Source organism: Bos taurus, chromosome 18 (assembly GCF_002263795.3).
Source record: "Bos taurus isolate L1 Dominette 01449 registration number 42190680 breed Hereford chromosome 18, ARS-UCD2.0, whole genome shotgun sequence".
Lineage (NCBI taxonomy): Eukaryota > Metazoa > Chordata > Mammalia > Artiodactyla > Bovidae > Bos > Bos taurus.
Window position 1 is genome coordinate 44,200,794 of NC_037345.1, and position 144,179 is coordinate 44,344,972.

Genomic DNA, 144,179 nt, shown 5'->3' on the forward strand with positions numbered 1-144,179 from the left:
AAAATATAGTCTGCAGACAGCAGCAACAAAATACAAAATTACACTGGAAACCACTTTGAAATGTCCAGAGACTGTCTTATCCACAGCACCTAGATGCAGGGCCCGACCTGCATCAGCTTCGTGTGAACTCACGGACAGCAACCTCAAAGCAAGCTTAAGTTTGAACCCACTTTTTAAAATATGTAAACCATAAGGGCTCAAGGGCTAGTCAAATCTACTGATAAAGCAAGTTCCATTCTGATTAGACTCACATCCAATTTCGTCCAATCACTCACATCCAATTTCTTGGACTATAGTAATGAAACGAGATGTATTTCACAAGATGTTTCAGTATGTTTTCAGTTCTAATTATACATCTTCAATTAAAAAAAAACCCTCACCATTACATTATACACCACAGATCATTAAGTGCCTATCACAGCCCATGTCCAAGTCTCTCAATGTAAAAGATGGTTGACATTTAGCCGGGAACTTTTAAAACACTTGAGAATAAATTATGGCCCAAACTTACTCTTCTTAATGACATGTATAAAGTTCAGCTCTTTAATAAAAGGATTCAGGAATATGAAAACAAATTTCCCAGCAATATTAAGGAAATAAAGGTCTTCCAAAATGGTCAGTTCTTATTTCGATTAAATTGTGCATTTTTAATACAGTTGGTATAAAGTGAAACTCTTAAAAAAACATGGAGGAATTTAAAATGAAATGGAACCTCCTCTTTGCAGGGTCACCAGTACCACGGTGAGATCTGTCTCTTTAACAATGACACTTACTATCTCTGTAGTCCCATGAATACTTTTGAAGTGTCATATTAAAACCAATCTCGTGGCCTTGAGGCAAAGAGAAGCAATTAGTCTTGGAGTTGTGAATAAATAAAAATCCATTTATACACCCGTCCTTGACATGTACCTTGCAAATCTTAGAAACTTCATCTAGTGGGAAAAGAAATGTTAAATCATGAATACCAATACTAATCACATCGCCATGTGGCTTCCTAAAACAGTTTGGTTTATACCCATCTTCTAAGTATTAATTTATATGTATATATTCACCCATATTGAACACAAAACAAAGAAGCCCTAGCAGGCACCTGGGGGTGAGGGGAGAGTGGTGAGGGGTGATGGGAGCCACAGGGACAGCCCCATGATAAGCAGGTTTTCAGTGGATCTGTGTTTCTCAATGGGCCTTCCAGGGTGTCTCAGCAGTAAAGAATCCTCCGACAGTGCAGGAGATGCAGGAGGCTGGGGTTCAACCCCTGGGTGGGGAACATCCCTTGGAGGAGGAAATGGCAACTCACTCCAGTATTCTTGCCTGGAAAGTCCCATGGACAGAGGAGCCCAGCGGGCTGCAGTCCACAGGGCTGCAAAGAGTGGAACATGACTGAGCCTGCACCCTGGTGCTCCTGCAAAGGGAGCCTGACTTCCTCATGCCTCCTCCTTCCCCCTAAGCACTCAAAGGCTGAAAAGGTTTGTTTTATCTACACATGACCTTCTCCATTTGTGATCCCAGCCAGCACTGAAGTGAGGACACTGGAGGTCCAAGTATTTGGATACTTGCTTCCCTTCTTATTTGGGTCCATCCCTCAGTGCCGGAAGGGAAGGGTGTAGATGCGGGCTTTGCTGCTCCTTAGCCTTGAGCAGCCCTGGAGAGACTGGGGCAGTCACCAGGGAGCAAAGCAGACCTGCAGGGCCTGGCCCAGCTGTAGAGAGCAAAGAGTGGTACTGTCAGGACCGAGCTGGGAGCCAGAAGTCTGGAGGGCGCCAGGGCGTGGGGAGCAGGGTGGGCAGCCCCTGGGCCGTGCTGCAGCCGCTGTACAGATCCCTGACCTACTTCCACGGCCCCTTTCTGTTCTAGGAGCAGCTAAAAATCCATAAATTAAGGAAATTAACTGATGGGGCCTGCGGCATCTTTGTAAGCTATTTAAATCTATAAATTTACAACATCTTCTGCATATATCAAGTAATTGAACTAACTGCAGGGATGTAACTTTAATGAGAAAATTTCCCCCTTCTCCTGTAGTTCGAGCTCTAAAATAAATAAATAAATAAAACCTTCCCTTGGAGGGAAGTTTCTGCTTATTCCCGCGTGGAGAAGTTAGAGGAGCTCTTTCCACGCGCGAGGTCCCCTGGTCAACGCAGGCAGGGCCCCACCGGGTCCTCCTCTCACCACCTTCCCCCGCCCGGGTTCGGAGCCGCCCCGAGCGCCCCCTGTGAGTGAGGCCGCTAGAGGGCGTCCAGATCCGGCTGGACCTCGGGGTGGGGGCCCCAGCGCCGCTCCGGGCCGGAGCGCACCGGTCCTCCAGCTCGAGCCTGGCTCTGGCCCGGGCGTCCCGGGAGAGCCGGACGGGGGCGCAGTGCAGGCCGGGCGGAGTGCACCGGAGGCTCCGCGCTCCGTTTCCTAGGAGCCGGGAAATGGTCCAGGAGGAGGGGGGTGGGGGCGGGGGGACGGACGGGGCGCAAGGGAAACAGGAGAAAGAGGAAGGGGAGGAGGAGGAGGTAGGAGAGGAGGACGGGGCAGCCGACCCGGGGATCGAGGGGACGCCCGGAGCGCAGGCCTCGGTGCCGCGAGGAGTCTTGGCGGTAGACGTCTCCATCGCGCCGCGCGCGGAAAGGAAATGGCGCGTCTGGCCGCGGGCGGCCGGCCGGGCGCCCCCCGTGCTCCCCTCCCCGGCGGTGGCAGACCGCGCGTCCGCAGACGTCACGCGCGGCGCTGCGCCCCGGTAGAGGGGCAGTCGGGGCAGGGACTCAGGGAGGACGGCCGGGGAGGGGGAGGGGTGGCCCTGGCCCCCAGCTCCTCTCCTGCCCCGGCCGACTCGCAGCCTACTTTCTTCCCAAGTCCCGCCCCTTCCCCCGGGCGCCGCGGCGGCGGCTGCTCTCCTCTTTGTAACCGAGGAGTCAAGAAATGTGAGAAACGTGCCCTGTGTTACTTATTTGGGAGCCGAAAATTTATGCCCAGCTGAAAGCGCCCGGGGAAATATTACATCAGATGAAATGACAATGATTAAAATCAGCTTCTCCCCCGCCCCCTCCCGAGCCCGGAGGAGGCCTGGGCGCCGCGTGGCTGGCCGGCGGGGGGCGGGGGGCTGGGCGGCGGAGGGCGCGGGGGCCTGGGCGCACGGCTCCCGGGAGGGTCCTGGCGGAGGCCCCGGCGGGAAGGCGCGGGCTCCGGGGGAGGCGGGTGTACTCGCCCGGCTAAAGGAAGGGAAACGGCGCATTTTTGTCGCCGAGCGCGGCAGGCGCGGGCGCGCGGAGCTAATTGCGACTCTAATCCTCTGCCCCGCGGCACAGCCGAGCCCCGAGCCAGGAGTCGCCGCGCGCTCCCGCTCGCGCTCGCCGCGCTGGGTTAATTTTGAGCCGGATCGCTGCCCTTTGCGTCCGGGCTCGGCCGAGACGGGGCGCGGGCTACAGGCTAAGGTGGGGGGCTGGTTTTCTCGCCAGCAGTCGGAGAAGGCCGCTGGAGAAGAGAGGAGGGAGGAAAGGAGGTGGGAGCGGCGGGAGGGCAGCCGGAGAGCGGCGCGAAGAGGAGGCGGCGGCGGCGGCCGCGAGGAGGGGAGGAGGCGAGGGGAGGGCGGGGAGGGGAGGCCCCGGCGCGCCGCGCCGCGAGGGGCCGCGCGAAGCGGGGGCCGGGGCGGGAGGGGTGGGTGGGGGGAGGGTTGGGGGCGAGAGAGAAAGTAACTCCAGGACGAGACCGGAGCGACCCGCGCAGCGAGCACAGGCTGCGAGGCTGAGCCCGGCTCCCAAGACCGGCGGCTGCGGGGGGCGGGGGCTGCACCCGAGCCCGATCCGCCGCTCCGGCTCCGAGGTAAGCACCGCGCGGGCGGCCACCACTCAGCGACGCGCACCCCAGTCCCCGAAGTGGCTGCAATACCCGGAAAGTCGCCCGGCCGGGATTCGGACCTGGGCGGGGGCGGCTGCTTTGTCCGGGTGCAGGGCGGCGGGGGCTGACGGCGAGGGGGCACCCAGCACAAAGGCCTGGCGCGGGAGTGGGGGATTGCCCACGTGGGCCGGCCCTCGCCCCGGGTGGACCCTCCCCTCACTGGCGGTCAGCGAGCTTCCTGCCGCGCGGGGTGGGGTGGCGTGGGGTGGGGGTTTCCTCAGGTCCCGGCACTCGGGCCTCGGTGCAGGGCCGAACGCCCTGCAGGGCCAGCGAGTTTCCGAGGTCAAAACCCGGCTCACGCAGCCTGGGCTTCAGGCTGACTGGGCCCGGCTTGGTGTCCAAATCAGAGCGAGGAAAAGTCTCCAACGGGACGGACGTGCGTCCCGTGACGCCCACCCGCGAGTCCGAGACAGAGCGGGAGGGGCTGGCGCGCTGGTGGTCGTTCCAAGCGCTCGGGGTCTGGAGCCCCCAGGCGGGCCGCGCGGAGACGCGATCGCCGCGTCCGGATCCCTGTTGCCCGGCGGTAGCCCCTGACCTGGACGCGGGCACCGCTCACACTCGCAAATGCCTCCCTCCTCCCCCGTAGCTGGAGCGCGTTTCCGTCCTCCCGTTGCCCCCACCCCCGACTGCAAAAAGATAAGCTTCAAGTTTTCACTCCGTGTCTCAAATGTGCATGGAGGAATTTAACTGCACGAGTGAATAACAGCATTAGTTTCAATTAATTTTTTTTTAAACCCTGGCAACAATAAACTTTGAGAACAAAAGCGCTTTTACGTCCTTAATTAGGCGAGCTTCCCATCTGTGGTCTCTAAGTGTCTGCCTCTTGATTTAACTTCGTCTTCCGCCCCGCCCCTGCCGCACACCCTCCCGGTCCTGCCAGGCGGTTTGGGTTCCGCGGCCACCCCAGCCCCGCGGCGCCGCGGGCCTGGGCCCAGCCGGCTCCGGCCGCCCCGAAGTTCACACCGGCCGGCGGGCTACGCGGCAAGGCAGGCGCGCGCCAGGTGGCCCGCCTGCCTCCCTTCTGGCCCACCTCCTGGACAACTCGGCAGGCCCCCGGCTCTCTGGCCCCGGGGCTGGCGCCCTGGGCGCAGAGCTGAAGAGAGTTCTCCAGGCGCCTTCTGTTTACCTTTTATGGTTAAAATAACAGCTTAGCAAAGAAGCGACTTCACGAAGAAGCGATTTAGTGAAATCGTCTCAAGCTGCCGCAGCTCAGCCAGTTTAATCACCCCCAGAGAGCTGAACAACTGCGAGCACAATGGGACACAAAATCATTTTGTGTGTAAATGAGCGTGGCATTCTGCTCGCTTCCCTCTGCTCTGGCGGGCGGGGCTTGGCAGCGGGCGGGCGTGGGACCCGGGGCTCCCGCCTCAGTTCGGAGAAACGGGTCAATACCAGCCAGTTTGGAAACCCGCGGGCCGGGCCGTGGAGCCCGGTACCGCCGAGGCCCCTGCAACAGGCGGTCTTGGCCGACCTCGGGAGGGCCGTGCCGCGCGGGGGATGGGTCGTGGGTTTGATGCGGGTGCTGGCAGAATGAACTTGTGTCTCTTCCTGCACCCACTTTGTGCTTCTGACCTCAGCAGTGGTGTCGGGGAAAGGGTCCTTGTCCAGCACAGATGCGTTTGTCGGAGGGAGCAGTGGAGGTTCGCGTCAAGGCGTACAGCCTGGGGCTTCCAATGGTGAGTGTCTGGTTTGCCGTGAACATCAGGTTGTGCTTGCGATGGAAAAGAGGCTGGGTGAGAACAGGATGGAGCAGCTTTTTGATGGGTACTTGGTGTGAAATGTCACTTCCGAGCAGCGTCCTGGTAGTAGGGCAAAGTCCGCTTTGATAGAATTTCCATTGGAATTCCTTCCAGCAGTTTATCCTCAGTGCGGCTTTCCTTCTGACTCCTCCCCCCAGCAGAGCCTCCCAGGGCAGGAGAACCCATTCCTGAGATGTGTTTTGGTTTCTCAGAACTTGAGATAAGTGACCTGGTTTTCTTTCTTGAAACTTGAGGGAACTCAGGAATGCCAAAAGCAGCCGACCCTGGATGGCTGTAAGTTAAACATCACTGTCTGCTAATGGCAACCCCCACCCCCGTTTCCTGTCAGAGAACTTGCCAGCACACGGAGGGCAGAACAAATCCTAGGAGAATGACCAGACTGAAATTTGCAGGCTTTGATTCTCATTCGACCTTGGTCCATGTATGAAAACTGGATGTTGAATTTCAAGGCACAAAGTCAATCCTTGAGGGAGGGTGGGGTTAAATCTGCAAGAAGTAAGTACAGCTTTAGGTGTGGGGAAGCCAGTGGGGGGAGGGGAGAGGGTGATATTCCCTGTGTCCACCTTCCCCAGCCCCAGGTCAGTGGAAGGGTCTGCTTAAAACTGCTCTTCTCCAACCCTCCTACGTAGGGTCTGCAGAATGTCTTCAGGCAGCTTCTGGAGACTGTGGGACAATTTCAGGTGGCCAGGACACAGAGGAGAGTCGCTGAGTGACCATAGGGAGAAGCAGGAGGGTTCATTAGCTGAGCTGCTGTCTCCTTCTGGCCATCTCTGTAATGCCTTGGGGCTTGATCCTGAGGGGATCTGGAATATATTAGGCACAGACAAGACCTTTCTGGGGGCCTGGGGAGAAGCTGCAGAGGTGCAGGCTGGGCAAACAAAGACAAGTTTTCCTCTCTAAGGAGCCACAGAGGGAGCGGCGGCTTCCTTGGTGACTTTTGCTCTTCCCTGGCTCCTGCTGGAAGAGGCTTCTCTGGGTCCAGCCAGTCTCAGGCTGCATGTTAACACTGCAGAGACCGTATTTAAAGCGGTGGTGGGGCTCTCCAGCCCCTGGAGGGTGGGGGATCCTCTCCGAGCTGTGGTTCCCAGGGTGCTCTCTGAAGCAAGAGGAGACACGCTTGGTAATGTGGCTCGAAACCAAAATACCAAGCAAATCGGATTTGTTCTGAAACATTTTGGGGGCAATAATGGTGAGCATATGTTTCAGTACTGTCATTAGCTGAATTAGCAGACATGGAGCTGCCCTGAGAACACGTGTGTGAGTGAATGTGTGTGCATGCATGTGTGTATAACTAATCTCCGATGGCCCAGAGGCTTGCCTTGGGGTGTGGGGACAGGCTAGTTGCCATCTCTGTGGTAGGGCATGGGGTCTTGGGAAGCATGTTCAGAGAGGACAATTATAAGCGTCTTTGACTGGGAGACACGGCACCCAAGACCATTGAGGAGTAAGTCGTGTTTGGTTTTGTCGGTGCTCCCCACAGATGTTCTGGGCAGCGATGGAAGCCTAGATGCCTCACCGCAAGGAGCGGCCGAGCGGGTCCTCGCTTCACGCCCACGGCAGCACCGGCACGGCGGTGAGAGCTGGCAGGGTGGGCTGGGTCAGGGGCTGGTGGCCCCCTTTATGCCCTCTTCCTGAGCACCTGCTCACTGGCTGTCCTTCCTTGCAGCCATAGCCGTGGTGCTCAAGAGATGGCTGTTGACTGGCTGTACGATTATGTATTTTCTCGAAACAAAAATGCTCTTAATTTGATGTGAAATTTACTACATGTATAAAACTCAACGCCTTAGGTGCTGAGGAAGTCACTAATTTAGAGGTGTCTCGTTACTGAGACAAACTTGCAAAAACCCCTGAATCCCAATTCACAAATTGGTGATTCGTTTGTCAGGGGATATTTCACATCTAACACATAAGCCTGCGACCTTTAATTAGAATTTTGCAGTTTGTTTTATGCCCCTGGAGGCTGACACCTTGAAAAAAATTTTTTTTCTTGATTTCTTATTGCTAATAAGCATCTTTCTTTTTTTTCCCCCTCTGGTACTTTGAAGAAAATGATGCAAATACACTTAATTACAGTGGTGGCCATAATTTGTCAGGCGAATATGTGATCAGGCACAAGCAGAAGTGATCTGATTAGATCTGTGATCACATTGGCAATCAAGGGAGTGCCTAGCTCCGTCGTGGAGAAACCCTTGTTGTGCCCCTTGTTTCCATCTCCAGGAGGGAGGAAGCATGTCTCGGTTGTCTCTCACCCGGTCGCCTGTGTCTCCCCTGGCCGCCCAGGGGATCCCGCTGCCAGCCCAGCTCACGAAGTCCAATGCGCCTGTGCACATCGACGTGGGCGGCCACATGTACACCAGCAGCCTGGCCACGCTCACCAAGTACCCAGACTCCAGGTAAGAGCCAAGCCCCTCAGGGCACCAGGGCGTGTGGTGGCCATAGGAGACATGTGAAGCCTGCTGCCAGCCGACACACGGGGCTCCCCAGGGTCCCCCTGCTCCCAGCCCCGCCTGCCCATGGCTGCCCAGCACAGGGACTTGTGGCCCTGAGCTGGTGGTACTGGTGGAGCTCCTGACCCACTGGCAGAGGCCACTTTTCAGAGCCAGCCCCACCCGAAGCTGGCCAGCAGCTGGCTGGAGAACCTCATGATCCTTCAGGTTCCTCTTGTGTGTGACTCACGCCTGGCCTGTGCAGGAGACTGGTTCTGAGTCATGCGGTGTACTTCTTGGGATCATCTGGGGGAGAAGTAGTTCATCCTATTTCCAAGTCTTAACGACTAGGATAGTGCATAAGTTCAAGGATGGGGGTGGGGGGCAGCTGCGATTTGTCATTTTTGTTTGAGTGGCTACTGCTGGACCCTCAGGGCTAGCAGCAGCCTCCTTTGGAGTTGGGAGGGGGTGGGTGGCAGTGACTGGCTAAGAATTCCAGGTTGTCCGGGGATATCCACAGCTATGGACAAGCATGAGCCACATAGCACCATCAGCAGATGAAGGATCTCTGACCAGGGAGCTTTACCCTCTGCCCGGCTCCCTGGTACCCCTGATTCCTGAGCCTGTGGGGGCTCCAGGCACTGCCCTGCTCTTGCCTGTCGGGCATTTCTCTCCTAGGTTTCTCCGTTGGCATGTAACAGCAGGGCTGACTGGAGGTGGGATGGGTCTCTGAGCAGCTCCGGGAGGTGATGCTGCATGCTGCTGGCTGAGCCCGGGACCGCCTGTTCCGGGTACCGAAAGGTGGCCACCGCCAAGGCCTGGCAGCGGGAGGGCCACGCCTGCGGGCATCACCTCTGTTTTAGACATTTAAAATAAAAAGAGGAGTTAATTAATCCCCCAGATGCCGAGGGATGTCTCTGGGAAGCTTTCTGATCTAGCCGCCTTGTCGCTCGTGTGGTTGCTTATGGAGGAAGGATTTGTAGTGTGTGGAGGTGGCTGCATAGAGAGCGCATTGGAGGCCAAGGGGGTGCCCTGGAGGAGGGACTGCTGGAGGCTGATGCAGCATCTGGTTCAGAATATGGGTGTGGGGTGCAGGTGTGGTTGGAGCTCTCCCCCTCCGCAGACAGAGGCTAGGCCTGGGGCACTTGTGACCTGGGGACCTTGGGGGGCAGCAGCCAGGAGGCCACGTCGGCTATGTTGGCCTGGCGCTAACTTGCCAGAGTCTGACACTAACCGGCAGGGCCCTGTCTAGGATGGGAGATGGATTCTGCTTATTTCATTTCAATTTTGCCTTCTGCGGCATTCACGCGTTGTTTGAGATAGATCATCCCTTAATCAGCTGACATTTGCGAGTGACATTCATAAAACCCTTGCCCACCACCTCTCTGAAAAGTGTTTCTGGAAATCAGACACTTGCCTTTCTGGAGTAATCACAGCCCAGGCCTGGAAGGACCAGCCTCCTCATTCTGCCTCCAGGCTGCTGCCTAGAGCTTGGCAGGCGGGGTGGTCCTCCCCTCCTAGCTGTCCAAACTGGCCCCCCCACCCCCCCCCCCGCCACCCCACATCCTGCTTTGGGGCAGGCCCCCTGGCCAGGCTGCCTCAGTGGTCCCATGACCTGTGGGACCCTCGGGCCACCAGGATGGGCCCAGACTGGGTGGCAGTCTGCATTTTTCCCCAGGGCTGAACCTCAGGATAAATCTGCTGTTCTGCCTGGATGGCTCTGCCTGGCCTGGCCCGCAGGAGAGGTGCTCCTGAGACGGAAGCTCTGGCCTAGAGGTCATGGAGGTGGAATGACTTGTAGGACAGTCAGGACAGTGGGTCAGGCCAGGCCTGACATGTGCATTGGGCAGCTGTGCTGGCTGGAGCCCTTCAGATGTCTCTCTTCCTTCTTTGAGTGAATCTTAAAATTAAAACAAAACAGTTTTTCAGTAATTCTGGAAAAAATGATCAGTGGCTCACCCAGGGTCACTGAGGTATAAGTCACCTGGAAATAGAGGATTGTGTTAAGGTCACCGGGGGAGGGGGCTTGTTCTGGATGTCAAGTCCCACCCTGGGCAATGCTGTGAGATAAGGGGGCTTGTGCCTTCACCCCTTCGGACCCTGTGCCCACAGAGCTAGGCCTGGGCTGTCGTTCTTGGTTGGTCAGGGCGGCTCCATAGCAGGGAGCCCCCATGGGTGCTAGTCAGCCCAGGATGGCCAAAGGTCCTCGCCCGGAACCCGCCCAGCCCAGCTGCCCAGGACTGGGAGTGGACTCCTGTGTCTGCCTCACGCTTGCTGGACATCACTTAGCTCCTGCATCTCAGCCCCTTGCTGGTGTCCATCCTGGCTGTGGGAGGCCACCAAGGTCCAGGAACCTAGGAAGTAAACCTAGGTGTAACCACTGAAACATCCAGGAAATTAGAGCCAAAACTTAAAAAAAAGAAAGAAGAGAAAAGAAGGTGACCCCTATCAGCTGGGGTCAGAACTGGCCAGCTTATTCCTTATACACCGTCTGAAGTCAGTACCCCAAACTTACAGCCTCCCTTGGAGGGTGGCCCGGGGTAGGAACAGGCTCTCTAAGACCTCACAAGGGTCAGTGGGTGCCTTTGAGGTGACTGCCCTAACCTTCCCTCAGGCTGCACACCTCTCTGATAGTTTCAGACCCTGAGGGCACGAGAGGCCTTAGGCTGGGAAGAGACGCTGAACCATGGAAAGACCTAGAACCAGCCAGTCCCAAGATAAGACAGACTGAGAGCCTTCTAGCCTTGGACCCTTAAGACGACCTAGAACCCAGGCAGCCCTGGAATGTGGTGGACCAGGAGTCCCCTAGACCACCAGGATGGTCTGAGGGGTTTGCAACACAAAGGGCCTGGAAATATTGCTTGTTGCACAGAATGCTTGAGCTCAACCAGGAAGTCTGGAGAAAGTTCCGTGGGGAGGCTGACCTGTAGACGTGGCTCTTCCATCTTCCTGCCGGTGCCACATGGGGTCCCTCTGCGGTCTGCTGAAGACTGCCCGTGGTGCCTGACAGCCTCACTCTGTCCCGTCTGTCCAGGCATGCTAGGTGGCCTTCATTCTGACATCTGGATGCCCGTGCTCTGCTGAGGTTAGGTCTGGGGAATTTAACGCCTAGAATAGGCATGGAGCCCGCAGAGCTTGCCAGCAGGGGAGGGTACCCCATTGTCATTGTTACCAGGCCTGGGGAGGTCAAGAGGGCTCCATGGCTTTCGGAACTCTGAGATGAGTTGTATCTGGGTGACCGCAGCCCTGGTTTCACAGACTCAGGCTGCTCCACACCTCTCCATGGGTTCTGACCCGCTCACACTCATCTATGAGGCAGCTTTGACTTATATACAGCCCTACTGGGCCATGTCCCCAGAGTGAAAAGGGGTTAGTCACTCAACCTCCTGGCTGATGAGTGTGCCAGGCCAGCAGAGCAGACACTGTTGGTGGGAGGCCCCTAGAGAGGCTGTGGGTGCTGTGACCCCTCAGCTTCTACCCAGCTCGTTGCCCTGGGTGGCAGGGGTGAGACAGCCTGAGAGTGGTGACTTGGAGCGGAGGGTGGGATGGGCTGCCGAGGGAGACGGGAACTTTCCTGGAGGTCCTTGCCGCTGCAGGTAGAGACTGAGGGGGCTGAGCCTTGAATTGTCCAGACTGAGCTGGGAGGCCTGGGGCCGGGATCCAGCCACCCTTCTCCCAGGCTATGCTGAGTCCATCTGGGGGCGTGTGTGTGGCCTGCCTGCCGAGGTGGTGTCCCTGGGGAAACCCTGCCAACCTCCCTCCTATTCCCGAGTCAAGCTCTTGATGTCCCCCACCCCTCTTCAGGGGATCCTAACCCTCCCCACTGGGGAGGTCTGCAGGGGACGTGAGCCAAACCAGAGCCTGCCGCCCTGGGCAGTGGGGAGGCCTGGTTCCTCCGCCCGGAAGTGGAGGGGGCCAGGCGTAGGGGCTCCCCAAGAGCGTCCTTCAGGTCCTATGCTTCCGTCAGAACCAGCACCCTTCAGAGGATGGGGTGCTGGGAGCTGCCTCCCTCCCAGTCCCCCCCTCACTGGTGTGCACACCCTGTGGCAGGTGTCACATGCTGTAGTAGGTGTGCACACACTGGACTGTGGGTGTCTGTGCCCTGTGACTGCACCCACATGTGCCGTCCCTCTGGTCTGCCCTGAGCCGAAGCTGTGGGTGGATCATTTGTAAGTTTGTTGAGTGCGCATAGCTGTCTCTCTGGTGGGCTCATGTTGTTGGTGTGTCCCTCGCCAGGATGTGTCTGGTTCTGCCTGTGGTCGGTGTGCTCGAGGGCGGAGACCGTGTGACCCTGTGCCTGTTGCTGGGTGTGTTGTGTCCAATGCTTGTTCATGCAGGTTGGGTGAGGTGTGTGACCCAGGAGTGTCTTGGCTGGTTTACACGTCTTCACCAGGTGTGTGGCTGCGGGCTGGGGTATCTGATGGTTGGTGGGGGTTTTCTGGGCGGGTCTGTTGGGCAAGGGTTTGTGCGCATGGGACAAGGCGTCTGTCTCACTGTAGTTTTACAGGCCTGTCACCTGTGTCAGCGGACAGGGGTGTAGAGCTGGGTGTGACTCCCTCTGCCTATGGCTTGTGAGTGTAGATGGGGCGTTTGCCTGTGCTAGTTGCCACGCTGGTGTCCTGGCTGCCACTGGTGTGTGCACACGTCCTTTTCAGGCCTGGGGTAGTCCCAGAATCACTCATGTAATGCCTCTCACCCATCCAGCAGGGTGGGCTCTAAGGAGTGGGGGGCGGGGCAGTAGACCAGCCCTTCCATCCCGCATCCCACCTTCCATCTCTCCCAGAATAAGCCGCCTCTTCAATGGCACCGAGCCCATTGTCCTGGACAGTTTGAAGCAACACTATTTCATCGACCGGGATGGGGAGATTTTCCGCTACGTCTTGAGCTTCCTGCGGACATCCAAACTGCTGCTTCCTGATGACTTCAAGGTAAGTCCGCAGCCTGCGGCTCCCCGGCACAGCCTGTGCGGTGGCATTACACAGGGGACGCTGTGACTTAATAAGCGGACCCATGGTTGTCATGGCAACCATAAAAACTTAAACGATGGAGCCGAGGGCTAAATCAGTTTTTCTAAACTAATTTTGTTTTCTCACATTTTTAGCTTATTTATCAGGGTGTAACAACAATTAAGCAGCGACAGCAAGCGCTTACCCCAGTTGTATGCTGAAGGACCGTCTTGTGCTGGAGTTACAGGAGTTAGAGGTTCCCAAAGCTGGTCCTTGTCGGCACTTGGCAGAGGGAACACCCTGATCCACACCAAAAAGAACTTTAAACAAAAGTTCTCACCCCCCAGTCCTGGGATGAGCCTGTCTGCAGCAGCCAACCTGGTTCTGAGAGTCCTGCCTCCAGGGTTGGACTCCTCTGTGGCTCAGGGATCCCAGAGGCAGGAAATCCAGGCTGGGGCTACCCCAGCTCCAACCAGCAAATGTCCTTCCTTCTGGCACCCAGAGGACCCAACGATGCCAGCAACTGAACTCAGGCTAAAAATGCAGTGGGGAGAGGCAGACATAGGTCCTGTGCTCACAGTGGTTATAGTTTATGGGATGATAGATGTTGAACAGAAAACCACTTAAATTCCACAGGGGCAGAGAAACAGGAAGTACGGTGAGAGGGAACCACAGGGAAGCTGGCCTGGGTGGGTTTGGAGGGAAGGGTGTTTCTCTGGGTGATGATGGAGAAACAGAGGCAGAAGGGTATGAGGGTCTTGGGGGTGAGGAGCAGCGAGGGTAGGGAGCTAGATAGGTGGCAGCCTGGGGCTGTGTGAACTGGGAGGGGAAGAGCAGGAAGAGGCTGCAGACTGTGTCCGGTCCTCGGTCCTTGCACTCTGGGTGTTTTGCCCTGAATGCAGAGGGAGGGTGAGTAGGGGCAGGACCCTCAGATCTGTTGTGTGAAGGATGTGGAGGGAGCAGGAAGGTGGAGGCAGCGAAGGTGGAACAAAGTGGTCGATTAGATTCACATTTGGGAAAAAGATGCAAAAGCCACAGTGTGGATAGCGGGGGTCAGGGGGCTTGGGGATTCCCCTGACCTGAAGCTTGAGCCCTGAGTGGATGTGTGGAGGCCCAGGGTAGAACAGGCTGAAGCATTCCACGCCTATTTGGAAGAACTGGTGGGGCGTCTGGGGGAGGTATTCTGGGCTTTGAGGAAGGATGTGGGGGTTGCTGGTTTGCAGATATCATTTAAAACCTCTAGTGGATGAGAACAGGGGCCCGGCATGAAGCTGTGATGAACTCTTGTGGTTCTTGACAGGATAGGCTCTTGACTGATGGCAGGCCTGGGGTGACTCTGAAGGCTAGGGTCAGTCAGCAGGCAGAGGGACTTAGGGCCAGCGGTGTGGGCCCAGCTTTGGGGATTGGGCTTCCTTGCCTGCCCCCAGGGCTCCTCAGGCTCACCAGTGGGACTTGAGCCAAGTGGTCGGGTCATGGGTCATCAGCTGCTCAGGGCTAGGGTGGGTGTGGGTGGACATGTGTTTGAGGGGGCAGGGGACCAATGTCAGGGCCTTGAGGGGAGGTCAGTGTGAGCCCGCCAGCCCGGGGTTGAGCTGCTGGTGAGAGGTGGGGCCCCACCCCAGACACCTCCTCACACTGCTGGCGAAGGCAGGGAGCAACCTTGCTACCTTTAAGCTTCACCCACTCTTTGAGCTGCGTGATAACATCCATTTTATAGATGAGGAAACTAAGGCTCAGAAAAGGTCTGGTAGATGCTGCTGCTGCTGAAAATCCAACCCAGGCAGGTCCCTTTCTCCTCCCTGTAGGACAGTGAGCATCTCCAGGGAGGGAGGCCGGGGCTGCCTTGTGCCCACCCCAGCCTGTCCTCTCAGGGAAGGCAGCGGGTCCCCAACCATCCACACAGCCTCAGGCTCCTCTAGTCTAGCCTCCAGGTCTTTCTAGAAACTTCTCTCTGCTTCGGGGGAGGGGGATAAAGCTGCTCCCGTGGCTTTGGGGCCCGATGGAAGGGCTTATGGGGTCTGGGACAGGTGCACACCAGCCACTGCCATTGGGCGGAGGCCAGAGATTTTGGGGGGCACACTCACCGGAGCCTCACTCTCCCCATCTGTACAATGGGGACAACCATCCCAGCCCACATTGTGCTGGGGGTGGGGATGGGGGCACAATTCCCCTGGACTTTGAGCGGGAGTGGGGCGCGGAGCTCCGGAGCCCGAAGGGCGGACCCCCACCGCCCCCACCGTATGCACATGCCTGCAGGACTTCAGCCTGCTGTACGAGGAGGCGCGCTATTACCAGCTACAGCCCATGGTGCGCGAGCTGGAGCGCTGGCAGCAGGAGCAGGAGCAGCGGCGCCGCAGCCGGGCCTGCGACTGCCTGGTGGTGCGGGTCACGCCGGACCTGGGCGAGCGGATCGCGCTCAGCGGCGAGAAGGCCCTCATCGAGGAGGTCTTCCCCGAGACCGGGGACGTCATGTGCAACTCGGTCAACGCTGGTTGGAACCAGGACCCCACGCACGTCATCCGCTTCCCGCTCAACGGCTACTGCCGGCTCAACTCGGTGCAGGTGAGGGCCGGACTGCCCCTGCCTCCTCCCCCACTGCCTCCCTGAAGCCCTGGGGCAGCGGCAGAGGGAGATTGGTGTCGGGGGGAGGCCGGGTGCCTGGGATGGCGAGGCCCTCCGTGCCATCTTACAGAAAAGGCAACAATGTGTCGATGCATAATTTATGTCCCGCTCATAATTAAATGATGGCGCCTGGGGGGTGGACTTAAAAAAATTGATCTGTGCTTTTTTTTTTTTTCCAAAAGGATGTTCTATAAAAATGGCCTAGAGTATTTTCAACAAAGTGTGCTTCATTTGACACCCAGAGTCTGACTTTGGCTTCAAATTAAACCCAGGCAGTAGGAGCAGCAGGTCAGAGGCTGAGAGTGGGGGCGGTTTGGAGCCCCCTTCCTCATCATGCTGACCTGGGGCCACCAGCACCCACGGCACAGCTTCCCAGAGCATTTCTAGACTGGTTTTCCCCACATGGGTCTAAGAGTTGGAGAGCCCCAGATGGAGTGGGGGCCTATTTTCCGCAGGCTCTTCCAGACCCAAGAGCAGACTCCTGCTTCAGGCTTGGTTGGGGCAGAGCGCACTTGGTAGGGAAAACTGTAGGCTGTCCTTCAGAACTTGCTAATTAGTTGCAGGACACGGGTGTCAGACACAGTGACTGAGCCTCCCTCTCACAGAGGCACAAACCCACGTGGACATGGAGACCTGCAGAGATGGGAGAGAACTCCTCTCCACCGCGAGCTCCCTTGAGCTGATCAGGCCCCAGGCCTCAAACCATCTGGGATTCCCAGCTCAGGGAAGCAGGTGGCTGCCCCGAGGCCAGGGGCCGGGTCTCTGTTGCTGGGGCCTCAGTGGGGGAGGGGGACCCAGGACCATGTGTCTGGGAGAGAGGGGCCCAGTCAAGGTTGTGGACCCCCGAGGGCAGTGGGATGGCACCCATCCAGGTTTTATCTCTTAAGGGGCCCTGGCCCTTCTGTGGCTGCCCCGCTGGTGTCTGTGCCCAGACCCCTGTCAGGAGAAGGGGTCTGGCAAGTGCCCACCTGCCCACCAGGCCCGGGGGGGCAGATTGTTGCCGCTGGGCTTTGCTGACCCCTGTTTCTTCCCTGGCAGGTCCTGGAGAGGCTCTTCCAGAGGGGTTTCAGCGTGGCTGCATCCTGCGGGGGGGGCGTGGACTCCTCCCAGTTCAGCGAGTATGTGCTTTGCCGGGAGGAGCGGCGACCACAGCCCACCCCCACTGCCGTCCGAATAAAGCAGGAGCCCCTGGACTAGGCCCTGCCTCAGTGTCCACCTGAGGCCCCTTGGCCCTAGGGACACCCCCAGGGACCTGGAAACAGTGCTGGGGAGTTCTGCCTACGCCTGCTTAGCAGTGGGCATGAGACTGAGGGTGGGCCGGAGGGTCCAGAGCCCGCCTGGGGAGCCCCAAGGCCCAGGGCATCATAACAGAATGTGGGATGCTGGAGGCATGCCCACCAGAGGACCATGGATGTGACCCAAAGATGCCGAGGGGGGAACTCCGCCACCAGTCATCTGGGCCCCTGGGCTCCCAGCCTGGTACAGCACCCTGGAGGCTCTGTATGTGCAGAGGCAGGGTCAGCAGAGGCCTCCCCGGTCCACTCCAGAGGAGCTGTCCGTCTTTCTCCATGCGGCAGACTCCAGTGGGTCTCTTGCGTCAGAGATGGCTTATTTTTCTACAGTATTTAAGACGGAAGTAACTGTCAGTGCACAAGTCAGAGAGGCCGACAAGGACCCCTGCTTCTTTATCTGGTGCTCAGCTCAGTGGGACACGGCAGCACGTCTGTGTGGGGGCGGTGGAAGAGCTGCGGGACCCTCTGCCCGGGTTCCTGCAGAACAGGACTTGGAGACTCCTGGTCCCTGCTCTAGGGACAGAGGGCAGGCATGGCAGTGCCATCGGGGCTGAAACACGGCCCCACGGGGTGGGGCTGCTGGGAGGAGGGTGGTATGGGCGTGGGGGAGGGACCACTCTGGGACCATTCGAGACCCTGTCTTTGCTGCCGCTTGGGGCACAGGCCACTCTTGAGCGTCACTTGACCTACTCATGCCCGGGGGCTTTGGTTTCTATCTGTGTGCACCCTCACGGGCTCTGAGAGGAGTCACTCCCCGTCGGGATCAGCACCGGGGCCACGCTGCATCCTTACCTCAGGAATGGGCCCCATGGTGGAGGAGCCCATCTGTCAGCAGCATCCTCTGGCTCCCCAGCTCAGGAAGCCGTCCTCCACTCTGATTTTCCCACACTCACCTGCATACTGAATTTTTAATTAAACTATGGTTACACTAGTCTGCCAGTAAGACCTGGACACAGTCAGACCTTGGGTTCTTGGCCCCAGATTCCAACGAGGACTGCCTGTTGGAGTCCTCGCAGACCTGCTGCCTCCCAGATGACAGGCCCAAAGATGGATACCCCCTGTCTTGTCACACTTCCCCTCCCCAGATGGCTCTTCCCCAGGGGGTGGAGAAACTGCAGAGAACTGCTGGGCGGGTGGGGCGTCCCGGCCGGCCCCACCCCTTGTACGATGCCTGTAGACTTGTATATGATTCCTTTAATATTGTAAAGATGCTGATGTACAATTGTCGTGTGTTTGTGTAAACACATTATGTTCCTAGTTCATGCCATAAATGATGCTATAAAGCGAGAAAGACTGAGGCTCCGTCCTGTGCCGAAGCGGGAAACCAGATTCCAGCATTCCGTGCCCAGCAGGGAGGTTTGAGGATGAGATTCCTTGGGTTCCAGGGAGGAAAAACCAGCGGTGGTAGTTGGGGGAGGGGCAGGGACAAGGGTCCCGAGCTGGCTGTTATTTATTGCTTTGGGGTGTTTCCTCACGGCTGTACCTTGTCCCCTCTGGGCAGCACAGTTTCTGAATTCTGATTCACAGCCCCTAACCAGATACAAGCTGGGGGAAGGCAGACCAAAGGTGTCCGGGGGAGCTTTTGAACCCAGTTTTCAGCGTTTGTGATTTTTCCCTCCGGTTTTTTTGGTTGAGGGTTGACGTCCTCTTTGGAGCACCACAGAGCGGTAGGAGAAGGTGGCAGTCCCTGGCCCAGGTCAGCCTGGGGACATGCAGCCGGCGAAAGCATGGGGAGCTGCAGGTCCCCTAGGTCGGGGGGTTGCAGGGGGAGGAGTTGGAACGTATTCACAAGACGTCCACTTTTAATGAGCCCGTTTGTATTTTCCCTCAAAGTTCTTATGTTCTAACTAAGCAAGGACCTTTTCCCTGCTGCTAGGGGCCACCAACCTCGTACTGCCTGGAGGGCATGCACAGCCACTCCTCCAAGGCCACAAAGCTGTTGCCATCCCACCATAGAGTGAATTTGCTGGACAGATTTGCCAGCCTTCTTTGCTCAGCAACATGCCTACAGTTGGCACATGGGCATTTTGGCTTCTGAGGTTCACATCTGAGAGGAGGAAAAAGTGTTGTGTTTATTAGAAAGGAAGTCTGGTGAAAACAGCTCAGTGGTGCGTGCGTTTATGGATTTTTCTGGCATGATAGCCAGCATAGTTGCCCATTGGTGGAGATCCCCTAACATTTTCAAGCAAACCATCTTTGATTAAACCATTGTGCTAAAAAAATAAATAAAAAGAGTAACTACCTTACTGAATGTTACTCTTAATTATTTCCTTACTAATTAAGTCAAACCAGGAAGTTTGATTTTATATAATCTAGGGAATTTCTAAATTTGTAGAGAAATACTGTGTTCCCAAAGAAATGCTAAAATTCTAAGAAAGTCCCCATAAACAATAAGTAAAAACATTTTTATATTTCCTGGAATGAATACACTAGATTGTAAGTCATCTCTTGATCACAAACCAGCAGTATAAATGTTACTTCTGCTCTTCATAAATTATTCTTGATTATAAGCAACTGGACAGATGACTGTGCCAACACTTCCCTGTTTCCCACCAGACCTCTCTGCCTGTGCAGGAGAGAATTTGTCAAAGCCACAGCAGGAGATGTTGGCCACTGCCTGATCAATGGGGCTCAAAACCAGGTCACAACACTATTATCTTAAAAAAAATTTTTTTTTCCCGAAGCTCCCACTTGACTGTGTTCCATAGAATAAATAAAGGATATTTTATAAATTATACACCTAGCTGTAGCGCTTTGTTTCTGATCCACCGAGGCAGCCACAAAAAGGTACTCTGGTGTGGATTACTCTGGAGCCACTGCCCCCACACTTGTGACTTGGCTTGACCACTGAATAAGGACCTTGAGTAGCCCTAGTCCCACATACTGAGCCTTCTTGGTCTAGGTAAAGAGTTGCTGTGGAGAGTTGGGCCCTTTTACACTGTATTCATTTTGCTCATGAGTATATGTCAACCAGGGGCTTCCCAGGTAGCCAGTGGTAAAGAATCCACAGTTTTGATGGGTTGGGAAGATCCCCTGGGAGGAGGAAATGACAACCCACGCCAGTGTTCTTGCCTGGAAAATCCCATAGACAGAGGAGCTTGGTGGGCAATAGTCCACAGGGTTGCAAAGAGTCAGACAGGAGTGAAGTGACTTAGCAAGCATATGTAAACCAGGGGCTTCCCAGGTGGCTCAGTGGTAAAGAATCCGCTTGCCAATGGACGAGATTCAGATTAGATCACTGGGTTAGGAAGATCCCCTGGAGGAGGAAAGGGCAACCCACTCCAGTATTCCTGCCTGGAAAATCCCACGGACAGAGGAGCCTGGCAGGCTGCAGTTCATGGGGTCGCAAAAAGTCAGACACGACTGAGCAGGCATGCACGCACATATATAAACCAAACCAGCTGACAAACGGGTAGAGAAGCAAGGATGCGAGAAATGGCTCCTGACCAAGGGAAGACCAATTTAGCTGAGCCTAAATTAGAGCACAGGACTGGGGGCTACCCTGCTCCCCATCCAGGAGGCAGTCCTGCGATCTCTGGAGAATGCTGTCTGTTAAGATGGCCCCATCCCACTGGGCCCTTCCTACCCTCCTGACTCCCCAGACACAAGAGGTCAGCTGCAGTGGCCCTGGAGGACACAATAGGACCCATAAGATCGGAGTTTCCCCTAAGGGGATGACAAAGTGGGACATACAAATGCAGGAGCTGCCAGAGAATCTTCAGTTTGAGGCAGAGCACTTGACTCAAGCCACTGGGCAGTTCTAGATCAAGCTGGAGGGCCAGCTGTTGGTCAGAGAGGACAGGTGCTGGCCTTGAGCCTGACATCTGGGTTGACAAGGGATGTTGTAAGAACTGTGATGTCACAGATTGATGGTCATCAGACCGAAGTTTGACTTCGGTTGACTTTAAGGTGGGTGGGCAGATGTTTTCAGCCACAAACTGACAGCCACATAATGCTGGCCTTGTCTCAGATGTGATGAGGATGTGGCTGGCCCCCTTTCTGCTCACCCACTCTCCACCCAAAGTGGGCAACTCCATGTAGAGAGAAGCCTTGCCCCATCTGGAGACAAAGGCTCACGGGTTAGCCTTTTGTGGACCGAGGTAAAGAAAAAGGAATGGATGGCAGCTAGGGGCAGCTTCCTGCCAGGGGTCAGGCTAGCAGTGAAATTCTCTCAGGAGCCACAGATTGACCCAGATGGAACCCAACCCCAGTGAGGTTCGAAGGTCAGAATAGGATCTTATAGCCCCCGCATCTGGCCCTGCCACACATCCTCTGTAAGTCCAGGGGCACTGCCCTGAGAGCTTTTAATGCAAGGAGAGCCCAGCCCCTGGGAAAACTCCCCAAACCTTACCCCCTGCTCCCCGGCTGATCTTGTTTGGGAATGCCAGATGGCAGCTCTCTGCTCCCAAGCCCCAGAATTGGAAAAACAAGGCACCTGAGTGATCCACAGGGAGCTCTTCAAACCTCAGAGGCTCAGGGAGAGTGGGAACCACTTCTGGGATGCGTATCCAGGCACTGCTGCTTGGAAGTAGTTGTTTATTCACAGGGAAGAAGCACTCCAGTTTCCAATCTCTCCCTCCCACCCCCAATGGAAGGTTGTCCTGGGACAGTATTTGTTCTATTTTGGGATCATGTAACTTTGACTTGAACAGTGGCCTAATGTGGCTGCAGTGGCTTTGGACCTCAGTCAGCAAATGGGTCCTCACTGCAAAGATCTTTATCTTCCTGGTCACCCGATGAGTGCCATTGACTGAGGGTCAGCATGTGCCAGTCACTGCAGGTGCTTGGAGAACAAGACAGCCCACAAGGCTAAGAGAAGACATCTATTTATCCACAAGAATTGTTAGAGGCTCTGTAAACTTATCTGGAAGAGAACTTTCCATATGACAGTTTTCAAGTTGGTCACAACATCGAACAACTGTCGAATTACCCCCAAATTCCTTGGTTTGCAAGTAGAGTCAACCACCTCTCCAGCCCCAATGACTGGAGTTCCATAGTGGTACCTCCATAGTGAACGAGGCATCCTTGAAATTCTAATGAGACATCCAGGGACTGAAGCAGGCACACTCCCCAGGAGGAACACAAAGGAGAGGGCCAGAGGTCAGTTGCATTTGGATTTTCGTCTTTGTTTCCATTACACTCAACAGCCAGTCCTGACAGCTATCTCTGGGCCTGACAGCAAGCTGGACAATCATCTCCTTGACCCAGAGTCATGGCTCTAGGATGACAACAGCTGGGTCACCCCGGCCCTGACTCCCAGGACCTCCTCACATAACCATCACAAACCACGACAAATTCTTAGAAGAGCAGGGGCGGAGCCCGGGAAGCGCTAGAACGCCTAAGCCAAGCGCCTGGAAGGATGCCCGCCCAGCCCCCAGGAGAACACGGGTCCCCACATCCCTGGCTGGACGGAGTGGGAGGTGCGCCACCTGCCACGGGCTTGAGCGGCTGGGAGCCAAGCTTGCTGCTCTAAGCCCATGTCTAGAATGTCACCGGAGCTTCCTCCTCTGTGTCCTGGACTCTGGCCAGGGCTCCCTCGGAAGCTGCGGTCTGGGGCGAACAGTCTGCACCAGCAGGGCGGGGCGGCTGCTCCCACTCCGGACGCGGGCCACGCCCCCTTGGACGCGAACACACCCCCATTTCCCGGGGCTCACAGGACACGCCTATCCCTGCAGCCAAACAGCACCAAGCAGATTTGTACGAGTACGCACAAGGTCCTGGAATTCTCGCCCGGTTGCCACACAATATAAGGAGCATAATTGGGGCGGGCAGGGGGTGGAGTTGGCGGCGGCGGAGGTTGTGCAACTGCCCGAGGAGCCGGGGTGCGCTGCCAGGGCTGTCCAAGCTCTCATCGCAGGGATCCAGGGAGCCTGGGACAGAGTCAGACACCAACATTGCCACCTTTGGGTGGCACTGATGGCCTCGCTCTGGCAGAGGAGCAGTGTGGCCCTGGCGAGAGTTGGGGAGCCCAGGTCCCTGCTGGGCCAGTGGGAGTGAAGCTTGGGCAGAGGGGCCGGTGCCTGCAGCCAAAGTAGCAGAAGTTGAAGCAGTGGCGACAGCCGGGCCTGGCAGTGTCCAATGAGCACAGGGCCATCCCCAAAGCCCCTAGGCTGGATGCATACCAGATCCTGAGGGAGGGCAGTAGGGGGAGCGCTGGGGGAGGCCCCACCCAACAAAAGTAGGAGACTGACACCCCCTTTCCCAGCCCGAGGGCAGCTGGGCTGCATTCTCAGGCCCACAGAGCCCCCATGGGTGGATCCCTCCTGGGGGCCCTGTGAGTCACTTCCCCAGGCCCTGGAGGCCTCAGATGAAGGTGCCTCCCTCTGCAGCAAAGCCTCCTTTGTTCTCCTGCTGGCTTCACTTCACAACCCTTTCCTCCCCTCTGGGTTGCAGATGCAGGTTCTGAGGGTTTGGGGGGCACTGACTGTCAGCAGCACAGAGGTGGCAGATGGACAGTGGTCTGGCATTGCAGAAGGCTGGCACCTCCCTTCCTCTGTCCCCTGCTCTCAGATCTCAGGCTCTCTCACCACCCCAGACATCTGGGGAAACCCTCACCTCCTGCCCAGGTAGTGGGTGTGCAGCCTTCAGAGCTCAGTCCTGGACGATTGCCGGGAGGGAGGGTGGTTTGGATGTGCTCATCCTGGCCGGCACCACCTAGAGCTGCTGAACTGGCCCCTGACTCTTCTCTTGCATCACGAAGAGGCTCCCTTGGCTCAGATGACTGCGGCACCATCACTTACTCTCGTGGCTCTCCATTCTCTCAGCCTCCCCTACTTCCCATGCCCCGGTGGAGGAGCCCAGTGGAAGCCCAGCCCAGGAATGGAATTTGTCAAAGTGCCTCAGACACAGCCTCTTGTCTGCCTTCTTTCCCCTCCCCATCTGCCATCTCCAGCTGGGCTGACCACATAGGGGCTCACTGTCCCCAGGGGTGGGAGGGGGGTGGTCACCTGCCCACTCTGCGCTGAAGGCAGAGTAGGTAGCTACCTACCCTCTTGGTGTGATGAGCACCAGCCTTGCAGCCAACTAGAACTCTTGTTTGGAAGAAGTAGAAAGCTAAAATTTCAGGGAAAAAAAAGCTGTGCACAAAGATTCTCAAATTTTATTTACAATAGTAAAAATTAAAATAGGGGTTCAGAGATCAGACAAGACAGGGGACATTCAGGGTAATACAGCCGTAGACGATCTTATTTACAAAGCAGAAATACAGACACAAATATAGAGAACAAATGTATGGATACCAAGGGGGAAAGAGGGGTGGTGGGATGAATTGGGAGATTGGGACTGGCATATATACACTCTTGATACTATGTATAAAATAGATAACTAATAAGAACCTACTGTATAGCACAGAGCACTCTACTCAATGCTCTATGGTCGCCTAGATGGGAAGGAAATCTCCAAAGGAGGGGATATATGTGTACATGTGCTGATTCACTTTGCTGTACAGCAGAAACTAACACAACTTTGTAAAGCAACTACACTCCAATAAAAAAATGTGTTTAAATGTGGGAATGTGTCCTAAAAACAGAGAGAAGATGACATCTATTATGGAACATCATTTGATGAAATGTATTTATCCTTCTATAAATACTTATTGTCTCCAGTCTGCCAGGCCCTTGTAGGGCCTGGGTTCAAGCAGAGGGGCTTCTAAGGAGGTCAGGCTCTGAGCCATGAGTGTTTCACGCATTAACTCACCAAATCCTTCAACCACACCTGGGATGAAGGAGCGATCAAGTCTCATTTACAGAGAAAAGGAAAGGTGTGAGATCCCACAGCTAACGAGGGCCAGAGGGGCAGCCCTGGAGTCCACACTCCTGCCACTGAAAGCAGCAACTATTGTGTTAACTTCATATTGCTGCTGTGACTTATTACCACAAACTTAGTGTCTTAAAACATAAATTTATCATGATGCAGTTCTAGAGATTGGAATTTTGACATGGGTTTGCCAGGCTAAAAGCAAGGTGTCCGTGCAGCTGACTGGTGGCTCTAGGGAAGAATGTGTTTCTTTGACTTTTCCAGTTTCTAGAGGCTGCCCACATTCTTTGTCTCATGGCCCCCTCCATCTTCAAAGCCAGTACTGTAATATCTTTAAATATCTCTGACTCTGACTCTTCTGGACTCATGATTACATTGGGCCCAACCAGATATATGGGCTTCCTTTGTGGCTAAGATGGTAAAGAATCTGCCTGCAATGCAGGTGACCTGGGTTCAATCCCTGGGTTGGAAAGATCCCCTGGAGAAGGGAATGGCTACCTACTCCAGTATTCTGGCCTGGAAGTGCCAGACACACCTGAATGACTTTCACTTTCACCCAGATAATCCAGGATAATCTCACTATTTCAAGATCAACTGATTAACCTGAATTATATTTGCAACCTTACTTGTTCTTTGCCACAACATCTAATACATTCACAGATTCCTAGGTTTAGGATGTGGACATATTTGGGGGTGTTATTCTCTCTGCCAGAGCTAAGTAGCAACCTTAACTAATCAGAAACTTTTTATTGAGCACCAACTATATGCCTATGGTCTTCCTTGGTGGCTCAGATGGTAAAAAAAAATCTGCCTACAATGCAGGAGACCTGGGTTTTATCCCTGGGTCAGGAAGACCCCCTGGAGAAGGGAATGACTACCCACTCCAGTATTCTTGCCTAGAGAATCCCGTGGACAGAGGAGCCTCCAGGCCTTAGTCCATGCGGTCACGAAGAGTCAGACATGACTGAGCGACTAACACTTTCACTTTCTCTCAACTATATGCCTAGCACTAGTGTAGGTGCTGTGCATGTGTGTGCTAAGTCGCTTTAGTCACGTCTGACTCTGCAACCCCATGGACTGTAGCCCGCCAGGCTCCTCTGTCCATGGGATTCTCCAGGCAAGAATACTAGAGTGGGTTGCCATGCCCTCCTCCAGGGGATCTTCCCAACCCAGGGACCAAATCTGCATCTCCCGTGTCTCCTGTATTGCAGGCAGGTTCTCTACCACCAGCACCATCTGGGAAGCCCGGTGCCGGTGCTGCTGACGCACAACAGTGAAAGAGGAAGGCAGATCCCCGACCTTGTGGAGCTTATGCTCCAGTAGAGGGAGATGCGCCATCAAAACAAATGAATAAATAAGCAAAACATTCATAGGTTACTACTACTAAGTCGCTTCAGTCGTGTCCGACTCTGTGCGACCCCATAGACGGCAGCCCACCAGGCTCCCCCGCCCCTGGGACTCTCCAGTCAAGAACGCTGGAGTGGGTTGCCATTTCCTTCTCCAATGCATGAAAGTGAAAAGTGAAAGTGAAGTCGCTCAGTCGTGTCTGACTCTTAGTGACCCCGTGGACTGCAGCCTACCAGGCTCCTCCATCCATGGGATTTTCCAGGCAAGAGTACTGGAGTGGGGTGCCATTGCCTTCTCCGTATCATAGGTTAGATGGTGCTAAGTCAAGGGGAAAATGTGAAGCAGAGAAAGGGATAGGCAGTTATGTGTGTATTGCTATTTCAGCCAACGTACTGGACATCTACCATTTGTCCCTCTATTCCTGCCCTTTTCCTGGTGGGCTAACATCTGTGAACAGCATGGTTCTCTTATCCTCTGCCTTTCTTTTGGTCATGGCTGATGAGAAACACCTTCAGGAGACTGGAGGGCAGAATACAACTGAGGTCAGCATCCCTCATCCAAAGGCCTCACCCCCTATCAGGAGTCTTTTCATGCAGCCCACCCAGCTCCAAGAACATCTTCCTTTTCTTGCCCTTTCAAGCCTAGGGATGGTAACTATGGCTGCCTTTATTAGTCCCAGGGTGACTCATCACCATTTCTGGTTTCCCTAAACCCTGTCCACTTTTTGTAATAGTATTTTATTAAACTCTCTTCAGCTTGTTCTAACTGGAGGGTGCCATCTGTTTTCCCAGGAAGCCTTGCTGAGCTGGTAACATTTAGATAAAACCCCTAAAGAAGGTAAGGTGGGAGACATGCAGATATCTGGTGGAAGAGCACTTTGGGCATGGTGGCTGCGAGTGCAAAGGTCCTGTGGCAGGTAAAATCATGCATGATGTGTTTGAGACACAGCCAGAAGGAAGCTTGTGTGGCTGGAGTAAGTACAGGAGTGATAGGTGAGGTCACAGGGGGACTTGGTGTAGGACAGAAGTCAGACCATGTGGGGCCTTTGAAGAAAGTGCTGCCGGTGCCCCACCTGTGTCCCCTCAGCGCTGCCCACTGATGCGTGCAGACCCTCTGGCTTCCTACTGCCCCTGCAGCTCTCTGTCTGAGGGCCTTTTCTGGCCACAGGAATACAGCAAGGCATGTCAGGGAGTTATTATCCTTGGAAGTAGCTCTCAGACAATGTGGAGTTGGTGAATAAATACCCAAATGCCTTAACGCTTGTGAGGCATGCCCTCGGCAGCCTCCCAGAGGTCCCCAGAAGCATGAAGCCCTGGTGCCCACAGCAATAACTCACTTTTAACACACCTTGTATTGGCAACCTTCCTTTCCCTGTCTTACTTTCCCATTTCTCTCTCTCTCTCTGCTCCTGGGGACCTCCCAAATGAACCTCTTGTACTCAAGCTCTTGTCTCAGCATCAGCCTCTAGAGCATCCTAATCTAAGGTAGCCTGTGGGCCATTACTAGGAGTTGGACTTTTAAGAAACTGAGATGAGCATTCACTGCAGGATGGTCATTAGAGGAATGACATGGACTGAAGTGGGCAAAGGGAGAGGAAGAGAGACCAGTTAGACGCTACAGTAATAGTCTGGAGGAGTGATGAAGGTGGCTTGGAGCAGGGTAGAAGCAGCAGAGGTGGTAAGATTTTGGAATACACTTTGAAAAGAAGAGTCAAGGTCATTTGCTGTCTGTTTGGATATGGCATATAAAAGACCCTAAACTGTCTAGGGTGATTTCAAGTTTTTGCCCTGAGCAAAGCAAGGATGGAGTTGCATTTTACTGAGATGAGGAAGACTACTGGGGGGAGAGTAACCTTCCCAACAGAAGGTTGGGAGCTCAGGTTTGGATATGCTGAGGTGAGATGCCTGTTAGACATATGAGTGGAGATGATGAGCAGGCAGATAGTCAGGTACACAAGTGGGGAACTCGGGAGGAGGACAGGCTACAGACAGAAGTTGGAGGCTCATCGGTTGAGATGTAGTAGATAAAGACTGGATGAGGTCTCCAAGGGAGTGAGGGGAGAAAGAATAGGGAAAAGGCCCCAGGACTGAGCCTTGGCACCCAAGGTCTAAAAGTTAGGAGAGACAAAAAGGGATTAGCAGAGGAGTCTGAGAAGGAGCAGCCAGCAAAGTGGGAGGAAGGCCAGAAGGCTGAATGAGGAAGATGAGATCAACCTGCCAGATGCCACTGATGAGGCAGGCATGAGGCCCAGCCTGGGGCTTACCGCTGGATTCAGGAGCATAGAGCTCATCGATGACTTCAATACTCACCCCATCAAGCGGAATGAGGAGGCAAGAATCTAAATATTCTAGACAGAAGAGGAGAAAATTGGAAACAAGTATGGACAACCTTGAAGGAAAATGTATCAAATATTTTAAATTAATTGTTTTTCATTTTGAAACAATCCCAAATCCACAGAGATGTTGCAATCACCATGTAAAACAAATTTTTTTTTGATGAGCCATTTCATAGTAACTCATTGACATGATTTTCTGTCCATCACCCCCAAATACTGATGTGAGTTTTTCACAAACAAGGACATTCTCTCATATAGCCACCAAACAATCTCAACCATCAGGCAAGTACACTGATACGTTATCAACATCTACTCCTCTGACCCACTGGGTCACCGCCTCTTCTGATAGCTTTCTTAACAGCAAGGTAACCAGTCCAGAATCATGTGTTGCATTTAGCAGCCATGGCCATGTGTTTTTAGTATCTCCATCTGGGAAATTTCCCCTGTCTTTCCCTAACTTTCATATTCTCAACACTTTTGATGATTATAAGTCAGTTATTTTACAGAATGTTCCTCAGTTTTGGCTCACTGATAATTTTCTCATGACAAGAGCAGGGTATATGATCCAGCAATTCTACTCTTAGGTACAGCCTCAAAAGAATTACAAACAGATGGCCAAATAAATACTTGCACAGCACTACTCATAATAGCTGATAAGTAGAAACAACCCAAATGTTCAGCAGTGGTTGAATAGACAAACAAAAGATGGTATATATGTGTGCAGTGCTAAGCGGCTTCAGTCGTGTCTGCCTCTTTACAACCCTATGGACTGTAACCTGCCAGGCTCCTCTGTCCAAGGGATTCTCAGGCAAGAATACTGGAGTGGGTTGCCATGCTCTCCTCCAGGGGATCTTCCTGACCCAGGGGTTGAGCCCACATCTCTTTACATCTTCTTCATTGGCAGGTGGGTTCTTTACCACTAGCACCACCTGAAAAGCCCTGGTATATATACATGGAATCTTAAAAACAAGGTGTGAAACAGAAGGTGAAAGTGAAAGTGATGAAAAATGGTGTAAATGAACCTATTCACAAAACAGAAAAAAACCTCATGCTTACCAAGGGGGAAAAGGGAGAAGGATAAATTGGGAGATAGGGATTGACATATACATACTACTATATATAAAATAGGTAACTAATAAGAATCTACTGTATAGCACTGGAGAAGGAAATGGCAACCCACTCCAGTGTTCTTGCCTGGAGAATCCCAGAGACAGCGGAGCCTGGTGGGCTGCAGTCCATGGGATTGCACAGAGTCGGACACGACTGAAGTGACTTGGCGGCAGCAGCAGTATAGCACAGGGAACTCTACTCAATATTCTGTAGTGATCTATATGTGAAAGGAATTTTTAAAAGAGTGGGTATATAACATATATAATCTGTATGTATAACAGATTTATTTATCTGTAAAGCAGGAACTAACACAACACTGTAAATCAACTATACTCCAATAAAGTGAAGTGAAAGTTGCTCAGTTGTGTCCAACTCTTTGCAATCCCATGGACTATACAGGCCATGGAATTCTCCAGACCAGAATATTAGGGTGGGTAGCCTTTCCCTTCTCCAGGATATCTTCCCAACCCAGGGACTGAACCCAGGTCTCCTGCATTGCAGGTGGACTCTTTACCAGCTGAGCCACAGGGAAGCCCAAGAATACTGGAGTGGGTAGCCTATCCCTTCTCCAGGGGATCTTCCGGACCCAGGAATCAAACCAGGGTCTCCTGCATTGCAGGCAGATTCTTTACCAACTGAGCTATCAGGGAAGCCTGTACTTCAAAAAAAGTTAATTTTATAAAAGGGTGGCATATCTATACAATGGAATACTATTCAGCCATGAAAAGGTGTTGATATATGCTACATGGATGAATTTCAAAAGCATTATCTAAGGTGAAAGAAGGCAGACACAAAAGGTTACATATTATATGAGTCCATTTATATGCAATATCCAGAATAGGTAAATCCATAGAGGCAGAAAGCAGGTTAGTGGTTTCCAGGGACAGGAGGTATGTAGTAATAGGGAGTTACTGCTTAATGAGTAGGGTGCTTTTTTGTTGTTGGGTTTTTTTTTTTTTTGAGTAATGAACATACTTTTGAACTAGATGGAGGTGGCAATTCCATAACATTATGAATGAACTAAATTTCACAGAATCATTTGCTTTAAAATGGTGATGTTTATGTTACTTGAATTTTACCTTAATTAAAAAAAAATAATAAAGATTCAGGTTATGCATTTTTGAAGAGACTATCCCAGACAGGTATTCTTTTTTGCTCATTGCAGTCTACCAAGTTGTATATGATTTCTATTTGTCCCCTTACTGGAGATGATTGCTTTGATCATCAGATTAAGGTGGTGTCTACCAGGTTTCTCCTCCTTAAAGTTACTCCTTTCCTGTTTGTAATGAATAGTACTTTGAAATTATGTAATACTTGGTTCTTTGTGGAATTTTCCATCTATTTGTTTATCTGTTTATGTCAGTGACTTCATAGTCATCCACTTCTATTCTATTCGTTGGGTTATAATCTGTTACCTTACTTACTTTGGTGCTTCAATTACCCCAGATTTGTCCAGTAGGAACTTCTTTATGCTGACTTTCATATTCTTTTGACATGCCCTCATTATTTTTAATACCTCCTTGCTTCCTGGCATAATAAGGTCATCTTGTATTTTTCCTGCTCTGATCCTACAGTGCCCTTCCTGCAAGGACCTCTAGTTCTTTATAATGGAGACTAGTATTTAGAAGCCAAGATATAGGGCTAAGCATACTCTTTGCTACTGGGGTATCATTTCTCCCAGACATTCTCAGTGGACAATGCCAGGGAATATAAGTGTGTGTGTACATCTCATGCTTTTATACGTATTTATATACTTCTATGGGTTTTCCTGGTGGCTCAGACAGTAAAGAATCCACCTGCAATGCAGGAGACATGGGTTTGATCCCTGGGTCAGGAAGATCCACTGGAGAAGGGAATGGCTACCCTCTCCAGTATTCTTGCCTGGAGAATTCCGTGAATAGAGGAGCCTGGCAGGCTACAGGCCATGGGGTTGCAAAGAGTCGGACACTACTGAATGGCTAACACTTTCACTTTCTTTCTTTTTTTTTTTCACTTTCGCTTTCACATACTTCTATATATATAGAAAATTATGAGTTCTTACCAATAATTCCAATCTAGTATTCTCCGTTTTCCAACTATGAGAAACACAGCTCCCAGAGGCTTCAAGTATCCAGTCACTGCCCTCTTCCCAAATCCTCAGATGTCTTCCTCATTCCCCTTCAGCTCTGACATCTGTGCTAGGTCACACCCTTGCACAGATGTTCTCCTCATCCATCATGGGTTCTGACACCCTCATCGTGCACTGAAACACCCTCCTCTGCAGATGTCCTGCTCAACTCTCAGGATGCAAGGGGTGCCTTGGATGACCTCAGCTTCCTCCCTTGTTCAGCCCCACCTAATAAATGTTTTCTTGAATTGTTAAGGAAAGAAAAAGAGATAGAAGAACTCTGATAAAACACCAGGCATAAAAGCAGATGAACAAACACTATGCAGTCTATATTTACAGTTTTAAATTTTGGGTGGAAAAAAAGACTGTAGAAAGTACACTAAAATGAGAATCAGTATGATTGTAGAGGTTTTTCCGTTTTCCATAGTTCCCAAATTATCTCTAATATGGTTATGTTACTTTTCAATTAAAAGCATAACTAAAATAGCACTTTCTTTTTTAAAAAAATATTTATTTACTTATTTATTTGGCTGTGCTGGCACACAGGATTGCTAGCTGTGGCACATGGGATCTTTAGTTGCAGCATGTGGGATCTAGTTCCCTGACCAGGGATTGAACCTGGACCCTCTGCATTGGGAGCACAGAGTCTTGGTCACTGGACCAGAAGGGAAGTTCCAAATAACACTTTCTAAATCATTGCAATCTGTATTCAGTGTGCTCAGGATTCATGCTGATGGCCCAAGAAGATACCCACAATTTTAATAGAAGGTCTGGAGAAAAGCAGGTTTAATATCAAAACAAACCTGGATCAGAATACAACAATTTGATAAAAATTAAATTCTTAGGAATTTTTTAAATAAAACTTGAGTACCAGTTCTGGCAAAAGATGATGCTTTTTTCTGCTTCTGTGTTGTAAGACTCAATACGGTGTGCTGTCTTGACACCTGGGAAAATCAGGAGGCCCTCAAATGGCATAACTGCAGGTTCCCTCCTCACTCTGCTCCCACAGATACGATCCCCTAGCCAAACAACCTCCTTATCAAAGGGACCCAGGTCCCTTTGTATCCTGAGTATTAGCTTTCAGTACTCTATCAGTCCATGGAATTATTCAAACAAGTTAATCACATTCTCCTGTGGGAATCAGGGGGCACCCCATCTTCCTGATACTGTGTGGCCTGCCTCCTACAGCCCCTGTTTGTTCACTCTGTTCCCAAGCGCAATCCCCATGTGACCCTGCATGGCATGTGGTGTCCTGCCTCAGGCTATGACTATATGTGACTATTAAAAACCTGGGAAGCTCATTTGCCCATCTCAGCAGTTGTATATTCAACCATCCCCACAAACCTAGGGCAGGAAGACCTCCTCACCCGTGGAGTAAAGAAAAGGTGTTAAAACACTGCCCTCTAATGATAACTAAGTATCTTGGAAATTATTTAACAGACAACGGTTAAAAGACTCTTAAAGTCAGAAAGCAGAAGGTGGACTAGCTAGGGGCTTCAGGACTTGAGGAACAACAACACAGTGAATTTCCCCAGTTTTCCTTTTTATCTCACATATATCAAGGAGTAGGTGTCAAAGATTCCTACAACTCAGAACCAAAAGGTCTGCTCTTTCTGGACAAAGGACAAAGAAAAGGCCCAAAGAGACTTAGCGGGGAGCCCCAGTGCCCGCTCTGTGATGGAGGCACTGGCAGGTGATCTGGTCCACCTACAACAATTGAACCACCAGAGTAGAGGTTGGTGAACTGGTCAATCTGCAGGGGCAGCAGCAGCTAGCGGCATAGAAAGATCCAGGCCCAGCAGCTTTTGTCCCCCATCCCTAACCCTCTAGCTGAAAAAGATGTTGCAGCAATGCCAGGCAGCCTTAGGAATGGCACTGACAGATGACGTCCACAGAGACTGAGCAGTAGCACCAGCAGCACTAGAAGAACTAAGCTAGAAGCCCAGAGTCACACTGAAAGGATTCCATAAGCAAACCATCACTGTAACTAACACACGTAGGTTCTGGTATACATAAGTCTACATATGATGTATTTCAGTTCAGTTCAGTTCATTCACTCAGTCGTGTCCGACTCTTTGCAACCCCATGAATCGCAGCACGCCAGGCCTCCCTGTCCATCACCAACTCCCGGAGTTCACTCAGACTCACGTCCATCGAGTCAGTGATGCCATCCAGCCATCTCATCCTCTGTCGTCCCCTTCTCCTCCTGCCCTCAATCCCTCCCAGCATCAGAGTCTTTTCTAATGAGTCAACTCTTCGCATGAGGTGGCCAAAGTACTGGAGTTTCAGCTTCAGCATCAGTCCTTCCAAAGAAATCCCAGGGCTGATCTCCTTTAGGATGGACTGGTTGGATCTCCTTGCAGTCCAAGGGACTCTCAAGAGTCTTCTCCAACACCACAGTGCAAAAGCATCAATTCTTCGGCGCTCAGTCTTCTTCACAGTCCAACTCTCACATCCATACATGACCACAGGAAAAACCATAGCCTTGACTAGACGAACCTTTGTTGGCAAAGTAATGTCTCTGCTTTTGAATATGCTATCTAGGTTGGTCATAACTTTCCTTCCAAGGAGTAAGCGTCTTTTAATTTCATGGCTGCAGTCACCATCTGTAGTGATTTTGGAGCCCAGAAAAATAAAGTCTGACACTGTTTCCCCATCTATTTCCCATGAAGTGATGGGACCAGATGCCATGATCTTCGTTTTCTGAATGTTGAGCTTTAAGCCAACTTTTTCACTCTCCCCTTTCACTTTCATCAAGAGGCTTTTTAGTTCCTCTTCACTTTCTGCCATAAGGGTGGTGTCATCTGCATATCTCAGGTTATTGATATTTCTCTCGGCAATCTTGATTCCAGCTTGTGCTTCTTCCAGCCCAGCGTTTCTCATGATGTACTCTGCATATAAGTTAAATAAGCAGGGTGACAATATACAGCCTTGACGTGTTCCTTTTCCTATTTGGAACCAGTCTGTTGTTCCATGTCCAGTTCTAATTGTTGCTTCCTGACCTGCATATAAATTTCTCAAGAGGCAGATCAGGTGGTCTGGTATTCCCATCTCTTTCAGTATGTGTCTGTGTGTGTGTGTGTGTGTGTGTGTGTATATATATATATATAACGTATATACCAGCACCTATATGCTAAAATGGATTAAATAAGTCAAGAGTTCAGTTTAGTTCAGTCACTCAGTTGTGTCTGACTCTTTGAAACTCCATGGACTGCAGTACACCAGGCTTCCCTGTCCATCACCAATTCCCGGAGCTTGCGCAAATTCATGTCCATCGAGTCAGTGATGCCATCCAACCATCTCATCCTCTGTCATCCCCTTCTCCTCCTGCCTTCAATCTTCCCCAGCATCAGAACAATCTTTTCCAGTGAGTTTTCCCATCAGGTGGCCAAAGTATTGGAGCTTCAGCATCAGTCCTTCCAATGAATATTTAGGACTGATTTCCTTTAGGATTGACTGCTTTGATCTCCTTGCAGTCCAAGGGACTCTCAAGAGTCTTCTCCACAGTTCAAAAGCATCAATTCTTCGGCGCTCAGCCTTCTTTATAGTCCAACTCTCATATCCATACATGACTACTGGAAAAACCATAGCCTTGACTAGACAGACCTTTGTCAGCAAAGTAATGTCTCTGCTTTTTAAAAATGCTGTCTAGGTTGGTCACAGCTTTTCTTCCAAGGAGCAAGTGCCCTTTAATTTCATGGCTGCAGTCACCATCTGCAGTGATTTTGGAGTCCAAAAAAATAAAGTCTGTCACTGTTGCCATTGTTTTCCCATCTATTTGCCATGAGGTGATAGGACCGGATGCCATGATCTTAGTTTTTTGAATGTTGAGGTTTTTGTTTTTTTTTTTTTAATTTTTAAACTTTACAAATTGTATTAGTTTTGCCAAATATCAAAATGAATCCGCCACAGGTATACATGTGTTCCCCATTCTGAACCCTTCTCCCTCCTCCCTCCCCATACCATCCCTCTGGGTCATCCCAGTGTACTAGCCCCAAGCATCCAGTATCATGCATCGAACCTGGACTGGCAACTCGTTTCATACATGATATTATACATGTTTCAATGCCATTCTCCCAAATCTTCCCACCCTCTCCCTCTGCAACAGAGTCCATAAGACTCTTCTATACATTAGTGTCTCTTTTGCTATCTCATACACAGGGTTATTGTTAGCATCTTTCTAAATTCCATATATATGCGTTAGTATACTGTATTGGTGTTTTTCTTTCTGGCTTACTTCACTCTGTATAATAGGCTCCAGTTTCATCCACCTCATTAGAACTGATTCAAATGTATTCTTTTTAATGGCTGAGTAATACTCCATTGTGTATATGTACCACTGCTTTCTTATCCATTCATCTGCTGATGGACATCTAGGTTGCTTCCATGTCCTGGCTATTATAAACAGTGCTGCGATGAACATTGGGGTACACGTGTCTCTTTCCCTTCTGGTTTCCTCAGTGTGTATGCCCAGCAGTGGGATTGCTGGATCATAAGGCAGTTCTATTTCCAGTTTTTTAAGGAATCTCCACACTGTTCTCCATAGTGGCTGTACTAGTTTGCATTCCCACCAACAGTGTAAGAGGGTTCCCTTTTCTCCACACCCTCTTCAGCACTTATTGCTTGTAGACTTTCGGATCGCAGCCATTCTGACTGGTGTGAAATGGTACCTCATAGTGGTTTTGATTTGCATTTCTCTGATAATGAGTGATGAATGTTGAGTTTTAACCCAGCTTTTTCACTCTCCCCTTTCACTTTCATCAAGAGGATCTTTAGTTCCTCTTAACTTTCTGCCATAAGGGTGGTGTCATCTGTATATCTGAGGTTATTGATATTTCTCCTGGCACTCTTGATTCCAGTTTGTGCTTCATCCAACCCAGCATTTCGTATGATATACTCTGCATATAGGGCTTCTCTGGTTGGCTCAGATGGTAAAGAATCTGCTTGCAATGCAGGAGACCTGGGTTTGATCCCTGGGTTGGGAAGATCCCCTGGAGGAGGGCATGGCAACCCACTCCAGTATTCTTGCCTGGAGAATCCCCATGGACAGAGGAGCCTGGTGGGTTATAGTCCATGGGGTTGCAAAGAGTCAGACACAACTAAGCAACTAAGCGTGCATGCATGCGTGCGTGCATGCACCCACCCACCCCCCCCCCCCCCCCCCCCCCACACACACACACTCTGCATATAAGTTAAACAAGCAGGGTGACAATATACAGCCTTGATGTACTCCTTTCCCTATTTGGAACCAGTCCGGTGTTCCATGTCCAGTTCTAACTGTTGCTTCTTGACCTGCATACAAAAGTCAAGAGTATCATAACATAAAGACAAAAGTATCTAGGATACAATTGAAAAATCGCTCATCATTCCAAAGAAAAACAGTTTAAATGAGAAAACTGACTCTAATAACTAGATGGATTAGATGTCAGAACCACCTGACAATTTTAAAGCCATGCCATAAAAATTCTTCAACAAACACAAATTCTCAGAGAATAAATTTAAAAATTAAAAATCTTAGCAAAAAATAACTGTAATAAAAGACAACCAAATGGAAATTATAAAACTAAAAAATACAACAACTGGAAAAAAAAAACTTGCTAGATGGATTCAATAGTAAAACGGAGATGACAGAGGATAGAAATGATGAACTTGAAAACAGATCAATAGAATTTACTCAATCTAAATAGAAAGTAGATTAAGAATTTACAGAGCTTCAGAATTCTGTAGACAGTAATAAAAGATGTAACATTAATATGATCCAAGTCCAAGAAGGAGAGGAGAAAAGAATGTGGGACTGAAAAATATGAGAAGAAATTCTAGAAGAAATCTACACCAAGATATAGCTTCATCAAACCTCTGAAAACTAAAAATGATGGGGAAAAAATCATAAAAACAGTCAATGAGTAACAACACATTACCTGTAAAGAAAGATCAATTTAAATAACAATGAATTTCTCATCTGGAACCATGGAGGTCAGAAGGAAGTGGCACAGCATTTTTCAAGTGCTGAAGAACCATTAACTATGAATCTTCTAACCAGTGAAACTATTCTTTCAGGAATAAGAGAAAAGAAAGTCCTTCTCAGATAAAGAAAAATCAAGATAATTTGTTGCTTGCAGATCCATTCTTAAAGGAAGCTCTTCAAACAGAAAGAAAATGATAAAAGTAGAAGACGGAGTCATTCAGAAAAGAAAGAAAAGCAATGGAATGGGTGAAAAATAGAAGTCAGTACAACAGACTATCCTTCACCTCACGAATCTGTTTGATCATATTTTGTGGTTGAAGAAAAGGTTATAACACCAACTGGTATATAGAGAGGAAACAAGTCCATTATGTTTAGAATGTGGAGATGGTAAAAGGATCTAAATGGAAGTATGGCTTCTACCCTTCACTTGACGTGGTCAAACGCTGACACCAGTAGACTGTGATGCTATATGTGTATACGGTAACACCTAGAGCAATACTTAGAAAACCATACAGAGCGATATACTCAAACATACCATAGAGAGTTCAAAACGAAGCTCTAAAAATGCTCAAATAGCCCATGGGAAGGTAAGAAAAAAAGAAACAGAGCAATGAGAATCAGAGACAACAAACAGAAAACAAATAATAAAATGGCAGACTTAAACTCGAACATATCAGTAAGTGCTTTAAAAATGAATGCTCTAAATTCACAAATTAAAAGACAGAGATTGACAGAGCATGTAAAAAAGCACAACCCAAGGATATGCTGCCTACGAAAAACTCACTTCAAACATAACAACAGAGAGAGGTTAAAAATAAAAGGATGGAAAAGACATATCATGCAAACATTAATTTTTTTTAAATTGGCAATGATTTTTTAGATTTGACACCAAAAGCAAAGCCAACAAATGCAAAAATAAACAAGTGGGACTATATCAAACTACAAAGCTTCTGCACAGCAAAAGGAAACATCAACAGAAAGAAAAGGCAGCCTGCAAAATGGGAGAAAATACTTGCAAATCACATATCTGATAAAGGGTTAATATCCAAAATAGATAGCAAACTCAATATATATTTAAAATTTTTAAATGGGCAGAGGATCTAAATAGATGCTTTTCCAAAGAAGACATACAGATGGCCAACAGGTATTTAACATCCCTAATCAGCAGGGAAATGCAAATCAAAACCATAATAAGATATCACCTCATATCTGTTAGAATGACTATTAGCAAAAAGACGAGAGATAATAAATATTGACGAGGATGTGGAGAAAGGGAACCATTGTGTGTGGGTGGTTGGATGTAAAGTGGTACAGCCACTATGGGAAACAGTATGGAGGCTCCTCAAAACATTAAAAATAGAACTACCGTATGAACCAACAATTCTCCCTCTGGATATTCATCTGCATAAAATGAAAGCACTAACTCAAATATGTCCCAAAATGTTCATTGCACCCTTGTTCATATACTAGCCAAGACATGGAAACAATGTAAGTGTTCATTGATGGACAATGGATACAGAATATTTGGTGTATTTATACAATGGGATATTATTCAACCATAAAAAGAATGAAATTTTGCCATGTGGAACAATATGGATGAAACTTGAGGGCACTATGCTAAGTGAGATAAGTCAGAGAAAGAAAAATACTGTTTCACTTATATGTAGAATCGAAAAACAAAACTGATATAAACAAACAAAGGCAAACTAAACTCACAGATACAGAGAACACACGGGTGGTGGCCAGAGGCAGGAGCTGGGGGCGGGGAAAACGGGTGAAGGCCGTCAAAAAGATGTAAAGTTCTAGTGATAAAAAAATAAGTCCTGGGAGAGGTAATACAAAGTATGGTGACCACAGTTAATAATATTGTATTATATATATTTTAAAATTGCCAAGAGAGTAAGATCTTTTTTAAAAAAAATAATTAATCAATTAATTTTGGCTGTGTCAGGTCTTAGTTATGGCCCATGGGAGTTCTGCTGGAGCACATGGGCTCAGCCAACATAGACCATGTCCTGGGTTATAAAACAAATCTTAACAAATTTAAACTGATTGAAATCATACAGAGTGTGTTCTCTGACCATAAAGGACTCAAACTAGAAATCAATAACAGAAAGACAACAAGAAAATCTCTGGATGCTTTGAAACTAAACAACTCACTTTTAAACAGTCCATGGATCAAAGAAGAAGCCTCAAAGAAATTTTAAAAATATATCACTTTGTGAAAATGAAAACAATGAAGACACAACATATCTAAATTTGTGAGATGTAGCTAAAGAAGTGATGAGAAGGAAATTTATACAACTAAATGCTTACATTTGAAAAAAAGGAAAAGTCTCAAATAAATCATCTACACTCCCATCTCAAGAGTCTAGAAAAAGAAATTAAAAGCATACAAAAAAAAAATTAATTAATTAAAAGCCCACCTCTCTCCATGGAATTCTCCAGGCAAGAACACTGGAGTGGGTAGCCATTCCTTTCTCCAGGGGATCTTCCTGACCTAGGTATTGAACCCAGGTCTGCTGCATTGCAAGCAGATTCTTTACTGTCTGAGCCACCAGAGAAGCCCAGAGAAAGAAATTAAAAGCATACAGATGGGATGGAACAAATAAAACATTCTCTTATTTGCATATGACATGCTGTTGATGAGTAAAATCCCAAGAAATTTACAGAAAAACAACAAAAACACCTCCTAGAGCTTATAAATGAGTTCAGTACACTTGCAGGAGACACCATCAACACACACAAAATCAATTGCATTTCTATATACTCACATGAACAAGTTAAAACTAAAATAAAGAATGCAATAGCATTTAAAATTGTACCAAATAAAATTAAATACTTAGGTATAAACCCAACAAAACATGTAAAAGTTCTATTTGATGAAAATTACAAAATGCTGATGAAAGAAATCAAAGACCTAAATACCTGAAGGGAAATACTATGTTCATTAACTGGAAGACACAACACAGTAAAGATGTGAATTCTCCCTAAAATGATCTACAGGTTTAATGCAACTTCTATCAAATTCTCAGCAAGATTTTTTGTAGATGAAATCAAACTTATTCTAAAATTTACAGGGGAAGACATAGACCCTAGCTTGACCAAAACAGTTTGAAAAAAAATACAGCGAGAACCAAAGAAACAAAATAGAATGAAGTGATGAATGCAAATATAGAAGCTTGACATATGAGAGAGGTGACTTTAAAATGAGTGGACAAAGGAATTACTCAATAAGTATTGTTGGGACTACTGACTACACATAGAAAAAAATAAAATCATCTCCCCCTACCATTTCACAGTATATATGAAAATAAAATCCTAAATGTGAAAAGCAAGATGTAAACATTTAAATAACATAGGTAAATTTCTGCATCTGGCCATCATATACCACACAGAATTAGAAAATTGGACAAAATATACAAATCCACCATATTCTTTTTTGTTTTTAAAGCAACATTTTTTTCTATTATTTTCTCATCCAGTTTTATTGAGATATAGTTAATATGCTGCTGCTATTTCGTCGCTAAGCCACGTCTGACTCTTTGTGACCCCATGGACTGAGCTTGCCAGGTTCTTCTGTCCATGGGATTTCCCAGCAAGAAACTAGAGTGGGTTGCCATTTCCTTCTCCAGGGAATCTTCCCGACCCAGGGATCTTCCCAACCCACGTCAACAGGCGGATTCTTTACCACTGAGCAACTTGGGAATCCCCCAAATCACCTATTTTCTAACACCAAACAACAGGCAGTGCAGGACTGTGATGTCTGAGAGAAAGGAAACGGATGAAGTGGGTTCTGATAATCACTTTGGCTTTCTGCTTGGCGGTACCTTTGGACTGTGCCACAGGGGAAGGAATTATTCAAACAGAGCAAGGCACTCCTATTCAAATGAGAATACAGAGACAAGAGTTCAGAGAAGTGAAGGAGACTGGAATTTTCAGGACACAATAGAGAAAAAGGAGTTCTGTACAGTACAATCTCTAGAAATATGTATAGGCATTCCCTTGATTCTTTAGTTGCAGTTAAACTGTATGTATAATGTGAGACTCAAAGAGGTAGGATAAGGAGCAGCTTATCCCGAAAAGAACAGTTATCAAGAAGCAATAAGTGGGAAAATTCCCAGAGCTCACGCAGAGCTGGAAGATGTTAGAATTCTAACAGGCAGGGTGGAGAGAATTCGTTGAACACAGAGGCCATTCAGTAAACACCCTAGAAGGAACACAGTGCAGTATTGGAGCCAAACTAGGCCTAGCAGAAAGACAACTCTAGACCCAACATAACAAACGTTTAAAAAAAGAAATGCTTCAAATGATCCACAGGTAACTTGGTTGGTTGTCAAAATAAAACTTCACTTTCTTGAAAGGAAGACAACAAAATCCAGTGACTAAACAATGTCTGCTGCTGCTAAGTTGCTTCAGTCGTGTCCGACTCTGTGTGACCCCATAGACGGCAGCCCACCAGGCTCCCCCGTCCCTGGGATTCTCCAGGCAAGAACACTGGAGTGGGTTGCCATTTCCTTCTCCAATGCATGAAAGTGAAAAGTGAAAGTGAAGTCACTCAGTCGTGTCCGACTCTTAGCGACCCCATGGACTGCAGCCCACCAGGCTCCTCCATCCATGGGATTTTCCAGGCAAGAGTACTGGAGTGGGGTGCCATTGCCTTCTCTGAAACAATGTCTAGCATCCAATAAAAATTATTAGGTATGTGAAAATGTGACCTATAACCATGAAAAAAATGAGGCAATACAATATACCAGAAATAATAGAGATGATAATATTATCAGGCAAATATTTAATCAGCTATTTTTTAAATTTAAATCCTTAAATTGAAGGATTTAAAGGGAATATAGTAAGACTAATGAAAGGTATAAAGAGAAAAGCCAAATTGAACTTCTAGAGATGAAAAATTTAAATATGAAATGAAAATTTCACTGGATGGGGTTAATATCAGAATAGACACTGAAGAAGATAAAAACCAGAAAACATGAAGACAGAATTTGAAAGCATAGAAATAAATTTAAGCAGAAAGAAAAAACTTTTAAAAATGAACAGTTTCAGGGATCTGTAGAACAATATCAAGCAGTATAGAAAATTGAACATTATCGACCATCTTGACATAACTGACATTTATAGAACACTACTCTTAATAATGGAAGAATACACATTCATTTCAAGTGCACTTTAATCAGTCACCAAAATAGACTATTGGCTGTTATATAACACAAGCCTCCATAAGTCTAAAAGGATTGAAATAATAGGTTTTTCTGACCACACAATGTTAAATTAAAAATCAGTAACACTAAGATACGGAGAAGGCAATGGCACCCCACTCTAGTACTCTTGCCTGGAAAATCCCATGGACGGAGGAGCCTGGTAGGCTGCAGTCCATGGGGTCACTAAGAGTTGGATACGACTGAGTGTCTTCACTTTCACTTTTTACTTTCATGCATTGGAGAAGGAAATGGCAACCCACTCCAGTGTTCTTGCCTGGAGAATCCCAGGGACGGGGGAGCCTGGTGGGCTGCCATCTATGGGGTCACACAGAGTCGGACATGACTGAAGTGACTTAGCAGCAGCAGCAACAATAAGATATCTATTAAATACCTAAATATTTGTAAATTAAATAATACAGTTTTAAATATTCAATGGGTAAAGAAGAAATCACCCTGCTTATTCAACTTATATGTAGAGTACATCATATGAAATGCTAGGCTGGATGAATCCCAAGCTGGAATCAAGATTGCTGGGAGAAATATCAACAACCTCAGATATGCAGATAATACCACTTTAATGGCAGAAAGTGAAGAGGAACTAAAGAGCCTCTTGATGAAGATGAAAGAGAAGAGTGAAAAAGCTGGCTGAAAACTAACATTTAAAAACCGAAGATCATGGCATTGGTCCTATCACTTTATGGCAAATAGACAGGGAAAATGTGGAGACAGTGTCAGATTTCATTTTCTTGGGCTCCAAAATCAACACAGACGGTGATTGCAACCACAAAATTAAAAGACACTTGCTCCTTTTAATAGCTACGACAAACCTAGACAGCGTATTCAAAAGCAGAGATATCACTTTGCCTACAAAGGTCCATAGAGTCAAAGCTATGACTTTTCCAGTAGTCATGTGTGGATGTAGGAGTTGGACCGTAAAGAAAGCTGAGCATCGAAGAACTGACGCTTTCAAATTGTGGTGTTGTAGCCTTGGACAGCAAGGAGATCAAACCAGTCAATCGTAAAGGAAATCAACCCTGAATATTCATTGGAAGGACTGATGCTGAAGCTGAAGCTCCAGTACTTTGGCCACCTGATGGGAAGAGCTGACTCATTTGAAAAGTCCCTGATGCTGGGAAAGATTGAGGGCAGGAGGAGAAGGGGATGACAGAAGATAAGATGGTTGGATGACATCACTGAGTCAATGGACGTGAGTTTGAGCAACCTCAGGGAGACAGTGAAGAACAGGGAAGCCTGGCATGCTGTTCATGGGGTCGCAAAGAGTCACATACAACTTAACTGAACAACAACAGAAGAAGAAATCACAGTTAATTAAATGAAACAAGCTAAATTACTGGTACACAGCTAATGTGGACTTGAGTGTAAATAGTGCTTAGCTGAAAACCGAGGTCTTTCAATGCATATATTTAGAAAATAAAAGTCTAAATTTAATAATCTATGATACCATATTAAGAAACTAGAAAAAGAAAAGAAAATCAAACCCAAGGAAAATAGAATATAGGAAATAATATAAATAAGATAAAACATAAACAAATTGAAGATGAAAAACAATAGAGAAAAAGCAACGACATTAAAATATGATTTTTTAAAAAATCAATAAGATCTAAAAACTTCTGGTTAAATTGATCACAAAAAAGTGAAGATAATTACCAACACCATATGCAAAAGAAAAGTCATACTAAATAATATACAAACATTAAAAGAATAATGAGGTATATTACAAACATCTCTATGTCAATAAAATTTGATGATGCAGAAAACTGGACAAGTTGCTTGAAAGATACAAAGAAACAAAACTGACTCAGTAAGAAACAGAGATTCTAAATAGTCCTCCAAATCTAGACAGCATATTAAAAAGCAGAGATGTCGCTTTGCTGACAAAGGTCCATAGAGTCAAAACTATGGGGGCTTCCCTTGTAGCTCAGCTGGTTAAGAATCTGCCTGTAATGCAGGAGACCTTGGTTCCATTCCTGAGTCAGGAAGATCCCCTGGAGAAGGGATAGGCTACCCACTCCAGTATTCTGGCCTGGAGAATTCCATGGACAGAAGAGCCTGACAGGCTCCAGTCCATAGACTCGAAAAGAGTCAGACATGACTGAGAGACTTGCACTTTCATGGTTTTTCCAATAGTCATGTAGGGATGTGAGAGCCGAACCATAAAGAAGGCTGAGCGCTGAAGGATTGATGCTTGTGAATTGTGGTGCTGGAGAAGACTCTTGAGAGTCCCTTGGACTGCAAGGAAATCAAACCAGTCAATCCTAAAGGAAATCAACTTTGAATATTCACTGCAAGGGCTGATGCTAAAGCTGAAGCTCCAATACTTTGGCCATCTTATGCAAAAGCCAACTCATTGGAAAAGACTCTGATGCTGGAAAAGATTGAAGGCAAAAGGACAAGAGGGTAGAAGAGGATGAGATTGCTTAATAGCATAACCTACTAAGTGGACGTGAATTTGAGCAGATTTTAGGAGACAGTGAAGAACAGAGAAAACTGGTGTGCTTCAGTCCATGGAATTGCAGTCTGATATGATTAGCAATAGAACAACAACAACTTTTAAAACTAACAAAATTACTGGGCCTAGGTGGCTTCACTGATTATTTCTGTGAAACACTTAAGAAATCATTCATAAGGATACATAAATTTTTTTTCAGAAAATACAGAAGAAAGGAACCACTTCCCACCCCATTTTATGAAGCCAATATTAACCTGATAATGCAGCCATGAAATTAAAAGACATTTACTCCTTAGAAGGAAAGTTATGACCAACGTAGACAGCATATTAAAAAGCAGAGACATTACTTTACCAACAAAGGTCTGTATAGTCAAAGCTATGGTTTTTCCAGTGGTCATGTATAGATGTGAAAGTTGGACTATAAAGAAAGCTGAGCGCCAAAGAATTGATGCTTTTGAACTGTGGTGTTGGAGAAGGCTCTTGAGAGTCCCTTGGACTGCAAGGAGATCCAACCAGTCCATTCTAAAGGAGATCAGTCCTGAGTGTTCATTGGAAGGACTGATGCTAAAGCTGAAACTCCAATACTTTGGCCACCTGATGCAAAGAGGTGACTCATTTGAAAAGACCCTGATGCTGGGAAAGATTGAAGGCAGAAGGAGAAGGGGATGACAGAGGATGAGATGGTTGGATGGCATCACTGACTCAATGGAGATGAGTTTGAGTAGTCTCTGGGAGTTGGTGATGGACAGGGAGGCCTGGCATGCTGTGGTCCATGGGGTCGCGAAGAGTTGGACATGACTGAGCGACTGCACTGAACTGAAACCAAACACGTACATTACAAGAAAAGAATACTCCAGGCTGATATACTTCATTAACATTGGTGTGTAAGTCTTCAACAAAATACGAGCAAATTAGTTCCAACAATAGATGACCAAATGTGGTTTTCCTGAGGAATGTTAGATGGGTTTAACATTTTAAAAATCAATGCAATTCATTTTGTTAATGAAATAAAGGGGGAAAATTCATATGACCATCTCAACAGATGCAAAAAGAAGCTTTTGCAAAATTCATCGATCATTTATGAAAAAGAAAAAACTCAGCAAACAAGGACTAGAAAGGAACGTCTTGAGCCCAATAAAGGGCACCTCTTTATTGGGCTACACCTAATATCATACTGAATGTTTTCATTCTGAGGTCAGGAATAACAAGATTTCCACTCTCACTGCACTTCTATTTAACATTGCATTGAATATCCTAGTCAATGCAATAAGGTAAGAAAATTTTAACACAGACATCCAATTTAGGAAGAATTTTTTTCTTCAAAGATGACATAATATCATACACAAAAATTCTAAGAAATGTTCAAAAGTCTACTAGAAATAATAAGTGAATTTAGTAAAGCCCCAGAGTTAAATTCAGTATTAAAAACCCAGCTTTTTTGCATATTAGCAACAAACAATTGAAAATTTAAGTTTTAAAAATTTACAATAGCACCTAAAACCAGGAAATTATATAGGACTAATTTTAACAATGGGGGCTTCTCTGGTGACTCAGTGGTAAAGAATCTACCTGTCAATACAAGGGACTCATGTTTGATCCCTGAGTCAGGAGGGTCCCCTGCGGAAGGAAATGGCAACCCACTCCAGTATTCTTGCCTGGGAAGTCCCATGGACAGAGGAGTCTGGTGGGCTACAGTTCATGAAGCTGCAAAGAGTTGGACACAATTTAGTGACTGTATGTGTGTGCGTCTGTGTATCTATGAGTTTAGTCACTCAGTTGTGTCCGACTCTTTGAGATGCTTTGACTGTGGGATTCTCCAGTCAAGAATACTGGAGTAGGTTGCAATGCCCTTCTCCGGAGGATCTTCCCAACCCAGGAATTGAACCCGAATCTCTTGTGTCTCCTGCATTGCAGGCGGATTCTTTACCCACTGAATCATTGGGAAGCCTAAACAGCAACAAATTTAACAATAGATTTTCAAGACTTTTATATTTAAAACTATAAAACACTTGAGATAAATTAAAGAAGACCTAAATAAGTGGAGAAATATTCCATGTTTATTGATTGAAGACTCAGTATAGTTAAAATGTCAATTCTTTCCAAGTGGATCTACAGATTCAAAACAATCCCAATTAGAAATGTCAGTGGGCTTTTATGTTTGGGTTGAATGGGACAAACTTACTCTAAAATTTATATGGAAATGCAAAGGTCTAGAACATCCAAAACAATTTTGAAAAAAAGAAAAGTTGGAGGACTTGTGCTAACTGACCTCAAGACTTTTGGTAAAATGAGAGTAACCAAGACAGCATGGGGTTTCCTTGGTGACTCAGTGGTGAAGAATCTGCCTGCCAATGCAAGAGACACGGGTTCAACCCCTCATCCGGGAGGATCCCACATGCTGTGGAGCAACCAGGCCCAGAGCCACAATTACGGAGCCCACGCACCTGGAGTCCACGTACCACCAATGGGAGAAGCCACTGTAATGAGAAGCCCAAGCCCCAAGCTAAAGAGCAGCCCCCCACTTTCCCCGACTAGAGAAAAGCCTGTGTAGCAACAAAGACCCAGCACAGCCAAAAATAAATAAATAAATAACATTTTTTAAAAAGGACAATTGGTGTCAGGATAGACGTATAGATAACTGGATATAGACTCTGAAAAACTGATCAGAAGTCCAGAAATAGGCCCACGCTTAGTTACTTGATTTTTTTTTTCTTTCAGTTACTTGATTTTTGACACAACTTCTAAGGTTATTTGATTGGGAAAATGATAGTCTTTACAGCAAATGGTGCCAGAACAACTGGACATGTGTAGGGGAAAAAAATCAGCTCAACCCTTATTTCACAATTTACACAGAAATTAACTTGAAATGGATTCATAGACCTAAATGTAAAATATAAAATGATAAAATCTACAGTAGTAAACATAGGAGAAAATCTTTGTGAGCTGGTAGTAAGCAATCCCAGGGAGCCGCCTATGGGGTTGCACAGAGTCGGACTTGACAGAAGCGACTTAGCAGCAGCACCAGCAGCAGCAGTGGCAGCAGTAAGCAAAGATGTGTTGAATAAGACATATTTTCTTTTCATAAAAGACAGTTTTGACAAACTGGATTCTATCAAAATAAAAAAAAAACTGCTTTCTGAAAGACACTTTCAAAAAATAAAAATTCAAGACATAAGTGGAGAGTAAATGTTCTTAACACATGTCTTACAAAGGACTTCATAATATTTACAAATGATTCAATAAGACAAACAACCCAAAATGAAAACGGGAAAAAGATATGAATAGACATTTCACAGGTCAAGAAACACATGAACAGATGTTCAACATTATTAATCATTAGGGAGATATCAATTAAGACCGCAATAAGATACCACTAAACACCCACTGCAATGGCAACTCACTCCAGTACTCTTGCCTGGAAAATCCCGTGGATGGAGGAGCCTGGTGGGCTGCAGTCCATGGGGTCGCTAAGAGTCGGACACGACTGAGTGACTTCACTTTCACTTTTCACTTTCATGCATTGGAGAAGGAAATGGCAACCCACTCTAGTGTTCTTACCTGGAGAATCCCAGGGATGGGGGAGCCTGGTGGGCTGCCATCTATGAGGTCGCACAGAGTCGGACACGACTGAAGCAACTTAGCAGCAGCAGCAGCAGCAGCAAACACCCACTAAAATAGGTTAAAATTAAAAAGACTGACCATACCAAATTTTGGTGGAGCAACTAGAACTCTCTTATATTTCAGAAATGTAAAATGGTTGAATTTGTTTGCAAACAGCCTAGCAGTTTTCATAATAATGTTAAACGTATACTTATATGTGAATCAGTGATCCCACACCTAGATATTTACCTAAGAAACAGCAAAACGTATATACATAACAAATATGGGCACACAAATGTTCATAGCAGCTTTACTCATAATAGCCCTATTGGAAATAAATGTGTAACAGATTTGCTGGAAAAATAAATTGTGTTATATCCATACAGTGGAATACTACTCAGCGATAAAAATGATGTACATGTGACAGCATGGATGACAGTCAAAACCATGATGCTGCACATGAAGAAGCCAGAAGTCTATCTATGTGCCGTATATTTTATTGATATGAAATCTGGAAAAGTTAAGCTCATTTATAGTGACAGAAAGTTGATGAGTCATTGCCTAGGGTTGGAGAGTAGGAAGGCAGTCTGTCTGGGCATGTATGAGGTAACATTCTATATTTTCTTTGGGGGGCAGGGTTACATGGTTGTATGCTGCTGCTGCTGCTGCTGCTGCTAAGTCACTTCAGTTGTGTCCGACTCTGTGCGACCCCATAGATGGCAGCCCACCAGGCTCCCCCATCCCTGGGATTCTCCAGGCAAGAACACTGGAGTGGGTTGCCATTTCCTTCTCCAATGCATGAAAGTGAAAAGTGAAAATGAAGTCACTCAGTCGTGTCCGACTCTTAGTGACCCCATGGACTGCAGCCTTCCAGGCTCCTCTGTCCATGGGATTTTCCAGGCAAGAGTACTGGAGTGGGGTGCCATTGCCTTCTCCAACATGGTCGTATACATTTGTCAAAATGCGGCAGGCACTATACTTCAAATGGGTGCGTTTTATTGTGTGTAAATTATGCCTCAATCCATTTGAATTAAGAAAAATATAGGAAAATATTTTTATGTCACTGAGGTTACAGAAGGATTTTTTGAATAAAATAGAAAAATTACCAACCACAAAAGAAAGAGAGACTTTTACCACATTAAAATTTTAAAGTTCTGCACATCAAAAAGACACCACTAGCAATGTTAAAAACCAAACCAAAATAAACAAAAAAAGCCACAGTCCAGTCAAAAGAAAACCCACAGTCCACAAGCTTGGAGGAAATATTTACAACCCCTATAACAACAACAACAAAAATCATATCCAGAGTATTTAGCAAACTGTTATAAATAAGAAAAATATGAATAATCTAATAGAAACGTCAGGATATCATCAGGCAAATCATAGGTGAGAAAAAAAGAAGTCCATAAATATGTGACAAGATATTCAAGCTTACTATTAAATAGGTCAACATAAATAAGAATGGCAAAATGTAACAATCTTCTGATGACATCAGCTGTTGGCAAGGATGTTGGAAATGGGACCGGTTTTGTGTTCCCTGTGGGACTGTACCTTCACGGCAGAATTTGGAGGTGAATTGGGCAAGAACTCAGCAAGTCGAAGATGCACTAACCCATCACCTGCAAGTTCTGCTTTTAGCTACATTCCCCAGAGTGCCCAAGGCTGGGTGCACATGGAAATCTAAAATGTGTTACCTGCAGCATTGTCTATTAGCACCAAACCGGGACTATCCTAAACTTTCATTAATTTAGCAATGGACAAATAAAATGTAGTACATGTATACACACAGCTGATTCACGTTATTGTACAGCAGAAACTAACACTTTATAAAGCAATTATATTCCAATGAAAAAATGTAGTACAGTCATATGATGAAATATATTCAGGAATTAAAATGAATAACCTAGATCTGGACGCATCACCACGATATACATTTATATATATATATAGAGAGAGAGATGGTGGAAAAGCAAGCTACAAAAACTGCCCCAGAAAGGGAGGTGCTTAGCAGGACCCTGAGACAGGGGGTCCCCACTTTATGGAGATAAAAGGGGGACCTGCTGGGCGATAAGCCCTTCCCCCTGACTGGGACTTCTCAACAGAGACCCGGTCCAAGCCGTCCACCAGCAATGCAGGTCTTTTGAATGTGTGGGATGCTGCTGCTGGCTTCCCGTCTCACCCGTGGCAATAAGATATGAACAAGTGCCGGAAAGCGTTGTGATCCCACACAACCGCGCTGCAGAATTCCAGATGAGCAGGCCCACAGGGCCTCCTGCGCCACGCCACATCACAACCTCGCCTCCGTGTTTCTTCTCCACTCCCATTCCACTTATTTAGGCTCCACGGACTTGCTTTGAGGTTTGGCACTTTCACATTTTTAATATAAATTCAGATTCTTAAGACACTAGCATCAAATAAGAAGGAAAAGAAAAAATAAAAAGCTACTTACTAATTTTCCAACTGCCCTTTGTCTCCAAAAATGACATGCATAGAAGAATAGCTTGTATGTTGAAAACTTTTAACTCAAAGAGAAATCTGCTTTTTTTCCTTCCCATGCACTCTGACCTCGATAATCCCAAACGAGTTTGTGGATGGAGCCTCGTTGTGATTTTAAACATGTGACTTCTGATCCCCCTTCTGAGGCTGGGGTGTAGGAAGATGGGGCATGGGGATGACTGTGGTTTGTCTCTGAGCAGGACCCTACCTGAGTCTCTGTCTGTCTTCTGTGGGGAATATAAAAAGCAACAGAATCTGTTCGCCAAGCAACAGAATGGGCAAAGCAGATGAAGGCCCTTTTCTGTACCCATCAGAGAACACTGCTGAGAAATGAGACCCACTTCCCCTTCCCCAGAGAGCCAAGCCTGCTCCTTTTGCCCTTCCACATCCCTCTTTACCCGGCCCTCCACCCTCAGGGCTGGCCCAAGTGGTCCGCATTAGTGGGTTCCTTTGCCTCTGGCTTTTAGTGGGGGTTCAGCCCCCAGGGATTCTCCGGCTCAAGATTGGAAAGAGAGAGGGCATTTATCCCCTATGGGGCCACCCTTGGTAAAGGTTACTGCCCAGAGGAGCTTCACACAAGCCCACTCACAGCCAGCTTCTTGTGACAATATCCTAACAGTACCTTCATTGTCATTGTCTTAGCAATCTCTCTCTATTAAGAAGAAAACTTGCTCCTTCATCCTCCTGCGTCTTTCTCTTTACTTTCACATGGAACACTTCTCATGCTTCTGGTCACCAGATGTGTGTGTGTGGTGGGGGTGGTGGGGGGCTGGGGCGGTTCCCACAGCAAGCAAGTCTGCAACATCAGCTGGATGTCCTACCATTTAACTCAGTTCTGCCACAATCAACCTGAAGATATTGTCAGATCCCATGGTTAAGGGCTCAGTCTCACAAAGCTGCCCTGCTCCCCACCCTGCCTTCAGATGCCAGTTACAAGTCTGGGTTGCCACCTGTGCTTCTGATGGATCAGCTATAAATCAGAAGCTCCCACGACCCTCTCTTTGTTGTTATCGTTGTTCAGTTGCTAATTCATGTCCAAATTTGTGACCCCATGGACTGCAGTACTCCAGGCTTCACTATCTCCCAGAGTTTGCTCAAATTCATGTCCATTGAGTCCATTCATGTTAGATACTACCTCATCCTCTGCCACCCCCTTCTCTTTTTGCCTTCAATCTCTCCCAGCCCTGGGGTCTTTTTCAGTGAGTCGGCTCTTTGAATCAGGTGGCCAGAGTATTGGAGCTTCAGCTCCAATAATCCCCAACCCTCTCTTTGGGCTCAATTAATTTGCTAGAGCAGCTCACAAAACTGAGGAAAGTGGTTACTTACATTTACCAGGTTATAAAAGGATATGATAAATATGATGAGCAGCCAGATATAGAGACACACAGGGCAAGATCCAGGAGAGTCCCAAGTCCAGGAGCTTCTGTGTCCATAGAGTTAGGGTGCTTCACCCTCCTGGTATGTGGCTGTGTTCACCAACCTGGAAGTTCTCTGAACCCTGTACTTCTGGGATTTTTGTGGTGGCTTCATCAGACAGACATGATCTATCATTAATTTCATTTTCTTCCTTTTCAAGAGAATCAGGGGCGGGGCTGAAAATTTCAAGCTTCTAATCACAGCTTGGTCTCTCTGGTGGCCAGTTGTCATCCAGGAGCACCGCCTCCCACCCCCTGCCCCGCCCAGAGTCACTTCATTAGAACCAAAGACACTCCTACCACCCAGAAAATTACCAGGGCTTCAGGAATCTCATGACAGGAACCAAAGTCAAAGACCAAAACATATTTTCTGTTATCTCACACTCTCTGTCTCCTTCCACTCATTCATTTACAGCATCTATTTATGCAACACCCATCATGTTCTCAGCATTGGGAGGATGACAAGGAGGAGCTGGATGCAGTCCCTGCCTTCCAGGAGAACGTGGTATGTCTGGGAGAGAAGTGCAGATACAGAGCTGGGAAGGTCACAAGGAGAGGACGGTTGGGCATTCCTAGGTAGTAATTTCAGACACTCGAGATTCAGAGCAGTTGCCTCGCCTGCAACTTCTACAAGTGCCTCGCCATTGGAGGCAGGTGTACAAGTTGGAAAACAACCCCTTCCCTTCCCTATTGAAGATTACGGTCTACTAGGGGGTATGGAGAAGGCAATGGCACCCCACTCCAGTACTGTTGCCTGGAAAATCCCATGGACGGAGGAGCCTGGTGGGCTGCGGTCCATGGGGTCGCTAGAGTCGGACACGACTGAGCGACTTTACTTTCACTTTTCACTTTCATGCATTGGAGAAGGAAATGGCAACCCACTCCAGTGTTCTTGCCTGGAGAATCCCAGGGACGGGGAAGCCTGGTGGGCTGCCGTCTATGGGGTCGCACAGAGTCGGATATGACTGAAGTGACTTAGCAGCAGCAGCAGCAGGGGCTTCCCTGGGGGCTCAGTGGGTAAAGAATCAGCCTGCAATGCAGGAGACCCCGGTTTGATGCCTGAGTCAGGAAGATCCCCTAGAGAGGGAACCCACTCCAGTATTCTTGCCTGGAGAATCCCATGGACAGAGGAGCCTGGTAGGCTACAGATCATGGGATTACAAGAGTCGGACACGACTTAGGGACTAAACCACCACCACTACAGGGGAATGTCAGCTGAGTGGGGCTGTCTGATGAGGAAGGATTTCTGGTGGGGAAGCAGCCTGTGGGCGCAGGGGAGAGTGGAGAAGGAGGGAGTCCACTAATGCTCTATCACACCAGGAAGGGGTTCCTTTAGTGAAAGGCCTTGAAAGTGTTTACAAATAGAGTGGCTTCAGATAATACAAAACACTGCTCCTGGACTCTTGAGTCACCCAGGGACTAATCAGCTCCTACATACATGTGTGTGCTTAGCCGTGTACGACTCTTTGCGACCCCATGGACTGCAGGTCACCAGGCTCCACCATCCATGAGATTTCCCAGGCAAGAATACTAGAGAGGGTTGCCATTTCCTTCTCTAGGGGATCTTCCTGACCCAGGGATCAAACCCATGTCTCCTGCATTGGCAGCAGGTTCTTCACCACTGAGCCACCAGGGAAGCCCAATCAGTTTCCGACTAGCATTCAATGGCTAGGAAGTTACCACCTGGTTCCCCAGGAGCCTCAGGACCAGCTCCGTAAGAAAGACCTGTAAGTGGGCCCACGAGTGATGCATACGGGCTGCCTTCTTGGGAGAGCTTGGCCCACTCTTTCCTTTTCATTCAACCCAACAGCAAAAGCTGTAGTCACAAACCAATCTACCAACAAATGTTACCCAAATAGCCACCATCTTTGCGTCTGCTGCAACTCTGACAAAGCTCCTGCCCTGCAGGTCCCCTGCCTTCAGCCCAGCATGAAACCATCTGTCAGAGGTGCAGAAGGAACTCCACAAGGAGGAGATGACCCCTTCAATGGAGGTGATCAGTGGGGCGGAGACAGAGTGGTGCCCCGAGGCCAGGTGGAGTTTGGAGAGGTGGTAGTAATAGTAATCATAATGATGATGATGATCAACACGTCACAGCTAATCATCAGTAGCTGTGGCCCACAGCTTAACTACTTAACTACTACTGTTAAGGGCTTCGTGTGAATATTTCCCTCAGTCCTCTCTGAACTCTGTAGGGGAGACAATGAGGAAACTGAAATGAAACAGGTAAATTACCTGCCTGAGGTGACTCTGGGTTGTGTACTCTTCACACTAGTGCCATGTGGACTTGAGGGAAAATTCTGCACAGAGAGGGCTTCCCAGCTGGCTTAGTAGGTAAAGAACCTACCTGCAATGCAGGAGGCACGGGTTCTATCCCTGGGCTGGGAAGATCCCCTGGAGGAAGGCATGGTAACCCACTCCAGTATTCTTGCCTGGAGAATTCCATGGACAGAGGAGCCTGGCGGGCTGCAGTCTGTGGGGTCACACAGAGGCGGACAAGACTGAAGCGACTGAACACACACACACACACATACCTGCACAGAGAGCACAGCATAGGTGATGACTGTGGTCAAGAGTGGGCAGCACAAATCGGGTTTGGAGATGGGCAGGAAGCCAGTTCAGCCAGGGCAGAGGCTGGGTGAGGGGCCTTGAGGAGCCCTCTGGTGAATGCTTCCAGGGTCAGGGCTGGAGGGGGAAGCGGGAGGAGGGGGAGACCCCAGGAGGGCAACCCTGCTGGCTGTGGCGCTTCAGGCAGAAGTGGCTGCCTCGTCAGCCCCTTTTCATTCACATAAAGCTGTGTTTGTTTCCATTTATCTGCTTGGCTTTTCAGCCAAGATGCTGTTAGAAAAACATATTGCTCTAATTTAATCCACATGTGCATCCCCAGGACCGACTCTAAAAGGAAACTTTAGGTCCTGAGTCTCAGGCCCAAAGCTCCAGCCCTGTGGATGTGGCAGGGAAGGGTTGTGGCCTCAGGACTGACCCAGACCCACCTTTCAGGGTCCCCCTGAGCTAGTCTGCACCCTGCTGTGTCCTGAGCAAGGAGGAGAGGAGTGTCATGGGAAAGCAGGCTTGCAAGGAAGCCTCTATGGCCTGTACCGTGTAGGACAGAGTGGGCAGAGGGACCGGGCATGAGAGGTTTGACTTCCCATCACCTTCTTCTACTCCTTTCCCCAGGAACAAGGTCTCAAAAGTGGAGCAGGGGTGACATGAGGTAATTTATCCAATTGCTCGGGGGAGATGCTGTCTGCAGGATGGGCCCGGGTCAGGGCTCTATGATGTGGCAGAAGAACACATGTGATATATACGGAATCTAAAAACGTGATACAGGTGAACTTACTTACAGAACAGAAACAGACTCACAGACATAAAAAACAAACATGGTTATCAAAGGTCAAAGTGGGGAGGGGTAAATTAGGAGTTTGGGGTTAAAATTTATACATTTATATATATAAAGTAGATAACTATAGCACAGGAAACTATACTCAATCTCTTGTAATGGAAAAGAACCTAAAAAAAGACTATATAGGGCTTCCCTGGTGGTCCAGTGGTGAAGAACCTACCTTGCAAAGCAGGGGACACCAGTTCGATCCCTGGGTGGGAAAGGTCCCATATAGTACAGGGCAACTAAGTTTGTGGCCACAATACTGAGCCCGTGCTCTAGAGCCCTCAAGCCCTAGAGCCTGTGCTCCGCACCAAAAACCCACCGAAATGAGAAGCCCGTGCACCGCAACTCGAGAAAGCTCGTGTGCAGCAGTGAATACCCAGTACAGCCAAAATAAATAATTATTTGTTAATTTTTAAATGAAGAATACATAAATATATACACGTATAACTGAATCACTCCTGTACACCTGAAATGAACACAACGTTGTAAATCAATTATATTTCAATTTTTTTTAAAAAAGAGCGAGAACACATGAAATCTGTGTCAACACCTGGCTGTGTGTTGTGGGCCGTGGTTTCAGAAACTGGTCTCGCAGCCCCACCTCACTGGCAGGAAGCCAGCAGGGAACAAAGCCAGGGCACTCATTTCAATACTGCCTTCAAATTCTGCTCCCGTCACAGAACTTATTTTGAATATAATTATTCGGAGGAACCCGTTGCCACAAATTAGGAAACAGGACCTCTCGCACACAGATGTTTACTCCTGACTGGGACAGGAGACACAGCACAGAAGGGCTGAGCCTAAGCGTATGACTTCGACTCACAGTCTAGGCTCTTTGGGTGGCTTCTGCGTCAGGGTCTTAGTGAATGAAAGAATCCACACAGAAATGCTGCTCCTCCTTCCCCAAGTTGGCCACCTCTGGAGTTGTTCCCTCTACTCCAAAACTTGCCGTCTACTTGGTCTGGCCTTGGATTCCAAGCAAAAGCACATTTAGACACCTGTATATAAAGAAACTGATGTCTGAGGCAGCACGGGAATGTTCACACAAGCTTACGCCTGGGACCCCTTTCACACTTGTGGTTTCCAAGAGTTGAGCCCACCCTTTAGCGAGGAAGTGCCAGGACCTGCCCTCAGAACCCATGTGGGTGGCAACTTAGAGGACGTGGCTGGAAAGATGGGATTTGGACAGCTAATGAATTTTTCTAAATTATACTAAAATGCATTCCATCAGAAGCAGCAGAGGAAATGAAACCAGTATTTGAGAACATCAGCATGGAATGGGTTTCCATTTACTGTCCACAGATTGGAGAACAGTCCTTGTTCATGTCTCTGACCAGGCTGTCTCATCAGGGTCCCCTCTGCCAAACACAGGGCAGGGCTCCCTGGGGTCTTAGATTGAAAGTTTTGAAATCTCCTGGCCACCAACTACACCTCTTAATCTGAAGACAGGGGTCCAGATGCAACCCGGAGGCCGCTATCAGGAGCTTCCTTCAGGATGGAAGGGTCTAGGAGACCTTCCTGAGCATGGCGGGACCCCAAGTGCCTCTCCCCTAGGTGGGCAAGGTGAGGGACGTCATTCTAGATTTCTCAAGGACTGGTGTCCAGGGCAGGCTCGAGCCCTGTGGCCCTGTAGGGGTGACTTAGCCCAATTCCTGGCCAATTCTTTGATGATCTTCACACAAAGGAGCTAATGGGCTACCACAGTGGGAGACACTTAGCAAGAACCTGGGCCAAGAGCAGGCAGAGAGCACAGACCCAGAGGCTAGACCAGCACACACTCAGCCCTGCGGTGCTGGATGGATCCAAAGTGAGGGTCCACGCGCGCAGCTGTGAGCTCACCACCTGGGGGGTGAAGGCAAGGAGGCCCCCAGATGCAACATCAGATCTAGTACCAGAAACCAGCCACCCCACTTAGACTCCAAGGAGAAAACCCAGCCCCTCGTGAGCTCCGGGCACCCGGATATAAATGGCACTTTACTTCCTTATTGGTGACTCAGACAGTAAAGAATTTGCTTGCTGTTCAGGAGATCTCGGTTCGATCCCTGGGTCGGGAAGATGCCCTGGAGAAGGGAATGGCAACCCACTCCAGTATTTTTGCCTGGAGAATCCCAAGGACAGAGGAGCCTTGTGGGGCTACGTTCCATGGAATCATGAAGAGTTGAACATGACGGAGCAACTAACACTTTCACGCCCTTTACTTCCTTATTGCGGCTGTGCTGAAATGTTGGTTTATCAGATTGGTCTTTCCCAGTTCCAGAGACCAATCTTTATTGGAAGGAAACCACCTTTCGCCATTAACCAAGTTGGTGACAGAGGCACAAATGTGCTCCCTGCTCACAGGCATCAAGGCGCCCAGGTTCCCCTGATAGAAACTTTCTTAGGGATTGACAAGAATTTGATGTGATTCTTTTTCCTGTGAAGGGCTGGGCCTCTCGACACAATGCTATATAGTAACCCTATAATCTTGGACCTCAGTCAAAACATATTTCAACAACATATTCTGGTCAATAAATGAATGTTTATTTTAAAACAATTTACTATGGCTTTTTTTTTTTAAAGGGGATGAGAGAAGAGAATTTCTTGGGGCTAGATTTCTCCTTGCCCCTAAGTGGTTCTCTCCACTCAAAAGTCTGTGTCATATGCTCAGGTCATAATTAACCACAGCGCTGCTTGGGAGAAAGGGACAATGAGAAGGCATTTGACAAAGAGTTAACAGATGTCATTTCAGAGGCGGCTGGCCCGCTGCTGCCGGGTCATTTGGTGGATGGAAGCTGATTTTGCTGCTGTTGTAAACAGAGAGTGGTAATAATTATATGCAGGCTGCATTAGGCATAACAGATTGGATGTATAACATTCTGCTAAAAACCAGCTCGTATCCTGTTTCTCGACATACAATGGAAACGACCCCTGGTTCCTAGTTTTGAAAGTCGTCTCCCAGGATTCTTAGACTTTCCGATAGAGAAATAGGTCATGTTCTTTCGGGGCTAATTCTGCCGAGGTCCGGGGACGGCAGAGGTCTCTGCCCAAGAACAAGTACGGGCACACTTCAGCGAGCCAGCATCACCGCCCCACCGAGTCGCCTTTTTCCATTTGAAAAATGAAAGAATTAAATTCAAAACAAACAACTTCAATTTAACACCAAACTACAGGATAACCAATCTTAAAAATGTCACAGCGTAATGGATCTTAATACCCACAGAAAACACAAAAACAGCACCATTGTTCCCCAGCAAGCAGAGCAACCTCGTAGAATTTCAGTGAAGGAGAAAGAAGGGAAAAACACCTTATTACTTCCAACCCCTGCGAGCCATTTTGGTCTCCAAAGGTTTTAGGCTGCCCGAGGCCGTGTGTCTGCAGTGTTTCGGGAAATGACTTGCCTTTGCACGAACGCTGCTCGGTTCTGCAGCGAGGCTGCCTGCCCCGGAGCTGCGCCGCTCCATTTCTGGTTAACTCTTCCTTCCCGGGCCCGCCGCTCGCAGGAGCAGTGTGGACAGGGCTGGCGGTGGGCAGTCAAGGCCCAGGGACGCCAAGGCCGTGGCCACCCGGCTCCTGCGGGGCAGCCAGGGACTCACCCAAACCAGAGCCGCTTCCCAAAGGTGGCGACTCTGGCAGAAAGGCGAGTTATTCCCTTTGCTCTTTGGAGAATCGATCTTCGAACTAAACTATAAAGCAGCTGTCATGAAACACAACACGGCTGAAGCTAAGGGACAGAGGTGGGACTTTGTGGGCCAAGACTGGCTGATCCAGCCTCTAGGGACCCTGGGTAGGGACAGCTCACTGTCTCTGCCACCGGCTGGGCAGGACTGTCTTCTGGTGAGTGTGGTGCCAGCAGGCTCCGGCCTGCTCCCAAGGCAGGACTTGGGGTCGAGGACACTGGCCTCCCCCACTGACTGAGGGAGGCAGAGGAAGAGAAACACTTTGGGGCTGCACATCTGAGCGGGGAGACAGGCAGCCAACTGCTTAGCACTTAAGAGGTTAACACAATTCCTAAGTGTTCGGCAATCACTGCAATTTAGTGCCATTTCGATTATTACACAATAAACAGACCATGTTGTCTGGAAGCAAATTTTTATGAGTATAGCTGAAGGGGCTGCAACTTATTTAGCTGCTGAAACTCGAAGGGAAAGAGCGTTTCCGAATGCTAACACCACAGATCAGAAACCCAGGTAGCAGCAAAGGGTTATGCTTAGGTCACAGCTCCGGCAACACAATACCCTGACCTTTTCAAATGAGCGTGTCGTTAAAAGGCAACCAAGTTCAGCCAAGTGTTCTTTAAACAGAACCATGTTAATGACAATATTGTTGAGTTTCAGAGTGAAAGATTTGGGAATTTTCAGAAACATGTTATGTTCAGGAAAGAACATCATGTTAACATGGGTTGGGAATATGTAAACCATTTTGCCTGTCTCGAATATACATTATACACACACACACACACACACACACACACACACGTGTGCACGCACACACACACGCACACATACATGGAGGTATGCATGCACACCAAAAACAGCCAATTCATAGATACTAGCCACGGCTGTATTTTACAGGTGAAAAGTGAAAGTGCTAGTTGCTCAATAGTGTCTGACTCTTTGCGACCCTCTGTCCATGGAATTCTCCAAGCAAGAATACCAGAGTGGGTAGCTGTTCCCTTCTCCAGGGGATCTTCCAAACCCAGGGATTGAACCCGGGTCTTCTGCATTGCAGGTGGATTCTTTATTGTCTGAGCCACCAGGGAAGCATTTTAGAGGTACTTGGGTGTAATGCTCACAAAGGAGATCAAATTCCTAATATAACAAGGATGCAAACATTTAATCTGGAAAAGGGGGTTGGAGGAGAGGCTGAGACCCTCCAAGTCTGTGCAAAGTCTCACTGCACACAGACCTTCGAGGGGCCCTTGTCCTTCCCACCCCACCCTCCACCCCACAAGGCATGCAGAAGTTCAGATCGGGGGAGGAGGACAGCCCTGCCCCAGCTGCACCATGGAGGAAAGAAATCACCCCAGATGCACTTGAGGACTGTTAGTTCAAATGGGCACATATGCACACAGCCTTTGTTTACACTAAGACTTGCCAAGGCCTCTCACCTTCACAGGACGTCTGAAGCAACCAAGCATGGAGGTTGTTCTTACTCCCAGTTAACAGATGAGATGACTGAGGCTCCACCCAAGAAGCAGCTTTGTTAGCTGACCCCAACAACAGCTCTACCTCAGGAACTCCTCCCTGAATCCCAGAAGGAAGGTCTAGGCTCCCTCCTTTGGGAGAACTGGCTGGACAAGCTTGTAGCAAACCACTGACCCAAAGAGCCTGGGACCCCTCACTACACAAGGTCCCTGGGACCCAAGGAGCTTAATGTGGCAGCATGGGGGCAGGACAAAGCTGCAGAGGCCCACCCTGATCCCAGGAAGTGAGGAAGGTGCCTGCTGCTGACAGAGTTGGGATGAGGATTATGGGAACATAGCCTCTGCCTTGTGACTGGCAGGGCCCCTTGTGTTCAGGAGGCTGGGCTGGATCCTCAGGCTGCCTGGGCCCAGCAGATAAACAGTAGGTGGTGCAGAAAGGAGGTTCTAGCTGCTGACACCAGGAAAGAGTTTCCATTCCACCTTTTTCAGATCAGCATCCGGACTGCTGAAGTCTTACTTTTAGGATAGCTGCTGCTGCTAAGTCGCTTCAGTCGTGTCCGACTCTGTGCGACCCCATGGACTGCAGCCTACCAGGCTTCTCCGTCCATGGGATTCTCCAGGCAAGAACACTGGAGTGGGTTGCCATTTCCTTCTCCAATTTAGGATAGCAGAAGTGCTCAAATGCTCAAATGCCCACCAGGTTCCTCTGTCCATGGGCTTCTCCAGGAAAGAATATTGGAGTAGGTTGCCATGCCCTCCTCCAGGGGAATCTTCCCAACCCAGGGATTGAACTTGCTGTCTTATGTCTCCTGCATTGGCAGGCAGGTTCCTTACCACTAACAATACCTGGGAAAGCCCACTGGAGTGCACAAGAATCCTCAAATACTGGAGTGCACCTGTTCAAAACACACAATTCTGATGAAGTAGGTCTTGAGCGGGGCCCAGGGACTCAGTAAACAGGCTGCTCAGGCAAGTCACGTAACAAGTGGTTAGAGGAGCACAATTTGGGGAACCCCAATTTGGGGTAACATTTCTTTGTGTGTGCAGCATCCTACCTAGTGATAAAAGAAATTTTCATGTACTGAGGTATGGGGAAGTCATTCTGGCTTATATATGAATTAACTTGCACTGTATGCTAACTAAAACAGCCTGTTTATGGCCTATCAAACATACATTATACATCTGCTTTCGGTATTAAGGAAAGGGTGCATTGACCGGAAATACAGAATGTCCATATTAAAAATAAAGATGAAAAAGCCTTCCTTCCTGGGACACCAGTGCTGGTCCTCTTTCCATGATAAGATTCCCTCCCCGGGTGCCGAGGCCATACTGACTAGCTGTGTACTGCTGATCTATTTTTTGGACACCTTGAAGGAATGTATCCCTGACTTGTTTAATGTTCTTTGTTCTGATGAGATATAAAGCTGTGCTGAAAACCACGCTTCTCCGGAGCAGTCCCTCAGAGTTAGCTGAGAGGCCGGCTTCTAGACTATAGTCAGTTTGATTCAAATAAACTCTTTTCTATTCCTATCATAGATTGTTTATTGATTATTTTAGTCGATACTAGGTCTTTCAAAAAACACTCATGCTCCGGGGAGGGGTAGCTTATTCAGTTCCTGACATGAGTTTATGAGATACTCTCAACCATCCTCCAATCTGTCCATCCATCCATTCGCCACCAAGCCAGCCATCCATCCTTCTGCTCAGTGGATCTTTCCTGAACACCTGTTCTGTGTCAAGCCATGTTCTAGGTGCTGGAGTGATAAAAAGTGGTCTCAGTATGCAGAGGAGGGAGCAGATCTTAAAGGGGGCTAGTGACTCAGAGAGGGGACACCACTGTGGGAGATGCAGAGATGGGTGAGCCCACCACGACTGCACACACTGTTGGCCCTGGGCAGGGGGTCTCACAGCAGGCCCTGTGTGGCTTGGACCATGATAAAAGATGGCTCAAGGCACAGTTTAAACCCTAAGGCACTAATCGTCTCCTTGAGAGGTCTCTTCCTACTATCTCAGAGAGAAAAAATGTGATACACCATGCTTGCACAGTGAGAGAGAGGAGGCATGGGCAGGAAGGGAAACAGGAACAGGAGGGGAATGACAATGGCGGCCACAAACAGACTGTGCAGAAAATTCTGCATGCAGGGTCCCTTTAGAGACCCGGGTTGAGCCTATCCGGAGCCCAGAAGCCACCAGACTTACAGCCTCTCGTCCTCATGCTCCGGCTCTATTTTGAATTCTCTTTGAAACACTGTTTGTAACTGGCCATTTCAAACAACCCTAGTAGTTCTAAAGCCATCACCCACGTGGTCCAGTCTCAGGGAAGAGTCTCAGATGAAACACCATTGACCAACTTAAAGGTAATTTCAAAATAAGCCAAGTTCAACCCTCACACTTGTCTAACAGTCTGAAGGAGATAACAGATTACAGCACTCCTTTGGAACCCGGCTCTTCTGTCCTGCTTTCTCCCTGGAGTACTGTGGTGGCCCCATCTTTTCTACCCTCCTCAACACTATCCACCAGGCCTCTCGCTCTCTAGCTTGACCTTCTTTCCCTCTCTTTTTCTTTCTGATCCTGCTGTCAAAACCCCCAAGGGACTGGCCTGCTTGCCCAGAGAGGGAAGTTGCTGCATGATTGTGAGGCCCTTGCACCCATCTGAAAAATGGAGACAATATCATGACCTCATGAGTTTGTGGTAAGGATCAAATTATTTAAATAAAGCTTTTCATAAAGTAATTGGTATATGGTGGGCAACTGATGAATAACTTCCCCCACATGAAAACTTAAATGTAAGGAGATCATAGTAGATTTTGTTTCAGAAGAATTTACTATTTCACATAAAATGATTCTATACATTATAAATTATAAATTTGGAGAGAATGTTCTCATAGTTTATGGCAAGGAGAATTGGAGAGTAAAGTTACTATTATGCAATGTTTTTCCCTTCAATAATTCCCATACTGATAGTCTAATGAAAATGGGCTCCCAAAATTCTGCATTTTTCTCATGTGTGTCTGTGCTAGCATTTATGTTATATTCTGAATTAACAAACATCAAACGCTAAAAAAATTACATATGCATAAAAATGGGGAAAGGAATTTACATCTTTTGTAAATCTCGGTGGGAACATAGTCAAACCTCTAGCCCTACCAGATACTCCCAGCTGAAACCACATGGTAATTTTGGAAGAGGGGAGCATTAATGACTACAAAACAAAAAGAAGGCTATTTGGGCATGTGCTAAAAAAAAAAAAAAGCCTTAAATCAGGCTATCGTTATCATTGGATACTGACTAATGAATATCATTCTCAATAAAGAACCTTCTGGCTCACTCATTCTGTTTGTTAAAATAGCATTCAAGTCATTTATATAATGCAAAGTTAATGCCAACCCAAAACAAAATAAAGAAAGGAAAGAATGTCAAAAGAACAAACTTTTAAACTCTGCACTTTTTATTATTAGATGCTATTCCTAACTTGTTAAAACTGATCAAATAGAAAGCTGTGAAAAGAGAAAAAATTAAGCCAACTAGAAAAGTGTGACTTGGATTTAATATTTTATAATTGCCAAGGGACATACTGAGATCAATGAATTTTTGCCTGAGATGAACGTCAGAAAGAGATGTACTTCAGTCTTTTAGGGAACATTGGTCTATTTAATTCCTGTGTCTGATGCATGTGAAATAGGCCTGCCTTGGCCTTCTTTCTTTGCCAGGGGCACTGCCGGCAGCGAACATTACCACTTTTAATAGGCCGCTGTCTGAGGAGTGGCAAGGGATCCGATAACCCATCGACTCTAATGGATCTGCCTGTTTATTCACTTACACCTTTTTTTCCAGCTAATTTTAGTTTTGCATGCTGAGTTGTTCCACTTTGAATTAAATGAAAAGAAACAAAGGAAAAAGCCCGTGCAGCTAATAAACCATGATTATGTTCATCATGGCCCCTTCTCGACTGGCTCCTCCACATACCAGGTACCCCATCGGAGAACAAATTCACTGTGGCATTTTCTCCACTTGTTGACAAAATTAATATTTTATACATGCTCAAATTTAGAGGAAAGATGAGATTATTCAAATCACTTGACATAAAACGCACTGTTGTTTATAGCAGATCTAAATGCCCAGCCTCGGGCCCCAGACGTCCTCAGATTTCAGACACCCGGTCAGTGACTTTTCCTGCCTGGGGACTCACCCCAGAGCTCTCTGCAGGGTCATACAAACAGGACAAATGCCCAAATGCTTTGCTTTGTCTAATGAAAAACCAGAGGAGACTAGGTCTGGATGCCCTTCAACGGAAATAACAGGAATCAGTGCTTTAAAAACATCTTCCCTCCCCAACTCCTTCCTTATGCCCAGAGAGTTTGAAGTTTTCAGAAACCTTTTAGGCCAACATATGCCAAGGGACAGGAGAGGGACAAGGACGTCCAATATGGGAGATGATGAAAAAGGGGCCTGCCTCCCCAGATTTGCCAAACAAGAGCCATTTTCCACTGTGGGATTTTGTTACACAGATCCTGCCCACAGAGAGGGTGGGCAGGGACATCCCTGCGCCATGGGGGCTCCCCCTGATTCGTGGTCCCAGCAGGTTCTGGGGGCTGCCACCTCCCCCCACCCCCTACCAGCGGTAAAGTCCGCCTTGATTAGAGGGTGGTGGCCTGAACTTTGGGGGGAGGCTAACATCTCCCAAAGACCAGAAGTCTCACCTCTGACAGCTCATGTCCCCAAGGTCACTATGCCAAGGATGGCACTAGACTGTGTGGCTGAGTTGTCTCCTGGCCAAAAATTAAGGCGATTGTTGCCCAATCAAAAACTAAGATCACTGATAATTTTTAGAGAGGGATCTGGAAATTTTTAGAGACTGTAGACTCATTGGGAGGAATAGAACATGATGCATCATAGAATTGAATAAAAAATAGGGCCCTCCATCAGAATCTCAACAGTTCTCTGAATGAAATCCTTTTGAGACGAAACAGCCTAATACTTATGTTTGCCCTCACGCAATAAAAACTGGGTAATTTTTTTAGCCTGTTTGTCTTCGCTACAATCTGTCACTCGAAGGAGAAAGCCCCTGAGCATCCCAGCTGTATCCAGTTGAACACAATGGCTCTTCTCCCCACTGAGCCTCAGCGCAGCCGGAAGTCAGGCAGCTCACAGACTCCTCAGCCCTGCCTTTCCTGGACGCACATTCCTGAGCAATGCTTTCTACCCTCCAAGTTCCACATCACCCAACCAGTCTTTCCTTCATTCAGCAACATTTCTTCAGTAAATCTCCATCAACTTCTTCCCTATGCAAAGGACTAGACTGTCTGCTCAGTCACTGGCCTCGAACTGAGTAAGATGTATTTCCATTTGCTTAAGAAATGAAGAAATGTGGTGTGTAGGGTCCCCGGCTTACCTCCCTGCAGTGTCATTCAATCCTGCTGTTCAACCCAGAGTCTAAGAGGCTTTCTCTCTTATCAACACACAGGGTACCATAAAATAACGGATAGGTCCACAGTCCGTGCCTGCGGCGTCACTGTGAGCACGTCCTCAACAAGCAAGAAACTCTGCAGTCACCGAATAATTATATTTCCCCTCGATCTGTATGTGTATGTGTGTGTGTGCGTGTGTGTGTACCTGGCTCTTCACTCTCACACCCAGTGTGCAAAGCAGACGGGGGAACAACAGACTCAAGTTGGAAGTGATTTACTTCATTAGCTGGGATTACAAGTTTAACTTACAAACCAGAGGTCAAAATTTCTCATTAACAAGGGGGCCGTGAATCGCTGCAGGCTTTGGTTCAAGAGGAGACCACTCTTATTACTAACTACACATTTCAATCTGTCTTTGATGTTCTCCTTCTTCCCTCCTCCCTTTTATTTTTTGGCAGAGGAGCTGATTTTAATTGTGGCACTACAACAAGGCTCCCTCCATCCCGGGGAGCAGCCTCCTGTCTGCCGCCGAGCGAGCCAGGCTGCGAGATTGGGTGCAGCCCATCGCTCAGGGCACATTTTAATGGCTCCCCTTCCCTACAAGGCTTGGATTGTTTTCCACGTGATTCTGGTTAATTTCGCTGCGGGAAAGGGCATCGGTTTTCCTTGTGAGCTTCTGATCCGTCTGCCTCAGAGAGGTGAAATATATTAAAACAGAGAAGGAGGCTGTCGTTCTAACTTTCCAAATGCGCATTCTCCAGCACTCAGAATACAGAAAGAAGTTTGACAGAGACCATGACGCTAGAAGAAAAAAAAAAAGTGCTCTTTTGATAAATCAGCTTTGGTTGTTTACAAAATACTCAGACCGTCTCCCTGTGCCTCTTCTCTTCAAAACCACTGCCAAGGGTTAAAAGAAGCAACTCAAATGAGATGCAACCTTTGCAGAGGACAGTAGGAATTTCAAAATTCAACAGCATAGACGCCTTCTCCAAATAGGAACAATGGGAAAAATATAGCCGAGCTTGTGGTGGGCAGTAAAAATAACAGGATGCTTAACACACACTTTCTATTTCCAAAGACTGAGCCCTTCATGCAGGCCACGGTGGCACCATGACCGTGTTAACTGAAACAGGGCTCCGAACGGAGTCACTGATGGAAATGATTACAATATCTAATTATTTAGAAGCATAGCCCTTATCGAAAATAACTAAATTGTTATTCCGGTCTAGTCTGGTAAGAAGGTCACATTCAAACCACATAAGCTCTAAATGCTCCGCTGTTTCTGTTAATGTGCAGGGACGTTGCCATTCAAACCTGTTCTCCCTGAGAAGTTTTCTTAGTGGCCACTGTGTGAAGAGCCCGTAGGTACCACAGAGACGATGGATGGGTGCCCAGGGCCTCGCGGAGAGGTGGCCGCGCTGCCCTGGATTCGGACGGCACAGTTAGCTGCCTGAACCGGGCTTGCCCGTTTGGCTGCACCCGGATCCCGGGTAAGGCGGTTTGGTGTGGAAGCCACATGATGTGGGGAAGAAAAGCCACTGTGCAAGAGAAGTAAGATTAAGTGGGGTATCGCAGGGGTTCTGCAGAGGACCAGTCCCCATTCTGTGCTCCTCCTTCTTGGAAGGTGACTGCATTCTTTGTTAATGTTCAGGTCGAGTCCCTTTATATCTCCAGGTTCCTTTAACAAAAAATGCTTGTTAGAACTCAAGGAATCTGTTTGACCTGGAGGTGGGAGCCATTCTCAGCTGGGGCCAGTCAGCAGCTCAGACCTGGGGAGCATCGGTGGCTCCAGGTTGTAGGAGCCCGAGGACCATGGCCATCTGGGCTAGCGGCCACTTCCCGCCACCCGGCAGCACCTCCGGCCAGGCCAGGCGGTTACCTTGACCCGGCTGACTGCTGAGGCATCTCACCCACTCTGGTCGGGGGGCCCCCTCGGCAGCCTTTCAATTTCAACAGGGGGCTATCTTAACAACGAGACATCTTAGAAAGGTCATTACTGCTCATCTAATTTCAAACAGGCACCACAATGAAGGGCTGTCTTTGTGTGGGATTAATTTTAAAACCTCAGGATTTGATGTCAGTGGGAAAGAAACCAGCGTGGGACTCATACTGCTGCCTTCCCCTGCTTCTGGCCATTGCCGGCGGCGCGTTTCTTAGGAGATGAAAACTCTGACAAGCCCTTCAGTCAAGCTGAAAGCAGGCAGCAGTCCAACAACACCCACAGGCCTCCAGGGCATCCTGTGACCCCTCCGAAAAGTCACATTCACTTTGCTCTTGAGAAAGGAAAAATAATGCTGGAGGCATTTTATTTTAAACCATGTGAAATAAGGAAATGTGAAGATGCGAAAATAAAGTGAAAAAAAAAAAGTTAGAATTCATTTCCGTCCTTCGCAAAGGCTTAGAAGCCAAACTGGTTCATTTTGAAGAGTGCAAAAATCTGATCCATTCACCAGTAGGCAGAGACTACAAAATGCTTAAGGTAAAATATGTAAATATGTAAAATTATCTGTTGAAAACCATCTCCTTTTGTGCTTGAAAGAATTTTTTTAAAGCATCTTTATTTCTATTCTGCATTAATATACTGTTGAACAGAAAAGTTACTTTCTGGCAAAGATAACAAAACCAAGGTGCTGAAAATAAAGTGATTTTAAAATGAAGTCCACAGATAAAGGGAAGGACAAAACGGATTCCATTTTCCCGTTCCCTTGGATGGCATTTTTAGTAATAATTTAAAGTATATCGTTAATATAAAAAAATTATAGAATCCAGTTTTTTTAAAAGCAGTATTTGCTTGAAAACTTAAAACTCAACTGCCTGCCTCCATTGCTGTCTCTTTTGGAAATGGGGTCTTCCTCTGCCCTAGATTTCCTCTAGCTCCCCCAACCTAGTCCCCCGACATCCCTCCTGATAGAACAGCAGCCTCCTCAGCAGTGAGCGAAGAACACACACCACAAATAATCACCACCAACAGCTTGTTGTTTAGTTGCTCAGTCACGTCCGACTCTTGAGACCCCATGGACTATATCCCACCAGGCTCCCCTGTCCAAGGGATTCTCGAGGCAAGAACACTGCAGTGGGTTTCCATTTCCTTCTCTAGATGGTCTTCCTGACCCAGGGATCATTGCAGGCGGACTCTTTACCACTGAGCCACCAGGGAAGCCCTTATTTCTAAATATTCTCAAATTAGTTTCTTTTTTAATATGTAGAATAGCAGAATAAATGCATATGATTACATTATTATTAATCTAGTTTGATTTAAATACTGTATCGCAACAAAAATTGTTACATGATTTCCAACTTAAAGAAAAAGGCCTTTCCCCCCTGCCCCAACCCCATTCCCTGGGTTGGGAAGAGTCCTTGGAGGAGGGCACAGCAATCCACTCCAGCATTTTTGCCTGGAGAATCCCACAGACAGAGGAGCCTGGCAGGCTACAGTCCATGGGGTTGCAGAGAGTCAGACATGACTGAGCGACTTAGCACAGAGCACATTCCTTTTGGGAGGGTATTTAACCAACTAAGGGATTGTCTCATCAAGCCAACATCTTCTACATTGTAGCTGTCTTGTCTCTTCCTAGGTGGCAGAGACCTAGGTGTCCCATACTGGATGCCCAGCCAGTATGGTGTCTCTTCCATACTGGCTGGGCATCCAGCCCCCTCAGCCAGGGATGGAGGGATGAGCCTGGGACTGAGATGGGTGGTGTCTGAGGGCAAACCAGCTGAGCTTTCAAGCCAGGTGTACAGAATGCTCAGATTCTAGAGGGGCAAGTGGGATGTGCACTTGAACTGTATTTACTGCAGCAGCATCGTTGAGGGGAAATAAAGGCACTTAAAACTGAAAATTTGCTTTTGCAAATCCCTGGCTATTTTCTGAAAAATCAGATGACAGACAGTAGAAGGCTTTCTGAAAACTGTTTTCAAATCTGCTTTCTCTAAATTCTCATGTTCCTATCCCTTGTTTTTAGGTTTTATTTTGTTTAAATCTATTTCCTCTACAGGGTCACCAAAAAATAAATATTTTAAAAAATCATATAGGAACTTCCCTGGTGGTCCAGTGGCTAAGATGCTGCATTCCCAATGCAGGGGGAACGATTCGATCCCTGGTCAGGGAACTAGATCCCACATGCTGCAACTAAGACCCAGCACAGCCAAATAATTTTTATTTTTAAAAAAGCCAGTGTGTGCTGTGCTTTAAAAAAAAAAAAAAATCACACACACACACTCAAAAGATAATTGTCCAGAAAGGTTTCCTTGCTCCTCCCCATGCTGATGGAAGACAAATTACAGAGTCCATTCCCCAGCCCCTTTCTCCTAGACCTAGGCAGACCAAGCCATGCCCAAGAGAGCCCAGCAAGGAGGATGAAAACAGCTTGACAGCAGCTTATGGGGTCAGTAAGATGAGACTGGAAGCCAGGGTGTAAAGTGATGATACTTTGTTCATCGTAGATTTTTTTTTTTGCATTAATTCTTATTAAACATATATTGCATTAAAATATTATTTATCTTGATTACTGAGTGCTTTGGCATGCTGTGCATGCTAAGTTGCTTCAGTCGTGTCTGACTTTTTGTGACCCTATGGACTGTAGCCCGCAGGCTCTCTGTCCATGGGATTCTCCAGGCAAGAATACTGGAGTGAGTTGTCATTTCCTCCTCCAGGGGATCTTCCCAACCCAGGGACTGAACCCACATCTCCTATGTCTCCTATATTGGCAGGTGGGTTCTTTACCACTAGTGCCACCTGGGAAGCCCAGTTTTGACACCGCCTTAAATTTTGCCCCCAGGCAGGTGCCTCGCTCACCTCTCCCTGGTCCTGGCTTTGCTGGTGGGAATGATGGATGCCTCACTAGCTGACTGGGGTCCCACAGGGGCCAGCCAACATGGCAGAGGAGGGCCCATTTCTCTGAACGCCTCGCCTCTGGATGGCTGGAAGCAATTTCTTTACTGGCCTTTCCCAATCCAGGCTCACTGGGATCTCTCTTCTTAGGTCTCATTCCTTCATAAAGATTTCTGAAACTATAAGCCTCCAATTTTAAGAAATGCAGGATAGGAAAGAGTTACTGAGTTAAAAGAAGAGTTTTCTTGAACATCACACTAGAATAAACTAAGTATTGGTTTGGCCAAAAAGTTCATTCAGGCATTTCTGTAAGATCTTCTGCAAAAACCCAAATGAACTTTTGACCAATCCAATACATCAGAAACCACATTCACAGTACGTCAAGGTCTGCTGTTCTGATAAAGGTCTTGAAGAGACAGGAGATGTATGTTAGCATCATTATTTTCAACCACCTCTGGGCGACATTCATGGAGCTGAGAGCTTGATAACATTTTATTTATTTAGTTCCCAGAAAGGCTGCTGGTGTATCTGAGGTTGCACAGTTACACGTACCAGCCGTGGGAATGAGCTGGCGTATGAATTCAGATCGGACTCCAAAGCCCCCATACTATGGAGCTTTGGAGATAAGTTTTACTCTTTTTTGCACATTTTTCTGGCCTAGCTCTGTGCCAGGATACTGAGCCCAGGGCTGAAGGTTGCCCAGTTGGCTGCAACTGAGGCTCCCATACCATCCCCACCTTGTAAACCTGAGGACCCCTGAGCATGACCCAGGAGAAGCAGGTTCCCCATCCACACACACATGGGCAGAAGCAGGTTTCTAGACCTGTTGGGCAGCCCTTTACAGCAAAGGTGTGTCCAGGGTCAGTGTCCATTCCTGCGGATGATGCTCTCAGAGGGGTCAGCAGCAGTACTGATTTTTAATTTATTTTTTATTGGCTGCATCAGTCTTAGTTGCAGCACATGAGATCTTCTTGCATCATACAGGATCTTTCGTTGCAGCGTTTCGACTCTAGTTGTGGTGGGTGGGCTCAACAGTTGCAGGCATGCGGGATTTCTAGTTCTGACTCATAGGATCCAGTGTGGGGGCTTAGTTGCTACACAGCATGTGGGATCTTCGTTCCCCGGCCAGGGATCGAACCTGTGCCCCCTGCATTGCAAGGCACATTCATAACCACTGGACCACCAGGGAAGTCCCAGGAGTACTGACTTTTTAAAATTTTTATTTTTGGCTGCACTGGGTCTTTGTTGCTGCACATGGACTTTCTCTACTTGCAGCGAGTAGGGGCTACTCTTTGTTCTGGTGTGTGGGGCTTCTCATTGCAGTGTCTTCTGTTGCAGAGCACAGTCTCTAGGCATGTAGGCCTCAGCAGTTGTGGCACATAGGCTTAGTTGCTCCCCAGCATGTGGACTCTTCCCAGACCAGGTATCGAACCCATGCTCTCTGCACTGGCAGGCAGATTCTTAACCACTGGACCACCAGGGAAGTCCCGGAGTACTGAATTGTAATTCAGGGTCCTTATGCAAAACTAATCAATACTTCCTCTCTAAGCCAGCAAGAGAAATAGATTTCCAGCTTGAAAGGAAGAGAGGAGGAGTGTGGGGAGGAACCTTAGCTGTCACAGCTGGAAACTTCAGCATCAGGAAGGGCATCTCTGTGTGTCATGCTCCCTCTCCAGTCAAGGACAAAGCAATCAGCAGCCTGGCTCTTCACCTTCCCTCCCTGGGGGTTCCTTCTGCGTGTCCAGGCTCCCTGACTTTCTCACTCTGCTCTTCCCTTTCCTCCCCTCGGCCAGCCCCAGAGGGCTTTTGCACACAGTATGCTCACTCCCATTCCTTCTTCACCATTCTCTCAGCTTTTCATGTTGTATTCTGCCAACTGTGCCTACATGCAGTCTGTTTCCCCTAGCATACTCTTTTCAAAATTAATCTATATTCTACATAAGGTACAGTAACCCATTTGTCTCCCCAAAGCCTATAGCATTGTAGAGAAAACTCAAGCCATTCCATCCTTGCCAAACTCCTATAATCCATGGCTACCACTCAACCTTCTAAAAGGTAGCCACTGTACATGAGTCTGTACATATTTTTTCTGATTTTTGTTCTCTGCTTTTGCAATACACATAGAACTCCGTTAAAACTATGCAGTATTTGTCGTTATTGATGAAGGTTTTTTTTTTTTTACGTGAAAAATACATGTATTGTTCTGCAGATTTTTTTTTTTACTCAATCTTAGAAATCTATTTGCATACATATAGGTTCAACTCAATTTTTTTAAATTGCTATATAAAACTCCACACTGCGAAGATGCCTTAATCTATTTAGGCATTCCAATACTGATGGGCATTTGGGTTTCTACAATTACAAAGACTGGTGTGATCATTTCTCTCTGTGTGCATATGTATGTTTCTTGGGGGCAGGTAAAGCAGAAGGGAAATTGCTGGGTTTCAGGGTATACACATTTGAAGTTCTAAAGGACATGGCTAGGCCCTCCAAAACAGTTGCACCAATAGGTAGCTCTGAGAGCACTATCCTGACATTCTCACTAGTACCTGATACTATCAGACATGTAAATTTTTATCCATCTGATGAGTGAGAAATGCTACCTCATTTTTCAAATTTAATTTTTTGTTAGAGTGCAGTTGTTTTGGACTTCCCCAGTGGCTCAGCAGTAAAGGATCTGCCTGCAAAACAGGAGACTCAGGTTTATCCCTGGGTTGGGAAGATTCCCTAGAGAAGGGAATGGTAACCACCCCAGTATTCTTGCCTGGAAAACCCCATGGACAGAGGAGCCTGAAAGGATACAGTCCATAGAGCCGAAGAAGAGTCGGACACAAACGAGTGGCTAAACAACAACAGTTGAGTTACAATGTTGTGTTAGTTTCAGGTGTACAGCAAAGTGATTCATTTATACACATATTCATTCTTATTCAGATTTCAATATTCTTTCATATAGGTTACTACGGAATATTAAGTATAGTTCTGTGTTCTAGACAGCAGGTCCCTGTTGATTATCTATTTTACATAGCAGCACTATGTTAATGCCAAATTCCTAATTTATTCCTCCCCTGCCCATCTTGCCCCTTTGGTAACCATAAGTTTGTTTTCCAAGTCTGTGAGGCTGTTCCTGTTCTGTAAATCAGTTCATTTGTGTCATTTCTGTAGTTTCCACATATAAATGGTATCATATGATATTTGTCGTTCTCTGTCTAGCTTACTTCACTTCCTATGATAATCTCTAGGTCCATCCACGTTGCTGCAGAGAGCGTTACTTCATTTTATTTAAAAAATAATTCTATTTATTCACTTCTGGCTGTGCCGGGTCTTCACTGCTATGAGGGCTTTTCTGTAGTGGTGGTGTGCAGGCTTCTCATTGCAGTGGCTTCTCCTGTTGCTGAATGTGGGCTCTGGGGTGCATGGGCTTTAGTAGTTGAGGCACACGGGTTCAGTAGTTGTGGCTCTGGGTTCAGTAGTTGTGGCTCCCAGGCTCTAGAGCATAGATTCAATAGCTATGGCTCATGCGGCTTGGTTGCTTCTTGGCATGTGGGATCTTCCCAGATTAGGGATCAAACCCATGTCTCCTGCATTGGCAGATTCTTTTACCACTGAGCCACCAGGGAAACCCTATTTCATTCTCTTTTTCTGGCTGAGTACTATTCCAGTATATATATATATATATATATATATATATATATATATATACACTATTTGATTTAAGTTGCATCTCCCTTCAGGTTTGGCAGGACTGAGCATTCTTTTTAAAAATCAATTTCCGAGCCATTTTCCATGCCTCTTTGGTGAACCTATTCATATTCATATACCTATTCATACCTACTCATATTCTTTGCCCATTTGAGCAGCTTGTCCTTTTGGCTTATCACTTGCTTTCCTGATTGAGCACACAGCAGGTGCTTGGGACACAGGGAATTTCAAGTTACTTATCCACTGTCTACGGGGACACAGCAGCTTTGGGCCAACCTGTAGGGCTTTGATGTATTCCTTTAAAGGGGATCAAATAGCACCTCCTCTGGGAAGCTTTCACAGTATTCTCATGGCACTGGGGGGCCACTGGTCCTGAATCTGGTAGGGACGTGCGCTGGCACTGAGCAGAAGCCACTTCACCACACTACACCTTGGGCCCCACAGCCAGCTGGGGTTTCCATGTGGAGCTCAGCAGCCTCTAATGGGCTAGGCCTGGGCCTGCCTCAGCCCAAAGCCTGGGGCTCCATGGGCCCCACCTGCAGAAGCCTTCACTAGCTGAGGGCCTACTGTGTGCAGGCCATATGCAAGGTGGCCCACGACTGCCACTTTGTTTCATCCCACTACGTTGACGGATGCCAACTCCAACTTCTGCAATTTTCTCCAAAGCTCCCAGTGTGGCCCTGGGAAGACTGGGATTTGAACTTGGATCAGCATCCCTGCTTTGCTGATAGCCCCACTGTGCTCCTGGGCTGGCTGCTCCTGGAAGCTGAAGAGTACAGGTCAGTGTAATCAGGGCCCAGTCACAGCATCCCACAGCCCTCCCAACACCTTTGCCCACTTGGTCCATCTCCAGAGCCCTGGTGGCAGAGCACTGGGGAGCCTGAATTCTCAGTGAGGGGAACACCCGCCTCCCCTTCCCCAAGGCCCCACATGAGAGGATGCTGAATAACAGGGACACAAGGGGACAGTCATCCTTGAACTGAGAAAACCTCAGGTGGAGGATCAGAGTCAGCCAGAGGACCACCCACCCCAAGTGCCCCAGCTCCACGAGCCAAAGGAAGAGAGAAAGAAAATGGGTCAGGGGACTTCCTAGATGGTCCAGTGGTTAAGAATATGCCGGCCAATGCTGAGGACACAGGTTTGATCCCTGATCTGGAACTAAGGTCCCACATACTGTGGGGCAACGAATCCAGTGCACCACAACTTCTGAAGCCCTCGAGCCTAGAGTCCATGCTCCACCACAGGAGCAGCCCCCGCAATGAGGAGCCCGTGCACTGCAATGAAGAAGAGCAACTCCCACTCACCGCAACTAGAGAAAGCCCACACACAGCAACAAAGACCCAGAATGGCCCAAAGTAAATTATAAATAAATAATAGGAAGAAAGAAAATGGGCGAGGGGTTCTCAAAGGTAAACAGACAAAATTTTGGTCAAATTCCAATACATCTTCCTCTTAACATTTAATACTAAAAAATCATAATGGTGACCTGATTGCCTCTTGTGAATTCCAGTGCTCTCAGAGAGCCTATCTCTTGAGGTGACAAGCCGGGGGTACCTGAATTCATTACTGCCTGATTAATTATGCTGCCTTTGTAGGAGGGAAATGGGGACTTCAATCAGACATAGCCACCACCCCCGGCCACCACCTCGTCAGGCCAGACGCTGCCTGCAAGCCTGGCCCGACTCCCAGTGTGGGGGTGACTAGGAAGCTGGGAGTGGTGGCTGGTTAGATGTGGCTGCCAGCGGTCAGAAGGCTTGGGATGTGGGGCCCTCTCTGCAGAAAAGAGCTTTGGGGCAGTCGAGGGAGGGAGGGGCGAGTTGGGTCCAGTGGCAGCTGAGTGGAGATTTCTACTCTGTCCCAGTAAGGGCCTGGCCACGAGGCCCTCCTCTGGATTCTCTGAAACTGGGTATCATTCCTTTGGGAGGGAGCAGGATCTCAGAAGGTGCTATTTAGCATAAATGTATCCCTTGGGACATACGGTCACTTGGGTGAAGGCAAAGGTTTACCCAGAGCTGTGCATGGGCACAGCCCTGACAAGCATCAAGGCAGAGTCTTGCCCTCTGGAGTGGAGCTCGGGGCAGCTCCAGGCACGGGGCAGGGTGAGAACAGCACCTCCCAACTGGTTTATTAGCCGCCAAGGCACCCACCGCTGCGGCCCTTTATCCTGCACGCTCTGCATTTATCCAGGTCTGTCTAGCAAGTAGTGAAGCACAGTCATATTTGAAGACTTGCATAGTGGCGTACTTTTTCAAAGAAGAAAAGACTAAGTATCTTTGGAAATATCAGTTGCCCACCCCTATCCTGAGGCTGCTCTGTGTGTGGAGCAACAGAAGGTGCTCATTCCAGCCTTGCGCCTTGTGAGCCTGGGCCTCGGTGGGTATGGTTTAAAATCATACCCTGTCATAGATGTGCTGTGTGACCGTGGCCAAGGTACCTAACTTCTCTGAGTCTTATGTTTTCAGAGAAACCACCTCCCCCAGGGGTAGTTGTGAGAGCTAAATAAGAGAGCACACGTGAAGTCCTTGTTCTTGCCCTGAGTACCTCCTGACACGGGCCAGCTTGATCCATACATCCCCCAGGGGTAGATGTGAGAGCTAAATAAGAGAGCACACGTGAAGTCCTTGTTCTTGCCCCAAGTGCCTCCTGACACGGGCCAGCTTGATGCAGTTGTATTGCTGCCACGTTGTCAACCCTGAGCAGTCAAAATGGGAAGTGCTGCTTTTTGTTACTAAACTGTGCATGAATCCATCCTCCCGCTGCCAAACTTCCAGGGGTGTGGAGAGCACGTAGTACAGGGCAATTCTGTAAAGCCCTGTTTCTAGGTCACAGCAGAGCAATCCAGACCCACCAGCTTTGCTGAAGTCCCCTGCCCCCTGCCCCCAGACTGCCCTCCCTGGAGGTGTCACCAGCCTCCTGACAAGCCACTTGGCAGGTATGGTCAGGGGCACCCTCAAAGGGCGAGGAGGGAGGGAATAGGCCCCAGGAAGACCCAGGACAGTTGCTCACGTGCTAGGGACAGGGGTGTGTGTGCAGAAGGGTCACCAGGGAAGCCATGAAGGGTCAGCAGTGGTTTTCAAGGGCACCGGGAAACTGGGAGAGGGTGTCGCCGATCAGAAGCAGAGACCAGAGTCCAGTCAAGGGAAAAGCTTAGGTCCAGGCTGGCCAGAAGTGGCCACAGGCCAAGCAGCAGGAGTCCTCAGCCTGGTAGGAGCACTGAGGCTTGGACACCCCACTCAGACTTCTGGTGCAGGCCCAGCACCTGAAAGAGGGCTGGGCTGGGCGTCAAAACCTTCGCTCGGAACCCTAGAGCACACAGCATGAGGTCCTACCAGAAACAAGGGGACCAGGTCCCCAAAAGGAAGATCTAGTAAATAGATTCTCCTGAGGATCAGTGGGAGTGAGTTTGGGGCACAGAGACAGACCATCCAAAGAAAAATAGGGCAACAGCCTCTACAGCATCTTTGTTTTCAGCAGCTGAACCTATAAGGTTCAAACTTCAGAGATTTAAAAACAATTAATTGGGAAAGCTATAAAATATGTAAAGGCCACTTAATGACCTGACCTTCAGATGGGAGCAGCAGTCACCTCCCTTAGGTCTCCAGGTGTCTAGACACATGCTCAATACCACCTGGGACATCTGGTTCCCACCCACCCCCCACCAAAACTCACTCAGAGAACTTGCATATAGCCTCCTTGGGGTCTTTTTTCTCAGTATGGGAAACTGGTCTCTCCTGAAACCTGACTATGAAACTGCCAAAGGGACCCCTGAAAAGACAAATGTTAAAGAACAAACATCAGGGCAGTGGCTCTTACTTGCTACCCTTTTGGAATCATAATATGCCCATTACCCTGGTAAGAGATGACGAGATTTGCTTGAAGGAAAAACCAATGTCTATGGGCTGAATTGTGTCCCCTCCAAATTTACACATGGCAACCCACTCCAGTATTCTTGCCTGGAGAATCCCATGGGTGGAGGAGCCTGGTGGGCTACAGCCCATGGGGTCATACAGAGTCAGGCACAACTGAAGCGACTTAGGATGTACACAGAAATTTATATGTTGAAGCTCTAACCTCTCATGAGATAGTACTCAGAGACGGAGGCTTTGAGAGGTAATTAGGTTAGATGACATCATGAGGGTGGGGCTCCCATGATGGGATTAGTGGCTTATTACAATTCCAGTGAGCTCACTCTTTATGCCATATGAGGACACAGTTAGAAGGCAGTCCTCTGCAAGCCAGAAAGAGAGCTCAGAGCCTGTCCATACAGGTATCTTGATCTCAGACTTCTACCCTCCAAAATTTTGAGAAAATCAGTTTCTATTGTTTAAGCCATCCAATCTATGGTATTTTATTAAGGCAGCCCGAGAAGACTACGACACCTATGAATGGTCTTTTCTTCATTTTTCTCTGGTCTGGTTTTGAAGCTACACTGTTGGCCAAAAGGACTAGGTGAACATCTTGCACAAGAGCCAGATGCAGATGCCAGTTCTAAATGAGTAAAGGACCCTCTAGAAACTGTCAAGAAAATGCTAGGACCCCCCTGATGATGAGAGGATCATCCACAAAGACAAAAGCCTTTATTCACCTTCAGTTGCTCTATCTCACTACCTGTCAGAAGATGACATGCTGATGCTAAGTCCCAAAGACAGGAAGGCCAATGGGGTGAGCGGTGGGTGGAGGAGGCACCAGACTCCAACCCCATCTGGGACTTCTAGGCATTTCAACCCATCAGCAGAGCAGACAAGGAGGATGAAATGTGTTCCCTCAGACTCCTCACATTGCCTCACAAATACCAGCCCCAAGCCCAGGGGATCCATGAGTGAAAAAGAAGGTCTCCAGGACACCTACTACTCAGTTGCCTTGTGTAGGAAGAACACTGGACCCAGAGTCAAAAGGCTTGGCGTCTATAGACCAGCTACTCAATTTGTAAGCTGGGGCCTTGGGACAAGTTACTCAACCTCTCTGTGCCTGAATTTCCAACCTATAAAGTGTACCCACACTTCCCACATTTGGTTATCATGGGGATCAATGAGAGAATAAACAGTGGAGGTTCTGTAAGGGTTATTTGCCTTCCTCTTCCCCTTTTCCCTACCTTGGCCTCTTGTGTTTACCTGTTTGCTGTTAATTTTATAGGTATTTCACAAAACTCACTGACTGGGGAGAAAAATCTTCCCCTTTAAAAAAAATGATGTCCATCCAGGGGCTAGGGCTTTGTGCTTTCAAAGCAGGGGGCACAGGTTCAACCCCAGCATAGTTTCGATCCTGCATGCCACATGGCACAGCCAAAAAAAAAAAAAGTCATAGTTTTTTTTGGAAAGACTATGGGTCTTAGTTCAGAAAAAAATAAGACAAGGGGGAAAAAAAAACATGTTAATGAGTCTGGCACATAATAGGTGCTCAATGAATATTTGAGAAAGGAACTCTGCAGAAAGAATGAGTCCCTCTCTCACTGGGCTCCTGTGTCTTAAGTACAGCGCACACTCAGAGATGTGGGGTCCCATCCATGCCTGCCTCTCTCTCTCTCTCAAGTTTTGAGCTCCACTAGGCAGGATTGCAGCCATGAAGTTAAAAGATGCTTACTCCTTGAAAGGAAAGTTATGACCAACCTAGATAGCATATCAAAAAGCAGAGACACTACTTGGCCAACAAAGGTCTGTCTAGTCAAGGCTATGGTTTTTCCAGTGATCATGTATGGATGTGAGAGTTGGACTGTGAAGAAAGTGGAACACTGAAGAATTGATGCTTTTGAACTGTGGTGTTAGAGAAGACCCTTGAGAGTCCCTTGGACTGCAAGCAGATCCAAGCAGTCCATTCTAAAGGAGATTAGTCCTGGGTGTTGATTAAAGGACTGATGCTAAAGCTGAAACTCCAATACTTTGGCCACCTCATGTGAAGAGCTGACTCATTGGAAAAGACTCTGATGCTGGGAGGGATTGGGGGCAGGAGGAGAAGGGGATGACAGAGGATGAGATGGCTGGATGGCATCACCGACTCGATGGACATGAGTTTGAGTGAACTCTGGGAGTTGGTGATGGACAGGGAGGCCTGGCATACTGCGATTCATGGGGTTGCAGAGTTGGACACAACTGAGTGACTGAACTAAACTGAACTGAGGACAGGCACTGCCCAACACTGAACCTGACCTTTGGCAAAGCTCAGCAAACTTGGGGTGAACAGAAAGAGAGCTATGAGTATTTATACACTATACACATGCCGACTGCCAGACTCAATGGCATGGTTTTCAGGCTAGCAGGAAGCTCTTGGCACCTGACTCTTGGAGTATGGGTGGCATGTGGGTAAAACAGAGTGTGATCCTTCTTTAAGAAAATGCTAGCTTCAAAGACATGAAAACAATCAATAAGATGTTTGATCCAATTGTTTGATCCAATAAGAATCAGAAAAATACATTTTCCATGAATTATTACTGACAGTGCCAAATTTGTGTGGTCACAGAAATATTTATCTTTCTGCCTCTCAACAATCTCTTTAGTCCTTGTTTGCATAGTGTGTTGTTCTTTGATTTTTGGTAGTTTGACTCGGATGTGTCTAGATGTGATTTTTTTTTTTTTTAATTTACACTGCTTAGGGCTCTAAAGGCTTCCCTGGTAGCTCAGCTGATGAAGAATCCACCTGCAATGCAGGAGACTCCGGTTTGATTCCTGGGGCGGGAAGATCTGCTGGAGAAGTTAGGGTACCCACTCCAGTATTCTTGGGCTTCTCTTGTGGCTCAGCTGGTAAAGAATATGCCTGCAATGTGGGAGACCTAGGTTTGATCCCTGGGTTGGGAAGATCCCCTGCAGAAGGGAACAGCTACCCCCTCCAGTATTCTGGTCTGGAGAATTCCATGGACAACAGTCCATGGGGTCGCAAAGAGCTGGATGTGACTAAGTGACTTTCACTCACTCACAGGGCTCTAAAGGGATTCTTGAATCTGTGGATTTATGTATTTCATCAATTTTGGAAAATTTCTGGCCATTATCTATTCAAAAATTGCTCTGTTCAATTCTCTCTCTCCCTGTCATTTTCTGGGACTTCAGTTACAATTTTGCTAAAACCTTTTACTATGTCCAAAATATGATACACTCTTTCTGTATTTTCCACTCTTTTATCTCTTGGTGATTCATTTAAGATCATTTTCTTTCTTCCAGTTCACCTCTCTTCATCTGTCTAATCTACTTTGAACTCATCTAATATGTTCTTATTTTTAATTACATTCTCTCTCTTGTAAAATTTCCATTTATTCTTTATATATATATATATATATATATACACACACATTTCCTGTTGGAATTTTCCATTTTGTCTTTATCTCCTGAAATGTATTGATCAGAGGTTATTCTATCAATACATGTCTATATCTGATAACTCCAATAACTGGATTTCTGTGAATCAGTTTATATTATCTATTTCTTCTCTTGGTTAAAGGTGACTTGGTCTTATCTCTAGTATGCCTAATACATTTTGATCAACTGCAACATGTTGTATATGAAAAGTTGTAGAACAAATGTAGTTTTGTAGGTAATGCTATCTTTCTCCAGAGATTTTCTTTTGCTTTTGTAATGCAGTTAGTATAGAGGCAGACCATCTTAACCTAGTTTGAGTCAAAGCTGAACCTTTGTGAGAGTTGAGTTGGTCTTTTTGTGATTTGCCCTTCCTACTGGTGTAACCTTTCAGAGTGAAGTGAAGTCACTCAGTTGTGTCTGACTCTTTGCAACCCATGGACTGTAGCCTACCAGGTTCCACCATCCATGGGATTTTCCAGGCAAGAATACTGGAGTGGGTTGCCATTTCCTTCTCCAGGAGATCTTCCTGACCCAGGGATTGAACCTGGGTCTCCCGCATTGTAGGTAGACGCTTTACTGTCTGAGCCACCAGGGAAGAGACCTTTCAGAAGTCCTAACCAAAAGCCCAGGATATTAGCAGGGTCTCTATGAGATTGCCAAAGCTTTTCTCAACTTCTTAGCATTGAAATCACTGTTCTTAGAGATGTCTTAAGGGGAATAACAGTGCTGTTATGTACTGAATATTTGTGCCTCCCCCATTCATATACTGAAGCCCTGGCCCTCAAAGTGCTCATATAAGGAAGTGAAGCCTTGGGAAGGTAATCAGGTTTAGGTTGGGTCAGGTGTAGGGTGTAGCCTCTATGATGGGATTAGTGCTCTTGTAGGATGAAGAAGAGACACCAGAGCTCTCTCTCTGCCATGTGAAGACACACACAGAGAGAAGGTGGCAATCTGCCAGGCAGCCATCACCAAGAACCAAATCTGCTGACACCTTGATCTTAGACTTTCAGCCTCTATAACTGTGAGAAAGAAATGTCTACTGTTTAAACCACCCAGACTCTGGCATATTTTATTGCAGCCCAAGCTTAGACAAATGTCAAATGTCAGGCTCACCTTCCTATGTTTCCATTCTCTCTAGGATCTTGCCCTCTCAGGTTCTCACTGTCAGATATATTCATTAAATTATCCAGCTGTTTTACTTGTTTGAGGTAGGAAGTTTAGTTTGATCTAGCCTGGTGTTCCAGAGCCAGAAGCAGAGGTCTCAACTATTCTTATAGCATAATTCCTCAGTTATAATGATGGCTAGCACAAAAATTAAGGTTTAGGTTATTAGCTTTGGTGTAATAAATTCCATCTGGGTGGGTAAAAAAAATACAAATTGGTTCAACCGATTGGAAAAAGTAGAAAATTATAGTTTCCTATTAAGGTAAATTATTCTAATTAAATTAGTATAAGAAGCTTTTGAGCAGTCACTGGAAACATACAATATATCATAGCTAATTTCCCAATATTTTCCCACAGTGAAGTGTACCTTTGGTTTACAGCAGTAAAAATTAGAGGAGCTGCTAGCATTCCCAGCCCTCCACCAGGCTCTGGATCACACTGCTAGATGCTGCCAGGTCCCTAAAAAAACAGCATATTTGATTCAGCATCATAGCCCAGGCAAACTCATTCAACAAACACGGAGCAACCAAATTTAAATAGTCATATCTTACTTCTCCAAGAGTTTCAGAAATTGTCCTTTTAAAGTACAAACATCCACAAAACCAAGAAGATGAAAAGAGAATAATTCTCCATAATGGAGTAAAGACGTGATACTTCCAACTACTTGCTAAATGGCAACTAGTGTTTTAAGCTTTGCCCCAACAGATGGTTCATGTCACATGGGTGAAAAGGCCATCAAAGCACAAAGTGTGACCTGTTTTGGCAGAGTATCAGCATGAACAATTAACCTGAAGGCCAGGCTGCATGCTGTATATTAAACTGCATGTCCTACAGGAAGAGTTGGGAAGGCAGAGAGTATTCACTATAGGCACCCATGTTTTGAGGAGCAAATGGGCTTTACCACCAAGGCTGAGCCTTGGTATAGCTAAAGTTACTAAGTGAAATGCCTTGGGAACCAGATAGACAGAAATAAATCTAGGAGTCCAAGAGACCATTCCCAAAGAAGGTTATAGACTGGTTAATATGATGATGCTTTGGCCTTCAAACACAACTAGGGGACTCACGTTTGGATTGTCTCAGCTAACAACATAAAGGATGATGACAAGAAGTACACAGTGTGGAGCGGGTGGGAGGTGGCGGGGGGGGGGGGTCGCTCAACTCCCTGGAGGGACACCCAGAGAAGAAAAAAATTGGTTACCGGCACGTTAAAACCCCAGAATCTATTAGGATTAAATGGATGTAGACCTAGTCTAACCACCTTACCTTATAGAAGATGAACTGATGCCACCCAGGCAACTCCTTTTCTTCTGTCAGAATCCATATCAAATGTCAATTCTTTTGCAAAGCCTTTCATGCTTCTATTTGGCAGATTCCTTCTTTGTTATTTTCTAATTTAAAGTGTCAGTGCCATGATTTAGAAGCCCAAGCAGACAGGAGGTTCTCCAGAGTTTTTTTTGAATGGACAAGTGAGAAGTGACATGTACAGTCACAGAGCAAGACAAGGGCCAGTCGTCCTGAGCTCCATCCCAGGTAATTTTGTCAGGCTACAAGGCTGGTTCCCAAGTTTGAGAATACCTTGCAAAAAGTAAAACATAAAAAAAAGAATAATAAAATGAACCACCATATACTCATTACTAATGTTCAACCCTGTTTCCAACACTTACTTTTTCTTATTTCTACATAAGATTATTTAGAAATAAATTCCAGATTTCATATCATTTCATCTGTATTTTAGTACTGCATTTCCAAATTTCAACATACATTGAAAATGTTTAAATGTTTGTAAATACTTAAAAATATAACCATGATATTATCCATCTGATATAATGTAATAATACTTTTTAAATATCCAATACCCAGTAGTGTTCAAATTTACAAGTGTCCTATGAATGTCAATTTTTCCTTTCATTTATCCAATTTAGAATCTAAATGCAATATTTTCTACACAATTATTATTAAAGAACTGGGCCATTTATAGTTTCACAAGATGTAGATCATTTTGATTATGTTCCACAGTGTTGTTGATCTAGATGACTCTTGATCAGATGCTGCTTTGATTTGTGTGAGGGCAGGGTTGTAAGGAGTATCAAGATGATTTCATAGCTGGTGATGAGTTTTTTCATTAGCACATCATGTGCTCTTTTCAAGACTTAGTAGTCATAGCTGATCATGCCTAGATCTAACCATTCATTAAGAATACAAAATGGTGATGTTCTGTCTATAATTCTTTCTTCATTTATTAGCTGGAAATACTTTCACAAAGCGAAATTTCCCCCCATCTACCATCTGGCCACCCAAGCCCAGTTTTAAAAGAATTTGAACCAACACCATGCTTTCTCTCAAAGTAGAATCCTCTGCAGGAGAATGAACAGCTTCAAGGAAACCTTCATTTATTCTTTATTTTTTAGTCAAGAACTAACTGAAAGACGGTGGGCCTGACAGCTGCAGAAAGACCATCTCACTTGGTTCTGAGGACCTGCCTGCCCTGAGATTTTCTTTAGAAGCATTGCTCCTGGGCTTGCTCTAAAAGTCTACCTTTTCTCTTTGAAAATGTTTTCTCCTGTAATTAAGGGAGTTTCTAATTTGGGGAATGGATAAAAATTCATCAAACTTATATTTTAAAAAAGTCATAATCCTGAAGCTGCAAATATCTGGCTCCAGGGAAATCCTGGATGGAGGAAAGATGCTAATCAGGGTAGAATTTAAGACAATAGTTTATAATCTTTCATCCTCAGAACCGAGACTAACCCAAGGAAATGCCAAGCAAAAAAGTAAAACCGGCGATTGATTCTGCATTTTGAGAAACTGACCAAGTTTCTTGATCAAATGCTGATTGCAAGTCTGACTCAAGGTTGAGCATATAAAAGAATCCTCCAGGGTACCCCGCTTTCGGTCTCAGCATGCTGCGATTTTGAAAAAAACAAGACTCTGGCAATCAGAGACCTCACTCGTTCCACTGCCGCAGAGGAAATGAAGGATGCTTCGCCTCCAGTTCCTGGCTCCTGCTGACATGCCCTCGGGTTCATGCTGGCGCCAGGCTGGGAGGAGAGTGGTCGCTGTCTTACTGTCTGCAGAGGTTAAACGGAACCTCTACTCCTCGACGGAGGAAAGAAAGGCCTCTTCCTCATTAATTTCGTGAGGCTGGGGACCGCCGCGGTGATCCTGCGAACCTGTCAGGGCAGCGTGCCCAGACCTTCCTGCGTCCCTGCCTGCCTCTTCTACTCCAATCCCTCAGGACTCAGGCCCTGGGAAAAATCCTGGCCTTCGTGGGGTCTCTCCGGTAGGCTTTCCCTTGGCTTCCTTGTGGTTGGCTAACTTACGGTAAGACCTTGGCACAGTGTGTGCCTCAGTTTCCCCAGTTGTAAAGTAATAAGGTTACTTTATTCGCAGCCTTGATTCGCAGAATCACCCAGGAAGCTTCAACATAAACCTTCGGTCAGGGTGCCCTTGGGGAGCCACCGGATCGGAAAGAGGGGCTCCAGAGCTCGCTAGAACCCAGGACCCGGGCTCTTGCCTCTCCAGCCGCTCCACCCACCCTCCTGCTCGCGCCCTCGGCCCGGGCGGGGTCGTTCACGTCTCCGAGCGGGTTCCGGGAGGCCGGGCGGGGCGGACCCGGCTGGGCAGCCCCACCGGAAAGACTCGTTTCAGCCGGCGCAGGCGGAGACCGGGAGGAAACAGACTTGTCGCCCCCGCCTCGGGCCGTCCGGGTCCCCAGCCCCCAGCGCAGCCCCACCGAAGTCGGAGAAACTCCGGCCGGCAGCTGGGCAGCCCTGGAGTCACCCACTCCCACGCCCGTCGGGCTCCACACCCCCAGGCCCCCAGGCCACACCTGGGCTCCGCCTTGGGTCCCGGGGCTCTGACTCTGCAGAGCTTCAGTGGGGGAGGGGAGACCGACCCAGAAGAGGGAGGGCGCGACCCGTGCAAGGGCCTCGTTGCCTAGAAACCGACCCCGCCTTGGGCACAGGCCGCAAGCAGCCGTGGCGCAGCTGCTTCTTCCCCCTTCCCCCACGCCCTCCGGAGGAGCCCTGGTAGACGCAGTACTCAGGCGACCCCAGGCGGAGACCGGAACCTCGGACGGCTGCTTTGCCGGTGAAAGCCCGCGGGCACGCCAGCGGACGACCCCCGTCCCGCCCGCCCCGCGTGGGCCGCGGGCGCCGCGCCTCTGGGCTCCGGGTGGGGCTATCCGGCCGGCCCAGTCACGCCACCTCCGTGGGCCGCACCTCCTAATGGGGGCGCTCGGGCTGAGCTGAGCCTTGTGGCGGCGAGACCCAGGCCCGGGTCTGGGGGCTGCCAGAACCCGCCCGGGGTCTCTGGGGTTTGCAGCTCAGGCCATCTGGTCAGCTGGCGCGCCCAGGGCCTCCAGTTTCGCTCCAGGGGCGTCAGGGCACGAGCGAGGCCGGCGCCTGTTCAGGCTGCGTGCGGCCCTGCTGAGCGGGGACAAAGCACGGCCTCCTCTGGGGCCTCGTCTCTGCCTTTACTGTTGGGTAAGATCGCCCCCTTCCCCGCTACCCACACCAGCCCCACCCCCTCACTCCCCCCCCCCCCCCTTTCTGCTACAGCTCCCCTAGGGACACAGTGACGCACGAGGTCGGGCATCCAGGCGTTTTACACGCCCTCTGTGAGAACGGAAAACTAGACAGAAAACAGCCCTTTCAGGGAAGACACGCAGGTGACCAAGAGCGCATGTCGAAGACCAAAAGCATGTCAGATCTCTGCTTACTCTCTGGGAATTTATGCCAGGCGAGGAGGGCAGATCGGCAAGTACGACTGTTTGGAAAATACCCACAGTAACCATTGGCCTTTGAGAACAAGTGCTGCTTAATTGTCAAGCTGGGTTTAGACGGAAACAAGTCTGGAGACCAGTTAAGAGAGAAGTGCCAAGACCAAAGCCCCCAAACTGGGCATCAGGAGACTTGAGCGTCAGAGCTGCCCGGTCCCATAATCCTGTGTGACTTGGTCAATGTATGTAAAGTCTCTGAGCCTCACAGTGTTCTCATGCATAAAAAGAGCCTGCCCTACTTCAGAGTACAACAGGACACGCAGACAGGACAACTGACTGCTACCAGTTTTCTTACCCCCTGGAAAAGAATGTACAACTGCCCAGACTTCTGGGAGGGAGATGATACCATCCCCGAAAGAAGAGAACTTAAATAAGAAGTTTATTTTTCCTTCTGCAAAAGTATAATTCCATCCTGGAGAAATGTAAAAAATCAAGGAGTCATTAGAAGCCATTTATTGGGTTTTAACTTTTTTTTTTTAATCATAGAGATGGATGGAGGGTGGACAGGAATGCTGGTGTTCTAGATCTAAGAGAGTTAAGAGCATCAATTATGGAATCACACATTTCTGAATTAGAGTCCCACCTCTATTTACAAGCGTTGTTACTTCAGATAAGTGACTTAACCTCTCCGAGCCTCAGACTGCTTAGCTATCAAATGGGGAAAATAATTGCACCAGAAAATAATAATATGGGGCTGTTAGAAAATTAAGTGAGATGATTATAGCAGTGCTTGGTACAGGCCCAGCACATTGTAATACATGATAAATGTGAACTAGTGATTTTTTTTTTTATTCACAGTGGTTCCTACTCTTTCCCTTACCAACATTCTATTGTAAAAAATGTCAAATATACAGAAAAATTCAGAGAATTGTGCAGTAAACACTTATGCATGTTCCACCTACATGATACAATTAATATTTACAATACTTGCTTTATCACGTATCTGTTCATCTGCAGTCCTCCAGGACTGTGAGAAATTGAGTATCTGTTGTGTAAGCCACCCGGTTTGTGGGGTTTTGTTACGGTTAGCCCTAGCAAACACACATAGAACACTTTAGGACTAGATGACAATTGGAGTTATCAGTGCAAGTACATGGTTTTCAATGTACATTAAAATAGATATAAAAACAAATGCAGATGTAAATGCGTGTGTGTTATATAAATAGGTGTATGTATGTTTGCATGTATGTATATGCATTCATGTGTTTCCTATTTCTGTTCCCATCCCCGTTCACTGAGAGTCCCTGGGAGCAGTGACATCCCCAAAGGCACAAGTTCCCCTAGTGTCCAGATCTTGCTTTCTAAATACCATTCTCCATTAAAAGGGCAGATTAGGGAAAGAAGAAGATGAGCCTGGAACATCTTGTGGTGCCAGAAAATAAGGAAGTGCCCAAAGAATGATACGGACATGGCAAACACACAGAAGGAGCTCCCCCTGGCCACGTCTGGGGCAACTGAATGAAAACCCATGAATCTGTACTGATAAGTGAAGTGAAGTTGCTCAGTCATATCTGACTCTTTGCAACCCCATGGACTGTAGCCTACCAGGCTCCTCTGTCCATGGAATTTTCCAGGCAAGAGTACTGGAGTGGGTTGCCATTTCCTTCTCCAGGGGATCTTCCCGACCCAGGGATCAAACCCAGGTCTCCCGCATTGCAGGCAGACGCTTTACCATCTGAGCCCCCAGGGAAGCTATCTGTACTGATACTCATGATTAAATGGGAAGAACAGTAGAATGCTTCCCTATGGCAGAATGCCAGCTGTAAAAGGAACAGTGGAGTCAGAAAAGTATCATTTCACAACTAAGAGTAACTCATCTAAGAATCATCAGTGGATGTTAGAACTAATAGGAAGAAGTTTGATGAGGAATGAGATAGTATTTTCAAAACACTTTCCCCACAAAATGTTTACTAATTACAAAGGTAAAAAGTAATTTTGTAGTAAAGAAGCTTGGTAGATACAAATCCAGCTTAATCAAGTTACCATCATCAGTAATGGGATAAATTGAAAATTGATGCTACTTCATGGGGTCGCAAAGAGTCGGACACGACTGAGCGACTGATCTGATCTGATCTGATAAGGTATACCTAGAAGAGCAACCTGTGACCTTCCCACTCATACAAATCTGAATCTAAACATGAGGGGACATCAGTCAAACCAAACTGAGGGACAGTTACAAAATACCTGGTCTGTATTCAAAAACCTTCAAAAATATTAAAGTTAGGAAAGTCAAGGAAAGTCAGGAACAGTGGGAATATTTCCAGACTGAGGTAAACTAGAAGATGTGACAATTAAATGCTTCATGTGATTCTAAACCTAATCCTTCTGCTATAAAGGATGTGACTGAAACAACTGGTGAAACTTGAATAAGGTCTGAGGAGTAGATGTGAGTAATGTGTCAATGTTAATTTCCCAATGTTAGCTGTGCATTGTGCTTATTTAGGAGACTGTCTTTGTAGGAAATACGCATTCAATACAGGGCATCAAGCCAGCAACTTAAGTTCATGTTGTTCAAGAATAGTGAAGCTCTTCATACTGTATTTGTCTTCTTTCTGTAGATTTGAAATTATTTAAAAACAAAAATGATCTATAGAAGATATACAGATGGCAAATAAGCAAATGAAAAGATGTTTAACGTCGTTTGTCATTAGGGAAATGCAAATCAAAACAGCAATGCAATACTGCTACACACGTATTAGAATGGCTAAAATCCAAAAAACTGACAATACCAATTGCTGATGAGGAAGTGTGAAGCAACAGGAACTCATATTGCTGATGGGAATGCAAAATAGAGCAGCCACTTTGGAAGATCATTTGGCAGTTTCTTACAAAGTGCAACCCAGCCTTACCAAACAACCCAGTCATACTCCTAGGCATTTATCCAACTGGATTGAGAACTGTGTCCACGCAAAAGTCTGTCCATTAATACTTATAGTAATTTTATTCATAATTATCCCAAACTGGAAGCAACCAAGATATTCTTCAGTAAGTGAAAGAGTGTGTGCATGCACACTAAGTCGATTCAGTTGTGTCTGACTCTATGTGACCCTATGGACTTGTAGCCCACCAGGTTCCTCTGTCCATGGGGATTCTCCAGGCAAGAATACTGAGTAGGTTGCCCTGCCCTCCTCCAGAGGATCTTCCTGACCCAGGGATCAAACCCATGTCTCGTATGTCTCCTGCATTAGCAAGCAGGTTCTTTACCACTGGGAAGCCACCTGCCACCTGGGAAGCCCCAAGTTAAAGGATCAATTCAGTTCAGTCACTCAGTCGTGTCCGACTCTTTGCAACCCCATGAATCACAGCACACCAGGCCTCCCTGTCCATCACCGACTCCCGGAGGTCACTCAAACTCATGTCCATCGAATCGGTGATGCCATCCAGCCATCTCATCCTCTGTCGTCCCCTTCTCCTCCTGCCCCCAATCCCTCCCAGCATCAGGGTCTTTTCCAATGAGTCAACTCTTCGTATGAGGTGGCCAAAGTATTGGAGTTTCTTCAGCTTTAGCATCAATCCTTCCAATCAACACCCAGGACTGATCTCCTTTAGGATGGACTGGTTGAATCTCCTTGCAGTCCAAGAGACTCTCAAGAGTCTTCTCCAACACCACAGTTCAGAAGCATTAATTCTTTGGCACTCAGCCTTCTTCACAGCCCAACTCTCACATCCATACATGACCACTGGAAAAACCATGGCCTTGACTAGATGGACCTTTGTTGGCAAAGTAATGTCTCTGCTTTTGAATATGCTATCTAGGTTGGTCATAACTTTCCTTCCAAGGAGTTAAAGGATAAGCAGTGATAAATCCATTCAGTGGAATACTATTTAGTGATAAAAAGGAATTGTTGCTGTTTAGCCCATCAGGCTCCTCTGTCCTTGGGGTTTCCCAGGAAAGAATACTGGAGCAGGTTACCATTTCCTTTTCCAGGGGATCTTCCCAAGTCAGGGCTTAAACCAGTGTCTCCTGCTTGGCAGGCAGACTCTTTACCACTGAGCCACCTGGCAAGTCTAAAAGGTTAAAAATCAATTACATCAATTAAATTAGAAAAATAAAATTTTCTAAGTTACGTTGTTTAGTCACTAAGTCACGTCCAACTCTTTTGTGACCCCATGGACTGTAAATATGGGTGAATATTAAATATATATTGCCAAAATGAAAGAAGCCAATCTGAAAAGGCTTTTTTGATTTTTTATGATATCATATTTTATGATTCCATTTATATGACATTTTAGAAAAGGCATAACTGTAGAGATGGTAAACAGTGGTTGCCAGAGGTTTGGAAAAGAAGGCTTATTTGAGCAAAACCCAGGTGATTTTTGTTTTTAAGGCAGAGAAACTATATGATGCTGTAATGGTGGATACCTGATACTATGCATTTATCAAACCCATAGAACTTTACAGAGAAAAGAAGAATTTAAGCTGTGTAAATTTAAAAAATCATTTAAGAGGCTGGAGAATCCCAGGATAGAATGCAGATGACAAGAGAATTTAACTGTATTAGAAATGGATGAAGTAACGTCACTGAAGGGATTGGGACAGTAACTTAAGAAATGAGTGGAGGGACTTCGCTGCCAATCCAGTGGTTAAGAGTCCACGCTTCCAATGCAGGGGACACAGGTTCAATTCCTTACAGTCAGGAAACTATAAGATCTCACATGCTTCACAGCACAATAAAAAAAAAAAAAAAAGCAGCAGCAGCAGAGAGAAGACTTAGGACTAAAGGCAAAGGGAACTATACATACATACTGAACTGTAGTCGATACAGTGTTTCCCTTGGGGGTTGTTGTTATTCAGTCACTCTGTGTCCAGCTCTTTGCGACCCCATGAACTGCAGCTTGCCAGGCTTCCCTGTCCTTCACTATCTCCCAGAGTTTGCTCAAACTCATGTCCACTGAGTCAGTGATTCCATCCAACCATTTCATCCTTCGTAGCCCCCTTCTCTTGCCCTCAATCTTTCCCAGCATCAGAGTCTTTTCCAATAAGTCAACTCTGTGCATTAGGTGGCCAAAGTACTGGAGTTTCAGCTACATCATCAATCCTTCCAATGAATATTCAGGGTTGATTTCTTTTAGGATTGACTGTTTGGATCTCCTTGCAGTCCAAGGGACTCTCAAGAGTCTTCTCCAACACCACAGTTCAGAAGCATTAATACTTCGGCACTTAGCCTTCTTTTTCTTAGTTCAGCTCTCACATCCATACATGACTACTGGAAAAACCAGAGGTTTGACTATAAGCACCTTTGCTGACAAAGTGATGTCTCTGCTTTATAATACGCTGTCTAGGTTTGTCATAGCTTTCTTTCCAAGGAGCAAGCGTCTTTTAATTTCATGATTGCAGTCACCATCTGCAGTGACTTTGGAGCCCAAGAAACTAAAGTCTGTCACTGTTTCCATTGTTTCCCCATCTATTTGCCATGAAGTGATGGGACCGGATGCCATGAATTTCATTTTCTGAAAGTTGAGTTTTAAGCCAACTTTTTCACTCTCCTCTTTCACCTTCATCAAGAGGCTCTTTAGTTCCTCTTTGCTTTCTGCCATAACGGTGGTGTCATCTGCATATCTGAGGTTATTGATATTTCTCCCGCAACCTCGATTCCAGCTTGTTCTTCATCCATGATGGCATTTCATATGATGTACTCTGCATATAAGTTAAATAAGCAGAATGACAATATACAGCCTTTCCCAATATACTCCTTTCCCAATTTTGAACCAGTCCATTGTTCCACTGGACTGCAGCCCACCAGGCTCCTCCGTCCATGGGATTTTCCAGGCAAGAGTGCTGGAGTGGGGTGCCATTGCCTTCTCCATCCATAGGGGTAAGGGTTAACAATTGTAAAACTACTCAATATATATAATAATTACATAAATGGATGGTGGATGATTGGAGCCAGGTTTCTCACTAATGGAGTGTTGGTTTACACATAAGCAATGGGAGGATACTAGAATGATACATGCGGTAATAGATTAGAGTTGGAGACATCAGTATGTGTCCAATAAGATCCAGGTAGCTCAGTCGTGTCTGACTCTTTGTGACCCCATGAATCACAGCACGCCAGGCCTCCCTGTCCATCACCAACTCCTGGAGTTCACTCAAACTCATGTCCATCGAGTCGGTGATGCCATCCAGCCATCTCATCCTCTGTCGTCCCCTTCTCCTCCTGCCCCCAATCCCTCCCAGAATCAGGGTCTTTTCCAATAAGTCAGCTCTTCGCATGAGGTGGCCAAAGTATTGGAGTTTCAACTTTAGCATCAGTCCTTCCAATCAACACCCAGGACTGATCTCCTTTAGGATGGACTGGTTGGATCTCCTTGCAGTCCAAGGGACTCTCAAGAGTCTTCTCCAACACCACAGTTCAAAAGCATCAATTCTGCATTCTGCTTTCTTCACAGTCCAACTCTCACATCCATACATGACCACTGGAAAAACCATAGCCTTGACTAGATGGACCTTTCTTGGCAAAGTAATGTCTCTGCTTTTCAATATGCTATCTAGGTTGGTCATAACTTTCCTTCCAAGGAGTAAGCGTCTTTTAATTTCATGGCTGCAATCACCATCTGCAGTGATTTTGGAGCCCCCAAAAATGAAGTCTGACACTGTTTCCACTGTTTCCCCTCACGTTTAACTTAATATAAATAAATATTGCTACATTTAGACATATTTAGAGATGTGTATGTGTACACAAGTTAGCATATACATGTATATTTTCTTGCTCTGTCATTTGAGAGGCTCCAGAAGCAATAAGACCCAGGTAGCAATGAACACATCTATTGACCAGATCTTGGCTTCTAATATCACACTCCAATGAGAAGGAACTAGGGCTCTATGGAGAAACAGCTGATTCTAGGACTGGGGTATACAAAATGAACCTGGAGCATCTTGCAGTGCTAGAAAGTAAGGAAGTGCTCCATAAAGGGAGAGTTATGGAGGAACGTCAGAGACATATGGAACCAACTGGAAAAGCTCCCACTGGAGCACGTGCCACATCAAAGGATCTGCATGATGCAACAAAGATCCTGTGTGCCACAACTAAGACTTGATGCAGCCCAATAATAAAAAATGAATATTTTTAAAAACAATTTTTAGAACTTTTAAAAGTTCGGTATTACTATGGAGAAACACACATTAATCAGGCCTCAGTTCCAATGGTCACTCTGCCGTGTGTGTGCAACACTAGTTAGAGGCTCTTGCTGGACAGAGGCTGTGTGGGGGATTGAGATATGCTTGGGAGCTCTGCCGGTCAGGGCTGTGCTGCTGGTGCTGCTGTCCCTTAGTCATTAACCGACCTCTCCTCCCCACTGGTCCCTGACCAAGAGACAGATTCAGTCTGTTCCTCCGTCCCTGAAGGTGGAGATTCAGTCATTGCAAAGATGCAGTTTCCCTGAAGCAACCCTCAAGACTTGTGCGATGCCTATAACCATGTTTTCTGAGTGCTTCAGAGGTAGACTTTACGAGTGCTGTTCTCATTTATATATTTTCTTCCAATACTTTTGCACACACTTGCTGCTCTACACAATCATCTCTGAAAATGCTGTCCCTTTAACCATGGATCCAGAAAGGTGACAATGCATCAATGTCATTGGCTTTTAAAGTAATCAAGTCACCTCTGATTTTAAAAATAAATAAATAAAATGGAGTAAACAGGCAACCTATGTTTTTCTTGAGCAAATCCAGAGCAAGGCAGACCACAACATCCATTCTTGTCTCAGACCGGAGTTCCTGCCTGGGCCCAGCGTGGCTTGGGTACTATGGATTGTCAGTGGAAAAAGTTCCAAGTCAAAGTAAGAGAGAGAAAGAAAGACAGGAAAGAGACTTCCCTGGTTGTCCAGTGGTTAAGAATCCGCCTGCCAATGCAGGGGACACAGGTTGAGTCCCTGGTATGGGAAGATTCCACGTGCAGCGGAGCCACTAAGCCTGTGTGCCACAACTACTGAGCCTGTGCTCCACAACAGGAGGACATGTTAGTCACTCAGTTGTGTCCAACTCTGTGTGACCCCATGTACTGAAGCCTGCCAGGCTCCTCTGTCCCTGGAACTTTCCAGGCAAAAATACTGGAGTGGGTTGTCATGCCCTCCTCCAGGGGATCTTTCCAACCCAGGGATGGAACCTGGGTCTCCTGCACTCCAGGCAGATTCTTTACCACTAGCGCCACCTGGGAAACCCACAACAAGAGAAGCCACTGCAGTAAGAAGGCCACGCATCACAACTAGAGAGGAGCCCCTACTTGGTGCAGCTAGAGAAAGTGTGTGTGCAGCAATGCAGACCCAGCACAGCCAAAATGAACACTTTTTAAAATTGATTAATTATAAACAAAGGCAGGAAGGAAAGAGGAAGGGAGGGATGGAAGGTAGGCTCGTTCCTGTCCCATCCTGGACTTCTTCAAAAGGCTGGCAATCTAATGGAAGGAAAGTGAGCAGATGAAACTTCTGTCTATGGTGCATCCAGATAGGGAGGTGGAAGGTCCCCTCTTAGCTTTACTAGGGAGCTTGCAGTGCTTTCAAGTGTGCTCAGAGAAGTGACTTTAGTTGCACGGCAGTCCTCCTGGGAACTGGCCAAGGCTGACATCTCCTTCTTTCAGAGGATCAGGTTGAGTTCAGGAGAGCAGACAGATTGTCCACTGTCAGAGAGCAGGAGCTATGGACGTGACACCTCAATGACAGGCACAGGCTGCCTGCTCTCATCAGCTTGAGAGATGAGGGTGTATCTAACAAGGCTTCCAAAGACAGACATCCACACCCGGGATCATCACTGCGTGAGATCAGGAGCAGTTTGAGAGCTGCCTCCAGCTGGGCGCTTCAGACAGCATGCAGGAAAGGTGATGGTGACACTGTCTCCTATTCAGGTTTTTAGACCAGTCAAGTGTATTGCCAGACAGATGGATCAATAGGAATTTTATATTCTTTATCTCTAGAATTTAAAATCATTCAGGCAAGCATACTGCTGCTGCTGCTGCTAAGTCGCTGCAGTCGTGTCCAACTCTGTGCAACCCCATAGACGGCAGCCCACCAGGCTCCCCCGCCCCTGGGATTCTCCAGGCAAGAACACTGGAGTGGGTTGCCATTTCCTTCTCCAATGCATGAAAGTGAAAAGTGAAAATGAAGTCGCTCAGTTGTGTCCGGCTCTTAGCGACCCCATGGACTGTAGCCCACCAGGCTCCTCCACCCATGGGATTTTCCAGGCAAGAGTACTGGAGTGGGGTGCTATTGCCTTCTCCAAGCATACTAGAACACCTAATAAACTCGTGGTTGAGAGTGATGGATGCCAGGAGTCCATTTGAAATGTTCCAAAGTTGCTTTGAACCTTAGCTACAACAAGGAGACCTTTGGGAGGCCCTTGGACCTTAAGGAAAAAAATTTTTACAATTAATAAGCTTTATTTTGGGGACTTCCCTGGTGGGCCAGTGGGCTAAGACTGCGCTTCCGATGCAGGGGGCCTGGGTTCGACCCACAGTCAGGGAACTAAAAATCTGGCATGTCGAAACAAAGACTCAGCACAGCAAATAAATCAATAAGTATTTTTTAAAAATAAAGTTTATTTTTTAGAAAGCAGTTTTTGGTTTACAGAAAACTTGAATAGAAAGTACAGAGAGTTCTTATATACTCCCTCTCTCCCACACAGTTTCCCCTATTAACACTGTATTAGCATAGTGGGTGTGTGTTTGGCTTATCAGTTATAACAAATGCATTCATGTGGTACATTTGTTACAATTGATAAGCCAATATTGATACATTATGAACTAGTAAGTGTTACTATTATCAACTATCAACTGTTATAGTAAGGTTCACTCCTATGGATTGCCACCCATCTCCACCCTTATAGCATCATATAGAATATTTCCACTGCCGCTCAAAACTCCCTGTGCTCTGTCCCTTCATTCCTTCCCCACCTGTTCTTCCCTGAACCCTGTAAATCACCAGTCTTTTTTACTTTTTCCTAGTTTTGTCTTTTCCAAAATGTCATGGAGTTGGAATGATATGATGTGTAACCTTTTAGATTATGCCTAAAAATACGCATCTTAGGTTCTTCCTTGTCTGTTCATGGCTCCATTGTTTTTACAGTGCTCTATAAATTCCACTGCACGGATGTTCCACAGTCTGTTTATCCAGTCACCTATTGAAGGATATCTTGGTGGTTCCAAGTGTTGGTGATTATGAATGAAGTGCTATAAACATTTGTGGGTGGACATAAGATTTCAACTCGTTTGAGTAAGTACCAAACAGCATAATTGCTGAATCACATGGTAAGAGTAAGAGTACGTTCAGTTTTGGAAGAAGCTGCCAAATTGTCTTCCAAAGTGGCTGCATGTATGAGTTTGCATTCCCACCAGCAATGGATGAGCACTCCTGTTGCTCCACATATCACCATCATTTGACATTGTCAGTATGTTAGATCCTAGCCTTTCTAATAGGTGTGTAGTGGTAGCTTATTGTTGGTTTAATTTGCAGCTCCCTGGTGAGCATATTTTCCTGTTTTATTTTGCAGTATTTTTGTGAGGTGTCTGGTAAGAGCTTTTGTCCATTTTTTAATTGAGTTGTTTATTTTCTTGTTGTTGATTTTAAAGAGTTCTTTGTCGATTTTGGGGAGCAGTCTTCCATCAGATACGTGTTTTGCGAAGATCTTCTAGTCTGTGGTTTGTTTTCACTCTCTTAACAGTTTCTTTCCCAGAGCAGACATTTTTAATTTTAATGAACTCCAACTTACCAACTCTTGCTTTCATGGACCATGCTTTTGGTGCTACATCTAAAAAGACATTGCCAAACCCAAAGGCCATGCAGATTTTTCTCCGAGGATATCTTCTAAGAGTTTTATAGTTTTGCTTTTTACATTAAGGTTTATGAAGACCTAGTTTGAATTGAAAACCCCAACGGATGGAACCACATCATCAACACTTGGAACACCTCAAGTGAAAATAATAGTCATTGAAGGCCAAGTTGCAGTTGAAAACACCCATGACAAGTGTGGCAGGTGAGATCTAATCCTCCTGGAGAGAAGGAAAGTTCTTTCAGACAGAGATGCCAGAGACTTGTCCCCCAAGGATATGCTGCTTCTCCTTCATGTTTCCTGACTCTTTTTCAGCCACAAGAGGAGTTAATCTTATCAGAGAGAGAGGCAGGGATAGAAATAGTCCTGCTTGTCGCCCTGAGGGTCCCCATCCTCAATTAAAAAAAAAAAAAAGAATTTTGAATTATCACTAGTTTTTGGTTAATATATACATATTTTTCTGCTGCACTGTTATTTCTTTGCATCTGCTTCCAAGAAAAGGACAGACTCCAAGGAGAGGTTCTGGAGTGGTTACAAGCTTCTGTGAGTTTCTGTACCCATCCTCAATGTCACTCACACTGCATAGGAGGGGCAGGAAAAGAGAAGGGAAAATTCCCATCCTCCTGGTCAGATGATAGGGAGCAAAGGGAAAAAGAAAGAGTGAACAAGAATTTCAAATTGGGACTTCCCTGGAGGCCCAGTGGTTAAGAACCTGCCTGCCAATGTAGGGGACACAGATTTGATCCCTGGTCAGGGAAGATTCGACATGCTGCAGAGCAACTAAGCTCATGGTGCCACAACTCTAGAGTTCATGCTCAGCAACAAGAGAAGTCACTGCAATGAGAAGTTCAGTGCAGCCAAAAATAAATAAATAAAAATAAAATTAAAAAAAGAATTTCAAATTATTACTTGTTTTGGGTTAATTTTTTTTTTCTTTCCACTTCCAAGAAAAGGACAGACTCCAAGGAGGGGCTCTGGAGGTCACACTTCTGTATCCCTGCAGGATTACTTTGCTTGGAGGTGAGACCTGGAAAGGGGTGCTGAGGAGGCTGCCAATGGAGGCTGGAGGTTTGCAAGGGAAGTTTTCTTGTGTGTGTGAGGCTTGAGCAAAGATGTCCCAGGACAGGGCTGGATCTTCCGATCTCCAAGACAGTCCCAAACCTATTCAGTGAAAAAGACAAGGTCCATTTGGAATATACTACTGAGAACTAGAAATGAAAGGGCAGGTGAGTGACAGGGGGAAGGACAAATGGAAGGAGGAATCAGGGAGGCCTGTGGAGTTCTGGCTCAGGTAACCCTCTCCAAGGAAGAGATTCCACAGCTCTCTGTTGAAAGGTGTCAAGTCTGAAGTACTTGAGGACATCTGAAAAGTAATGTGTTCCTGCTAAAGCCCCAGTATCTGTGATCAAGGGGGCTTCCTGGTCCCTGGGAGTGCCTAGCTGGTCAGGGCAAGCACAGAGATAAGTGGTCCAGCCAAGACCAACCTTAGAATGAAAATCGCTTTGAGTTCCAATGGGCCTTGGGCCAAAGGAAAGAAAGAGTTCATGAAAAAACTAAAAATAATTCGCGTATTTCTTAGCTAGGCTGGCTTTGCTCAAGTCTTGGAAAAGGCAAGAGAAAAAAAAAAAGAACTTGAGAGCAGAAATCCATGGCAACAAGCAACTTCTGTTTAAGAATTGCATCCTAGGGAAAGTAAATGTCTGGCTGCTATAGAACAGAAATGCACGTGAAGTCATATATATCCATTTATCTTCCAATTGAGCAAAAGAAAATTCATACCTGTTCTATCTATTCATGAGAGATATAGTCTTCTATTTTTGTTTGACAAGACATATGCTGTATTGTTTCAGGAGTTTTGAATAAAGATTATAACATACCACTCTGATTGCTGACCTAGATTGCAAACTGGCTTTCTATAGCCTGGATTACCAAGAAGAAAGGGGCATAGGATGAAAGGGGTGTTCATAGGTGGAGGTTCTGATTTCTTTTTAAAATATTTATTTTATTTATTGATTTTGTTTCATATTTGGCTGTGTCAGGTCTTAGTTGTGGCACACAGAGTCTTCGTTGCAGCATGCAGGCTTCTCTCTAGTCGTGGCCGCTGGGCTCAGTAGTTGCCGTGGACATGCTTAGTTACCCCTCGGCATGTGGGATATTAGTTCCCAGAACAGGGATTGAACCTGAGTCCCCTGCACTGGCAGGCAAATTCTTAACCATTGGATCACCAAGGAAATACCTGGAGGTTTTAATTCTTAATTAAAATTCGTCTCACTTTTTCACTTAAACTGTTGACTGCCCTCCTTGATTCCTTTTTAAAATTATAATTGGTTTCAAACATACAGAAAAGCAAAATGATCCACATTCAATGATCTATAAATATTTTAAACACATTTTTGAATGTCTTTCAGTTTGTTCTATTATTTCCAGTTCTTGAAATGCCAATTTCTCTGTTGGAGCAGACTCTCTCTTGTGGTGGTTTGTAATTTATTATTGTGAACTCAACTTCAGCAGGGGTTTCTTTGGGAGTCTCATTTGCCTTGATTGCAAAAGCAACATAAAGTGTTGTGACATAGAAGTGGTGTGAGCCTCTCCTCCAAGACCTTGAGGCTCTGCTCTTATTCCTGACCTGAGGTGCTCTCAGGACCCAGTAAAGCGATCACTACAGATGTCTGTGTCTCAGAGTGTTGCATGCCACAGGTGACCACACGCGTTTTTGAAGTCATCTCTCCTGAACTGATGCGAAGAGCCAACTTATTGAAAAAGAGCCTGATGCTCAGAAAGATTGAAGGCAGAAGGAGAAGGGGGCAACAGAGGATGAGATGGGTGGATGGCATCACCAACTCAATGGACATGATTTTGAGCAAACTCCGGGAGATAATGAAGGACAGGTAAGCCTGGCGTGCTGCAGTCCATGGCATCGCAAAGAGCTGGACACAACCTAGCAACTGAATAACAACTCATGCACAGGGCATTGTTGCCTGTCCTGAAAGGTGTTCCTCTCCATGAATAAGGACATTCCCATTTCATATCTTTCACTTCCTCCTGCCAGGGTTGTTGGCCAATCAACACTTTCATCCATCAATATTCCTCCCAAGTTAAAGACATGCCTCTGCCACTATAGAGGCAAACAGGGGCTGCTTCACAGATTTTGCTGGCACTGTCCATGTTCCTGTTTCATAGTCCTGAAGTTGTAAACAATTAGAAAACCATGCTCTGAAGGAGTGTGACTCGAAGGGAAAGTCTTTACTATGCTGATTTATCGTCCCTTCTTTAGACTCACAGAATAGTCTGACTTTATCCATAACACACCACTGTCTCTCCGGCTGCCGTGGGGGAGTCAGCCAAGCAAGACTGAAGAGACGGATGACAGGGAGATGGATGAGGGAAGGACAACCAGAAGGCTTGGAACTTGGCATAGGAGGCAAGAAACGAGGAGAATGAACAAGAGCAGCAATCCTTTATTAGGGAAGGATCACTATGGAAGTCTGAAAGAGGAAGGCTGCAGGGAAGCCAGAGCAGCGGGACAGAAGAGGGAGGGCAGAGATGGGAAAGAGGGTCTGGGCAGGTGTGCAGTGCGTGACAGGTGTCCAGAAGGCAGGCTGGTGTCCTTGGATGAGGGGAGAGGTCAACCCTCTGAAGTCACATTGTCTGACAAGCAGGGTCCGTCCAGCCTTTGGTCAGAAGGTTGCCACCCTTTTGGACCCTCCATGGTGGGGAACCCTCAGACTCTGACACCACTGTTCCCTTCCCCATCAATCCTGCTGATACCATTCATCAGATGAAGGGGATGCCTTGAACTGGAAGACATTTCCAGGCTCATTGAGACAGCAGCTCGGGAAAACTGGTACCAAGCCAGGGTCCCTGAGCCTGCATTGCTCAGCACTCCCTCTCAAGGATGCGTAATCCTCTTGAGCTATGTAGGTGAAATGAGAGTTCCTTCCTGCCTACAGAGGTGGGGCCAGAAGGAGAAGGGGGAGCAAAATCCCAGAGACAGGAATAGCAGTGGGGTGAGAGAGCCATGTGGGGGCCTGTTACCCAAAAAGGACTCTGCCTGTAGCACAGACTGCAGAAAAGGGCACCTGTAATCAGAACCAGGTGGCTGGACACAGGGGGCCCCCCCTGACCCCAACACCCACCCCTGAGATATCCAGATCTGGGGGTGAGGTGAGACATTCAGAGCCAGGTTTGAGCCCTCAGGTTCTAATCGATTTTCCAAATACCGAACACGCTCCAATGGCGAGGTTTTCACCCGGGCCAGGCACTGCACATGGTATAAGGGCACATCACATTTCAGTGACTGCCTATGGCCAGCTCCCCGCTACTCCTCAGGTGCTAACAGACACGGGCCCGCAGTTCATTCTGCTTCTCAGCAAGTATTCACAGAGTCTTCCAAGTCACAGGTGTGGTTCCAAACGCAAAGGGTCAGTGTGAATGGGACAGACCAAGACACTGACCAATCTCTCCTCATGAGATTCACATTCAGGCAGGGAGAGATAATAAAACAATAAATTAATAAGATAACTTCAGAGAACAATGAGTACTAGAAAGAAAATAATACATGTTCATGGTATATAGGGGCTTCCCTGATAGCTCAGTTGATAAAGAATCCACTTGCAATGCAGGAGACCCCGGTTCAATTCCTGGGTCAGGGAGATCCGCTGGAGAAGGGATAGGCTACCCACTCCAGTATTCTTGGGTTTCCCTTGTGGCTCAGCTGGCAAAGAATCCTCCTGCAATGCGGGAGACCTGGGTTTGATCCCTGGATTGGGAAGATCTCCTAGAGAAGGGAAAGGCTACCCACTCCAGTATTCTGGCCTGGAGAATTCCATGGACTGTATTGTCCATGGGGTTGCAAGAGTCGGACATGACTGAATGACTTTCACTTTCACCACTTTCTTTCATGGTATGTAAAGTAACAGCGGGATGTGAGGTGGAACAGACCTGGTGATGGGAAAACACCTCTCACAAAGTGGTTTTGGAACTTCCCTTGTGGTCCAGTGGCTGAGACTCCGCACTCCCAGTGCAGGGGGCCTGGATCTGATCCCTGCTCAGGGAACTAGCTCCCACATGCCACAACTCAGAGTTCAAATGATGCAACTAAAGATCCTGAGTGCCACAACTAAGATCTGGCACAGCCAAATAAATATATATTAAAGAAAAAAAGGTGGTTTTGAGCTTTGATCTGAATGACAAGGAGAAGTTAACAAAGAAGATCAGAGGGAAGACATTTCCAGGCAGAGAAATAGCAAGTGCAAAGGCCCTGAGGCAGGAAAGGGCTTGAGCCCTTCCAAAGGCTGAAGAGGCCAGGGTGGCTGAAGCCTCTAGGAAGGAGGAGAGTGGAACAGAGAAAGTGGAGAGGAGAGGCCATGCAAGGGCAGGCCGGCCTTGGGCCATGATTATAGCTGGAGTCTACTCCAAGTGGGGCAGGAAACCCTTGGAGGGTTTGAGGTCGGGGCATGGCATGCCAAATCATCTTTTATTTATCTATTGGCTGTGTTGGGCGGCTTGTAGGATCTTAGTTCCCCGACCAGGGATTGCACTCAGGCCACGGCAGTAAAAGCGCTGAGTCCTAACCACTGGACCACCAGGGAAGTCCCCAAATCATCTTTTCAAAAGTCTCCTCTGGGGACTTTCCTGGCAGTCCAGTGGTTAAAGCTGCACTTGCAATGCAGGGGGTGCAGGTTCAATCCCTAGTTGGGGAACTAAGGTCCCACATGCCCCATGGTGCAGCCTTCCCACCCCCACCCCCAATTGTATGTTGCCACGAATGATCATTGTCATAAATGGTTGATGGGTGGGTGAATTTTTAAAAAAGTAATGGAGGGGCTTCCCTGCTGGTCCAGTGGTTAAGAATCTGAGCTTTCATTGCAGGGGGCATGGGTTTGATCCCTGGCTGAGGAACTAAGATCCCACAAAAGGACAGGGCACTAGTGGAAGCTGTCATAGTTTTCAGGTGAGCAGGGATGGAGGACTAAGTTAGGACAGCTGTGCAATTGGTAAAGAAACCTGTTTCACCTGGTTGGACCTAGTACTTCCCAAACTGCCTGGACAGTGGAACCCTTTTCTCCTGTAGCCCCTTTTCACCTATCCCAGCGGCTTGGGTATTCCCTGGAATACACATCAGAATATGTGGCTGTCTGCTCTGCCTATTTCAGCTAAATTCATGAACGCCATCTTCTCTGCTGGTTTTGTCCCTGCCAGTTGGTCTGGGTGTGAAATTATACTATATTTACTTGACTACACAAGTCAATTATTCCAGAATCTTGGGGGCACTGATGCATGGCTTCTTCTGAATTTTTTAACATACAGATTCAGAAAAGAATTTAGAAAACTACCCAGCCCTCGACTCAAACATTCATCATTTATTGATACAGGTTTCTGATGAACGCCCCTGAACTCAGGTCTTTTGGAGGTCTGTAGCATCAGCAGAGCTCTGCAAAAGTAACATTCCCACAAAGGTTAAGCAGTGACTCTAAGTGCAAATTACACACTTTAAAAATGCAGGGCATTATTCTAATCAGAATAATTACTAATAGTATATGTGCCAAGACAAAGGTGAAATTCCAGAGATACAAGTTGCCTGTGGTGGGATCAATTATCATACCTCACTGCCGTGCACTTCCTTCGTTCGCAGGAGCAATAGCTTTTGCACTAAAGATTCTCACCTCAGTCCTACTGTTATACATTATCTGCAAAACATGACACTAATGTAAGCATCTTTGAAAACACTTACATGTACACATGTTAATAGTGGGAAAATAAACTAAACTAAAATCAGCAAAGTTGCTGCTCTTCAGGGAGTGAACAAAAGGTACCGACACATAAAGATGCAGCAGCATCCTCCACAGTCAAGATGCTTTCCCGTCCCACACTGTGCTGGGACCCATGCCTGAGGATGTCAGGGCTCCCAGGATGGCGGTTCCACGAGTTCAGGCCCCAGGCTCAGATCTGCTGCTGAGCCTAAGGATGCACTTTAGAGCCCATCCTGACTGCACACAAAACACATCTTACGCTTCCCGATTGCCATGGTATTGGGGAATTAAATCAATTGCTTCCAACTGTAATCCTTGGATGTACCATAACAGAAATATCTTGAAATATGCTGTGCTCACATTACGGGGCCCTGCTAGAATGTATACATTAAAACTCGACGAAAAAAGAAATTTAAATGAAAACTCGACGATGGGATTTTCCTGGTGGTCCAGTAGTTAGGAACCCGCCTGCCAATGCAGGGCACACACATTTGATTCCTGGTCTGGGAACTAAGATCCCATGTGCCTCAGAGCAACTAAGCCCATGTGCCACAACTACTGAGCCCATGCTCCAAAACAAGAGAAGCCCCCACAATGAGAAGCCCGAGCATTGCAGCAAAGAGTAGTCCCCACTCGTCGAAAGTAGAGAAAGCCCACTTGCAGCAACGAACACCCGGTATAGGCAAAATTAAAAGAACATTTTAAAATTAAATCTTTTTTAAAAATGATGATGACAACTGGGAAAGCCCACAGATTTCAACCCCAACCTGTCAGATTACACTCTCTTGTTCTATAAATAAAGGAACAGGACCAAGGAGACACATGGTACTTGGTTTCCAATGCACTTCAAAGGTCAAACAGAAGGAAATGCTTACCCATGAGATATAGAAGAAACCATGCACAGCCACCTAGACAGATGCTCACCTCTCCAGCCGGGGAAAAAGCTCAGGTGAGTTTACCTGGCTGCCTCTCACGGGCTGGAAGCTATTGATGCTGTTTGGTTCTCTGCCTTTGCCTCCACTGAGCTAGCTTGGATCTATGTTCATGACAAAGAAAGAAAGTTGTCCTGTACATTCTGTTTCTAAGAACACGGGTGTACTCATGACGCACGGGGAAACACAGCCATAGCACGCACCTTCCTGAGACTTGTGCAGCAGGACAAAACAGTGCTTTACATGAGACTTCGCATGGGATTTTTAGATCATAACTCTTTTCAAAAATTAATTTTTATTGGCATATAGCTGCTTTACAATGTTTGCCAGTTTCTACTGCACAGCAAAGAGAATCGGCCACACACATACACACATCCCCTCCTCTTTGGATTTCCTTCCCATTTAGGTAACCACAGAACATTGAGTAGAGTTCCCTGTGCTACACTGTAGGTTCTCATTAGTTATCTATTTTACACATATTAATAGTATCAGTAGTGTATAGCTGTCATTCCCAATTTCCTGACTCATCCCACACCTTGCCTTTCCCCCTTGGTATCCATACAAGGGAATATGACTCAGCCAAAAGAAGGAAAAACATTGAGTCATTTGTAGAGACGTGAATAGACCTAGAGACCTTCATACAGAGTGAAATAAGTCAGACGGAGAAAAACAAATATCGTATATCAACGCATGTACGTGGAATCCAGAAAAATGGTATAGGTGATCTTATTGGCAAAGCAGAAATAGAAACAGACATAGATCATGACTCTTTTTAAAAACAGTTCTTATTTTTGGCTGTGTTGGGTCTTCCTTGCTGCTCTGGCATTTTCTCTATTACGGTGAGCAGGGGCTACGAGAGGATCGCACAGGCTTCTCATCGTGGTGGTTTCTCTTGTTATGGAGCACAGGCTGTACAGTGTGGGTTTATAGTTGCATTCCCAGGTTCTAGAGCACAGGCTCAATAGTTGTGGTGCCTGGTGTAAGTCGGGCTTCCCTGGTGGCTCAGACAGTAAAGTGTCTGCCCGCAATGTGGGAGACCCGGATTTGATCCCTGGGTCAGGAAGATCCCCTGGAGAAGGAAATGGCAACCCACTCCAGTATTCTTGCCTGGAAAATTCCATGGACTGAGGAGACTGGTAAGCTGCAGTCCATGGGGTCGCAAAGAGTCGGACATGACTGAGTGACTTCACTTTCAGGTGGCACAGTAGTAAAAAATCTGCCTGCCAATGTAGAAGACATCGGTTTGATCCCAGGGTCAGGAGGATCCCCTGGAGTAGGAAATGAAAACCTATTCCAGTACTCTTGCCTGGGAAATCCCCTGGACAGAGGAGCCTAGAGAGTTACGGTCCATGAGGTCACAAAACAGGCAGATAGGACTGAGCACGCACACTCGCATAGGCTTAGTTGCTTCGTGACATGTGAGATCTTCCTAGATCAGGGATCAAACCTGTGTCTCCTGCATTGGCAGGCAGATTCTTTACCCCTGAGCCACCAGGGGAGCCCTTGTAGATTATAACTCTTGGTGATGTCTTTCACTTCGGGGAACACTGGTGCTTTTATGAGAATTCTGTTAGAGGTTGCATCACAGAGACATGCCAGCAGCCAACCGTGGGATCAAGCTTTGTTTGCTGACTCATCTCAGCTTATCCCCTTCCCTGGTGTCCCCCTCTAATCCTGGGAGCTCAGGTGAACTCTCATGGGTTGGAAGAGGAGATAGGCTTTCCTGGGGACTGGCGAGATAAGGAGCTACAGTAAGGTTACACTCAGGTGCTTAGCCGGAGATGGGGGTAACCCATCTGCTTCCAGTATCTGCTTCCTGAGCAGGTACAGGCCTGCTGCCCAGAGCGCTCAGAGGAGCCAACACAGAGCTAGGCTGTGTGCAGTGGACAGGGGAGGTGCGGGGTGATGATGGGTGTCATGGGGCACTGCATGGATAGCAGCTGACATGCAGATACCCAGGAGGGTCAGTCCCAGGAGAGCTGGCCTGTCTGCAGAGGGGATGGAGGGTGTAGAGAGAACCAGTGGGTGACAAGGCTGGTCTTAGGGATGTTTAGAGAGACCTAGTAGCAGACAGCCCAAAGACCACTGTCCAGAAGGAAACAGGTTGCTATTACATAAAACAAGACTCTGGTAAAGCAAGGCCGTCAAGACTCTATTTCAATGACACAGCTGCAGCCTGACCACAGACAAAGGTAGCAAATTATTCTTAATAGCAGTGGTTCAAGAAACTGATGAGGGGGCTGGCATTTAAATAGGAGGCTGTCTCACCCTCCCTGTGGCCCCAACATTGCCATCAAGGGGGGCAGGTGGGAAGCAGCCTTCCTGAAAACCCACCTTTAGGAAATGCAGGAGGATCATGTTCTAGGCTTCTGTGGCTGAACTTCAGCTATCTGCCCTCAGGCAGCACCCCCAGGGACCTCGGGCGGGCAGCTCAAACATGCTGCAGCTGGCTTCAGCCTGAATCAGAAAGCCTGGCCCTGAGGACAGCTGGGACATTACGTGGGAGCTCAATGCTAGGCCTGGATGAAGCTTCTTCAGTAAGAACTATTTACACTGCAGCTTGAGCTTCACAATCTAAAGCTTAGCAAGGAGATCAAATCCAGTGATTTAAGAAAAAGAAGAAGAGGAAAGAAACTTCTTCCTAGCAAATAACAATTTTATCTGCAGGTTTCAAACTTCCAGGGATGTTCTGAATTCAGGCCCCAAGGGTGCTTACTGCAGCTCCATCCAGATATTCTCAGAACCCGGGACTTGGTCCAAAGAAAGTGGGTGTGGGGGACACACTGGAAGTGTCCTTGGGGCGGAGACAAAGTCCACAAGCCCTTTCTCTACAGGCAGCTCATGGCCGGTTTTCACCTGGAATATCTTTGGCCCATGTCCAGATTAAATGCCAGTTGGAAAGCTCTGGCCGCTTGCTCTTTCTGGGCAGACAGCAACAGTGGTGAGCGCTAATCATTTACAAAGGTCACGATCGGGAGCCAGCCCCGGAGCAGTCATTTAAAATTCGATTGATCCCGATTTGTAGTCAAGGAAAGAAAATGGGCACTTGGACTGTATTGTAATTATGGGGCTTCCAGGCAACCATAAATAGATGTGCAATCTCGATACTGGCAAATACCTGGGAGAAGAAATTATTACTCTGGTAGAGCACGTTGCTAGGAAAGGTTGAAGATAAAATTGCGCATAAAAAAAATCAATCATCTTTTGGCTAATTTGCCCTGCTCACCACCCATCAAGGTTATCACAATTGTCAGATGTCTGCTGAATATATGAAGATGAGGGTCTACTTGCTAAAAATGATCACCAAGAAAGCTAAGGCCTCACAAAGCAGTGGGGCCCCTGGAGTGCTGATGCTGGGAGCTGGGTGGGTTCACGGTACAAAGAAGGGGACTCTTACTGAGGGACACAGTAGTAGGGAAATCAGCACCAACTCATGTCTGAGATGCCCTTCACAGTGGGCACTGCAAACACCAGCCCCAGGTCCACCCTACTGACGACTGGGAGAAAGCCATCCGGATGGAGGAGAGTCGCCGTCCTGTGAATGGCAGTGGGGGAGTGAGGGTCGGCACATTCTGAGCTGCTTGGTTACACAGGGCTGGGCCTGGCACTTTTAACACCCATAACCTTAACCTTCACTACAACCCCCAGAAATAAGTAGTATTAGCGCCCTTTAAAAGAAAGAAAGAAAGTCAGTCACTCAGTCATATTCGACTCTGCAAACCCATGGACTGTAACCTTCCAGGCTCCTCTGTCCACGGGATTCTCCCGGCAAGAATATTGGAGTGGGTAGCCATTCCCTCCTCCAGGGAATCTTTTCGACCCAGGGATTGAACCCAGGTCTACCACATCACAGGTGAACCCCTTACTGTCTGAGCCACCAGCGAAGCTCATTAGTGCCCTTTACTGATGGGAAAATGGAAGCACAGCAAGGGTCAGAAAGGTGGCCGAGGTCACAGGGAGGAAAGTAGCAGAGTGGGTTCAGAGTCAGCTGGAGGTGGAGACCGGGGTGTCCGGGCGATTCATTCTGCTCCAGCCGAGGTCCCACCAGCATCTCTGGAAGAGCTGAGGGCAGGGGCTGTTGGCAAACCTGCAAACCCCTCTCCACACCTGCCTCTGCCTCTCCTGCACACCTGGAGCATCTCCCCCTTGGCCTCTCTAGAAACCTACAAGGACCAGGCAAAAAGTGCTACTGGCGGAGGTGCAGGCAAATTCTGTTTGGTCCCACTTACATGAAGTACAGAGAACAGTCAAATTCATAGAGTCAGAAAGTACACTGGTAGATGCCAGGGGTGGGGGGAGGGGGAGTTAATGTTTAATGGAGACAGAGTTTGCATGTGTGCATGCTAAGTCACTCAGTCGTGTCCATCTCTTTGCGACCCCATGGACTATAGCCCGCCAGGCTCCTCTGTCCATGGGATTCTCCAGCCAAGGATACTGGATTTGGGTTTCCATGCCCTCCTCCAGGGGATCTTCCTGACCCAGGGATGGAACCTGTGTCTCTTATGTCTCCTGTGTTTGCAGGCAGGTTCTTTGCCCCTAGTGCCACCTGGGAAGCCTGAGTTTCCATTTAGGAAAGTGAAAAACTTGGAAGGACTGGTGGTGAGAGCTGCAGAACAGTGTGAATGTACTTAGCGCCACTGAACTGTATAGTTAAATGCAGTTAAAATAGTATTTTTTTGAATAGTATGTTTTGTATTGTGTGACTTTTTAAATTTTATTTTTAATTGGACGATAATTGCTTTACAATGTTGTATTAGTTTCTGCTATATAACAACATGAATCATCCATAAGTATACATATATCCCCTCTCTCTTAAACCTTCTTCCCACCCATCCTCATACCACCCCTCTAGGTTGTCACAGAGCACCAGGCTGAGCTCCCTGTGAAAGCCTGGACAGCAAATATTCCCCACAAGAACTGGTGGTGGCGGCCGGGTTGGGGTGGGTTCTGTCTTTCTTCTGAGCTGAGTCTACCTTATGAGAAGCAAGGTTGTAACAGTCTGGAGAGGTCAGTTCTGCTGAGGATGGTCTCTAACATTGGCACCCTCTCATCAATCCTTCCTTCTAAGGTTGGTGTGCACAGCGCCTTGGTATCCCAGGAGCTCTGTGACGGCTGCCCAGAGGGATGGGCAGGGCCTCTCTCAGGAGCGATGTGTGTTAAGCCAAGATACCCCTTTCTCCAAGTGGAGTCAACAGCACCAGGACACAGGTGGTGGGCTGGGCTTCAGCCAGAGGAAGTGCCAAAGGTACAGCCTTTCTGAAATCAACCTGCCACCATGGAGCAAACTTCTATAAGCATTCGATATCATACCCAAGTAATTCTACTCCTAAAAATCTATCCCAGGGAAATAACCACGGGCTAGACAGAGATTTATGCACAGAGACCTTGATCCTAGTGTTCTATGTAGTGTGAAAAACTGTGGGACTTCCCTGGTGGTACAGTGGATAAGAATCCACCTGCTAATGCAGGGGATACAGGTTCAATCCCTGGTCAAGGAAGATTCCATATGCAGAGTAGCAACCAAGCCCATGCACCACAACTACTGAGCCTGTACACCATAACAAAAGATCGCATGCGCCAAAACTAAGACCCGACTCAGATGAATAATTAAGTGGTGAATTACAGCATTTCCATATGGCCTTTATAGTGCTTTATACAGAGCTTCCAGTGATATAGGGAAATGTTTATAAAAGAGTGCTAAACAGTCACAACAATAAAAACCCAGGTATCAAATTGTAGAAAACTTTGTAAGGAAAAATTCATAGATAACTACAAGGATTACAGGTGACGTGGTGCAGCTTTCAGATACTCTAGTTCTTTTCAGAGTCGTCTACATTTAGTTATTATTCTCCAAGGTGTCTGGGGTCCAGGCCTGGGCCAGGGTCCAGCCAGGCCACAGCAGCTCAGGAAATCCAATTTGCGTGCATCAGAATGGATATGAGAGATGGACCATAAAGAAGGCTGAGCGCCAAAGAATTGATGCTTTTGAACTGTGGTGCTGGAGAACTCCTGAGAGTCCCTTGGACAACAAGGAGATCAAACCAGCCAATCCTAAAAGAAATCAACCCTGAATATTCACTGGAAGGACTGGTGCTGAAGCTAAAGCTCCAACACTTGGGCTACCTGATGCGAAGAACTGACTCATTGAAAAAGACCCTGATGCTGGGAAAGATTGAGGGCAAAAGGAGAATGGGGAGACAGAGGATGAGACGGTTGATGGCATCACTGACTCAATGGACATGAGTTGGAGCAAACTTCAGGAGATAGTGAAGGACAGGGAAGCCTGGCATGCTGCAGTCCATGGGGTCACAAAGAGTTGGACACAACTTAGCGACTGAACAACAATAACCCATTGAATAATGACTCTCTATTCTTCCCTCCTCCTAGCCCCTGGGAATTGCTATTCTACTTTCTATCTCTATGGATTTACCTATTCTAGGTACCTCAAACAATGTTCATCCCTTAGTGTCTGTCTTATTTCACTTAGCCTGATATGTCTTCAAGGTTTGTCCAAATTGACACACCCACCCTACTTTTACCTCCATTTTCAATGAACTTAGGATGGACAGGGTTGTGCCCACTTCAAACTGAAAAAACAGAGGCTCACAAGGGTAGAGCAGGGACTTTTCCTTGGGTTGACTGAGTCCATCCCTTGCTGTCGGCCATCAGTGGTCCAGAGTCAGACAACAAGTATTGACCTGGCCTCTTTGCTGTGCTTATCTACGCTAAAATTAAGTGACTAAGCATCTCCCTCACCAAAACCAGAGAATAAAAGTTGCATTTCAACCAAAAACTTTCTTTTTAAAAAAATATTTACTTATTTGGCTGTGTTGGGTCTTAGTTGCAGCACTTGGGGTCTTATGTTGCAGCACATGGACTCTCTACTTGAGGCACAGGGGCTTAGTTGCTCTGTGGTATGTGGGATCTTAACTTCCCCAACCAGGGATTGAACCTGCATCCCCTGCCCAGCAAGGTGGATTCTTAACTGCTGGACCACCATGGACGTCTGCCTCCTGCAACCCAAAAAACACTTTGTTGAGGTCAGTAGGGTCTGGCATAAGAATCCACTCTTTCTGGGCAGTGGGTCCCCAGCCCGACCATTTCCAAAGCACAGCTCTGCACCCTGGCTCTCCAACCTTCCTCCCCACCTGTGGGCAGAAGTAAGCAGACACCCTTGCCCACAACCAGCCCACCACCCACCCCACGTGCTGCCCTCCCCCTGCAGCATTACTCTCGGCTGAGTAAGCAGCCTGAGTGCAGCCTTGTCCAGAGCCTTCTTACCTCCTCCTTCCAGATGCATCCTCACGGGGGATGTGGTGAGAGCTGGGGCAGCAGGGTCTAACTGTCCCCAGAACAGGTCTTCTCCTAATGCTGGCCTTTTGCTCCTGCCCTGAGAAGCATTCTCACTCTGAAAGATGTCACAGGTGGATTGTGAAAAGCCTACCCCTATTAAGGGTACATTTTCCAGTGTGCAGGTTTCTTAAAAAACTAAAAATAGAACTAGCATATGATCCAGCAATTCCACTCCTAGATATATATTCAAAACAAACAAAAATAAACCCTAATTCAAAAGATACATGCATTCCTATGTTCACAGCAGCATTATTTACAACAGCCAAGATATGGAAGCAACCTAAGTGTCCATCAACAGATGAATGAATAAATAAGATGTGGTTCGGACTTCCCTGGTGGTCCAGTGGCTGAGAATCCGCCTGCCCATGCAGCGGACATGGCTTCAATTCGTGGTCTGGGATGATTCCACGTGCCTTGAGGCAACTAAGTCCGTGCGCCACAACTGCTGAAGCCTGTGCGCCTAAAGCAGGTTCTCCGCAACAAGAGAAGCCACCGCAAAGAGAAGCCTGCGCACCGCAACAAAGAGAGCCCCCACTCACAACCGGAGAAGGCCCACGCACAGCAATGAGGACTCGGCACAGCCAAAAACAATAAAAAAAATAAACGTTAAAAACTTCTTAAAAAGTTATACATATATATGCTGCTGCTGCTAAGTCACTTCAGTCGTGTCCGACTCTGTGTGACCCCAAAGATGGCAGCCCACCAGGCTCCCCCGTCCCTGGGATTCTCCAGGCAAGAACACTGGAGTGGGTTGCCATTTCCTTCTCCAATGCATGAAAGTGAAAAGTGAAACGGAAGTCGCTCAGTCGTGTCCAACTCCCAGCGACCCCATGGACTGCAGCCTACCAGGCTCTGCCGTCCATGGGATTTTCCAGGCAAGAGTACTGGAGTGGGGTGCCATTGCCTTCTCCGATACATGTGTGTGTGTGTGTGTGTGTGTGTGTGAGATGATACACACACACACACACACACAATGGAATACTGCTCAGCCACAAAAAGAATGGAATTTTGCCATTTTCAGAAACCTAGATGCACTTGGAGAGAATTATGCTCAGTGAAATAACTCAAAGAAAGACAAATACTGTATGATATCACTTCTATGTGGAATCTAAAAAATACAACAAGCTAGTGAATACAACAAAAAATAGACTCACAGGTATAGAGAACAAACCAGTGGCTACCAGTGGGGACAGGGAAGGGAGAGGGGCAATTTAGGGGTAGGAGAGTAAAAGGTACAAACTATCATGCCTAAAATACGCTACAATGACATATTGCGCAACATGGGAATTATAGCCAACATTTTATAACAACTATAAATGGAGTACGACCTTTGAAAATTGCGAATCACTATACTGTACACTTGTAATATATGTAATATTGTATAGCAACTATACTATGATTATAAAAAAAATAAAGGTACACTTTTCATGACCCAATCACAACAGTTCCTTAAGTTGATGGAGTCCTTCTAAACAAGTCTAATACCTGCTAACAACACACACCTCGTAGAATACATTACCTGTGAACTGATGCTAGGCAATTATCAAGTTTCTCTCTATTTAAGACAACACATTACATCACTACTGTGGCACAGTCACTGTAGTGACTTAGAAAATGGTCATTTTTGTCCTTCTGTGTATTTCACTTTGATCCCAGCATACCCAGACAGGCCTCTTCCTGCAATGCCCATCTTTGCCCAAACCTCTCCCACCATCACCCAGGCTTCCCAGCTGGCACTAGTGGTAAAGAACCCACTTGCCAATGCAGGAGACATAAGAGATGCAGGCTCGATCCCTGGGTCTGGAAGATTCCCCTGGAGACGGAAATGGCAACCCACTCCAGTATTCTTGCCTGGGAAATTCCAAGGACTGGGGAGCCTTGTGGACTACAGTCCACGGGATCACAAAGAACCAGATGTGACTGAGCATGAACTTGAAAAAAAACAAAACCAAAAACCTCCCATCACCCCCAGCTTGGACAACCATGGGGCCTCTTCACTACCCTCCCTGCTTTCACTCTTGCCCTCTTTGAGTCCATTCTCCCCAAAGCCAGAGTGACCTTTTTAAAAATTGATATTTATGTATTTGTTTGTTTGTTTGCTGTGCCGGGTCTTAGTTGTGGTATGGGGGTTTTCCATCTTCACTGGGGCATGCAGGTTCTTCAGCTGTGGCATGTGGGACCTTGTTCCCTGACCAGGTATCAAACCCAGACCCCCTGCGTTGGAGGCAGGGAGTCTTAGCCACTGGACCACCAGGGAAGTCCCCAGAGTGACCTTTCAAATATGTAAATCATTCCATGTGTAAATCATTCCCTGCTTCAGAAGCTCCAACGGCTTTACACGACAACTAGCCTCACCTCAAGCCCCCATGGCCTACAGTGCCCTGCGTGGTGCCAGTCAGCAGCCTCCTGTCCTTGACCTGCTCCAGGCCCATGGCTTCCCCCTCTCCCTCAAACACCCACCCCAGGGTCTTTGCACTGGCACACCCTCCCCCAGTTCTCTGCCCAGCCAGGTCCTTCTCATTCCCCAAAGCCACAGCACTCGTCACCTGCTCAGAGAGACCTTCCCTAACTGGTCCTAACAGTTGAAGTAGCCCTCACTTGCACATCACCCTGATTTATCTCTTTGTGCTTCTTATCAATATCTGAAATTATTTTATCTATCTCTTTCTCTTTATTTAATTTTTTTGGGGGCAGGACCTTCATTCCCTGACCAGGGATTGAACCTGGGCCATGGCAGTGACAGGGATAATGACCACTGGACTGCCAGGGAATTCCCTGCAGTTATTTTATTTTTGTTTTATGTTTACAGTATCTGAAATTGTTGTGTTTTCTATACACATTTACTCTCCAAGGAGAGAAGCTTAGTGTGTGTTGATAATGGTGGTATCCCCAGGGACTGTCATAGATTAGGGGCTCAATAATGCTTGTTGACTGACTGACGGAATAGTCTTTTTCTCAACTTAAATCCTCCTTTCACTCTAACTCTCACTCAACCTCTGTCCTATGGTTCTCCTTGAAGGGACTGTCCTGGGCTGTGGGCTTCACGTCACCCCTGCCCCCTCACACACACCCCACTGCAGTCAGACTCCGTCCCTTTGCTCTTCTGCAGCTGGTCTCACCAGGACCCCTCACCCTAGGGCTCCAGAGCTTCAGCCCCACCTCAGCTCAAGCTGCCTGCAGGCCCTGGCATATGAAAACCCAGCCCATTGCTACTAGAATCTGTGCCCCCTCCCCAAGCCTGGCTCCACCTACTGGGCTCCCCACTCCCCTCCTTGCCCAAGCCAGAAGGTCAGGAACCTGAGGCGGATGCTTCCTGTGCCCTAGCTGCGTCCCCCAGACACACCTGATTTCAGCACAGCAGTCCCACCTCCAAGGCACCCCTCAGTACTCACCAGATTTTTCAGTCGTCACAGGAGACCACTCAAGCAGGGGACGGAGGGACAACACCCTAGGGCCTGGGTGACAGTTCATTCCGTGTGTCAACCTGACTGGGCCATGAAGTACCCAGATACTTGGTCACACATTACCCTGGGTGTATCTGTGGGGTGTTTCTGGGTGACATTAACACTTGAGTTGGTAGACTGAGTAAAGAAGATGGTCCTCCCCAATGTGGGCAGCCCTCGTCCAGTTTTTTGAAGGTCGGAATGGAACAAAAAGGCTGACACTCTTGAGAGTGAGAGAGAATTCCTCTTGTCCGTTTGAGTTGAGAACACGGGGTTTTTTGTTCCTGCCTTTGGATTTTAACTGAACCATCAGCTTCTCCTGGGGCTTGTGCCTGCTGGTTTTCAGTGGTCTTCTACCCCCATTGGCTGTCCTGGCTCCAGCTGGCTGACTGCAGATCTTGTGATAATCATGTGAGCCTCCATAATCATATGAACCAGTTCATCATAAAATCTCTCTCTCTATTGATACACACACACACACACACACACACACACACATAGTTGCTGTTGTTATTTAGTCGCTAAGTCATATCCAACTCTTTGGTGACTGCATGGTCTGTAGCCTGCCAGGCTCCTGTCTCCATGGGATTTCCCAGGCAAGAATACTGGAGTGGGTTGTCATTTCCTACTCCAGGATATCTTCCCAACCCAGGGTCTCCTGCATTGGCAGGTGGATTCTTTACCACTGAGCCACCAGGGAAGACCTATATATACATATATATATATATATGTATACATTCTTATTTTTGTTACATGTTACAGATATAGATATTTAGCATATATGAGAGATGTATATGAGATTAATTATAATGAATATTTGACATATTTATATTAAATATAATATAAATATAATATTTACATAGTCCATTGATTCTAGAAAACCCTAATACAGGCAACCATCAACCACTGGGACATGGGAGCTAGTGGATAAATGCCCCAGCTACCTGTCCTCCTGAGGGACGATTCAGGTGAGTATTCCACGTGGCTTCTCTGCCTGCTGAAGTCACCAGCTCAATCACACACCTTCACAGGAGTCTCTTCCTTCCCTGGGTCCTCCCTCTGCTTCCTGGGCCTGGTCCTACACCTCTAACTGAGTCTCAGGCTTGCTTTTGGCAGAAGCCAGCTTGGGTACCTCCTAGATGTCTCCCATCCCTGCAACAAATACATCCACTCAGTCCCCAGGCTGGTGGATTCTACTCCTAGGTCCCTCTGACTCTGTCTGTATTAGTTTCCTGTGGCCGCTGTAACAAGTAACCACAAACCCTGAGTACAAAGGGTGGGGGATGGGATAGGGTTAAAATGACACAAATGTGTTCTCTTACAGTTTTGGGGTAGAAGTTAGAAATCAGTGTAAAACAACAGAATGATCTCTGTTTGTTTCCAAGGCAAACCATTCAATATCACAGTAATCCAAGTCTATGCCCCAACCAGTAACGCTGAAGAAGCTGAAGTTGAACAGTTCTATGAAGACCTACAAGACCTTTTAGAACTAACACCCAAAAAAGATGTCCTTTTCGTTACAGGGGACTGGAATGCAAAAGTAGGAAGTCAAGAAACACCTGGAGTAACAGGCAAATTTGGCATTGGAATACGGAATGAAGCAGGGCAAAGACTAATAGAGTTTTGCCAAGAAAATGCACTGGTCATAACAAACACCCTCTTCCAACAACACAAGAGAAGACTGTATACATGGACATCACCAGATGGTCAACACCGAAATCAGATTGATTATATTCTTTGCAGCCAAAGATGGAGAAGCTCTATACAGTCAGCAAAAACAAGACCAGGAGCTGACTGTGGCTCAGACCATGAACTCCTTATTGCCAAATTCAGACTTAAATTGAAGAAAGTAGGGAAAACCACTAGACCATTCAGGTATGACCTAAATCAAATCCTTTATGATTATACAGTGGAACTGAGAAATAGATTTAAGGGCCTAGATCTGATAGATAGAGTGCCTGATGAATGAGGTCCATGACATTGTACAGGAGACAGGGATCAAGACCATCCCCATGGAAAAGAAATGCAAAAGAGCAAAATGGCTGCCTGGGGAGGCCTTATAAATAGCTGTGAAAAGAAGAGAAGCAAAAAGCAAAGGAGAAAAGGAAAGATATAAGCATCTGAATGCAGAGTTCCAAAGAACAGCAAGAAGAGATAAAAAAGCCTTCTTCAGAGATCAATGCAAAGAAATAAAGGAAAACAACAGAATGGGAAAGACTAGGGATCTCTTCAAGAAAATCAGAGATACCAAAGGAACATTTCATGCAAAGATGAGCTCGATAAAGGACAGAAATGGTATGGACCTAACAGAAGCAGAAGATATTAAGAAGAGATGGCAAGAATACACAGAAGAACTGTACAAAAAAGATCTTCATGACCCAGATAATCACGATGGTGTGATCACTGACCTAGAGCCAGACATCCTGGAATGTGAAGTCAAGTGGGCCTTAGAAAGCATCACTACGAACAAAGCTAGTGGAGGTGATGGAATTCCAGTTGAGCTATTCCAAATCCTGAAAGATGATGCTGTGAAAGTGCTACACTCAATATGCCAGCAAATTTGGAAAACTCAGCAGTGGCCACAAGACTGGAAAAGGTCAGTTTTCATTCCAATCCCAAAGAAAGGCAATGCCAAAGAATGCTCAAACTACCACACAATTGCACTCATCTCACACGCTAGTAAAGTAATGCTCAAAATTCTCCAAGCCAGCCTTCAGCAATATGTGAACTGTGAACTTCCTGACGCTCAAGCTGGTTTTAGAAAAGGCAGAGGAACCAGAGATCAAATTGCCAACATCCGTTGGATCATCGAAAAAGCAAGAGAGTTCCAGAAAAACATCTATTTCTGCTTTATTGACTATGCCAAAGCCTTTGACTGTGTGGATCACAATAAACTGTGGAAAATTCTGAAAGAGATGGGAATAACAGACCACCTGATCTGCCTCTTGAGAGATTTGTATGCAGGTCAGGAAGCAACAGTTAGAACTGGACATGGAACAACAGACTGGTTCCAAATAGGAAAAGGAGTACGTCAAGGCTGTATATTGTCACCCTGTTTATTTAACTTATATGCAGAGTACATCATGAGAAACGCTGGACTGGAGGAAGCACAAGCTAGAGTCAAGATTGCCGGGAGAAATATCAATAACCTCAGATATGCAGATGACACCACCCTTATGGCAGAAAGTGAAGAGGAACTAAAAAGCCTCTTGATGAAAGTGAAAGTGGAGAGTGAAAAAGTTGGCTTAAAGCTCAACATTCAGAAAACGAAGATCATGGCATCCGGTCCCATCACTTCATGGGAAATAGATGGGGAAACAGTGGAAACAGTGTCAGACTTTATTTTTCTGGGCTCCAAAATCACTACAGATGGTGACTGCAGCCATGAAATTAAAAGACGCTTACTCCTTGGAAGGAAAGTTATGACCAACCTAGATAGCATATTCAAAAGCAGAGACATTACTTTGCCAACAAAGGTTCATCTAGTCAAGGCTATGGTTTTTCCTGTGGTCATGTATGGATGTGAGAGTTGGACTGTGAAGAAGGCTGAGCCCTGAAGAATTGATGCTTTTGAACTGTGGTGTTGGAGAAGATTCTTGAGAGTCCCTTGGACTGCAAGGGGATCCAACCAGTCCATTCTGAAGGAGATCAGCCCTGGGATTTCTTTGGAAGGAATGATGCTAAAGCTGAAACTCCAGTACTTGGGCCACCTCATGGGAAGAATTGACTCATTGGAAAATACTCTGATGCTGGGAGGGATTGGGGGCAAGAGGAGAAGGGGACGACAGAGGATGAGATGGCTGGATGGCATCACTGACTCAATGGACGTGAGTCTCAGTGAACTCCCGGAATTGGTGATGGACAGGGAGGCCTGGCGTGCTGCAATTCATGGGGTCACAAAGAGTCGGACACGACTGAGTGACTGATCTGATCTGATCTGAACAGGGAAGTGCTCAGTAGATAACTGTAGAATAACGAATATGCCCTCGTGCTTAAGGAAATCAACACTGAATATTCATTGGAAGGACTGATGCTGAAGCTGAAGCTCCAATACTTTGGCTACCTGATTCGAAAAGCTGATTCATTAGAAAAGACCCTAATGCTGGGAAAGATTGAAGGCAAGAGGAGAAGGGGACGACAGAGAATGAGATGGTTGGATGGCATCACCGACTCAATGGACATGAGTTTGAAAAAACCCTGGGAGATGGTGAAGGACAGGGAAGCCTGGTGTGTTGCAGTTCATGAGGTCACTGAGTTGGACACGACTGAGTGACAGAACAACAACCTCAAGCTTAAGAAAGCATCACACATTTCATTTTCTGAGCAGAGCCCCCAAATCACCAAGTTTTGAAATATAAATATGGGTTAAAGTTGTATCAAGATGAGTCCTTCGATTTAGAATTCAAGATTGTTTGGTCTATTCTAGCAAAGGACAGACAGGAAAAAAGATGCGCTGTCTGCATCTTAAGGGCAGATTCACTAGTCCCTGATTTATACACCGTTTGCTGCAAGCACTCAGCAGCCTTCTGTAGCTGGGATACCTGCATCCATCTGCACACACCTGCATGCCCTGTATCCCAGCTCATCAATACTACTGTGGGCTGGACTTCTGTGCTGGTCCAGTGGTTAAGATTCCATGCTCCCAACGCAGGGTCACTGGTTCAATCCCTGGTTGGGGAACCAAGATCGCACATGCAGCCAAATAAATGAATAAAATAAAGAAATGTTATAAAAAATATTTGATATTAAAAATTCTCATGTGAGTGAGTGAGTGAAAGCTGCTCAGTTGTGTCTGACTCTTTGCGACCCCATGGACTATACAATTTTGCACTTTCCAGATTGGAAAGTGCATCATCACATTGGTCCATCGTCACACACTAACACACATTACCTTTAGAATCAAGCAAAGGATGAAATTTTTAAATGTGTGGAGAAACAACTGATCATTTAGCAGCAGCTCCCCAAAAATCCACTGTGCTGCTAGACTCGGCACCACTGGGGCACCGGGCAGTGGGCAAGACTCTTCTCTCCTGAGACATGTCATGAACTTAAGAAGCTAGAGCACCAACGTGTGGCACTCAGCCCAGAGGCCGGAGGACAGTGGAGTGGATGGCCAGGAGAATGAGGTCCATGGTGGGAAGTCTCATGTCCTGGGAGAAGCCTTATGGGGATTTCAGTTGCTATTTTAATACTACTTTCCCTTCACTGTGTGTGTGTGTGTGCCCCTTCATGGTACTGAAGCAAATGACTTGCTAAAGGAACAACCTCTTGTCTTCTTCAAAGACAGAGACAGAGGTTTGTGCCTGAGCACCGATGCACTTGTGAGAGGTAGGCCCCAACCCCATCACCCTTCCTGAGAAGCTTCCCCCAGGCGCACTGGCTCTGGGAGGGGCCACTTCAGAGACCAGCTCAGAGCCCAGCATCCATCAGTGACACTGACTGAATCTTGAAGGATGACAGATGAAATTCAAGCATCGTCTCTAACCCTGAATGTGGCAAAGCCTCGTAGCGGTTATGAGCATTAAGGAGCAGAATTGTGCCTGAGGACTGTCCCAAGGGAGAGGGTACTATGCTGGTTGATGGTTACTTTCAATCAGTTCAGTCACTCAGTCACGTCTGACTCTTTGTGACCCCATGGACTGCAGCACACCAGGCTTCCCTGTCCATTACCAACTCCTGGAGCTTGCTCAAACTCATGTCCATCACGTTGGTGATGCCATTAATCCTACAATATTTAGATAGCATTATGAACCCCCCGAAGTGATCTGTAAAGCTCACTCCACACACAGGACTTGTTTGAGAAGGTGGTTTCATCCCCTTGGAGATGAGGTTGTGTCCAGGTATTCCTGAATTAAAAGAGGGTCCAGGTCTGGGCCGCCTGGCTTTCCCTCCTGCTTGGTGCCAGGCTGACCACACCTTTCTATAGAAAAGAGATTCTAAAAGGGGGGAGCACACCATATAAAGTGGGTACAGCTTTCAACTGTCATCTTACAACCAATTTAGAAGCAGCGGTGTGTCCTGGGGGTGATGAATTCATCATCAAATCCAACACCACCTGGACGGTGGGTGTGAATATGGCTGGATTTTCCATTTCTGTGGCTGTAAACCAGTAAGCTGTGAAACGAGAAGTCTCAAGTAGCTGCAAGAGACAACCGCTAGACTCTACAAATAGAAGGCTATTAATTCACTCTGATGCTCTGTCCCCAAAGCTGGAAGCCTCCTTCTGGAGGGTCCCTGCACTCTCTTCTCCCAAGGTCTATTTTTTCCACCTCAGAATCTCCTTCAGTCCATGCTGGTTCAAACCCTGGCTGCCTGGATGGGCAGAGAGTCTCTGCCTTCACCTTGTACAACATTTTATAAAACATCAAGGAGAGGAAACATCAGGGAAAGCACCTCTGGTGTGGTACAACTGAGTGGGGGAGGGATTGGCCAAAGCCTCCTTTATAAATTTACATCTGATCCTGTTTTCACTTTGTCCTAAAACCTCGCAGTCGGAGGTGACTCATTTGGTAAAGAATCCACCTGCAATGCAGGAGGCCCAGGTTCAATCCCTGGGTTGGGAAGATCCCCGGGAGAAGGGAACAGCTATCCTCTCCAGTATTCTTGCCTGGAGAATACCATGGACAGAGGAACCTGGTGGACTACAGTCCATGGGGTTGCAAAGAGTCAGACATGACTGAGTGACTAACACTAACACTAAAACCTCTGATCCTCTCCCCCGGGAGACCCTACTACAAACTCTCTAGGTTCATTCCAAGTTGGAACCTGATGAATTCTTGCAGCCTCTGAACCCACCATGCACACTCACGTCTCCTCACTCTGCACTAACTGCCCCTTGTTTAGAAAATCCTCCCCCACTACTTCATTCTAATAAATTTTCCTCATTCTGGAAAACTCAGAGCCATGTCACCTCCCCAGTGAGGCCTCTCTCTCCAGGCTGCTGCTTTGAAATTTACAGTGCGTCCTCTATATTCTCTGCAAACACACACCACTTCTGCCGTCTCTTGTGAGCTTCTTAAAGAGAAGAGACGGGGCTTTTATATCTTTGCATCCCTGGCTATTCACACTCCCCTGAAGAAGGAAATGGCAGCCCACTCCAGTATTCTTGCCTGGAGTATCCTGTGGACAGAGGAGTCTGGCAGGCTACAGTCCATGGGGTCACAAAGAGTCAGACACAACTGAGCGACTCACACTTACTTGCATTCAACCCAGTAAAGGCCCAGAGAAGGCAATGGCACCCCACTCCAGTACTCTTGCCTGGAAAATCCCATGGATGGAGGAGCCTGGTAGGCTGCAGTCCATGGGGTCCTAAGAGTCGGACACGACTGAGCGACTTCCCTTTCACTTTTCACTTTCATGCATTGGAGAAGGAAATGGCAACCCACTCCAGTGTTCTTGCCTGGAGAATCCCAGGGACGGCGGAGCCTGGTGGGCTGCTGCCTATGGGGTCGCACAGAGTCGGACACGACTGAAGCGACTTAGCAGCGGTAGCAGCAGCAGTAAAGGCCAGGTGCTCAAATCCCACCTGAGGAACTGAACAAGGTGTTTGGGAAAGTGCTGTGTGAGGACCCATGCTGCACCCTGTGACCCTCAGTAAAATTTTCAAGGTCAAGCAGGCGGATGCTCTTGCAGAGGCAGCTTCCTTTGCCTCTGAGATTCCTGGCAGGCCAGTATCCATCCCATCACCCTCTATTCCCTACATTTCATGGGCCCTGCACCCGGGGCTGGAGCTGTGCAGAGAGTAGATGCGTTGAAGGGGCTGAGGACACTTCTGCATCCTCCCATGGAGTTCTATAGACCTGCATGGGCTCCTCCTAAGCCAAAGCCCAGGCCTGCGGTGGCCACACACTGTCCCTTCTGCCCCTGACTCCCCAGCCGGGCTGGAGGCTATAGCAGAGCCAACAGCAATGCTGTGCACCCGAGCTAGCATCCAGGGTAGTGTGTGGGCCTTAGGGACCTGAGCAGTGTGCCCCTGTCCCCTGCAGCCCTCTCTCCTCTAACTGACTCATCCTCCAGCCTTCCCTCCACTCACACCCCTGCAACGGGCAGTATTTCCACACCTTTGCACGTGCCGTGCTCCCTGCCTGCAAGTCCTCCTCCACTTGGCCAGTTCTGCCTGGTCCCCAGTGGCCCTCACAGAGTCCCTCCCTCTGTGGCCTCAGTCCCAAGTCCCCTCCCCTGGCAGGCTCCCCACTACCCACCACTCAGGGGTAATGACTTGCTTCTTTTCTGGTTCTTTATTCCACTCGTATGTGGGGTCCTGAGGACAAGGATGACCTCTGTGTCTCAGGCTTCCCCCAGGACTGGGGCAGTGCTCTGCAAGCAACAAGTGCTCAGTGTGTGCTCATGAGCGCAAGGTCGGATGTTGAGAATGGTGGGGAAAGCACCTACAAAAACAGTTACGCGCTCTGTGTTTTTTTCTCAGGAAAAGCAGGTATAAAAGGCTTCCTTTTTCTAAAGAAACATTTGCAAATCTTTTGCCAAAAATCTGTTATTGAGCACATACAATGATTGCAAATGCTCTGGATGTGCAGAAAGGTGAACCTGTTTAAGATATTCATTAACCACCCAGACTGATAATGGGGTTATTGAACAGGCTTCTCAGCAGAGACACCCAGACTTGGTGGGGCTGAGCCTCGCTTCTCTCTCTTTTTTTTAAAGCTACACCTTTCACCCAATGAGAGGTCACTCTCTTTTCCATTCTCATTTAACCACAACACTTCTTTTTAACCAAGCAGCAGGAGAGAAGGCCACTGAAATTTATTTCCAAAGTGTTTTGCAGGTTGGAATAGGAGGCAACGTGGTGCTTAAAGGCACTACTGCTTCTGGCATGGCATCTAAGCCAAACTACTATTTAAATTTTTGGTCTTTTAAAAGACACACGATAGGGACTTCCCATGAGGTCCAGTGGTTTAGATCCCATGCTTCCAAGGCAGGGGGTGGCACGGGTTTGATACCTGGCTGGGGAGCTAAGAACCTACAGGCTGTGCAGCACAGCCAAGAAAATATTTTTGAGAAATAAACTTTAAACAAACACTTAAAAAAAAAAAAGACACAGTACATTTAAAGTCTCGGTTCTGGGCTTCCCTGGTGGTCCAGAGGTTAAGAATCCATCTGCCAACGCAGGGCACATAAGTTTGATCCCTGGTCCAGGAAGATTTCACATGCCTCAGGGCAACTAAGCCCGTGTGCCACAACTACTGAGCCTGCGTTCTAGAGCTCAGCCTCTGCGACCAGAGAAGCCACCCCAGTGAGAAGCCCATGCACCACAAGGAGTAGGCCCTGCTCACCGTAACTAGAGAAAGTTCATGCGTGGCAATGCAGACCCAGCACAGCCAAAAAAATCCATTTTTTTTTAATTTAAAAAATAAATAAATAAAAATTTAAAAATAAAATAAAATTTCAGTTCCAAGAAGTGCAGGTCTCTATTACAAAAGACCGTGTCCAACAAAATGACCTGTTGCATCTTGCTTCTTCCTGAGCAGAGGGGGGCTGAGCGTGGCCTAGGAGAAGGAGCTGGTCAAACTCCCTCCTTGGATGACTGTGTTTCAGAGGCTTCCCTCTTTCTGTGCAAGAGAACAACAAACCACCAGACCAGACTCCAACAGCTCAAACGAAGCAGCTGTCTTTCTCACTCAACACCCTCCTTTCCCAGATGAAGGACACTGATTCATGGAGGGGGGACACATATTTGAGGCCATTTTTCATACACTGACAAGAAGTAAATTAGGAAATCATGTAAGTACAATACCCAAGTCATCCCTTCCTATTGATCACATGTAATTTACATCTTACAGAGATGTGAATTCTTGCATTCTCACTCCACAAGGAAAATCTCAATGATTTATTCATTTCAAATGAAAAATAGAAGGTAGATGAGAAGAATGACTTCACAGACGCATCGTTCTCGGGGCACTGGTGCGAGGCTGTCTCGCACACTGCCCGAAGGGCTCCGTGTGCAAGTCCCTCTAATTAACAAGGTGAATCAGGCGGCAGCTCTCTAATTAGTGAGCATGACAAGCCAGCGGAAACAGGCAGGCAGACTGGTACACAGAGCTGGCCAACAAAGGCTCGGCACATTTCAAGTGAAAAAATGCAGATTTCTTCTAAATAACTATTAAAAGTAAGACTGTTAGGGGGAAGAGAACACCTCATTTTAATTCGCACGTTTCATGTGTATTCTTCCTTCATTCTCAGGGATCACCAGCTCCTTTGGTAAGATAGGGTGTGTGTCAGCCCTTTGTACAACCTTTCCAGGCAGAGCATTGCTGAAAACACAGGCATTTTTGCTTGAAATAAGAATCAACATCTTAGTTTGGGATTTATGATCAATTTGTGTGTGTTTTAGTCTAGTAAGCAGTATCTGCCATTTATCTTTATTTTTTCTTCTTCCAGAACTCAGAGGTGTCTGACGGGAAACTCTCCGGAGACTTTGCTCAGTGCTGTTCAGTCCCTCGGGAAACACTGCAAGGAGCCCCCACAGGACAGAAACTACTAGCACCTCCTCCCTCCAGAGAGGGGCAGAGCCCCTGCATGGTCACACCTGGTTACCAGCTCGATCTCAAGGTGAGCCTAGACTGCCGCTGGACACAGGCTTGGCCCCCTGGTTATTGCCCTGGTTTTACCAGTCTTTGCTCATCTGCCATCTTTATCTGTCTCTGCTATCTTGAGGGCAGCAGTCAGGCCAGCTCCCCTCTGCATGAGCCAAGCTCCGTAGGTGCAGCCTGCAGTCACCCACAGCACAGCAGCATGTCTCTGGGGACACCATCATGCACGTTCACCTCCTAAGCAATGGCTCCCAAGGACTGGGCTTGCTGCCCGACGGGTTGGGCTTCACCAAGAATGGTGAACAGCCTCTTTTCCATTCTAGCTGCTTGCAGTGTCTCCCGAAAGGTATTTTCTTTCAGCATCAGGGACTTGTTATCAGGTAGCTGCTAAGAGAGTCTTGTGAGTGGAGAACATACTGACTCAGATTCAGCTACAACAGTGGTTCCCAACCTTTTTGCCACCAGGGACCAGTTTTGTGGAAGACAATTTTTCCACAGACCTGTGGAGGAGGGGTGGCGGGTGGTTTGGGATGATTCAAGTGCACTACATTTATTGGGCACTTTGTTTATATTATTATTATGGCAGCTTCACCTTAGATCATCAGGCATTAGATCCTCGAGGTTGGGGACCCCTGACATAGAACACACGTCTACTGAATCTGAACACCGTGCTGGACACTTCCTCTGGAGCAGGCACTGATGCTACTGTTTACAATTTATGGTCAGGAGTGGTAGAGAGGGTGTCCTGGGTCCCTCAGCTGACAGATGCTGCTGGAAGCAGATGATGAACTCTGGGTTTATACCCCAACCTGAAGTCTCCCCTCCTCTCTTTACCAAGACTTACAAGTTCTGATCCACAGACCAAAAGATGTCACTTCATAAATCTCACTGCTTTTCCCATATAAGCAAACTCTAAGACCTGTGAGCAGTTCAACAGTTGCTTACAAAGAATAGTCTTCCTGCCTGTCTGGAGAGAAATAAGAGGGATAGCTTAGAAATATGGGGATCCTTGTAAGGGTACCTGTTCCCTGCATTTCACTGTTCCTGAAAGACTGAACCTTGTGAAAGATTATTTCCAGGCAATATAAGTGAAAAAGATCTGAAAAGCAATCATGGGGGTGGGAGGCAGTCATGAAAGAGAAGTCAAAGGAAGCTGGGCCAATTGGGAGGCTGCAGGAGCTCTGTTCCACTGTGCCCTGGGCTCCCCTGCCACATGTGCCAGGCAGCGCCCATATTAAATTTCTACAGGGCTTTCTCTGCATCCAAGCAAACATCCCTCCACATGCCCTCTCTTCCCTCTTCAACTCTTCACTCATCATCAGGTTTATCTATATAGTCTCCATCTTATGTAGAAATTCAGCATTTAAGAGTTTCTAGGACTTCCCTGGCAGTCCAGTGGTTAAGACTCCATGCTTCCCATAAAGGGGGTGCAGTTGCCTGGCAAGGCCAAAATAAAAGTTGCCAGCGCACACTGGCCCCCAGGACAGCGGTGGCTGAGAAGCAGGGAGGGCAAACGTGTCACTCCTTCCTTCTCTCTGCCCTCCCGCTCATTCCTCACCAGCTCTGCCTGCAGAAGCCTCTGGAGCCCCTCTCCTGCACCCACTGTTCCCTGAACTTACCCTCGTCACCACAGCCCCTTCCTCTGAATCCCATAGGAACCGGATGCACTTTTTGAGCCGTCACCTTCTGTCTCCCACGCACTGTCACTCAGGCAGCAGGACAAAACTGTGCTTTCAGTCAGTCAGACCTGGGCTCCAATTCTGCCTCTGCTAATTTCAGGCCATGGTACTCTATTTCCATCCTTTAAGTTTCTGTTTCCTTACCTGAAAAAAGTAGAAATAACCCTCCAACATTGAAGAGGTGTTCAGAGGATTGAATGGGATAAAGCTGAACTAGCCTCATGTGTTATCTAGCACATAGCAGGTGTTAAGGTCTAATTTGGGCTTTTCTGGTGGCTCAGTGGTAAAGAATCTGCCTGCAATGCAGGAGACCCAGGTTCGATCCCGGGGTCAGGAAGATCCCCTGGAGAAGGAAATGGCAACGCACTCCAGTATTCTTGCCTGGAGAATCCCCATGGACAGAAGAATCTGGCAGGCTATAGTCCACAGGGTCATAAAGACATGAATGCTGCTAAGCAACTTAGCAGCAGCAGCAGCAGAAAGGACTAATATAAGAAAAATTATTTTCATTTTGGAAATTTAAAAAATGGTATAATTTTTTAAATGGTGTATTTGAACTTCATTTATATATGGTACCAATCCCAGGCAGGTCAGTCATAAACAAACTATGTGACCTTGTGCAGGGCACTAAACCCCTCTGAGCCTTGGTTTCCTCATCCATAATACAAGGTTGACCATTCCTGAGTCCCAGGTGTGGCTTAACGAAGCAGTGGATGCCAGAGCCCTAAACACAGGGGTTGTTCAGTAAGCGTCAGTCAGAAGCAAGAACCTTGTGTGTGCCCGGACCTGACAAAGAATTTGAACAAGAGGAATACTCTCAATGAATGAACATTTGTGGAAGGAAAGAGAAGGGAAGATACATGCTAGATACATGTTCCTGTTGCAGTTTTTATTCTTTATGGCTTTAGACAAGCCACTTGCCCTTCTGAGTCTCAGCATTTTCAATCTACAAAATGGGAGAAAATCTGTCAACCTCATTGGATTGCTTCCAAAACTAATGTTTAGAAAACATAAGTCTGACTCAGCCATTAAAAAGAATACATTTGAATCAGTTCTAATGAGGTGGATGAAACTGGAGCCTATTATACAGAGTGAAGTAAGCCAGAAAGAAAAACACCAATACAGTATACTAATGCATGTACATGGAATTTATAAAGATGGTAACGATAACCCTGGAGAAGGCAATGGCACCCCACTCCAGTACTCTTGCCTGGAAAATCCCATGGACGGAGGAGTCTGGTAGGCTGCAGTCCATGAGGTCGCTAAGAGTTGGACACGACTGAGCGACTTCACTTTGACTTTTCACTTTCATTCATTGGAGAAGGAAATGGCAACCCACTCCAGTATTCTTGCCTAGAGAATCCCAGAGACGGGGGAGCCTGGTGGGCTGCCATCTATGGGGTCACACAGAGTCGGACACGACTGAAGTGACTTAGCAGCAGCAGTAGCAGCAACAATAACCTTGTATGCGAGACAGCAAAAGAGACACAGATGTATAGAATATTCTTTTGGACTCTGTGGGAGAGGGAGAGGGTGGGATGATTTGGGAGAATGGCATTGAAACATGTATAATATCATATAAGAAACAAATCACCAGTCCAGGTTCAATGCAGGATATAGGATGCATGGGGCTGGTGCACTGGGATGACCCAGAGGGATGGTATGGGGAGGGAGGTGGGAGGGGGGCTCAGGATGGGGGACACGTGTACACCTGTGGTGGATTCATGTTGATGTATGGCAAAACCAATAAAATATTGTAAAGTAATTAGCCTCCAATTAAAATAAATAAATTTATATTAAAAAAAAAAAGAAAACATAAGTCTGGGGGGAAAGTACATCAAATTATGGAACAAGGACTATTTCAGAAATTTAGTTAACTAGTTCAACAGGAATGAATATTATAGATGAAAGCATCTATGACATTCATTATAATCCTATGTTGTTACCTGGTGAAAATTTGATGGTCGATTTTCGCTCAGTACTAAAAGTTTCTGCCTTTTAACCTGTGCAGGTAAGCCATCTGAGCTAATTCATGAGAGCTGCTTTTAATCAGTCACGGAAATTTTTAAATTTCATCTTAAAAATATAACAAATTTTATGTAAGAATAGTTTGAAATGTCTGAACTTTTCTATTGAAACGTTAGCATGTGGTTTAAAATTCCGAAGTAGATTTTTAGGGGTTTGCAAACCATTGAAGTAACATTTACTTATGTTTGGGGCAGGATGGGAAACACCTATTTAGTAAATTATAATTTGTCTTTAGGAATATCTTTTGGTGCTAATGCCTTCTAATACACAGCCAAAATGCTTATCTCATCTGAAATGAACTTTTGAAAAATTAAAAAGCACTAGACAATACTTACTCAGCCCTGCAGAACACCTGTGCCAGCTGGGAAAAAAATTCCCCATAGCCAGAGATTCTCCAGGGCCACACCAAGTTAGCCTGAGTGTATTTTATATTCTTAAGGCATTGCTTTTCCAGCAACAGGTGATGTCAGGGACCAGGGCTCTGACATCAATGGTGAATCATAATGAACAGCTTTCCCTGGGGGCTCGGTGGTAAAAAATATGCCTGCTAAGCAGGAGACTTGGGTTTGATCCCTGGGTGGGGAAGATCCCCTGGAGGAGGAAATGGCAACCCACCCTGGTATTCTTGCTTGGGAAATCCCACAGACAGAGGAGCCTGGCAAGCTATAGTTCATGGGGTCGCAAAGAGTCAGACACAGCTTAGGGATAAACGACAACAATGGACAGCTTTAATTCAGAATTCCCTGGCAAAGAGTCTGGTACTAGGTGTATTAGTTTCCTAAGACTACCATTAAAAAGTTCCACAAATTGGGTGGCTTAAAATAACAAAAATGTATTCTCTCCCAATTCCAAGGCTAGAAATTCAAAATCAAGGTGTCATCAGTATTGGTTCCCTGTAAGGGCTGGGAGCCTCTTCCATGTTTCTCGTATCTTCACATCATCTTCTCTTTGTTTTTTCCCCTCTTAAAAACAACAACAACAACTTTATTTATTGATTCTGGCTATGCTGGTTCTTAGTTGTGGTGTGCAAGATTTTTTAGTTGTAGTATGTGGGATCTTTAGTTATGGCATATGAACTCTTAATTGCAGCATATGGAATCTGATTCCCTGACCAGGGATCAAACCCAGGCCTCCTGTATTGGGACCACGGAGTCTTATTCACTGGACCGCCAGGGAAGTCCCTCATCTTCTTTTTGTGCCTCTCAATTTCCCTTTTTTACAAAGACACCAGTCCAACTGGATTAGAGTCTACCCTACTCACCTCATCTTAACATGATCATCTGCAAAGACCTATTTCCAAATAGGGTCACATTCACAGATACTGGGGGTTAGGACTCCAGCATCTTTGTGGGGCACTGTTTGGGCCTATAACAGGAGCCTGGTGAGCTGCCATCAATGGGGTTGCACAGAGTCGGACACGACTGAAGCAACTTAGCAGCAGCAGCAGCAAGGCTGTCACTGGTCAGGGAGCAGAGGTGTGTGGCTGGCCTGTGCTTGCCAGGCCTCCCAGAAGGCAGCTGGCAGAAGTGCCACAGTGCAGGGTCTACCCATGGGCCCTGCAGGGAGGGAAGCTGAGTGTTGCCAACAAGTGGAGAGTGCCTCCATCTCTCAGGAGCTGTGTTCCATGAGGCAAGTGCTCAGGACTGTTGTACAAAATCAGCATGCCCATTTACTGATAGAAAGGGACCATTCACAGGGAGGGTGACACCTGGGTCTACATGATCTGCACATTCTCCTCCTCCAGGCAAACGTGCAGCTGTGCAGAGAGTGAGTTTGTCTGTTTCAGGTAACATGGCTTGGTCTCCATCTCCATCTCCATCTCAAGGAGAGTCTCACAGCGGGAGTGCGGCCAGGATTCCTGGGGAGAGCCTTGAGGGGCTGCTCATAATCTCTCCCTGCTAATCTCGAGTGGACCAGACATGCTTCTAAGAGACACTCTTTTCTTTTTTCTTTTTTTGAAATATTCCTGGGAACTTTCCTTTTGACAAACTGACTCTGAAGAATTCAGCTTTGATTCAATTCCTGTAGATTTCATCATTTAGCACTGAGGTCATTCTCTCCTCCCTCATTTCCCGGTTCTTGGAGTACCTCACTGTAGTCCCCAACTACACACTCACAGCCTTCCTGAGAACATGTTTGCCTTAATTAATTCTCTCTTTAAGAATAAATAGAACCAAACCTTCTGACGTGGTATTTTATTCAGTGACCGTCTTGGAAAAGGTCTGCTTCTTCTCTTTCACAAATAGGGGCCAACCAGACAAGCTCATCAAGATCCACGCAAGCAGGCTCTGAGCCGAGCTGGCACATGTGTGAATGGCCAGGAGGGGCTGGTCTTTGCTGAGATGTGAAGCCAAGTTGGAGGGGACTCAGTTGTGGCCAAAGAATTAAGGAAGTGCTGTAAATTCTCTTCTTTAGGACCAGGGGCATTTGTAGCTCCTGAAAAAAAACAGCCTGCAGTTTCTCTTGTGCCATGTAAAATGTTCAAATAGATAACTGATGTCAATTATACCTCAAGAAAGCTGGAAAAAAGTAAGTAAAAAGAAACGAGATACAGTAAATCTCCTACACATGAATGAGTTCCATTCCAAGAGCATGTTTGTAAGTCCAATTTGTTCCTAAGTCCAACAAAGTCAGCCTAGGGACCCAACTGATACAATCAGTTATACAGTACTGTACTGTAACAGGTTTATAAAACTTTACACACAAATAATGCATAACAAACAAACACAAAAAATAAAGAAAACATTTTTAATCTTACAGTACAGTACCTTGAAAAGTACAGTGGTACAGTACAACTGTTGGCATACAGGGGCTGGCATTGTGTGAACAAGCAAGAAGAGTTACTGAGAGGAGGTGTGATATGATCGAGTTGAAGGATCATTAGCAGTAGGAGATGGAGGGCAAACTGCAATTTCACTCACATCTGATGTTGATGGAACACACGTTCACATCTTTGAAAGTTCTCCAGATTTGTATGTAGGGGACTTACTGTATTAAAAAAAATAGATCGCTCATTTTTCTAAGTGACAAGATAACTATAAATAAATAATAAAAAGAAGTCTTATTCTAAGATCAGTAATATACACCTCTATTAATTATTAAAATATAATAATTTGGGGATAAGTAAGTATTCGTAGAAACGATCATGCTCTAACTTAGAAAATCACTTTAAAATCAGCAGTCAAAATGACTAGTTGAGATCATGGAAATAAACAACTAAATAATTTCTTACTAAATATGAAGTGATCTCTTTTATCTAGCTTCTATTTCATCCATGTCTTAATAAGAGTGAACATTTCGATCTTTACTATCTTGCTGAATATAATTAGCACCTGATTCCTACTCTGTAGTCAGACTAGTTTCCCATTTATATCTCTGACACCTCCCGACAGCCTACTTGACTTGCCTGACACATTTTCAAGGTAATAGGAGGACTCCATGCAGAAGAGAGATTTCTTGTCCTCACTATTTGGGGATATGAATGGTTTTTGGGAGGCTTAACATTTGGATAGAATCTCTGGCAAAAAAAGGGTGAAAAAGACATTAAAATAGAATTATCACTGGTTTTTAAAATAGGAATACCTTAAAGAAGCTCCCTCAGATACTGGTATACTTAAAGATTTATTTTAAAGTGCATCTATGATGTTTCTGTTTAACAGCAGAATCTGTATAGCAGACAAAGATTTCCTTCATCCTGTCCCAGAGAAATGGCAAATTCTATGACCAAGACAAAGGATGCAGAACTAAGAAGCCATGGCAATTGGAAATAAGAATCTGTATGATCTCACCAGTGAAGAGACTGACAAAGCACTGTGAAATAACAAACAAAAAGGCATGGACATGAAGAACATGGGGCTTTTGAGTCATGTAGTGCTGTGTTTGAGGCCATACCAGTTGTGGAACTTGTTCTGTTGTCCTGCCTGGGTAGGAAAGCAGATTTGAAGCTCCATCTACTATTGAATATAACCCCCAATCTAGCCCAGCTAGGGGCCTGGCTGGAGTACCCAAGGGTTGCATGGCCCATCCTACAGTCCTACTTACAATGGTACTTGAGCAGAGAACCAAGTCAGGAGCTCTGTCCACATGCAAAACCAAGCCAATGGCCTTCTCTGGTCAGAGAACTCAGTGGACATTTCTGCCTGATTCAAGCCCCTAGCCAATAAGCTATGCCATCCTTGGAACCTGTTCTGCCACCCCACCCAGAAAGGGAAGCAGGTTCATTGTATATTCCTGCCATGAGAATAGCCCACAATCCCACCTAACCAGAAGGGTTAACTAGAGCATCTTGGAGACTGTATGGCCCACCATTCAACCCAGCTTGCAGTGGTACCCAAGCTGATAGCCCAGCCAGTGAGTGGCTGGGTTGTAGGATAGATATGCTGCTGCTGCTGCTGCTAAGTTGCTTCAGTCGTGTCCGACTCTGTGCGACCCCATAGATGGCAGCCCACCAGGCTCCCCCATGCGTAGCATTTTCCAGGCAAGAGTACTGGAGTGGGTTGCCATTGCCTTCTCTGTAGGATAGACATAAAGCTACAAAATATCATCAAATCACAAAAAAGACAGAAATGTAAGTGAGGAACAAAGACTCTACAAAACAGCCAGAAAACAATGAACAGATAGGCAAGAGTAAGTCCTTTCCTACCAATAATTACTTTAAATATAGATGGAGTAAATTCTCCCACGAAAGACACAGAATGACTGATAGATTAAAAAAACAAGATATAAAGGAGATAAACCAATCAAGAAGATATAACAATTGTACATATTTATGCATCCAACATCAGAGCATCTGTATAAATCAAAAGCTAACAACTAAAAGGAGAAATAAACAGTAACATAATTATAGGTAGAAACTTTAATACCTCACTCTCAGCAATAAATAATCATTCAGATAGGTAGCCAATAAGAAAACAGTGGATTTTAACAGCACTATAGACCCAACAGACAACATTCCCAACAACAGCAGCAGAATACCTATTTTTCTTTAGTACACACAGAACATTTTCTAGAGTATGTTAGGTCACAAAGCAAATCTTGGCAAATTTAAGAAAACTGAAATCATACCAACTGTCTTTTTCAATCACAAGAGTATGAAACTAGAAATAGTAGCTGAAGGAAAGCCAGAAAACTTATAAATACATGGAAATTAAACTACAGAGTCCTGAACAACCAATAAATCAAAGAAGAAATCAACAGAGAAATTTTAAAGGAAAATTTTAAAATTTAAATTTTAAAAGAAGAAGAAATCAAAAGAGAATTTTAAAATAAAAAATTTTAAATTTAAATTTAAAAATTTTCATTTGTCTTGAGACAAATGAAAATGGAAACACATGTAACAAAATTATAGGATATAGCAAAAGAAGTTCTAAGAGGGAAGTTTACAATGATAAATGCACACATTAAAGGGGGAAATCAATTTAATAACCTAAATTTATACCTCAACGATGAAGAAAAAGAACAAACTAAGCCCACCTGGTGCAAAGAACTGACTCATTGAGAGAGACCCTGATGCTGGGAAAGACTGAAGGCAGGAGCAGAAGGGGGCGACAGAGGATGAGATGGCTGGATGGCATCACCGACTCGATGGACGTGAGTTTAAGCAAGCTCTGGGACTGGTGATGGACAAGGAAGCCTGGCGTGCTACAGTGCCTGGGGTCACAAAGAATCACACATGACTGAGTGACTGAACTGACGGAAGCCCAAAATTAGCAGAAGGAAGGAACAAAAACTAGAGCAGAAATAGAAGAAACAGAGGACAGGAACATAATAGAAAAGATAGGCAAAAAAAAAAAAGGATTGGTTTTTTGAAAAAATAACCCAAATTATTAAACTTTTAGCAAGACTAATCAGGAAAAGAAGAAAGAGCCAAATAAATATGATTATAAATGAAAAAGGAGACTTTACAACTGACACCACAGAAATACAATGAATCATGAGACTACTATGAAGAACTATACCCCCAACAAATTGGACAACCTAGAAGAAATGGATAAATTCCTAGAAACCTACAACCTGCCAAGATTAAATCATGAAGACTAGAAAATCTGAACAGATCAATAGCAAGCAAGGATTGAATCAGTAATCAAAATTCCCAACAAAGAAAAGTCCAGGACCAGATGGTTACACAGGTGAATTTCACCAAATAGTCAAAGAAGAATTAACACCAATCCTTCTCAAACTTTTCCTCAAAAACAAAGAAGAGAGAATACTCCCAAACTCATTTTAAGAGACCAGAATTAACCTGATACAAAGCCATACAAGGACACAACAACAAATAAAAACTATAGGCCAATATCTCTGATGAATATAGATGGAAAAAATCTCAACAAAATACTGGCAAACTGTAATTTAACACCACATTAAAAGACTTATACACCATGATCAAGTGAGATTTATCTCCAGTCTGCAAGGATGGTTCAACATACATGAATCAGTAAAAGTGATATACCACATCAATATAGAATGAAAGATAAAAAATCATATGATCATCTCAGTTGACACAGCAAAAGCATTTGACAAAATACAAAATCTTCTCAAATAAAAACTCCGAACAGAGTACAGAAGGAATACATGCCAACATAATGAAGTTCATATATGACAAGTCCAGAGCTAACACCAAATTCAATGGTAAAAGGTTGACAGCTTTTCTTCTAAGAATCAGGAACAAGCCAAGAATGCCCACTCTCACCCTCGTACTCGACATAGTACTAGAAGTCCTAGCCAGAGCAATCAGTCAAGGGAAAGAAATGAAAAGTATCTGAATCATAAAGGAAGAAGTAAAATTGTTTCTATGCTTTTATATATAGAAAATCTTGAACACCACCAAAATGTGTTGTAACTCATCAGTGAATTCACTAAAGTTGCAGAACACAAAATCAACATGAAATATTCAGTATCATTTCTATACACTAATAATGAATTATCTGAAAAAGAAATAAGGAAAACAAACCCACTTACAGCAGCATCAAAAATAATAAAATACTTATGGATAAATTTAACTAAGTAGGTAAAAGATCTCTACCCTAAAAACTGTAACATATTGATGAAATAAATTGAAAACGTGAATAAATTGAAAGATATTCTGTGTCCATGGAGTAAAAGAATTAATACTGCTAAAATGTCCATATAAACCAAAGCCATCTACAATGCCATCCCTATAAAGATTCCAATGACACTTTTTACAGAAATAGAAAACACAATTCTAAAATTTGTTTGAAAGCACAAAAGACCCTGAATAGTCAAAGCAATGTTGAGAAATAAGAATAATGCTAGAGGCATCTCATTTTGTGATTTCAAACTATACTACAAAGCTACAATAATCAAACTGCATGATACTGACATGAAAACAGATCCACAGACCAATGAAACAGAATTGAAAGCCCGGAAATAAGCCCATGCATGTATGGTCGACTAATACTGGACGAGGGTTCCAATACTTACTAAGGAAAAGGTAGTCTCTTCAATAAATGGTGCTAGAAAAACTAGATATTCACATGGAAAGGAATGAAACCAGACCCCTATCTTACACCATTCACAAAAATTATGCTGAAATATATTCTGCTTAAATGTAAGACTTGAAACTGTAAAACTAGAAGAAAGAATAGGGGAAAAGTTCTTGTATTGGTCTTGGCAATGATTTTCTGGTTATGAAACTGAAAGCACAAGCAACAAAAGCAAAAATAAGTAAGTGGGACTACATCAAACTAAAATGTTCCTGCACAGCTGAAGAAATAATCAAGAAAATGAAAAAGCAATCTATGGAATGGGGGGAAATATTTGCAAAGTATATATCTGATAAGGAGTTAATATCCAAATATATAAGGAACTCACTCAACTCAATAGCATAAAACCAATAATCCAATTTAAAGATGGGCAGAGAATCTGAAGGGCTTTCCTGTTGGCTCAGCAGTAAAGAAACCGCCTGCCAATGTGGGAGACACAGGAGTTGTGGGTTTGATACTAGAGTTGGGAAGATCCCCTGGAGAAGGAAATGGCAGCCCACTCCAGTATTGTTGTCTGGAAAATCCCATGGACAGAGAAGCCTGGTGTTGCAAGAGTTGGACACAGCTTAGCAACTAAACAACAGCAACAGAGAATCTGAACAGGCATTTTTCCAAAGAAGGCATATAGATGGCAAATGGGTATATGAAAATGTGCTCGACATCACTAATCATCACTAATCATTTTGAAATGCAAATCAAAGCCATAATGAGACATCACCTCACACCTGCCAGAATGGCTATTAACAAAAAGACAAAAGATGACAAGTGCTGGCAAGGATGTGGAGAAAAGAGAACCCATTTTTACTGTTGTTGGACATGTAAATTGGTGCAAACCAGTATGGAAAACGTTTTGGAGGTTCCTCAAAAAATTAAAAGTAGAGCTATGGTATGATCTAGCAGTTTTCACTTCTGGGTATATATCCAGAGGAAATGAAATTATTATCTCAAAGAGATATCTACACTCCAATGTTCATTGCAGCATTATTTATTAATACAATAGCCAAGACATAGAAACAATCTAAGTGTTCACTGATTAATGAACAGATAAAGAAAATGTGGTATATATAACAAAATATTATTCAACCAAAAAAGGAAGGAAATCCTGCCATTTATGAGTCATGGATGGGCCTTTAGGGCATTATGCTAAGTAAAATAAGTCAGATAGATACAGGCAAATACTCTATGATCTCACTTATATGTGGAACATTAAAAGAAAAAATCAAACCCATAGAAACAGAGAACAGATTTGTGGTTGCCTGAGGCAGCAGGTGGAGGTAGAGGAATTGGGTGAAGGTGGTCAAAAGGTACAAATGTCTAGTCACAAGATAAGTAGGTTCTGGGGATGTAATGTACAGCCTGGTGACTCTAGTTAGAACTACCGCATTATATATTTGAAAGTTTGAGAGAGGAGATCTTAAAAATTCTCATCGTAAAAATTGTAACTATGAAGTGATTAATGCTAATTAAACTTATTATAGTAATCATTTTGCAATATATACGTATATCAATGCAGGAGACCTGGGTTTGATGCCTGGGTCAGGAAGATCCCCTGGAGAAGGAAAGGGCAGCCCACTCCAGTATTCTTGCCTGGAAAATCCCATGGACAGAAGAGCCTGGTGGGCTACAGTCTATGGAGTCATAAGAGTCAGACACAACTTAGTGATTAAACCACCACCATCACCATGTTGTATACCTTAAACTTATGCATAAATTGTATTTCAATAAAATGTTCAGATTTTTTAGCCATCATCAACTGTACCATAAAGGATATGTTCCATTGGTCTATAATGGTCAAGGTCAACTACAGTGTCTGAAATTCAGGAAGACTGACATGATCCTATGGTTGTGGGACTCAAGTCAACAGGATCTTGCTTTGTGTGAACATTTTAAACCCTCAATGTCTTTACAGCTTCTCTGACTCTTCACATATTCCTTCTTTCTATTATATAAACACTATATGCCTAGCCTTCATCTCCACCTGCATGTCTAAATAGCCAAGTCAAATTTAACATGTCTGAAGCCGCGTTCCTGAAATTCTACCCCTAATCTGCCCTAGCCACAATTTTCCCCATCCCAGGTAAAGGCAGTTCAATTCTTTCTGGTACTTGTGTGAAAAAGCCTGGAATTACTCGACTCTTTTTTATCTCAAACTCCATACCCAGTCCATGAATATATTGTGTAAGCTCTGTTTCCCAAATATATCTAGAATCCAACATTTCTCTCTCTACTTTTACCACAGCCACTCTGGTGCAGGTACCCACCTTATCTCTGGGGACTACTGCAATGGCCCCAGTCAGAATCCTGCTTCCACCTACATTCATTATGGTTATTCTCAACATAGCCTGACTGGCAACTATGGACATTACTCTGTCCATGGAATTGTCCAGGTCATTCCCTTCTCCAGAGGATCTTCCCTACTCAGGGACTGAACCTGAGTCTCTTGCACTGCAGACAGATTCTTTATCATCTGAGCCACCAGGGAAACCCTATCTGACTGGACCTGTGATCAAATAAGTCAGACCATAACCCTTCCATTGATCAAAATTCTCCAGCAGTACCCCATTTCACCCAGAGTAAAATCTGTATATGTTGGAGCCTTAGATGTATTTGTCTGTTACATTGTTGTTGTTTTTAGTTCCCTGCTGTGTTTTTGTGGGAGGTGACAGTGGCCTGCAGTAAATAGCAGGGATAGAGATGAAGAGGGGCAGAAAGACAAGAGAGATGAAACAGGGAAAAAAGGAAAAAAGTATGCAGCCAAATCTAGCAAATAACTTCTAATACTTCTTAGCTTAGAAAGTCCTCCCTTCTGAGATTTGGTGAATATTCAGTTGAGATTTTCATGTGCTTTTAAAAAAAAACTAATTCATTCATTAGGCTTTGTTGAGTCTTAATTGCAGCATGATCTTCCATCTTCATTGTGGTATGTGGGTTCTTTAGTTGCAGCATGTGGGATCTAGTTCCTTGAACAGGGGTTGAGCCCAGGCCCTCTGCATGGGGAGCATGGAGTTTAACCACTGCACCAGCAGGGCAGACACATGTGCTTCTTTGTTATAAGGTAAAGTTTTTTTTTTTTTTTTTTGTCTGCTGTTACCATCTCTAAGATGCAAAGATCCCATGAACCCTTTGCTTCCAATGAGTCAAAAGACTTAAGAGAAGAGAAGTGGGGGCAGGGGTAGGGAGGGTTATTTCTCCTTTTGATGCCAGCCCATCTTTGTTTGCTAAATAAATCTGTATTTCACTGACTAGCAACTTACTTATTCTTCAGATCTATACAGAATCAAGAAAATTTAAGCAATGAATATTTATTAATCAATAATTATCTTCTTTTAGCCAGGGTCAAGATAAACAATCCATAACTTACCACTGACTTTTAGAAGAATAGTCACAGAGAAGGCAATGGCACCCCACTCCAGTACACTTGCCTGGAAAATCCCATGGACCGAGGAGCCTGGTGGGCTGCAGTCCATGGGGTCGCTAAGAGTCGGACACGACTGAGTGACTTCACTTTCACTTTTCACTTTCATGCTTTGGAGAAGGAAATGGCAACCCACTCGAGTGTTATTGCCTGGAGAATCCCAGGGACGGAGGAGCCTGGTGGGCTGCCATCTATGGGGTCGCACAGGGTCAGACATGACTGAGGCGACTTAGCAGCAGCAGCAGCAGTCAACAAAAATACTAAAATTTATCAGTTCATTTTGAACACCGCTAGTATCTGATCAATAGAAAGATTTATCATATTTTCACTACTTTCATAAGTCCCACAGTGAAATCTTAATTAATTTTAGTGAGTGAGTAAGTGAGTTAGTGCTCAATCACGTCTAACTCTTTGTGATCCCATGGACTGTAGCCCGCAAGGCTTCTCTGTCCATGAGTTTTTCCTGAGAAGAATACTGTTAGTGGGTTGCCATTTCCTCCTCCAGGGGCTCGTCCTGACCCAGGGATGGAACCCACTTCTCCTGCGTTCCCCTGCATTGCAGGCAGATTCTTTACTGCTGAGCCACTGGGAAAGCTCCAGTTAATTTTAGTAGACCCTCCTAAACAATTCCTTCCAACTCTCAAATTACAAACTCACTCACTATAAGAGAGATTTAGGAGAAAATTGACCATACTATTGACACTTATTTACTTTAAATGGCACTTATTTACTTTAAAAAATGTAACTGGAGGGAGAAAACATTTTTAACAACATGCTAAGCATCATATCATTATTCAATTAAGATGATATCCTTATAAATCAGAAAGCTCTTCAACAGGCTGAACGGTAAGTTATTTCCCACGCAAATGAGAAATTAAAAATAGATATTCAAACAAGGATTCTTTAGTCATCTCAACACCAATTAGTGATACACTGCTTAATTTACATATAAGCTGAGTTTGGGGGCATATAACTATATATTGCTTGGCATTAGGTTTTTGATATTTTGGGAAAATGGGAATTTTTGCATATCTTTGGGCAATTGGCTGCACAGATGGAAAATAGTATCACAGATGCAACCATGCTATGTGCCCTACCTGAAAGGAAAGGAGCAATCAAAGTCAGTCTTAACCCCACAGAAGGCTCAACTGAGGTCCTTAGTCACACTTGGTTTTATCCAGAATGGCTTGTCCAAACAAGTTCATAGGTCAAGGCTGGATCCAAAATTCTTCTCAATTTAGACAAAATCTTTTATCAATTTTTACCTTTCATTGGGCACCACCAACTTAGGGAACAGAAGCTAGAAAGATCTGTACAAATTAGTTTCTTTTACTTTATTTTAGGTTTCTCTGTCTTAAG

At 46.5% G+C, this 144,179-nt stretch overlaps 2 protein-coding genes across 5 annotated transcripts; both read left to right on the forward strand.

The window, feature by feature from the left end:
- Positions 1 to 3,657: 3,657 nt before the first annotated feature.
- Positions 3,658 to 19,659, forward strand: KCTD15 (potassium channel tetramerization domain containing 15). Of its 4 annotated transcripts, XR_003030164.2 has the most exons (8): positions 3,713 to 3,801; positions 5,454 to 5,552; positions 7,117 to 7,209; positions 7,854 to 8,029; positions 12,846 to 12,990; positions 15,265 to 15,570; positions 15,813 to 15,918; positions 16,669 to 16,755. XR_003030164.2 is itself a non-coding variant. In NM_001075568.1 (7 exons), the coding sequence occupies exons 3-7, from the start codon at positions 7,144 to 7,146 to the stop codon at positions 16,825 to 16,827; spliced, it is 852 nt and encodes a 283-aa protein (NP_001069036.1). In that variant the 5' UTR covers positions 3,658 to 3,801; positions 5,457 to 5,552; positions 7,117 to 7,143; the 3' UTR covers positions 16,828 to 18,209. The 4 variants fall into 4 exon arrangements, 3 of the variants coding, with proteins under 3 accessions (NP_001069036.1, XP_005218995.1, XP_005218996.1); NM_001075568.1 differs by lacking the exon at positions 15,813 to 15,918 and having other exon boundaries at positions 3,658 to 3,801; positions 5,457 to 5,552; positions 16,669 to 18,209; XM_005218938.4 differs by lacking the exon at positions 15,813 to 15,918 and having other exon boundaries at positions 16,669 to 19,659.
- An 8,605-nt stretch (positions 19,660 to 28,264) lies between these two features.
- Positions 28,265 to 89,542, forward strand: LOC112442401 (uncharacterized). Its single transcript, XM_024979452.2, has 3 exons — positions 28,265 to 28,354; positions 86,771 to 86,910; positions 87,021 to 89,542. The coding sequence occupies exons 1-3, from the start codon at positions 28,265 to 28,267 to the stop codon at positions 87,568 to 87,570; spliced, it is 780 nt and encodes a 259-aa protein (XP_024835220.1). The 3' UTR covers positions 87,571 to 89,542.
- The last annotated feature ends 54,637 nt before the right edge of the window (positions 89,543 to 144,179 follow it).

Bases quoted from the DNA above. Each gene is read 5' to 3' on its own strand.
- KCTD15 (NM_001075568.1), top strand. From the start codon at position 7,144: ATGCCTCACCGCAAGGAGCGGCCGAGCGGGTCCTCGCTTCACGCCCAC. The intron at 7,210-7,853 runs GTGAGAGCTGGC...TTCCATCTCCAG, and splicing joins ACGGCAGCACCGGCACGGCG to GAGGGAGGAAGCATGTCTCG. The intron at 15,571-16,668 runs GTGAGGGCCGGA...CTTCCCTGGCAG, and splicing joins GCCGGCTCAACTCGGTGCAG to GTCCTGGAGAGGCTCTTCCA.
- LOC112442401 (XM_024979452.2), top strand. From the start codon at position 28,265: ATGAGGCCCAGCCTGGGGCTTACCGCTGGATTCAGGAGCATAGAGCTC. The intron at 28,355-86,770 runs GCAAGAATCTAA...TAATTTCGTGAG, and splicing joins CCATCAAGCGGAATGAGGAG to GCTGGGGACCGCCGCGGTGA. The intron at 86,911-87,020 runs GTAGGCTTTCCC...CTTTATTCGCAG, and splicing joins GCCTTCGTGGGGTCTCTCCG to CCTTGATTCGCAGAATCACC.